This window comes from Manis pentadactyla, chromosome 16 (genome assembly GCF_030020395.1).
Source record: "Manis pentadactyla isolate mManPen7 chromosome 16, mManPen7.hap1, whole genome shotgun sequence".
NCBI classification, from domain to species: domain Eukaryota; kingdom Metazoa; phylum Chordata; class Mammalia; order Pholidota; family Manidae; genus Manis; species Manis pentadactyla.
The window spans coordinates 25,183,869-25,297,916 of record NC_080034.1 but is presented as its reverse complement, the minus strand read 5'-3'; the positions used below and the strand labels follow the sequence as shown (position 1 = coordinate 25,297,916).

The window sequence follows — 114,048 nt, the reverse complement described above, 5'->3', positions numbered from 1 at the left end:
TAAATCTTTTCTTTGTTAAGTATATCAAATATACTTATACTTATTCCATAATCAATAACTGACTTCCTGAAATGTTTGTCGGGCTGTACCTGTTACCTGTAGTTTTTGCGGGTTCTAATGATGCCTGTTTTCTCAAGCGTACGTACTGTGATTCTTTTTTTAATTGTGAATACCAGTTCAATGGAATTTCATATCTGGGAATCCCTGAGGCCTATAGTAAAGGTGATTCCTTTAGTAAGGATTTGATTTGTTTCTAGACTGAGAGTATTACCAACTCGGGGCCACATTAAAACAAATTATCAACTAGGGTTTTGCAAACGACATTGAGAGTGTCGACTTGGCTGCAAGCCTGCATCAAGGTTAGCCTGAGGTCATAAATCCTCAGGCTTCTCCTCCTGCTCTCCAGAGTTAGGGTTAAAACAGCCAAATTTCCTTCCCATACTCATCCACAGAGAAATGGAGGACTACCTTCAAGTATCCTTGAGGAGATACCCTTTGGGGCCCAAGGTAATTTATAAGAAGGTCTCTAATGTTCCCTGAGACTTGGCCTCATGTTTGTTATGCACATATTAAAATTCTCTGGGTCACTTGAGGGTGGACAGATGCCCCCAGGGCTGCCTTCAGCTTAAAAACGCACTTAATCTCCCTGGGTTCTTGCTTCTTCATTCATTTGTTTATTTTGCCTCTGATTTTCCAGTCAGCAGAGTGATACATTCTTATAGATTTTTAAAAAATATTTTCTTCAAAACTTTTAGGTATTTTAAGGAAGAACATTTTTAGGATGTCCAGGTCCCCATATGACCTCTAGTGTATGTTTTGAAAGTTGTAGTCTCCCCGAAATATGAACTCAATGGTACCAGCATTTGAGATGATCCCCCACGGTCTCTACCTTCTGGTATTCTAGCCGTCTGGTGAGAACACACGCTAGAGCAGAGACCAATAAAACCGAGGCCTCCTGCCAGCAGCCACGTGAGTGAGCTCAGCAACCCATCCTTCAGCCCCTGTCAAGACAGATGACACCGCCCTGACCAATTTCTCAATTGCAACCTCATGAAAGATGCCACACGAGACTGACCCAGCTAAGCTGCTCCTGAATTCCTGACCCTGAAAAGCTGTGTGAGAGATATGTTTGTTGTTTAAAGCTGCTGAGTTTGGGGGAAATTCATTGCATAATTACAGGTATCAAATATAAACTCTTTTGCCCTGCTTTAATACCAAACATTTTAGAAATGTTTTCTGGTGATATGTCCAGAAATTCCTCATAAAACGTACCTCTGTTATATAGTTAGGTTAATATACTAGTACTTACCCCTGGATTATCTAGCTACCATGCTTCAGAAAGCAGACCTGGGGTATGTGAGACATGGGTAAGTTCTGTTGAAGACAGCATTGTGGCCTAGAGTGAAGACACATGTCAGAGGGCCTTTTGAGAACAGGAGAGAGAGAGTGGGTGATGTGAGGCGCTGGGGAGATAGGCGTCACTGATGTGGAGCCTCTCTCTGCATCATTGCTCACACTGTTTTCTCCCCTTGCAATCCTGCCTGGTCTTCTCTGGTTTTCTAAGGCCTATGCTTTCTTCACTCAACTCAAGTCTTACCTTCTCTGGGCAACCTTCTCTAACTGTGCCAGAAAAGAGGGATTGTTCATTCCCTCTTGTGCTCCTGCCTCTCTGTCTACAGTACTCAGGCAGCATAGACATGCACTGCCTACCTTCAAAATTAGATTGGAAACATCTAAGCATTTACACCGCCCACACCCTAGGGCCGGACAGACTGCTTTGCATGTAGCAGGTACTGAGGAAAGCTCCCTTTGGGAATGGTTTGTCTTCTAAGAAAAGTCTGTTATGTAGGTTGTAGCCTTAAATAAGACGTTTTAGTCTTCTAGGACTTAGCTTCCTCATTGGTGAGAGGGGGATACACCTGTAGTTGAGCAATTAAGAAGCTTTCCAAGGTCACCATGTACAGTTACAGAGTGTGTGCACGGCTGAAGGAGAGATGCGGGTTAAATCCAGCCACCACTACACTCCCCAAATCTTGTGCCAGCCCAGAGGAAGGGGCACAGATTTGTAATTCATCCCCCTAAAAGGTGCCTTTTGTATTATACACAGCATTGCTTACTGTACTAGCAGGGCCCTGAGCACTTCACAGTGTAGAGTGGCATCATCTTGCTAGCCACAACCTGCCCTAAGATAAAACAAGCCCAAGGCTTTGCGGTTAGGAGTCCTTGGATCATCAAGGGGGCCTCCAAGAACCCAGGCAGGAAGCTGGTTCTGTTTCTTGAGCAAATAGTTAAAAAGTGAGTGGCCTTTGTTCTCTTCCCTAGGGACTGATAGTACCTGCTGGGACCGGGCTAGGATCCCTGCAGTTCGCCACAGTACTCTCTCTGGACTCCTGTCCACTTTCTTCTTTTCTGTGTGTTTTAATGCTCATTGTTTCCAGTTTTCAGAGTTGATATTTAATGCATTTGCTTTTAATAAACCTTCTGGTTGTTTCTATTTGTGCAAATGGAAAAAAAAAAGTCTAATAAATCCACCTCACAACTGCTACTTAAATAAACTAATGATAACATGGCCCTTTTTTTCACATGGGTGCTTCTTCCCATCTTCTTTTTAATGTCATCCTGAGCCCCATCCGAAACCTCCTAAGGCCAAGAGAAGATGTTCGTGTTTCCTTAGGCTACCAGGGTATGTTCTTGATTATTTACGTGCATATAAACCTAAAACTATCTTTGCCCTGTAACTAAATTTACAAGCCATTCTAACTTAAAGAAAGTTGACACAAATTCTCAAACTTATCAGATCCTTTCTTATGATGTCTTTCCTCAAGGAAAAAACTACTATCACAAAAACCCAAGTTAGGGTCATAAATACCTTTTCAAAGAAACGGCCTTCACGTACTTTTTTTCATAATCCTCTACCAAATGGTCAATTATTCATGATCTTTCTTACCCACCTGATAAATAATAGGTATAATACAAGGTCTAAAAGTCTCATGTGCTCTCTGCAGCCCTGGATGCTGAGGATTCTAATAACTTAGTTTTTCCCAAAGTTCCTAAGCACATCTTCATAGGTTCTTTTCATTGATATTTTTCCACTGCCCTCCTTGGTTTTCTTTATCTGGGTTAGCATCTACAGAAGTAGTATTGCAGGTTTCCTATGGGCTATAATTCAGGGAGAATCAGGGAAGTCTTTCCAAATCACAGACACTAAACAATTACCACAAGCCTGAAATCCAGCATGAATGAATCCTCCTTGTTGCCTTTTCCTAGGGACCTCAACTTTCTTTTTCTTCCCAACATCTGTAAGGAAAAAGTCAAACATCCAGGAATGTTGATAGACATGTGCAGCGACCTCCTCTAATCCCTAGATGCTACAACCAGCATTTCTGCTGCATTTGCTTTATCACATGGCTGTCCATCCATCGGTGTGTTATATTTTTTATGCATTTTGGAGTAAGTTGCAGGCATCAGTACCCTTCACCCCCACATGCTGCAGCGTGTGTATAATTAACTAGGCTTCAGTATTTGTATACAGTTCCTTTCTTAAGGTATTATTTACATACAATGAAATGCACAAGTGTTGAATGTGCCAGTGAATCCTATTTTTAAAATACAGTTATTACCCACCCACCCTTCCTGTGAATAACTCCTGAAATCACTCATGCCTGAGCATGAATTGAATTTACTTGTTTGTTTTAGAAACCCACAACAGGATGAAAATTTATAGGAAAGTGGACAAATTATATAGAAGTGGACAGACTTCTACTTCATTAATCTGCCTTATTGGAGCTTCAGAGCTTTTTTTTTTTTAAGTAAGTAGCTCTTAATTTTCAAATAAATTTCTGGTTCTCAACAATATTGTGGAAATCAATATTTCTAGGTAGTATTGTCATCTTCATCAGTACTTATAAGGATCTTCTACATATCATTCAATGGACTTACTTTTTTATGTGTAAATCCCATTCCATCTTTAAAAAACCATATTGGGTTGTTTATTATTATTGTTATTTTACAAATGTAGAAATGAAGGTTCAGAGGAGGTATGCAACTTGCTCAAGGTTGCACAGCTCAAAGGGATGCAGCAGAAACTCAGAACCCAGCATGTCTGACTCCCATGTCCACTCAAGAGTCAATATTCCACCAATATGTACTAAGTACCTGCTAAATCCCACCACAATTCTAGACACCAGATTTGTGGTTATTAAACCAGACTTGGTACCTGGAAGAGCATATATGGAAATCATGAATAGTAGATTTTATTAATCCTGGTTTAGCAATGTACAAAACTGAGATTCCCCAAAAATGAAACTGGTCAAAGGTCATAGTCTCAATAAGTAGGCCAGCGGTATCGAAACAGAGATCAACTTCAGACATAAACAATTAATGGCACATGACAGTTCCCTTTGTGGGGAAGACTTTCTAAGGTATATTGAGGGCAAAAGAAGAGGGTAAGAGGGATACAAACTGCAAAATCCTTAGACTGAAATGGAAACAAAAAAGGAGACAAACTCAACTGATCACAGAAAACAAATCCTACAGCTTTAGTCTGCACCCATCCTGGCCTGAAGACAGACCAACAGTCTGTGGAGTGAAGATACAGGATGATGGCAGAGCACTATAGTTGCAATGATTCTCCAAAAATAATCAGATCAGAATCTCTAGGTCGGTGACAGGTTTAGTAAAGCAAAGGGAACTTCCACGTGGGGTTTGCCTTGAGCAGCCACAAGACAAGTAGATCTCATGCCTGCCCACCAAATCTGAAATTTTAAAGAAGATGTAATTGGGTTCAGTCATGTACACCATCCAGATAGTCTCAAAACCATATCACTCTCAAGGCTGTGTCCTTGGGAAGGCAGGCAGAGCCACCCTCCCAGGCCGGGGCAGCGGGAGCAGGGAGGAGGCCTGACTTCCCAGCCTGGCTCACGGGTCAGTAGAGTCATTTGATGACTTTCCTCTTCACAGGCAGACAGTCACTACCAAATAGGTGTGCCCTTCTTCTTCCATCTGACAGATGAACACCCTTTGAGAGTGAGGGAGCGTGTTAAGGCACATCAGTCAGTGTAGGTAGCCTGGTGCCGGGAGCCCCAAACTGGTCCGTGTCATTCCAAAGCTGAGGCTCTTAGGAACTGGGCTCTGTGCTCATACCAGCCAGTGTGACAATCCCTTTACTAGGCAGCCAGGATTTACCAAACAAATGCTTTGAGGCAGAAACACTGGGGGATCCAAAGATGAATGTGACAAAGTGGCTACTGTCAGAAAGGCCTCCTATAATATGGGAGAATGTATCTGTAAGTGACAGATCTGCAAGGGGTTATCATCCAAAATACAGAAAGAACTCACACGCCTCAACGCCCAAAAAGCAAATAACCCGATTAACAAATGGGCAGAGCATATGAAGAGACAGTTCTCCAAAGAAGAAATTCAGATGGCCAATGGACACATGAAAAGATACTCCACATCACTAATCATCAGGGAAATGCAAATTAAAACCACAATGAGATAATCACCTCACACCAGTTAGGATGGCCAGCATCGAAAAGACTAAGAACAACAAATGCTGGCAGGGATGTGGAAAAAGGGGAACCCTCCTACACTGTTGGTGGGATGTAAGCTAGTTCAACCATTGTGGAAAGCAATATGGAGGTTCCTCAAAAAACTAAAAATAGAAATACCATTTGACCCCGGAATCCCACTCCTTGGAATTTACCTGAAGAATATAACTTATCAGATTCAAAAAGACAGATGCACTTTTTACATCTGTCACAGCACTTTTTACAATAGCCAAGATATAGACGCAACCTAAGTGTCCATCAGTAGATGAATGGATAAAGAAGAGGTGGTACATATACACAATGGAATACTATTCAGCCATAATAAAGAAACAAATCTTACCATTTGCAACAACATGGATGGAGCTGGAAGACATTATGCTCAGTGAAATAAGCCAGGCAGAGAAAGACAAGTGCCGAATGATTTCCCTCATTTGTGGAGTATAACAACAAAGCAAAAATGAAGGAACAAAATAGCAGCAGACTCAGAGACCAAAGGGGAGGAGGGGTCGGAGGGAGGGTGGGGAGGGAGGGAGAAGGGGATTGAGGGGTACTGTGTTTAGTACACATGGTGTGGCGGATCACGGGGAGAACAGTGCAGCACAGAGAAGGCAAATAGTGACTCTGTGGCATCTTACTACACTGATGAACAGTGACTGACTGCATTGGGGTATGGGTGGGGGCTTGATAATAGGGGTAAATGTAGTAACCACATTGTTTTGAGAATAAAAGAAAAAAAAGTGGCTACTGTCACATGACATGCGATCCAGTGAAGGAGCCGGATAGGTACACCACTGTCTGTTTTAAAAAGTCAGATGTGAAGGGTGGCCAGATGTGCACGTTTCACACATGCATATGTCCACACACACACAGAATACAAGGTACTCAGTTACATCTTAATTTCAGATAAATGACAAATTTTGTAATATAAGTATTTCCCATGCCATATTTGGGCTGTACCTATACTAAATAAATTTACTCATTGTTTACCTGAAATTCAAACTTAACTGGGTGTGTTATATTTTATCTGACAATCCTATGGTGTAATAGGCTTTTTGTCAGAGACTCAAGGTAGAAATGCAGAAGAGACAGAGCTTTAGGAGCAATTAAAATCAAGATATGAGGAATGACAAACAGATGGAATGCTGAGATAACACGGAAGAAAAGATCACATTGTTTTGCCTCTGTGTATGTGAAGGAGCAGAGACAGCAGCTCAAGTCAAGGTAATGGTGAGAGCAAGGGCACAGGTGAGGGGAGAATAGTTACAGCTCAGTCTAGCTAAGATTAATGAATTCAGCTAGATTAGAACCCAGTTTTTTCTGTCTCCAGAGTCCATACCTATCACATTCCACTAGTTTAGAGAAGAGCGGGGTCTGCCCAGCATAGAAGTCAGTGACAACAGTTGGTTGGGAACAGACTGTCCAGGGACCAGAATACCAGGCTAAGTCCTATGGGCTTAATTAAGAATAAATCAGTACAAGGAAAGCTACAAGCCTCCTAGGACTCTGCATGCCCAAGCCAAAACTAGCAGAGGGATTCCAGAAACCTTTGGGACTGATGGTGAGGGAAGCAGCATAGTTACACAGCTGGTGGGGTGGCCAGATGCTGCCCCCACCCCAACCCCTGCCCCAAGGCCTACACACAGTGTGGATACCCCCAGCTTGTGTAACTTAGTGTCACTGGGAACCAAGCAGGCCTGTGGCATTTTGTCAGCCAAAGATGCATTTAGCTTCAGCTAGAGATCAGTGTCTCAGGCACCACATTTATTTTGCACTGGTTTTTGCCCACAAAAAGCTACAAAAGTATGCATCTCCATTGTAAGTCAGAGACAAGAGGAGAGCAGTTTCACAAGTTCCCCGTGATTGTGCTGACTCAGAAAATGCTTTGCTGATGAGTAGCTGGGTCCTGGCAACGCTCATGTTAACCTTATCTTGGTTGCAAAACTGTGTCTTCTCACCCAGTTCCACCTGTGGAGGGGGAGTCTGGGCAGACTCCGGAGTAGGGGTGGGAAGGGCCCAGGGCAGGAAAAGTGGACAAATGTGCACATGTCTTATCTGCTTGTTACCAATGACTCATTGAGAGCAGTCTCACGGGCTGCATGCTCACGGAGTTTCTCATCCCAAAGAGCAAACCACCCACTACACAGGCATTTGCCCACTTACTCATCCATCTGAAGCTCAGAAAGAGTTAGGGAATTCACCCATAATGATCAGGCCCACAACCTCAACATATGAAGAACTTTATGCATGGTGTGCACAGGGAGAAGGGCCCTTTAGGAAATCAGCTCCTGTAGGCAGGGTGCTGGCCAGAGAAAGGACAGCACTGGCCACCAATACAATGAAGGCAACTGCTGTTTGTCAGTATCTGCTATGTGCCAGGTACTGTACATATTTGAAAAGTGGGCCAATTTCTTCTTTAATTCTGTTAAACTCACTTCAAATGTTTTTACCCTGACCACTCTGAATGCAACTCAAAGACACCTATTTAGCAAAGCTAATTTATGGGGATAGAAATCAGAATGATTGTTAACCCCAGGTAGAAGAAAGGTAGAAAGGGGCACAAGGTCATTTTCTGCCACGATCAAATAGTCAGGTCTTGATTGAGGTGTTAGTTTCAAAGGTATCAAACTAACAAGATCTGTGCATTATATTGCAAATAATTTTTAAAATTTAATACCAGCTCCCTGAGCCAGTTTCTACCACATGCCATTGAAATCATCTCTCATGCAGAGCCTGAGTTAGTCCTGTGGCTCAAAAAGGGAATTCAGCAAAGTCTTCATCCCCATAAAACAATCCAGAAAACCACTGGTAGTAACTGTCCAATTTCCAAAGTCTGACACTTAAATTTTGTATACTATGCATTTTATGTTTTAATTTTTGCTTTGTATTTTAACATGCATTAGCCCAATTGGCCCAGTAGTCCAAATGGTCAAATAAATACATGATCAAACAGATATTAAATGAGACGGAGATATTGTGATCAATATTGCCAATGTCCTAGACTAGCTTATCCTCCATTCACAGAACCCAAGTTTTGTTCAGGTAGCAATGTTCCCAGTTCAAAGTGTTCATCTCCGTGGACTCCCTTGCAGGTATGGGTGGCATGTGACCCAGTTCTTGCCAATGAGGTGTAAGCAGAGTCTACTGGGTGGGGATTTGGGGAAAACTATTGCTTTCCTGAAAAAAAAAGGATCAGACAGCTGGAAAATCCCCCATCTTTGAGTCCAGAAACCAGGCGAAATGGCTGGACCTGGTACAGACATCTCGGACCATGACAATACTAAGGTTAGGAGAAAAAGAAGGAAAAGGGAGACTATGTCCTTGACCAGCAGTCCTTGCCTAAGACTTTCTAACTGTGATCTCTTTATGACATAAAAAACAATCCCCTTGTTTGGTTAAGCCACAGTGGTTGGTTTTCTGTTATAACCAACCAAATCCAGTTCTGGTACTTTATATTTAAATTTTTCAACTTGAAAATAAGGATAGGTGATACAAGATTATACAGAAGACGTAAGTATGAGACGCAAGTGATTATGTATAAGAAATACTGGACTAGACCATGAGCTCCTTGAGGACAGAGACCATGTGATTATTGTTACCCCGTTAATGAGCCCATGCTGCAACACAGTGTGTCCAATTTATATTTGCTGGATGGACCCTCCCTGCCCCCTCAAGCAAGGAGCCACATTCCAAGAGAACCTGTTTCTCAGGTTCCAAAGTTTGGTTTCTCTATAGGAACTTGTCTTGGTAGGGATAATCCTTGTATTTAGGAAACTTTTTCTTCAACTAAACTTGAATTCTTCCCAATGCTAGGGAAGGATTCCATTCACTCTTTTTTCCCCTGTTTTATTGCGATATAACTGATGTATAACATTGTATTAGTCCAAGGTGTACAACATAATGATCTGATAAATGTTTATATTGGAAAATGATTGCCACAGTAAGTTTAGTTAATATCTATCACCTCAAATAGTTACAATTTTTTCTTGTGATGAGAATTTTTAAGATCTACTTTCTTCAACATTCAAACATACAATACAGCATTATTAACTATAGTCACCATGCTGCACATTATATCCCCAGGATTTATTTATCTTGTAACTGGAAGTTTTTAACCTTTTAACCTCCTTGCCTCTTGACCTGTTCTTATTCAAGGCAGAGAATGACCATATACTACCACTCAGAAAATTACAAACTAATCCAGTGCAGATTCTCAAAGAAGGTTGGTTTCCTGGTAGTACTTCTGGGCTCACAGTAATGTTCTTGCCTTCCCGTATGAGGACTATGTTGCGAGCCCACCAGAAAGAGCATGTTCCATGCAGTTTTGTGGTGGGCTGGATTTGAGCTCACGCAGTGGTGTGTTGGAGCTGCCTTGTGGTGGTGAGACCTGGTCTATGTGTCTTTTCCCAACTCTTGGTCCAGTGATTTCATGTTGTAGGTTGAAATGGGTGTTGGTGGGCGTTAATCATTTCACTTTTACAAAAGACTTACATTAGTGCCCATTTTCCAAAACAGAAAGAGATATGAAGAGGATTTTTGCTTTTATGAAAAAAAGACAGAAATTGAAAATAGCATTCAGCAGTTGTTTGCAGTGAGCTGTTGCAGAGATGGGGCACCTCCTGAGCAGCGAGTGGCCCCACTAGCTTCCTTCCCAGGAACCACACTCAGCATCAAACCAGCCAAGCTGTGAACTCTGTCTGTGAGCATCTGTGCTTTATCTCAATTTATTTTGTGCATCCATGCAGCAAGATGTGTCCTAAAGTATCAGAAAAGCCTAAGAGAGGTCATTTTTTGAGTCTGGGAACTCTTAAAACTTTTTCCCTGTAAATTAATGGTAATTCTTCTTTGCTTTATACCATTTCAGCTTATGAGAGTCTTCATAGGAACACTACTTTCAGATAGTGGGGAAACCTCTATTTGGATGGCCAGTTATGTATCTGAAGTGGCACCACATAAACGATCCCATTTGACTCTCACAGCAGCCCCAAGAGGTAGGAAGGGCAGTTGTTACCTGCTGCCTGTGTTAGTTTCCTACTCCTACTGTAACAAGACTTACTGGCTTACGACAACCGAAGAATATATTACCTTATAGCTCTGAAGGTCAGAAGTCTGAAATGGGTGCTGAGAGGCTCAAGTCAAGGTGTTGGCAGAGCTGGGCTTCTGGAGGCTCTGGGGGGGATTCAGTCCCTCGCCTTCCCAGCTTTCAGAGGCTGCCTGCATTCCTAGGCTTCTCTCCTCAAGGCCGGCAATCATCAACCGGACCTCCGCCTCGGGGCTCACATCTTCTCCCCTTCTGGCTCTGCTGCCTTTCTCTTTCGCTTAGAAGGACCCTTGTGATCACACGGGGCCAACCTGGATAATAGAGGATAACCTACCTGTCTCAAGACCCCTCATTACATCTGCAAATCCCACTTTGCCATTTTAGGTAACATATTCACAGGTTCCAGAGACTGGGATGTGGACATTTGGGGAAGGCCCCTATTCTTTTTTCTACACCCCCTTTGATAAATGAGGAGGTCGTCTCTGACAGATAACGGTCCTGCTCAAGTTCCTGAAGCTGCCAGTGGCAAGGAGGGACTTGGGCCGAGGCCAGGGCCCTGTCCACTTCAGTGTGCTGCCTCTTTGTAAGCATTTGTCCAACAGCTGGCCCGGGAGAGGACACACCCTGGGGCAATGGGTGCAGCACATCTAAGGAGAGAGCCTCTGGGAGACTGAATTTAGGATCTTATGAACCCTCCCAGGCCTAACCTTCTATTAACCAAACATTCTCAGTCTTCCTTCCCAGCATCTCTGGGAGACTTGGAGGTCAACACAGTGACCTAAAGTCCCTAAGAGCTGGATTATCTAAGTGTCACTTGAGACATAATGGAGGAGTTATGGAGACAATTCCTTCCACCAACTCACAAGCCATCCTTCAGTGTAATTCACCCCTTTCCTTTCAGGGGCTTAGCCTCCAGCCCTGAGACTCACCCACCACCCCTACCCTCTCCTCCATGACACCCGCCACCTCCCTCCGTCGGATGAAGTAGTAGAAATAGGGAAGCTGTGAAGATATCAGAACCATAAGGACATCTGTAGTAGCCAAACTGATGAGAAGGGGGTGGCCCTGAGAACCCCAACTGGAAAAGGGCCTAGAGCCCTTGCTGCGATTAGTGCCCACTGTCAAGAGAAGGGGGCCTGACAGACGCTGGACTGGGAAGCCTGTGTTGCCGTCACACTCTCCCTCCCAGTCATTGTGTGACTTTGACCGGTCACTTCTCCTTGTGAGCCTTGCTTCCTCCTCTGGATAGATGCAAGGGGCGGCTCCCTCTGCGAGGTGCTGAAATGTAACTTGATGGTGCCGGGTCAGGCAACAGACTGCCCGAGCTCATAACCCTGGTTGCACCACTTGTTAGGTGGGTGAAGTTGGACAAAATACTTCTCTCATTTTTCTTATAAGTAAAATGGGTGCTAATAATATCACCTTCCTTCGACTTATGGTCAAGATGAAATGATCTAATGGAATCTTAGATGCACTCAGCCCAGTGCCACATAATAAGCTCTGAATAGATGTTCGTTACTGTTGTTGCAGATGGGTGATTCTCGGTGTGTGGCCTCTGAACCAGCAAGATCAGCCTCACCTGGGCACCTATTAGAAATGCAAATTCTCAGGTCTTGCTTTCCAGAAACTCTGGGGGGCTGGGGCACAGCAACCTGTGTTTCAACAAACCCTCCAGAGGATTCTGATGCTACATGCTCAAGTTTGGGAACCACTGGGGCAGATGGTCTTAACACCTCTTCCCATTTCCTGCGAAAGTATACATTTATCTAAGGAAATTCCACAAACACTTATTAAATCTCTCTTCATATTGGGATCTGGGGAGAAAACACAAGACATAGCTGATGGCCTCAACTGGTTTACAGCTCACCTGACTATCCTTAATCTGTAACTTCAAAAATAGGTTCCTTGTACATTTTTCTGCATTTGCTCATAATATCTGAGTTTCACTATATGAAAACAGTACCTTTTTTTAAAAAGTATTTTCTCGTGTTTAGAGTTAGAGTAAGATAGTAGGTAAGTGACCTTGAATCTCAGTTGCTTCATTTCTGGAATGGAATTAATAATGCCTACCTCATTAATTTGTTGTAAGATTAATATGATTAAATGTGATGACATGTATGAAATGACATAGTTCATTATATGCCCAGTAATGCTCAGATCTCAGTTTGAATCTAGGTCATAATTAAGTACTGCTGATTAGTACTGATTTGGCTTTATCCTGTACAGCACCGATATACAAAACAAAAAGAAAATTGATTTATTCAATATTTGTTGAAACCCAGCTCCTGAACACTATAAAAAGCAGCCATCACTTCCCCTTTCTCTTAGAACTCAGGCAATCAAGACCCTTGGCAGGCTCTTTGTTCTTCAGAGATAAGTCGGAGAAGTAGCTGGTGTTTATCAAAAGGCAACACACAGGCTGGGAGTTAAAGGGAAGTTTCAATTCAGCTACAGGCGCCCCATCTGTTTATAGTAAAAACTTTGAAATCCCCTTGGAAATTTCCCTTTTGAGTCTACCTCCAAGATTTTATCTGGTTAACCAGGCAGTCCACAGATTCCAGAGGTTTCACCCTCTTTGTTTAAAATCCAAGACCTGCCCTGAGCATGGACTGGATATGGGGCTCCTTGGAGTTCCCCAGATTCAATTCAACAAATACCAAATTGCTGAAAGACTGTGGTGGACTGCTTTTGAAGCTTGTGGCTTCTCCAACCAAGAGGGCTCACTCAGCACTTGGAAACTTTTGTTAAAAAGAAACACAGGTCCAACATGTGGTCACTTCTAGGCTAAGTCACAAAACTGAGACTTCATGCCCAACTTAATTGCTAGATGGGATGCTGCCCCACTCATGAATCGCTTAATGAAACCAATTACATCTTCAAATTTACTTGCTTCAATTTTGTTTTTTGACAGTTTCTATACGTAGGGAGAAGGATAGTAACAATCCAGTCCATTGATAGAAAGCACTGTGTCTGTTTCCTTTACCTACCAAAGCTAAGGAAAGAGTGTTTTACTTGAAACTCTTTGGGCTGAGATGTGAAACATGGACCAAGATCTCACTGCTCTGGTAAATCCAGGCAGGCAGGAAAGGATTGCTAAAAGGGCTAATCTGTCTACAGATAAGCACATTCCTTCTATCGACCAAATCATTGCTCTCAGGGCACTAGCTCTTCTCTTCTGTCCCTTCCCCTTCCCCAGTCTCCACTTGCCCAAATCTAACTAGTTTCTCTCTGGTCAATGAATCGAGGTATGCCTTGGAGTTACAACAAGGCAATGATAGCCTCAGGCCCTGGGAGGAGAGAGCACATCAGAATAAGAATGTGAGGGTTTCTATGCTGAAAGCATAGCTCTTGATAAGTGCAAGAAGGGACACAGTCTGAGACAACTTTTGTCTGTTTGGGGAGGTGTTTGGTCCACAAGGATGTTCAGGGACCGACCTGGGATTCAGCCCATTAAACCCCAAACCATCGTCACCACTTTGCTATATATATATCAGATACTGTGTGAGGCACATTTATTACTTGACCTCACGCTCCGCAAGGCTGATTTCATCTCCCCCATTTTCTAGGAGGAGACATCAAGCTGACATAGGCAGGGTAGTTGAGGAAAAGAGCCCGGAGTCAAGAAAAGCCTGAGGCCAGTGTGTGTGGCCAGCTGGCAGAATAGGTTAAGCAGAGACAAACCAGCTAGATTCTAGGAAAATAATTGATAGCAAAACAGAATGCAGTTTCTAACCAGTTCAGACCAACTAGATTAGGAATGCGAGGCAAAAATAACCTAAGTTACCCCAATGTTCCTTGTATGCTCATTAGCATGATAAAAATCACACCCTCTGGCGCCATGACAATTCTGAAGGTGACCATATTCAGACATAAAGAGAGCATAGCCCCTTTTCCTCCAAATCATCTCCCTATTCCTAGAAAGACCTCAGCTATCCTGATGAAAACTCCACACCCTGCTTAGACCCCAACTATAAGACCACCCAAAGGCGCTATCTGTACTGTCGTGGTCAGATGGCCGCTCTGTCCCTACCTTCTAAGGTAGGCTCTGGGCCCCTGGAGCGGGGCCTGGGTCTTTATCATCACTCACCCTCAGCAACTGGCACACAGAAAGTGCTCAGTAATTGTCCTGGAATGAAAAAGAGTGAAGGTAGTATATGGCAAGGGACAAATAAAGCTGTACAGAAAGAAAGATGGGGAGACTAAGAAGTTTGAGAGGAGGAGGCCATAATGGACTAGAGCACCCAGCAACACCCTCATCTCCTGTAAGAGAAAACTGAGTCCCAGAGAGGGTGAGTTGCCCAAGGTCACACCGCTAGTAAGTGGTAGAGATAAAATTCAAGATGCCACATGCCAGATCTCATGCTCTACCTGTATAAGCCTTTTGTGTTTTAACAGTTACATATTTAATTTACAGTGTATAAAAATATAAGCATGAACCAGTGATTAATGTTATTGTTTAGAACAAGGATAAGACAACAAAGAGTTCATTTAAAGAAAATAATGGAAGGGGGGGGGTTCCCTGCAAGAATAAAAATCAGGAAGGGGGAATGTTAATGACTAATTAATGATTATCTTTATGAAACACATAATTAACTATGATAAAAGTTAACAGACCCATAGTTTACATACCTATGGCAGATAGTTGATCAGATGCAATGATGTCAGGTTAACCTGACTCAGTAGAAATGCATTGACTGGTTGCACCTTGCTATTGTAACCTTAGGAACTCTCACTCCATTGTCTAAATTCCCTTTCATTTTGGACATTAGGCCTGAACACCTTCCCCTTCCCCTCCCCCTTTCACTTCCTTGGGGGTAAGGGAGGAACTTTTTCACTTAGCTTTTCTCTCAGTTAGTGTTCGCCCCCTTCCTCATCTCTCCCGTATCTCATACTCAAGCAGAGGGCACATTTTTCATACCCTCCACCCTGCTGTTACTTCCAGGTAGTCTTTGCATTACTTCCACCTCCTAAGCTCAATCATTTCTTCTCTCCTGAAATCCGTATCAGGTTATCACCTTCTCCCCATCTTCACCCTGCTATCTGCCCACTCTCAGGTTACCTTTCTACATTCTGAGGATTCTCACCACAACAGTATTCCAATGTGCTTGCCCTTTCCTTCTTGCAAAGGGTCTTCGTTTGTTTTCTACTGGCTTTGTGTTCCTCCACCAAAAGGGTGGTCCTTCCTCCAGGTCCCACGTGCAGCCCTTAACTCTTTGCCCTTTCCCTGTTCTCCCTGCTGACCTCTTCAGACATGATCTCTTTTCAAATGTCTCTCAAATCCACATCACTTGCTCAAGACTTCTCTGAACTACAGGCTGAAATTTCCAATTACCTACCAAAATATCCCACATCAAAACAAACTGTATCAGAAACTGAGCTCACTCTCTTCCTTGTGAACCTGGCTCTCCCTCTGCACCCCTTGTCCCAGGGCCTGGCAGTGCTGTAGAAAGAACGCTCGGAGTTACTGCCAGTGCCTTCCTCTTTTTCATTGTCCCCCAACATACCTTTGCTCACCACGCTTCTTCATTTGATCACCATCTTTCCATTCTTATGGTTGCTCAACCAGACTATCCTGTGCGCCTCACTCATGGGTCACACTATCCCAGTTAACAGAACAGACTAGAAGACTAACATTAGAATATGTCCTTTTCTGGCTCAGGTCTCTTTCAAGTGTCACTTTTGTCTGTAGAATGGAGTCAAACTTTTTACTTTGAGAACTGAGATTCTCTTGCAACCTACTTTATCCCCTCACCTTTTCTATATTACCCTAATTTAACTAGCCCAGATTTCTTAATACTATCTGAATACGCCATTCATTCATTCCTTCAAGAAGTTTTTATTAAGTACTTGGTATTAGCCCAATATTGTCCTAAGTGTTGGGAATACAATGGTGAACATGACTTCTGGGTTTAGTTAGATGACACAGCAATGAAAACAAAGCATGGTCAGTACTAATCTAGGAGGATGGCTGGGTACTATGAGCATTCATTAGAAGCTTCTAACAGCACAGGGCAAAATCTAGGGAGTAGGGAGATAGGGAACTTTTCCTGAGCTGAGACCTAAAACTAAGTTAAGAATTATTCAGATATAATGCAGGAAGGGGAGCTGCTACTAAGACAGAAGAAAATGTATGCATAGAGACTTTGTATGCAAGAAGGGAGGCTGAGAGAAAAGAAAATTGAGAATAGAGATCAGAGAAAAAGGAGGAAAACAAGTATTGTAGAAGCCAAGAGGTGAGTGGAGAAGGCAAGAATGGACAACAGAATTCATTGCCAAGAGATCAAATAAGATGAGGACTGAAGAGTGTCCATTGGATCTAGAATGGGGAAATTATGGCTGACCTGGCTAGTAGCCCATTGAGTGAATGAGGTAAACAAAGGCTAGATGAGAGTGCAGAGAGAAGTGAATGGGAGGTGAGAATTAAAGACTGGAATTCTAGGCAGATCTTTATGGAAATTCAATCCTTATGCTGTTTGCTCATTCTGTACCTGTTACCTCCTCTCCTGCTTCCCTATTTTGCCTATACCATCACCCCCAGTTCTCTTCCTATTAAAGTCCTAGCTATTTTTAAAGATCAAATCAAATACCATCATATCCTAAGCTTCCCTGCACTCCTGGTAGTTAGAATGAATTATTCAATACTTGCCACATAAATGTTGCTGACTTAGCAAACTTCCCCATCTCACTGATCACATGGAACTTCCTTTACATGTCTGTTATAGCATTTGCCTCTTACTACCTTGTTATCTACCTACTTGTACACATCTGTCTCCTTGGCTACACACTTGATGATGGACTAAGTGCTTTGGGCACTGCTGTCATCCAAAGTGGACTCGACTATTTTCTATATTGCACTGAAGCAAACACATGCTATGTATGACATGAGCTTTGTCTTTTTTTTTTTAATTCTAAGTGCCTGATGATCTTGGAGGGCAAGGCCATTAGTTAGAATGATGGATGAATTTATGTTATAGACAGAAAGACTCAAAAAATTCCAAATATTTTAGTAGTTGGAGAAATTAAGATCCACTTAAACACTGTTTAATTAGTACAGTGGATAAAGTTCAGTTTTAAAATATTTTAGAATTGCTGTTAAGCATATTTCATAATCTTCTGCAATAGAACCTGGAACTTTTGCCACGTCCTCCCTCTCAAAGCCCCACCTTTCACTGCATCTTAAAGAAAGTGCACAGTCATAGCCAACTCATCCTTAGGTCACATACTAAGATTCAGATTAAAGTGCAAAGTTCTGTTTCTTTGAGAAACAAAATTCTGAAGCAACAATGGCAAAATGTTAATATCTGACAAAGCTGGATAGGGGATATGCAGGTGATTGCAACATAACTCTCTGTTCTTTTCTCCCGGTGTTTCATGCCTTTGCAATGAAAGAAGAAAGTATCCATGCTGTCCAAAACCACTGGAGAACTTAATAACTGAAAGAATCTCTTTACTAATTCGTCCTTATCCAAATTCTCTACTTGCCCCATGAACACTTAGATCAGAACTATTTCTTCGGTTTTCAGAGAAAGAGACAAAAGTAGTTAAGAGAAAACAAGTGATTCTGGAGCAAGAGGTCCAAGCTGAAGTCACAGTTAAAATTTCTGGGCTATCAAAGGACAACACCTGCCTCCAAATACTAACTGACATACAGACATTCCTTTAGCATGTATTTGGTTAACTGGTTGCTTGTTTAACAGGAGTCAAATCTCATTTTTTGGGGAAAGATGGCACGTGTCGCTTTCTATCCATCACAGACCATGGCAGTGCTGGCTCAAACTCAAGGTACCTTTGTGTGACTTCAGCAGTGGGGGTAGTTTAAAGTGAACCCAGTCATACCCTCAAGGGTCCCTGCATGTATCAGGCTGACCCGAGGTTATGGGTACTGCTAATAGCCTTGGTGTGAAGCAAAGTTAATAAAGCCAAGACTAGGAACAACTACAGAACCTACAAACAAGAAAGAGCAAAGCTATCCCCAAAGAAACTGACTTACAAGCTGCTCCCTCATTTTGGCAACATTTCTGTCGCTGTGGAGGTGACCAGGTTAGTGGAAGGGTCCACCAAACCAGAAGGGAGTGAAGGATGGCCCCGGGACAACTCTTTAATTCTGCTCTTTCGGTTGGTTCAATACAGAGGCATTTATGAAGCACTAACTCTCGTGAGCACCAACAGTAAGACACTGCACTGTCTTTTCTCTCCTGCCTCCTCTCATCTCTTTATCGGTCTTCCTCTTTCTTACACACACACACAGACACACCTGATATGACTAGCAGTTTATTCTGCCTACAAGAAATCCATGTTCAATGTTTGTGAGGCACCGCCTTAAGCAACTGTGGGAGTGGAATGAACAATGGAAGGCCAACCTTAACTCTAGAAATCTAGTATCTACAAAGATACTGGCTGAAAAAACGAACTGATCTTTTGTCCATGCTCATTTCCTCAAAGCAGTCTTAGGATTCCTCAGCAGGGCTATAACTCATGACCAAGTCACCACAAAAGACTAACCTTCCCGTGAAAACCTCAGAAGCTATGCACACACCCTGGGCCCGTCTTTCCAGGTACCAGATGTTCCAGATACCCCAGGGTGCTTGACTGAGGCCTCCTGTCCCCAACATCATCTCCCTCAGCCCGTGAACCTCTGCCTCAAACAGGCAGGTCTGGGCTTGTCACGGACCCCCTCCATCTCTCATCTGTATTGGCTCAGGTTCTCCTGGGAACTGTCCCCATGTCCACTCCACTTGCCAAACCCTCCCAGTCCCTCACATCTCCACTGTAGGCCCATCCTCTGGACACATTCCCCAAACCTGTCACCTCCTCAACCTAAAGGAGGACTTTTGTGGCTGACAGCCTCTCCCCCTATGGGGAGCTACCACATAAACCCCTCTATAGGGCTGATTACCGGTCTCCCTTAACCAGACTAAAGTCTTCCTTCCAGCTGAAACCCTGGTCTGGGACAGCACATGAGCCGTGCCAGGGCCTCACGCACCCTGGGGTATCCACTGCGTTGCCTGTTGCTATTGTGGGACAAGAATAGCAGAGAAGAGGTCTGGCAATCCAAGGACTTGGGGCAGAGCAGAGGGACCAGGGAACGGTGTGAAGTAGGGGTGACATGAGCACATTAAACATGTAGAATCTCACTTAGCTTCATCTCAAACAAGGGGCTGCACACATACAGGAAGATTTTAGTGAGAAGGGCCAGGAAATCATACATTCACTGAGGCTTCTGGGGAAAATGTAATGCAAATTCATCCTCTTGCGAGAGCAGGGTCCAAATCCCTGGGAACAGAGGTGTGTGTGTGTGTGTGTGTGTGTGTGTGTGTGTGTGTGTGAACATGCGTGTGACCTTTGCCTGCAGGAGCGGTTCCTCCACGGTGGCTGCTTTCGTGTGCTCACACTGGCAGCCATCGCCGTGGCTAGAGCCAGGGTTCCACCCCCCACCAGCACACTGGGAAAGGGAAGGTCCTCAGGGGATCCTGCAGGCTGGAGCTGGAAAGGAGAGCAAGAACCCAAGGCCCCCACTCACCCATGGAGATGTGGGGCCTGGAGGTAGTGCAGCCCTTGGGCCAGGTCTGCCATGAGGTGGGGCACCAATGCCTGGTGGGAACCTCTGTTTTTACCTGTCAAACGCGACCAGTGAGCGAGGAGGAATAGTGAGGCTCACCTCTCATTAAGTGCCTCCTGGGCTTGGCAGCACACAGTGTCTTTCCAAACCGTACTGCCAGGGCTGGCTGGGGAATTTCTCCTCAGAGGCTCCACTCCATGGAGCAGGGAGGGTTGGAGAAGGTTTAAGTAAGTGCAATGAATGAACAGGTGGGTGAAAGGATGACGCAAGGAGGGGGACGTGAGGTGAGCCACAGAGAACCCCAGGTCAGCCATGGACATGGGACGGCAGAGACTCCTGGCTGGTATGGAGGTGAGCAATGCCTTCTCCCCTCTGCGGGGGAGGAGAGCCAGACCAGGCACATTCTCGGAGTTGCCTCTGAAAACCCCAGCCTGCTGAGCCCTTTGGTTATATTACCTAGAAATGTAAGGTAAGAAGACAGCATAGCACCAAAGCTGGTGGTAGGATGAGGCCCAGAGACACACAGGCAGGTCCCCTAGATAATTCCAGCCTTCCTAAGGAGGCTGCCATAACTGCGACCGGGAGACCGGGGCTGGGCCAAAGCTCAGAACAGGACAATTTCCTCAGGATTTATGGTCAACCTTCGGTCTGAACCTGCCTACGACGAAGACACCTTGTGCCTCAGCCAGCCTAATCCTCCTGAAAAATGCTTTCATCTCAGCCCTCCCTGGAGCAGATCACTCTGCCAGCTCTGCCCTGCTTGCTGCTTCATGCCTGAACTGCTCTGCCCCACGCTAGGCCCCCCGGTGCAGCCTGCCTCATGCCCCATTCTCAGGTCCCTCCCCTCACCTGCACACCTGCTTTATTTTTATTTATTAATTTTTTTATATGTAGAACCTTTATTGAGATATAATTTGCATACCATACAATTTGTTCATATACAGTGAACAATTCACTGCAATTTAGTATTGGTATATTCACCATGTGTGATCTGTCTAGTTCCAGAACATGCCCATCACTCCAAAAGGAGATCCCGTCCCCACAGGCAGTCACCCCCCGCCGTCTCACCTCCACAGCCCCTGGCACCCACCGATCTGCTTTCTGTCTCTATGGATGTGCCTGCTCTGGACAATTCCATATAAATGGAATAAAAGACTATGTGGCCTTTTTTGTCTGCTTCTTTCACGCAACATCATGGTTTTGAGGTTCATCCACATTGTAGCGTGTGTCAGGGCTTCATTTCTTTTTATGGCTGAGTAATGTTCCACTGTGTGGATGGACCACATCTCATTTACCCACTCATCCATTGATGGGCATTTGGGTCGCTTCCACTTTTTGATGACTGTGGAAAGTGTTGTTATAAATATGCATGTACAGGTATTTGTGTCACATGTTTAGCTACTTTTGTCCCATTAGCTAGAATAACACTCCAAGGATATGCACAGTAAGACAATGCTTTTTCCTTTAAATCATCTTTAAAGTTTTCCAGGTGAGGAGAAAAGGGTAAGGGACAGAAAAAAAGCGGAGTGGGCTTTAGACATGACATCCCATGATCAAAGGATCATTTGGATTCTTTTGCAAGGAGAGGGGAGAAGTTTTGGCCTGCACACCTACTTGAACAGGAACCGCCTCCTCTCTCTTCCCGTCTCTCTCTGGCTCATTCCTAACCCTGCGGCTTTTTCCCTCCTCTCTTTCCCAGGAAATCCTGTTTCCTCCCTCCGACTAGAAATGACCTGCCTACCCACTAAGGTGCGGCTCAGGCTTACTTCTTCCATGAATCTTCTCCTTTACCGGTTCACACTGATGTCTCCCCTTCTCAAAATGTCATCTCTGTAACTATCCCTCTACACCAGGGAGTGGAGAATATGTGCTCCGTGGAGGCCCAGGCTTATTCCCAGGCAGCAGAATCAAGATCTGATGCTCTCACTCCCAAATCAGCTGGTCCTGGGTTCCCACACAGCCTCCACTAGGCTGTATGGCACCTTTGTGCCCATCAGAAAGAGGTGCCCCTACCCTGCCCAGCAGTACATGGCAGCCCCAGGGCAAATCCTCCCCTGCTGCCCACTAGCTGTGTGACCAGAGTCAAGTCCTTAACTCTTATTAGCCTCAATTCTTCCTCTATAAAATAGAGATAATAATGCCTACCCCACTGGGTTGTTCTAAAAGTTAAGTAAGAAAACTGCTATAAAGTGCTTAGCATCAGAATCCCCTGAGCAGTCACTAAGTGTTAGCTATTACTGTCACCAGTCTGTTCTAACTCTTTGGTGAATTGGCTCCAGAGAAAAGAAGTGGTGTCAGTAATTCTTAAGACAGATGCTGACTCATCTACCCCCTTCTCCTCTTTTTCCTTGGTCCTCATATCACCATGTCCCACATGGGCAATGTCCAAGAGCCCAGCACCAAAAATAATACAGCTATGGGAGAAAATATCATCTGAGGACTAAGGATAATCATATTTAGCCTAAGAGAGAGAAAAAGAAATTAACTTCAAAAATGGGAAAAAGGGGATGGAGAAAGCTTTCCCTAAAGCCAGTGTTTAAGAGCAAGTGGGAAGGTGTGAGAATGAATGAAGTGGATGTGGAACCACAGCATTTTAGGAGTTAACGTGGGCACTTCTTAGTGATTGAATGAAGAGGGTTTGGGGTCTGATACCCTAAAGTTTAAATCTTTAATCTACCCATTGCTTCCTGTGTGGTATTGGACAATTTACTTAACCTCTCTGTGCCTTAACTTCCCTATCTAAGGATAGTCGATGAGTAAAACCACATAAGGGATATAACATGACAGTGATAAGTGTCCCCATATCTGGTGGATATTTAGTAAGTAAGAGGCTCTCAGTGAAATCCAGTGAAAGGAGAAATTTACCCTCACTTCTCAGCCATGGGACCACTGATAACCCTCACCATCTCCCCCAAAACAAATCATCCGTGAATTGAGTCAGCATCCTGGACAACCTAGGTTCAAGTGGAGAAGGAAGCAAGAAACATAGGACAGTTACATTTATCACAGTAAATATCTTGACACATTTCACATGTGCATTGAATTTTGTTGAAGGTATGTATAAACATTCAGTTAGTATTTAATTTAGCCTGGTTAATTATCTAGCCGAGCAGAACTCATGGTTCTTAATGAGGATTTATTTTGTATTTTTGTTATGAATAATTTACACAAAAGTACAAAAGTTCAATAAACCCCAGGACTTATCACCCAGATTCAATAATAACTCACAGCCAGACTTGTTTCATGCATATGCCACTCGCTTCCTGGCCCAAACTCAAATTATTTTGAAGCAAACCCAAAACATCATATCATTTCATGATGAGGCTATTTCAAAAAGAAAGAGCAAAAGGACACTTATCCTTTACATATTTTTCCTAAAACAAGGGATGGGGCAAAGAGGAAAGCGAGATACCCGGCCCCCAGGATGGGCAGAAAGTGAGAGATTCTCCTCTTTCACTGCTTCTCGACTTTATATTTACACCGTTTATACACTGTCACTGTTGTCACATGCATCGCCCTGTAATCTGCAGCTTCAGTGGCCTCACTTGGGCTTGCCTCATCAACTCTGATTGAATTGGAAACACCTGGTTAGCAAGAGCCACCTTTTCTTCTTACTGAATTTAATGTTGTATGCTCTGACACCTGGCTTACTCTCCTCCTTCCCTTTCTTCTGAATGTCCTGCGTCCTCCCTAACCAGTCTCTTAACCTCCTAATAACTTCCTAACTTCCTCTCGTTAATCCTATCAACATTTCCTGGGCACAGCTCCTGGCATACTGTGAACAAAATAAAAAAGAGAGGGGAACACCTAGCAGAGCACTGGAGGCTGAGAGGTGGCAGGAAGGTAGTGAGGGCAGCTTAGCCTTGATGGGTTAGAATAAGTTAGCCAGTAAAGGAGGAGGTGGGAGACAGCTGAGGATGCAGGAAGGTCATTCTCAGCAGAGGAGCCAGCCCTGGCAATGGGCTGAGAAGGAAATTAGGGGCCAGCTGGGGAACTGCAAAATGTATGATATAGCTGGATCTTTACACTGCAGTAGATAGAATAGTGAGAGTTACAGATGTAGAATTAAGCACAGCCCAGTCCTTGGAGCACAGAACTGATTGGATCAGGGTGGGGCTGGTTGGAGTAAGGCTGGTAGGGGAGACGAGGTCTAATATGATAAAAATGCAGCTATAATGCATTCCCCAAGCAGTTGGATTCACCAGAGCACTTCAACGTTTACTGCGTTGAGAACATTTCCTCCCAGATCTAGCATCTCTTTTTGATAGTTTACTGAAGACTGATACCTCCCACAAAGATTTTTCCTTGACACCAAACCTGCATATCAGATTAAGCATATTATCCAAGCATGCATATTTATTTAGTTTGCAAACATTTGTTTTCCCTGAAAATATTTTCAAACCAGAAACTAGACCAGACCTTATTATTTTTATAGATTTCCTTCATTTGGTGCAACAAATAAATGCTAATTGAGATGGAAGGGTGATAATGCAGATAAACTATTTTTGTTGTGGTTGTTTTATTGGATTGACAGTATCTGCAGTGCACCTGTGGAACTCTATTTGGAAATGTTCATAATATAGCATAAGAGCTGTTTAATCACGCAGCTGAGACGTTGAGCTAGATTTGTGGAACTCAAAATGAAATCTAGAGTTGCCAACTGGCTGCTGAATTGGTGTGTAGATGATCATTGCTGTGGAGTTATCTATTCTGGCTATCGTCACTGCCCAAATTTGCTTGGCAGTGAAAATTCTACACTTTGCTCATGAGTGTTGCACTTGACTGATTTCAGAGCTCTGGGGCAAAAGGAATGTTTTTAAGTTTCAGGGGTCATGAATTTGAATTGCGGTGAAGTATGCAATAGAGCTTCAGGGTGAGAAGTGTGATTAAGTGACCACTAATGTTTCTTCTATTTACATAATATCCCTATCTTTGGGCACAGACATTAGGAGCTACTAAATGTATAATTACTTTTTTCTAAAATAAAGATAGCCAAACTTCAGAAAGATGACTCAATGACAAGCTTGGATAGCGGAAGGAAGTGTTTGACCATGTCAAGATCTCGTTTCATATTTTATAAGATTTAGATTCAGGGTCCACCAAGAATCTTGTTCCAGGACAATGCCAGTTCCCCTGCATCCAGACCTGACCTTATTTTCCTTCCTTTGTTTGCCATTTGAGTCAGGGACCCACTCACCTATTTTCCTTATTTATGGCCCATGGTTTTGTATGCCCAGTTACATTATCCTGCCATCTATCCACCTCTCAGCTTCATCTATAAGCTCAATTGTGCCCCCAACTCCAGGGATAAATCTGATCTTAGAAAAGAAGGGTTATTTTGGGGGAATACTTACAGCCTAAAACCCTGTCTTTAATTCTCCCCTCCCCACTGACCATCACTCCTAGGGATTTTAATCCCTATTTCCAATCTTTCAGGCACTGCTTGTCCACCACATACTGCTAGCTTCCCAGATACTAACTTCCTGCTGTCTGGGCACTGGCTGACTTTCCACGCTACTCCTGCTCAGAGCCACCTCTGGATTTTTAACTGTGAGGCCTTGAAAATCGTCCTTGTGCTCTGCAAATTCTAAATCTCTGGGACACATATCCTCTGAACCCCACCCCTATGTATCTCCCATCTGGATTCCCCACGTAGACCCTCAGGCTCTGTCCTGACAGCTCAGCCTGGCCTCCTAATCCCACAGTTCCCTAGTCTGTTCCAGACCCTGCTGGGCCTGAAGCTCCACTGACGACCTTGGACTTGGTGATTGACCAAGGAGAAAAATATCTGGCCCTGCCAAAGCCTTGCCTCAGTTATCAGCACCACATTATACTGTCTAATTGCCTTTCCCTGGCATCAGTTTTCTTTCTTATATGTCCAAACCCTGGTCTCTAACCTGGAGGTTGACCTGACCATGGTAACAGTGTCTGTCTTGTGCCTCTTGCTTCCTTGGAACTCTCGGGGCCTCTATAGCCACTAGGATATTATTACCTTACTCTGATGGCTCAAATGCACTCAGACCTTCCCTTCCTTAACCAACAGCAGCTGGGCCCGGGACCTCTGACCCCAAAGTCAGTGTTGTTTCTAGGATGCCACAATGTTGTGATCTATCTCAGTGTCTTCTAGACTCTGCTCTGTAGAAAAGTACTATTCCAGGAGACAATAGACATTTGTAAAAATGAACAAATTAATTGGGAAGTATATATGTATGTATTTCCTGATCATGTGAATTTGGGAAATGCTATATTAAACAATGTTCAAGAGGTTACTTCATTACAGGGCTTTCCAGGCCCTTTAACACGCTCCTAAGGATAGCATATTTATTTAGTTTGCATATTCAAGGGAGGGAGAGAGTGGGGAGTCCAGGTGGGAGGCTCTAGGAGGGCAGAAATCCGGTCCCCCTGATTCGTGATTTGGGCTCACTGAGTTCTGTGACAGCCTTCCTGCCTCTCCCACTTACTGGCTGTGTGACTCGAGGGAAGGCACAGGCTGGCTGTGCCTCAGTGTCCTGGTGAGCAAAAGGTAAACAACACTTCCTGCATCAAAAGATCCAAGTTAAGATTAAAGAGTAAATAATGTCAAGTCCTTTAGATATTTTAAAGCAGGAGAGATCCATGAATGGATATATACATTCTGTCCTCTGAATATGCGGTATGGGCGAAGCAGTCACATGGCTCGGCCTCACGTCTCATCATGATGGTTCGTGAATGTGTACGTGATAGAGGAGCTACTGGCTTACATAACGTGTACAATACACTTATGTTTTCTTTCTGGGCTTCTTCCTCTTTTCAATCTATCTGATTCCCCAAAGCTTTGAAATGCATAGAACTGCAACTCTCAGCCCTTTGCTTTTCTTTGAAAAGCACAATTTTCTTCTAAATTAAGAAGGAAAGCTGACACTAGGAACTTTGGGCTATTTTTCTGATTCATATATGGTTTCTGGCGGTCCTAATACCCTCTGTGTATTTCTTGTCACTTAGACACATTTGATTACATGTTCCAGACACTGTTCTAGGTGCTGAGGATACAGCAGTGGACAGATAAATGCCTGGTGCTTCACAGGAGTGACAATCTTGTATGGAATTTTCTTTGCATTTCTAGCTACTAGCAAAATGCCTGGCCCATGGGAGGTCCTCACATGTGTCTTGGATGGATGAGTGGAGTGATAAAATGAGTATTTCTGTTGGTGGGTTCACTGTATTTCAAAAAAATGGATGAAAACCTGGAGTGAAATTGGCTCTTTGAAGTTTCTAGAGAGAATGAGAAACTATTATCATAGGAATTGGAAACGAGCTACCTTTTTACCTCCTCTTCCTCCTGCCATGAGATTTCCTGGTTGGCATTTTGCTACGGATAAAGCAGCGGGTGAGCAAAAACAAGACAGTGCCAGTGCGGAACAGAAGCATCTCTTTTGGAAAGCGAAGAATTACTAAAAGACTCTTGAGAAATCTTAGGCCTTTTTCCTCATGAAGATATTAATGATATGATTCCAGTGTTTGAAAATTATAAAAAGATTGGCCAAAAAATAGCTGCTATGCTCCACCTCTTGAAATTTCCAAGTTTAAATTCTCTCCAGTTGAATTTCACATCACATTTACATTTGTTTGGGAGCCAAGTCCAGGAAAAGGATCAAAATATTATTGGGGGTGGTGAAGCCACTTCTCCTAGGGAACAGGGCAAGAGGCTGCTGATCCCTTTGCAGATTTTAATAAAATGCTCCTTGAAGAGCTACTAGCAACATTTTAAGTTTGGTTCATACAACTCTTACCTTGCTCTTCATCAGGGTACACCCCCTGGATGCCATGAAAATATTCTAAAAATGGCTTCTGTTTATAATTCTTTAAGTTTAACAGTATATACAAAGGTACAAAACCCATAAGGCTCTAAAGTACAAATCATACAAAGACTATGTCCTTCCTCTCCTCGTCCTGTCTCCTGGATAGCTTATTCCCCTCCCCAGAGGCATCTACTGACATGTGTGTTATATATCCCTGTAAAATTTTTTATGAATACCTGTATTTTGGGAATGATAAGAATCCAGCATTTAAATGTGTTTCACATATGCAACTCCTGAAGTCACATAGATTAAATTTTTTCAAGATTTCTAATTCAAACAATTCTTGCTCAAGTCATTAATTTCATTTTCTACTCACTTTCAAGAAAAGCCTAAGAAGTATCTTGGAATAATGTAAGAGGGCTGGTGGGGACTGTGGCAACCGGGCTCTGCCATTAACTAGGAGGTATGGGCCTAACTTCCCACCTGAAAACCACAGGCTGTCTAAAGACAAAAGTCCAAGATTCCTTACAAAGATAAATGTCAGAGTGGTGCTACACGAGAGGTCACCTTTACTTTTCTCAAGTCAAAGTTCAGGATAGGTACCTGTTGCATCTATGGACCTATACAATGAGATTGATGCTCTAATGCCCCAGGTGCTACCAAAGTCTGAGATTCTATGATATAGTCAGTGTAGTTTTATGACTCATTATATCTTAATTTATTTCTTTGAAAATTGGCAAATCTTTAATCAAATACATAGAGAAACATAAATCAGAATAACATCACTTTCCAAACATTCTTGGAAATCATACCTTAATCACATCACTTCCCAAATACTCTTAATTAATCATACCTTATACATTATGCTCCCAGCCATGACAAACTGATTAGTTACCTGTGGATTCATCAGTGTATTTATGCTTTAAGATGTTGCCCCATCAGATCTGGGGTGAAGTTTGAGAAGTACTCTCTTCACGAGCTCTTAATTCAGTGAAAGAAATCCTGATGCCTGGATACCATCCTCAGAGACGCTCATGTAGCTGGTCTGGGGTTTAACCTTAAGGGCACTGGGTTACTCAAAGCTCCCCTGCTAATTCCACTGTGCTGCCAGCATTGAGGACCCCTGCTGTAGATTTTGACTAGGATTGCCTCATGCAAGAAATCTCTTTGGATCAAGATTTGCTTACTTCTTTCACGTGGAAGTGGTGTGACCTTCTCTCAGAATAGCGCTCTTCTTTGCATGAAACTAAGGCATGAACTCAAGCTACCTCAGTATGACCTGGAAACCAGCATCACCTACATCACCCTGATATCCTACCCTCAATAACTGAAACAGAATCTGCATTTTAACAAGATCCCCAAGTGTTTAATGCGCTCATTAAAGTTTAAGGAGCCTGACAGCAAAGTGGCTTCAGATTATGCATTTCTAACAAGGCTCCAGGTGCGTGGTTCTGCTGGTCTTCAGGCCACAGCGAGAAGGATCTAGTACTTTTCTCAAAGTGTGGCCCAACAAGACCTTCCAGAGAAATGGTGAGAGGCTCATGCTGTACTTCACCACACACCTCCTGAATTGCACTTTCTGGGCATCGGCCTGTATAGCAGACTCCTCATTCCCAGGTGACTCTTACTTACATAAAAGCTTGGGAACCACGGAAGCATGTTCAGGTTTTCCCCAGAGGAAAAACTATTCTCTCCTTGGAAAAGCAGTCCCATCTCATTGTTTAAAAGCTCCTCTGAATTTAGCCTACAGGAAACAGTACTAAACTCTAAAGAAAAATCAATTGTCTTTTCCTTAGCCCTTCAAATAACTGGGACAGTCTTTCTTTTGTATACATGGTCTTCACTGGCAACTTTAGATTTCTCAAGAATTGCTCCTGATTCTATTTCTTGTCCTTCCGGTGAATACCACCCTCCAACCCCACATTGGAAAACTTCCAGTTCAGCACACCCCTAAAGGGAAGGCAGCTCAAATCAGAGAAAACATCCAAAGTGAGCAACACTGTATACAAAGACTGTCATCCACTCTGACCGCAGCACTGTATTTTTTAATAATGTGCTCTTACGTCCATCTGGGATCATCAAGAGATGCCACTTCATCCCTATGCTTCCACATTTATTGAACTTACGTATAGGGCTTCTCCTGTAACCCACATACATTTCATCTCCATGCTCTCTGTGTCCACTGCTGGAGCACCATAAAGGAGTTCTGGTCACTGGTCCTAAATAAAGTCTTGGATTTCAATCCAGGTCTGATCTCCACAGCTCTGCTGTAGGCCCTTAGACAAGCTCCTAGCCTTTATAAGCCTATTCTTCATCTATAAAATGGACCACAATAATAGTACCTATGTTAAAGGATGGTTGTGAGGACTGAATAAGATCACATAAAAAGCACTTCTGTAAAGCATAAAGTTGTGTAAATGGTTAATGAATGAAAGCACCCTAAGCTATGAATAATTTACAAACTTCCTTAACCATGAACACAAATTCATCCATTCATTTGTTGTGTTTTCAACCCCCATATGAAATAAGTAGCAGCCCTTAAATCCTCTAAGAAAAACAGAATCTGACTCCTCCACTACCACCTGTGACCCATTCTAATTTGCTTTTCTTTTGTGAAGTTTCTGTCTTCTGTCGACAAAAGAAGAAGAGAAACCTGGTCTGAGAACCAGAAAACCAAATACCAGGGTGGCTCTCTAGAAACCAGCCACATGGAAGTGGATGAAACCAGAAAAACCCCTTAACGTCAGCGGGTGTCAAAGTGCTCAGACAGGGTGTCTACTTCTAGTTTCTCACTGAAAGAGGAACTCAAAATTACTCCTGGCCATTGAAAGTCCTGACTATTGGAATTCTGTACAGCCAGGGTACCCAAGCCAAAGGGGATATGTGATGAAATACATAATTTATAATATAGTATATGTAATATAGTGTCATGCAATATATCCCACCAACAGAAGACTTTACCCTGCCTATGCCAAGAAAGCCCCTTAAAATTATTTAGGGGCCATGAGGTTTCATATAGAAGCCTATCGACTTGTGTAGACCCATGAGTGGTCAATTTCCTAGATGGAAATGAGTAAGAAGAATATATTCTAAGGATGAGTCAATACTTGTACCTCTCCACCTCCAAATTCTCCTTTCTTAAAACAGGGACAATCTCAAAAATAGGAGCCTCAGATTTACCCCAAAAGACTAAGAAATGTTTGGACATCCTCAGTGCTTCCAATCTATCCCTATGAATCTCCAGGTACTCTTCCAGACACAAATCTTTGCTAATTTATGTGATTTACAAATTAGAAAAGACTGAGGATTTTAGAATACACACATTTTTCCAAGAGACTCACCAATAAGTTATAGCTTGAGCACATGTACAAGGCAAGGATTAAATACACTCAAACTAGTCAAGTAACAAACACCTTATATTTATTAATAAATTAGTACACTTGAAGGCATTTTTCTGATATCATTTCCTCACCACAACCCACAAACCCTGCCCACACAGAGGGAGTCCAAACCACCTTTGTATTAGAATCTGGAAACTGAGCATTAGAGAGCACGTTTATAAATGGGAGCAGAGTTGCAAATATATCAGACAAGAGTTCTTACAGCTGCAGCCATTTTCAATACAACTGACTGAACAATGAAGGAAACCCACCAAGATCAAGACCTTGAGGGCAAAAGACCTGATGACTATGTGTGTATAAAAAAAGACACATCTTTTAAAGCAAAGCAGGGCAAATCCCCTATGGAAAAGGTGCCACTGGCACTCAGTTGTGACATTCCAAAGTGTAGTAATATGTTCCAGAACAGCTCAATCCCTAAAAGATGGAGTTCTTTGGTGGCCCAACTGTCAAGCCACTTAAATAGCAAGTCCTGATGGCTTGAGGATTTCATGTCTCCAGCCTAGAGCATAGTAGCGTTAAGATGAGAACGAGTGATGAGCACTCGATGTGCTGTTTGGGGGAAAAATGTGCCATCAGTCCAGTGTGGTCACACTTCAAGCCATGAATATAAACCAGACAAGACTTATTAAAAAGAGGACTGAAAATCTAATTGCATTATAGTAACACAACAGGGTCTTCCATTTCTTTAACCCTTGAGAAAAATTCATAAATGACAAATAGTAATCAAAACAGTAATAAACAAGCGGTTGTGGATGAGACATGGAGGCTGCTAACAGTAGTCACAAGATGCCATTATGCTTGTAAGAAGTTAAGAGCCTCGCAACTCGGTGTGCAGGAAAAGCCACACGGCATTTGTGGTACATTTAGTGAATTTAAAGTGCACAGAACAATTTTGAAAATGCAGAAGAAGGCAGATCAAACAGAGAAACTATGGAACCTAAAAAACTTTAGTGGTGGGTATTCTGCAAGTTACACCTTGAAAAGGCTTATAAACGAACTTCCCGAGAGGGTTAAAAAAAAAAAAAAGAAAACTCAAAACACTGGCCATATACTCTGTTACATACACATACACACACACACACATACACACACAACAGAACAAAACCAACCACTCAGCCACTAAATTGAGTAACTTCCAGAGTGCAGTATCCCTCGTGTTCTACAATAGGTCGGGAAGATGGCTATAAACAGAGTCCAAGAGGGTCTGGCTGGCTTCCTGGCTCTTGACGCCAATAATCTCAAACAGGCGGTCCAGCTTGTCCTCAGCCTGAGGAATCTCTTCAATCACCCGCAGCTCCTCAGGGTTCAGAATATGGAGCATATCATCAAAAATAGGCTGCAAGTCGCAGGGGTCCAGGCGTACCTGCCGCAACACTGTGTCCTTCTTTTCTGCACGGAAGGGGATGGGAAGAGACGGCTGTAAAGGGAGGGTACCGGGGGCAGAGGAGAGCTACCACCACCCTCCCCGCTGGCTTCTCCCCTGCCTCTCCCCATCCCCTCCCCAGGGAGTGAGTGTACAGCTGGCAGAGTTTAAACCACATAGTTTTTACTTACACTGCACATAAGATGACAAACAAGATTTGACTAATAGAGAACAGACAAGGATGTGTTTGAATGGGTTGGTGATGCGGTAGTAACATAACTTTCACACCTAAACATAAATGACTTCTAGATCATTTTAAAACTCAGGAAAATGCCAAACCATTTGAAGAAACTTAAAAAAAAAAAAAACACGTTACTGCTTTCCCCATCTGCAATGTGCTTTCTAAACAAAGATATCAGCCCACTCTTTACCCCTCAAAAATTCCATGTCAAAGTAATCTGTTTATCTGGCTTTCTAAGAGCAAAAGCACATAAATAAGAAAATATTGCTCTTTGGGTTATGGATTACGGGCTTGTAACTTTTGTTACTGTTATAAAAAGCTTTCTCTAAAATATAGTATGGAGCATAAAATAGAAACCTTTTAAATAAATATACATATTGAAAGTACACAAAATCTATACATGCAAAAAAGAACATTTTTTATAAATACATAAAATTAACTAGACATGAAATACAACCCTTTCACTAAAATATTTAACTAGAGTTACCCAAACTAAAAAATTTCCAACAAAAACCTGCCACCAATAGAGAGTGCATGCCAACCCCTTACCCTTTGTTTTTTCAATTTTTAACTGAAAGTGGTGGATTATTTACTGAAACTACCAATCCATAATGTTGAAAACATTGTTATTTGCAACCAAACTTAACAAAGTGAGTTTAGAGTCACTTAACCTACACTTCTGACTCTCAAGATAAGTTAGAGTTTAAATCCTTGGACTCTGATAGCCTGGTAAATAATTTCCAAAAAACCTGCCAGACTACATTTTATCAGACTCCTGCAGAAACACACATTCGATAGCATCGTGAGGATAAAGGAAAACCAATACACTGTGTGGTGCAGGCTCTCGGCAGGAAGATGGGGCTGCAAAGATTTTCTAGGCATGTCCCTACTGGGCTAATGACGTGGCTTCTCCCAGGCCACCCTCATCTTGGAGTCCAGGACAGGTCATCCCAGACAGGTCATTCAAACGACTCAGCTTCTACTGGACTGGGGAATCAGTGAAGGAGAAAGCCCAGGGCTCTTTCGGGTGGGTGGGTGTGGGGTGAGGTGGGGCTGTGTGGCTTAAAGATGGTTTCTAGGATTCCTGCTGCTGTCTGTACCTTTGGTAATAAAGGAGCCGGTTCTGCTCAGCGCCGAGGAGCCACTGGATGTGGAGTCACAGCGAAGAAGGGGCTCAGACTCGTCCACGAAGAAGCCCTTGTTCTTATCCAGCGGGGAGGGCTCCACCGTCAGGAGAGTGGCATTCTCAAGTTTGGTGTTGGGGCTGGGGACTGGGCTGGGGCTCAGGGGGCTGGGGCTCATGGGGAGAGCCAGTTTGTCGGATTCCAGCTGTGGGAGAGAACAAAAAAAAAAATTTCTTTTTATTATACGCTTAAGGATTACATTAAGCATTAAGAGAAAAAATGAAATTAAAACCCATTGTCAGATGGCATTGTTTGTTCCATTAATATTTTATGAGCAAGTTCTCCCATTCTGACAGCATATAACTTATATTATTGCTAGATACGTGCGCGCGTGCGCACACACACACACACACATACTTTTATACCTTCAAAAACATATTTGAGGATAAGTATGAGCATTAAAAATTAGGAAGCATATTCACCAAGCTGTTATCTCACAGTAGTGGAAAGGCACTGAAGAAGAAAGAGCTCCCACTTAAAATACAAATTGTAGAGAATTTTGAATTGTGTCTCCCCGAAGTTCATATGTTGAAGTTGTCACTCCCTGTACCTGAGAATATGACTATATTTGCAGACAGGCCCTTTAAGGAGGTAATGAAGGTACAATTGGGTCCTAATCCAATTCTGACTGGTGACCTTATGAGCAGAGATTAGGACACGGACGCCCGGGGAACACCGCACGAAGACACAGGGAGGTGGTGGCCACCATCGACAAGCTGAGGAGCAAGGCCTCAGGAGAAACCAACCCTGCTGGCACCCTTTATCTCAAACTTCTAGAGTTGTGAGAAAAGAAGTATCTGTTTTTAAACTTCCCAGTCAGCGATGCTTTACTATGGCAAACCTAGTGGCCCAAGACACCCTCTGTTTGCAAATAGGGAAAATGAGGCCTAGAGAGGTGAAGTGCCTCTCTTGATTCAGGGCTCCCAACCAGTAAGTGGCAGAACTCAGACTAGACTCCAGGTTTCCTGACTCCCATTTCAAACCAAGGAATTAAACTGCTTGAAGAATGAGAACAGAATACCAGAGGCAAAAGCAGCTGGCAGGACTGCCCGCTGGAGCCCCAGCTCTGAAGGACGTAGTGGAGACCCGGAGCTTGCGTGCTGGGCTGAGGGTCAGAAAGACAGGAAGTAAACAAACAAACAGGATGGTTTCAGATGGAGATCGTGGGCTTCCGGACCGCTGGGGCTGATGTGTCGGGAGCGGACTTTAAGGAGGCCAGTTAGGATGCTGCTGCAGTGGCTGGGTGGCATGTAATCAGTGGAGATGGGAGGAAGTGATAGGTGATATCAACCCATTTTACAAGTAAAAGGACTGGGGACAGAGAGGCCTCAGCTGCTGGGAGGACGCCAGTATTCAGCTCAGGTCAGCCTGGTATCTCTGTACGGCTCTGGCATTTGACACGATGCTTTACAACTCCAGCAGGCACTCATGGCATTTCCTAGTCCCTTGACTTTTATCTTTTTACTGGCATGGATGAAAATCTGGGAGCCAGGTGGCCTGATCGCATGGGGCAGGGTTCAGGGAGTGACGTGTGCTCTTCCCAGAGCTGTTAATCACCCCTCAGAACCCAGAACCCTCAGGACTTGACTCGCACATGGCATGCAAAACATTTTCAAGTTCCTCAATCAAGAGGACATTGACCCTCATTTCGAAGTATTACACTGAATAGTTGTAAAACGCACAGAGTAAACACAAGTGCCTATTTTATAACTTTTAAGGACTAAACAATTTTTTGCAATGAAGATTCTGAAGACCACTCATTCCTGCACGTCTAATGTTCCAACAGCGTTTTGCTCTGTACAACCGCCCACTCCCTGCTTCTGCTTCCAGTGCAGGAAGCACATTGAATAACACGCATTCCCAGCAGCCCCCTTCTGATCCACCACCGAGTTTATGTACATGCATTTAAAGATTTAATTCAATAGGCCTTGGCATGTGCCCCTTCCTCCCCAAAAATGCACATTGTCATTCATGCCAATACATGTTTTTTAATCACTCAATTGGACAAAGAGCACTTGTCTACACTCTGGTTCTTAGGGACATGACACTGGATGACATGGTCAGTCAATGTAGTGCACTGTTCTTGATTAAAAGAGAAATTCCCACCCACCAATCACATGTCTACAGCCTAAGAAGTCCACCCACCCACTTGCTGAACTCAGTTCAACATTATAAATATTTCATTTTTCCACTATTTTTGCCAAAGGATCTAATCAGTGGAAATTAAGCACGTGATGTCAAACATAATTTGGAAAGACAGTATGCTGAAGTGATGCTCTCCTGTAATTAACAAAGAGCCAAGTGAACATGAAAATGTCCCTAGGAGTTTAGCATCACCACAATGCAGCTAACAACCACAGCTAAAGCCAGAGACCATCTGACAATCATCTTTCTAGAAAAATCTACTCAGCTATCACATATAGGTATCCCTCCCTTTATGCAGGATACACAGTAGCTGGTTGCATTCCAGATTTCTATAAAGGTATTTGCATTTTTCCTATAAAAAAATTGCTTGAAGTAACTTACTTTTTCCTTCCCTTTATCTTAACTACTTACAATATCCATCAGAGCTGGTTTGCAATGATGCACCTCAAGCATCGTATCACCTGTGATATCTCTCATGCTAAACTGAGTCCTCATGGCACGGGGAATACGTTCATTATGTCATTAATTCAGAAAGTTCATGGTTCTTAGTTTACAGAAAATGAAGAATGCTTTTATCAAGATATAGATACCTTTTAAAAGAAAAGACAAATGCTCAAAACAAGAAAGCCAGATTTCCACATAAGAGGGTCTCATCATCTTGGAAAAAGCTTTGAGCATAAACCTATTAATAGACTCTCAAAATAGATTGTGAGTAACTTACTCCTTATGCTTCCCTGGGCTTCCCAAATTCTCTACAGGGACATACTAACTTTTATAATTAGAAAAATAATAAATGTCATTTTGAAAAGCAGTCACCACCATGAAGTATATTTTCCTTCTGCTAACTTGAAAATGTTATACCGTAGCAGCTCTTATTTCAAGGAACAGGATATTTGGAAGCTCATCTACTTGGCTGAGCTTCTCTCTATACTTTTGGTAACTGCTCATGGGCACAAAAGAGCAACCCTCCCACCCCCAACTTATCGCAGTGAGGCAAAATATTCAGACTGAGAAGAAAGGCCTCTGGGAAAACTTGGCCAGTGAAGGCAGTGGACCCACCAGATACTTGAAGGCCCCTTGGAGAAATGTGAGAAGTACAGTTCCTTTTGCTTACAGCCATGAGGTGACCACGCTAACCTGGAAGGCTCACTTGGGAAATCAGGTAAAGGGAGGCAGACAGACCAAAAGGGGAGGGGCAGGGATAATGAGGGGAGGGTGTCCCACGCAGCCAGAAACAGAACTGCTGTACTGTGTGAACTGCAAGAGCATGCAATTCATTCTGGTCAAATGGGCCCCAAATGTCCTCCCGACTGGTTTCCACACAAGTAACTTAGTCTTCCCAGATACTGTAGTTATTAACCCAAACTGATAAGGGAAGAGAGATAAACGGTTCACCTTACTCATCAGCTGAGTCACACCTCAAGCTCGTTGCTGACCTGACCATTCATTCTCCTTTCTGATTACCAGGACCACTGAATACAAGGAACCATCCAAACAGATTAGGTAAACAAGGTATCTGTTGAAAATGGTGGGCCTGAACAACCCTGGGTGACAGAGGCTGGCAGCAGTGTGTGTGAGAACAATGATTTAATTTGCATTTGGGCTGTACTGGAATGAGCCATTTCCAGCTGTGTCCATGCAAACCTCCACTCTGACCTCAACCAAGTTCCAAAACCCAAGTGCTGGTGACACTCTGGGTATTCGAGCAAATCACAACCTGAACCTGAAGCTCCAAAATCATTCTCCTCTTTTAAAATCAAACCAAAAAAAATCACTTCCCTGACTGGCCTTTGCTAAGATGACACACTGTGGAAGGCTGAAGAGTTTCTCTAGCCCCACGGAATGGGGGAGCCTTCCTTCCAAAGGAAAATCCTTCCAAGCCTTTGTCTGGCAAGGGTGAGATGTAAATGAAACAAGACTGTGAGATTACTTCTCTTCTCTCCTATGACCTAGTGGCCTTCTGGAGTATACTGCAAACAGGGATCGCCTTGTTTGTCATCTTTTCAGCATGCATCTTATGTTCCCCACAATCAACCCCTAAAAATCAAAGTCATGAAAATCCTGGAATATCATTGAAAGGGAAGAAAGGAAACACACTGCTAACTAGTTTGCACAGCCTTAGAATAACCACTTCCCTCCTCAGGCCTGCTTCCTCATTTTTAAACCGAAGAGTTTAGACTAGGTCATCTCTATTCAAATCATACCTTATTTATTGTCTTATTATAGCTATTTTATTGTCACCGCCCCCCACCAGCCCACCCCAACTTCATTTCTCCTTCCTAGTTACCCCCAACTGCTTCACTCAACTAAGGTTTACCACTGAGTTATTTTCAATTACCACCCAATTACAATCACCCTGTGGTTGGCACAATCTGTTTTCATAAAACTAATTAACAACTTGGATGCATCAGTGACCCCCTAAATGAGGCACTAATCACCCAGTCTGGGTGCTGCTTGCCAATATGCTAAAATGGTTTGGCCTGACCCCTTCGTTCCTTGCACTACCAGTCAGATTCCACAAGGCTCCCACTCCGCACCGCCCCTGTGGCCAGATACACCTGACAGGCTCAAGAACAAAGTGCTTTACAGTCAAACGTCACTTTTGCAAATGAACTTTCCCTCCAGACCTCATCCAACATTTAGAAAAAGGAAGAATTGTTAGATTTGTGAAAATTTCTATCATTTTAACAATGGTTTCTAAAAGCCCATTTGCTAAATTTGGTGCATACTAACTGCTGTTCCATCTGAGTTGATCAGCTTGTTACATGCTGATCTAAACAGAAAGGGACTTTAAGAAATAAGCCATTATCAATATTGTGCTAAATGATTCTGCATGAAATATAGGTAATCCATTTGCTGTTAAGGGAGCTCTTATTAGCTCCATTTTACAGATGAGAGAGCAGAGGCTCTCAGAGGTTTAAGTAAGCTGCCAAGGTCACAAAGCCAGGATTCAAGGTCAGGTCTGTCTGGTTTCAAAGCAATCTTCTTCCCCGAGCCATGTCATTTCCCTGCCTGGACTCAAGGTGATCAGAGAAAATGACATACCTGTAAACTCAATACAAGCACTTACATGGCCACCAAGAGCTGCCCTGGCCCCTCAGCCAGTGAAGGACCTGTAACTGAATGACAGAGCTTACACCCAGGGCTGGATGACTGCCCTGAGTCAAAAATGAGAGGTTCTATAAATACCAGACACTTCAACTGCAGCCATTAACTTTGTTTTCTATTCGAAAATATTTGTTATCAACAGATGCGTGACTGTTCAAAAAAAACTCAATTTCCACTCGAGGTTTATCTCCAAGGAATCACAGTCACAAACAAATGCACAACTACAACTATTTAAGGATTATATTATCTCAAGCTTGTTTCCCTTGCTCTCCCAACTGCCCATATCAAGATCAAATGAGATTTCATGACCTCCTATAGGTCTACATAGGTATGCAAGACTGAGCTCAGATAAAAACAAGTCCTGTCGTCCTTGGTCCTTGCCTTATGAGGACCTTTTGATATCTGAATCTATGTGGTTCCTATGTTTAGAGGACAAGAATTCAGATAATAAAGAGTGCTCTGCTATCTAAATCTATGTGGTTCTCGGATTTCAGGAATAAATGAGGGTTCATTATGATAATGAGGGTACCTGCCCTATCTGACAAAATTTATCTGAATCTATGCAATTCCTAATTTCAGATACTGGAGAATACCTACATACAATGATGTCTCCTTTAAAAGATAAAACAAACACTGGTGGCCCTCAACAAAAAAGGGAAAAATAGGTAGGCTTTTCTAAAGTCCAGATATAGGAGACAATGACTTTAATTATTCTTCTGAGTGTGAATCCTTGTTAAATCCAACTCAGAGCAAAGGGTCTTGGGAAATCCAAATTTACTAGGCAAAATGTTTTGCACACAAAAAGAAAAAAGAGGGGAATGGGAAGATGCAGATTTCTAAACCTTTAAAAAAAGGGTAATCGACTCTAAGAAATTTGGAGGGAACTCTTGGAGATAAAAACTATAGACTAGAAATACATAGGCACATCTATAGATGAAGCAAAGATGTCAAAATGTGAGTAACTGTTAAATCTTAGCAGTAGGTGTACGAGCGTTTGTTGTACTATGTTTTCAACTTTGTTTCATGAGTCTTATTTTTAAGTTAGGAAAATAAATAGAAAAAGGGCTAAGAGCCAAATACCCTTAAGTCAAAAATTCCCCCAACTTTTCCTGGACTTTTAATTGTTTAATCTTTTGATGTCTTTTCCTTCTTTCTTCTTCTGTCCAGCCCAGACCAGAGAAAAGAGAGGCAAGGACATGCTCTCACTGCATAAGAAAGAACAATGTTAACACTTAAACCGAAATCACCAATTAGCAAGTGGCCATTACCAGTCATGCTGTCTAGATCTCCATGGGGTCACTAGAAGTCATGGATGGAAGCAGGAACAGGAGGAGTACAACACCAAGATGTCCTGTTCAGCTTCCTTGAGAACCCTTGCACCAGACCACAGAGGAAGCAGAGCTAAGTGGGTATGGAGTCACACACTGCTGGGAGCCGACAGCAGCGCCTGCAGAGTGAACTCACCCACCTAATGGACTGAAAAATGACAAGACCACTGGGAAATTATTTTAAAAGACACCCCACACCCACCCTAGATCTGTCCAAGTATAGCATAATTTAAACATTTTGTTTCAACTGTGGCCTCATTTATGACTATACTTGAAACTTTAGCTCAGGTTAGCTGGCCATAGTGTGTTTCTCCCTTAAGTACCCCAAGTCCAAATTAAGGTAGTTGCTATAGTCTTTTATATATAGTACACACACACACACACACACACACACACACAAATATATCATCCACTAGTTCTGATCATTTCTAAGAGTTAATTTCAAAACTGAATTCCCAAAGCTACAAATCCACCCCATTTAAGTCAAGGTGTCTGTAGCCAATCTTTGCCCCCGAACAAAAAGAGAACATTCCTCTCCTGGATGCACAGGAAGCCACAGTAGTGCAGTACCAAGCTGGCCAAGCTAGTAAGAACCAGCTGGCTCCGGAGGCAGGAAGGCGGGCGTGCCCCACCCAGCTGCTAGTGCATGTATCTGCAAACGGTCCAGGCTGCTGACATCAACGGTAATGTTGCGGCCCTGAGCTGACTCACTGGTTAGAGTTCTCAAAAAAAGATAGTGAAGATAGTGAGTAAGTAGGCTCCTCCTTGTTGGTTCAGAGCAGGAGCCCCACGCACATCAAATGAGCCTTGTAAGAAAGAGCTCAGCCCCATGGCTACAGGAGGAGATCATATTCTTGGCAATGACGGGTTTCCCTAAATTTTACTCAATAAGACCTAATAAGACTAATAAGACCTAATAAGACCTAATAAGACTTTCACACAAAAAATCCTTTGGACAATTCTACCCATGAAAAAAAGCTGCCCGAGTCATAAGCTTGCCTTAAGACACCGCGGAGGACAGAAGGTAATTTTGTAGGAATCACATGACCTTGAGGAACAAAAGCTCAAGCTCATCTCTGCAACTCAAGTGTCTTGAACTTAGCAAATTTGATTCAGTTGGTATAATTTAATAAAATCATTACTTGGATTCACACTATTAGAATTAGAATATACGTGGTACAAAGTTCCAAAGGTACAAAAGGGTATACAGTGAATCTTCTCCCTCTGACTTCAACCTCTGACTGCCAGGTCGCTGCTACTCAGTTCTCCCGGTGGTAATTTACCAATCACTGGGGACTCTTCCAGGATAGCCTGTCCTTACACTAATACATCAGCACATATATTCTCCATCCCCCCCCCAATGCCTCTTTTTAATTTTTTACCATTTTTTATTTTTTGTTTTTACAGTATGGTGGCACAAAGTGTGCCCTGTTCTGCTCTTGGCCTTTCTTTCTTTAAAAACAGTTCTTGAGGGTAGTACATACAAAGCTGACTCACTCTTTTTGACAAGTGCACACTGTTCCACTGTATGCACGTCCCATAACTTACAGAACCAGTGCTCTGTTGAAGGGTATTTGTGTTGCTTCTACTCTTTGCTTATTACAAATGATGCTACAATGACCACTTGTACTCGCATCATTTTGCACATATGTGGGACATCTGTGGGCACATATGTAGGACACATTCCTACAATATGCTCAATGGCAGTGGTCACCTGAAACATATATACTTTGGTAGATAATGCCAGCCCTCTATAGGGACTGGGCTAATGTCCACATGTATATCATGCATGCAGTTCCTCTTTCCCTATTATACCCTCACAACACAGGAATAGTATCAGACCTTTCTTGTGAGTTCAGGGTTAAACTGGATGAGAGGTTAAAATTGTATCTCAGTGTAGGTTTCAGTTTGAATTTTTCTCATTCCAAGCAAGGTTAAAAAAAAATCTGTATACCTTTAAGAGCCTTCTGTATTTCCTTTTCTTTCAACTGTCTTGTTCACAGACTGCCCATTTTTCTTTTGAGTCACTGGTCTCTTAATTCGTTTGTAACAGCTCTTCATTTTTTAAGGAAATTAACCCTATGGTGCAAATAACTTCTTCCAGTTAGTCTTTTGATTTGCATATCATATTTCTGGCTTGTATTTTTATTGTTACATAGGTGAATCTTTCTTGTATAGTTTCCATGTTTTACATTATTCTCAGCAAAGGCTTAACTACCATAGTGATTATAAAAATAAAAAAATTTCTCCATGGTTTTTCTAGTGTTTTTTGGCAATAAGTCATTTTACTGGTTGGTCGTTCCAGCCTGTCACCTGACTCAGTGAAAATGTGGAGAAGTCAAAGTTCCTTCTGTGAAAAAGTTTTTAATGGGAGAATCAGGAGTGACAGTCGTCTCTCCCAAAGAAACAGTGAGGAGTGAGTGATTACAGTGCTGAAATTAACTGGTGTCTAATAAAACCTACTACTGACTATGATGCAAGTCCCTGTTAGCAAGTGTACACGCTGTTGGCCTTGGGTTAAAACAATTCAGTAGAGTCTCAAAGCACAGAATGGAGAAGCTAGGCCCAAACTGGAAGCTATTAAGCTTTATCCAGATGAGTTTTGGCCTTAAAAAAAATAAAGAAAAATGATATCCAGCACTGGTAATTGATGTAAAAAATTAATTTCTTTTCACAATATTGATTCTGATTTCCTCCCAAAGCACTTTTTGAGAAAGCCAGTAAGGGTGTGGATTAAAATGGTGGAAAATGTCATCAACAAATAGACTTGGCCTTTTTTGAATGCTGAGACAATGTATCTCAGGAGAAAAATAAAAGCCACTTCAAATCCTCTCTACAGCAGTTTCCCAGGCTATATTCTAATGTTTGCCTCACATACCTATCCCTCCTCTAAAGGTGTTAGCATCTTGAGGGATGATTTCCTGTTTTGTGTGTGCATGTTTCCATTTAGTATCTCCAGTACCTGGTACATAGCTCTCAAAACATAACTGGTGTTCCATTCATGTTTGCTAAATAAATTGCTCATGTTAAGCCATTTCATCCTTAAAAGCTACTAAACAACAGCAAAAGCATATGTTGGTGTGTTGTGTTGGGAAGGGAGAGAACATCAATATGAAGGTACCAAGAATCTGTTTCCCAGACTTTGCTCTGTAATCTGTACATCTCAAGTTCAACTACTGTATTTCATTAATTCCACAATGTAAATGTTTTACATTTTAACAACTCTGAAATAGGGATGTATGCTACAACTACAATTGGCAGTGTTTTTACTGCTTTCTTCGTTGCACATATGATAATGGCACATCTTACAACTGACATGGCATTCAACAAAGTACAGAAAATATTTTAATTCTTAATAGCTATCTATACCCTAGAAGACTATGAAGCTTGCTAGACAAGCACAGGTGTAAAGCACCCAATATGTGGGACACTAGAGATAGTCAGTAAATGCTGGTTCCCATTCTCCTTAATGTGCATTTGTTGAAAGTAGAGTGGTATCATTTGCTCGAATCAAAAAAGGAGAATGTGAAATTCAAATTTCAACATAGAAAATATTAGCTAACATTTATTGAGTCTATGTGTCTTTATCGACTTATTATTGACTATGTGTCAAACTCAGGACTAGGCGTTTATGCTCATTATCTCTTGTATATACTCTACCTCTAATCCTCACCAGATCCTTACAAGACAGCTTTGAATTTAAGAGGTCAAAGTCAAATTATTGGATTGGTCATCCCTTCTATTAGTTCTCAGAGATTCAAAATCTGAAGTCCAGTGCTTGACATGAAGTGGAATATATTGGAATCTTATTTCTGTACAACAGTGAATGGTTTCTGAAATCAAAAGAAGGTTCTGAATAAAACACACATTCTTTGCAGAGTCAAATGTCTGAGAAGACTTTAGTATAAAAAGCAGGTTGGGCTCCCCAGGCAGAAACCAGATGGGAAAGTCTCAGTGAAGAAGACTGAAATGTAGCCTTGAAAGAAACTACAGTTTCTTTAAAAAAAAAAGAAAATGAGTTTCAAGTGAACAAATGCATGTCTGCTCTTGTTTTTATGTATTTTTTGGTGGGTTGGATACCACTGCTTTCTGGTTATAAGGAGACCTATACTTCTTTGTGCACACATCTGTTATAACATTTGCTTATCTATTGAATTGTAATTATTTGCACACGTCTCCACCTCAGTGAGTGACTGACTGAAAGGCAAGGACCACCTTTCTTTTTTACATAATACCAGGCACACAGCTGGTGCTCAACAAAAGGCTGCTGACTAACTGAATGAAACCCTGGAATATGTAGAATGGCCTGAAATGTCATTAAAAATCTAAAGGCTTATTCTTGGACATCACTTTTTTGTACACAATGAGCCCCTTAAACTATTGTGTGCCAACAATCTCTATATGATGTCCCCTTCTCACTACCCAGGAGTTTCCCAGAGCCTACAGTCACACCCTGCAAAGAAACTTGACCTTAAATGACCCTCTATGCTGTACTGGTACCAAGACAGAGGGCAGGGGCTAGATACACTCCAGTTTAGCTAACATCTGAAGGCCCTAGGACAATAATCGCTATTTTCTAAGAAAAGGCCAACTGGCAAATTAAAGACAAAGACAAATTTGAATAGTTAAAAAGCCAACAGTTAAATGTACCGCTGGTATTTGCCTCAACTCACCCTCACTATATTAAATTTCTGCAAATAGCTGGTCACAGTCAGACCACAGATGAGGACAGCTGCATCCTGCAGCTGGTAAACAGAAAATCAGCAGCTGGAGGTCGCTCTGCAGCAGAAGCATTGGTAGCGACCTCTTTTCACTGTTGAGATTCTCCCAGTTGATTATACAGAGCAAAGCCATCCAGTCTCCAACACAGAGTCTACGATAATTGGGAGAGAGAGAGAGAGAGAGAGAACCCTGTCCCTGGATGTAGGTCTCCAATGTGGTTTCTGGAAAGGATCAAGAATCTCTAACAAAGAATCATTCTACTACACAGAAGAGACGAGACAACAACTCTGGCTTCAGGCCCACTAGCTGTTAAATCACAAGATAGTTTTAATCTGTCTTATCTCATGGAAGGAGGGAAGAAGGGAAGGAGGGTAAGATACCCAACTTCCGGGCCTGATCAACATCAATTCCCCACATTTGTGAAACTCAGATCAAAACAGACAACTAATATGACACTTCATATTATTTCAAATTATTGTGGTTGTTTTAATAGTTAGTATCATTTTTTTGAATGTACAGAAAATTGCTTTTCCCTCCCTCTCTCTAAATGAAACACTAAAGGAAGGCTGGACTTCAAATCACTATTACTTCTGAACCAAGCCAGTCAGCATCACTCTACTACCTCACATTTTTACATCCCACAGTTTAACAAGCCATTACCTCATTTAATTACAACAACCTCTTGAATTCCCATTTTAAAAAGAAAACTCTTAAGTCAGAGTAATCATTTGCTCAAGGTTTCTTACAGAGAAAAATAAAACAGTCCCAAGGCAGGGTGGGAAGGGAGAGAAAAGACAAGGACTGAACTGGTTAAGCATATCTAAATATACAAAGTTCCTATAAGACGGAAGAAAGCAAAGAAGAGAAAAACATAAAAGGGATCCTAGAAATCAGTCGTTCAATTTCATTCCCTTTCTTCTGACAGTCATTGAGAAGGTAGAACTTTATCACCTCTGTTTCTTCACCAGAGACAACCTCCCTGCCAGCCTAGGAACATTCTTGCTCAGACAGCAAGGAATAAATATTTACAACTAGCTGGAATTTCCAGTTCTTGGGCACTGAACCCAGAGAGCAGCCCTCACGCTCCACCATCCACTTCAAGCAGGCTTGGAAGTGGCAGTACCTCCCCCAACACTAAGTAACCCTTGGTGCTCAGGATCTGTTACGTATATGAGTTGGAGCCAGTTTGAAAGATTCTTCTCTCTCTCTTGCCTCTAGAGCCTGGGAATAATTGCAATTATGAACAGAAAACCTTCACGACGTGCTTAGTACTGCAGGTCACACCTAATTCTCACAACAGCTCATAGGACAGACACTAAGGTGTTCCCATCTTCTCTGGAGAAAATGGAGGCAGAGAGGCCAAGTAATTTACCATAGCGTCCCCTGACAGACTGCCAGGACTGGAATTTCACCTGGCACACATCTTCCGTCACAAACTGATCCACAATTTGGATCCTTAATGGCTGATTAGGTGTACACCCAGCACTTCCTCCACTCTCATCTTTGTGGATTTACTCTCTTATATCATCTAAGTATGTATACATTTCTTCCATTTAACAGTAAAGCACATTCCTTGATGGCACGACTTTTGTCTTACTTATCCTTGCATTGCCCAAGGTGCCTAGTATATATAATACTGTACACACCATTTGCTATAATCTAGATTTAAACATAAAGTCACATTATCTTTGTCGTTTAGCAGGGGAAATTAAACTGAAGCACAAAAGTACTGGAAGAAAATAACTCAAGCTTAAATGCTATTTTTCAGCTACCCTTCAAAACCAGAGCAATTTATTTATTTAAAGGGCAAATAATGCAATTTATTTACTTAGAGGGCATTTTCCAGACAAAGAAAAACGGCATTGCTGGGAACCCAAGCTAAGTATTCTCAGGCCAAAGAAAAATGACCTCAGTAGAAGCTAAAACTGCAGCAAGGAAAGAACAGAGAAGGTCAATAAGCAGGTAAGGCTACAGGAATCCCGACTGTATAAAACCATATTTCTTAGGCATTCTGGGGTTGGGAAATGTGTAGTGTTAAAACTCATGATAACAAAAACATAATGAAAGAGAAGGATAAATAGGATTAAAATCCTCTAAGGCTTTTGTATTGTGTGGAAATAGTAAAAAAATGCACTAAGGCTTTTTTTGTATTGTGCAAAAAATGAACATTGATAAAATTTAAGTGTGCATGTTGTAATTACTATGGTATTCACTAAAAGAAGTAAAAAATGTGTAACAAGCTAATAGAAGAGGAAAAGTGAAAGAAAAAAATTAATTAATATAAAAGAAAGCCAGAAAGAAGAGAAAAAAACAAGAGAGGACAGGGCCAATACAAAACAAACCATAAGATGATAGGTTTAAACCCAAATCTATGAGGAATTACATTAGAAGTGTAACCATGCTCAAAGTCTCTAATTAAATGACAAATACTGTCAGACTAGATTTTTAAAAACCTTAAATATATGCTACTTACAAAAGACTTTCATTAAGTAAAGCCATAGAAAAAATTCCAAGTAAGAGGATGGAAAAGAGAAATAACATACAATTGGGAATGCTGTATTAGGTTTTTGTTTCCTTTTGTTTTTTAAAGAGCTTTGGGAAAGTCCCAGTAACTTCCAACTATTGTCCCACCACTTTGCTGCTTCTTCCAAATGCTCATGCCTTGGAAGGGAAGAATAGATTCTGGAAGGCTGGGTTCGGTTTGGATGTTGAACCTGAGAGAAAATTCTGAGTACTGGACATCACAGCTCCAAGAGAGTCATGTAGGTGAATGGGTAAATAAATGGTGGTATATATGCCCAGGCAATGGAATATTATTCAGCACTAAAAATATGAGCTATCAAGTCATGAAAAGACTTGGAAGGTCTTTAAATGCATATGATCAAGTGAAAGAAAGGCTACATACTGCATTACAACATTCTGAAAGAAGCAAAACTATGGAGACAATAAAAAGATTACTAGTTGCCAGGAGTGAGGTGAACAGATAAACAAAGCACAGAGGATTTTGAGGGCACTGAAAATATTCGGTATGAAATCATAATAATGGATATATGTCATTACATATTTGTTACATTTGTCCAATCTGATAGGATATACAATACCAAGAGTGAACCTTAAGGTAAAATATAGACTATGGGTGAGTATGTGTCAATGTAGGTTCACCCTTGCTTGGTAAAAGATGTACCATTCTGGTAAGTCATTATTGGTAATGGGGGATGCTGTGCACATATGAGGGCAGGGGGCACATGGCTAATCCCTGACCTCCCTCTCAGTTTTGTTTTAAACCTAAAACTGATCAAAAGAATTAAGTCTTGTTTTTTAAAAAAAAGAACTTAACAGTACATCAAGAAGTGAATTTTACTACACAGTTTTTTAATGCATAAAAAATATTTTTAACAAAGAGGAAGTCAGACTCTGGACGCATTTAATTAAAAACTAGCTAATAGGCCACTCTGGTTAATAATGGACAGATGTTCTTGACAGAGGTAACTAAAAGGCACACCAGGGCTAATCCTTTGAGTGGAATACAACATAGGTGCTCTCAGACCCATGAATAGGAAAAAACATTAACCATTTTAAACAGACACACACTCAGTCATTTTTACACATTAAGAGTCCATTAACTCCTGGGGCAAAGTCTCATATACCTAGCAGTACCACAATACACAAAGAATACAAATCCATCATAAAGGGGAAGAATAAGTCTCAATTATGCCCCCTGTGCACTGATTCTCTTGTTTGACTCGGCAAATCTTGGAGATAAACCATGAATAGACAATTACATGCTATGTGATTAATAAGAACCAGTAGCCCAAAATCCATGCTCATGGACTATCAAAAAATTAAAGCCAGAGTTGGGTCCAGAATGCTGTGAGACAAAAATGGACATCATCAACACATGGAAAAAACAAGCTTAATATTGTCTTCTCAGCCTCCATCATAATACATGGGCTACACTAGAACCAGAGACAAAGCTATAGGATGCTTTGATGCCAGTTTCTCAAAAACTAAATAACAAAAACATATACCAGCATCTTTTTGTACATAGAGGAGGTAAGAGGAAGGAAAGTACTAATGGGTATGAGAGGTGGCACTTAGGGACTAAGCATTTTGTTTTCTTATTCATTAACCCAGTGATGTTTGTTATGAATCACTCTCCATGATAATGGAGTCTTCTTCATGGGGACTTGGGGCCCACATTTCCCAGCATCTATAATAGTATCTGGAATAAAGTAGGTGCTTAATAAACAGGGAACTCACCGGAACAATAAAAAAACATACAAAGGTCATTTGTTATGGTCAGATCACTGCCACCATCACTTCCTTCCCCAAAATATATTTGGCAAATATGACCCAGTATTGCAAACCTCAGTCAATCCTAAGAAGGCAAATGGATTGCCACATAAACCACTGTTTGTTCTCCCTAAATCAAAATAAGGATGGCTCACCCTCAGTTAAGCACAGACAAAGCCCTCCTACCCTTTTCTTTTGCCCTTTCAGCCTTGTCATTTTAAAAAACTTTTTAAATCACAAGAGCAGTATGTTTTCATTACAGAAAACAAGAAAGGAAAATCATTTCTAATTCTACCACCTAGATTTAATAACCATGGCATTAACATTTACAGTTTCATTTTCCTATATTTATAGTTTGCTTTGCTTATATTCATTTTTTCTAAGAAACTTTCTTTTCCCTTAATAATACATTATGATCATCTTTCCACTTTGTTAAGTATTCCATTTAACCAGATCCTAGCATTGCATTGATCACATTTTATATTTCTTATAGGCATCATCTAGGAAATCGAGGGACTTATACTCAAGTATCTGAATCCTCATTCAAATCTGTTACTTGCCCTCTCAGTTCTGTCCTCAAAAGCCAATATTCCAAGGAAGCATAGATAATATTTGCTTCTTCTGGACTCCCTTTAATTGACCTGTAGCCATTTTATTTAATTGAAGATTAAACATCTCCTTTTCCTTCCCTAAAATCCAGCTACTGAAAGTTTAGTTTGAGTTGTAAGGCATACTTACTGAGATCGTTTCTCAGAAAGTCACAAGACACTGGTGTGTGCCTTTGAACATTTACCACTGCAATTATTAGTAAATTTTTTTCCCAAAATTCCACATCTCAAACAAGTCAAAAATATGCCAGGAGCTTTAAAGACCACTTTCAGAGTCAATTAGCACCTATAAATTTTTATCCAAGATAAAAGATGCACCTGATAAACATTTACTTCCATAGTGAAGAAACACTACACTGTTACTATAAGAGGATAAAAGCATTTGGACTTGTTAATTTATGAACCTGAGTCTCTGGCTACACAAAATTTGATGCAGAATGGTAGTGAACTAGAGTTGATGGGGAAAATCATCTCTCCCAGCTCTATTAGGTAATGAGTTTGGACCATAGTAGAACATCACACACGGCAAGGCCCCTTGACATTTTAAGTGGATTTTTTTTTATCAAGTCTCAGTACCAGCATTTTCTTTACTTTGGGAGTATATTCTGAAACTTTAATCAGAGTCTGTGAGAAATGCAACCATGGGGTATGTGGGGAGGCCTTGGTGATGGGGAGAGTCTAGTAAGCATAATGTTCCTCATGTAATCGTAGATTAATGATACCAAAATTAAAAAAAGAAGAAAAAAAAGAAATGCAACCAATACCAAAATCTGTACTTAATTCATGGCCTTTCAGGGAAGCATATTATAATTAAGGAAGGGCTAAGTAAAATGAGCTACATTAGGATCGTGACTGTCATTTGTAGAACACCTTCAATGCATCACACATTTTATATACGTTATTTCCAGTCTTAATGAATCTTATAAAGTTGGCTTACAAATGAGATAACAGAAGCAACGGAAGTTGAAGTAACTTCCCATTGGCCACCCAGCCAATGCCGTGTGATTGGGGTCTGAATATAAGAATGTTTTTTAAAGTTCTCTATATGATTCTAATGGACAACCATTAAAAACCATTGCCCTAAAAAAAAAAAAAAAAAAACCATTGCCCTAGAAGGGTGTGTGTGTGTGTGTGAACCTAAATACCTAGTATCAGTTATTTTTCCTTAACAAATATATCTGGTAAAATTTGATATACAGGGTCCAAAATGCTGGTGGAAGAGAGACAACGAAGGCTACATTACCTGGGTCGTATCTTCCATTAGCCCTCGAATCTTCTCCACCACATCATTGCGCCGGTGCTGACGCAGGGCGCTAATTAACTGGGCGAGGCTGGCCTCAGGCCCCCGGATGGTCCAGTGCTGCAGCGCCGCGTAGGCCCGCTCGTGGTCCGCCGTGTACCCGTTGGAGAAGGCAGCCATTTCCCGCTCACTCGCATTGCACAGGAACTGATAGATGTCCTGCCACTGGCTTCCCACTTGGGCTGCTACGAGCTTCAGGATATCAATGCCTAAACCAGAGAGAAGGTGAAATCAAAAACAAAAACAGGCACATGAAGGAAGGTCTTTGGGTAAAACTGCTCTGTTTTAATGAACTAAAAGAAGCATGTTTTCCCATTACTATATGTTAAAAGGAGTGCATTGCCTTCTATAAACACTCAGCACGTGCTGGCCATGCTGTGGACTAACGTTAGGTACCCTCCTACAAGCTTCATTTCGTAAAGCTGGAACCAGAATAAGGGGCGATCCTGGAAGTATAATAAATAGCCCTAAAAAGATGTTTTGAAATCCAAACCCAAAGTCATCAGATTCCTTTGTTACTGCTAAAAACTGTTACCACATAAATTAGAGGCTCACAGATTTAAAAAGTGGTGACTTCATGAAAATTAGAAAGAGGTAAGCCACAGATTGCCCTAGTGGAGTTTATCCAGCACTGTCTAGGTAAAGGGGGTTCAGAAACTGGCAGTGGTGCCTTTATGTCGACTAATGATGCACCTACCTGCCCAGCCGTTCCAGCCCAGGCGAGGTATTCAGAGCTTCTGACTTCTCGTGCTCTTAATTCTCAACAAGCAACTTCTGATCTATTATTCAGTCTCCTAAATTGACTTGCTCAGTTGTAATGGGGACAACAACTCAAATGACAGTATAGTAACAATAGCTATTATCTCCCATGTATTATGTTAAGGCATTAATGGAACGTCTTTATAAGGCATCAACATTTCAATTGCATAGGTAAGAGAAAAACACTTAGAAAAGTTAGGCAATTTGCCCAATATCACAAAGGTGGGTGGGTTGGGTTGAATGCTGGATAATGTAACAGAGTGTTGCTCTGGCTTATCAGTCACTTGTAAACTCAGCCGGTGTAGGTCTGCAGCCCCCCGATCTGATGAACGCAGGGTAAAATGCCAAAATCAAATTTCAGAATCTGTAAACTCCAGATAAGCACCCGGCACTGACCCTCTGTGAGGTCCTCAGCAGCAGGCTTTGACGTCATCCTCTTTATGGCACCTTCTCTCTGCAATCACACACTGGCTTTGCCCAAATGTATATGTGGGATGTATTTATAACCTCATAGTAAGGACTCTGATAGTTTACCACAGCAGGTGGGTGAGCCCTCTGTCTGAGTCAATACCATGTCTTTGAATGAAGCCATATTCACATGCCCAGATGCCAGAGTTATTATAGTTAACCATGTCTTTAAAGCATTTGCTACTCAAAAAAACAAAAGGAGATGGGGGCACGGCAAAATTTCCAAGTGAAGCTTAGGGAAGAAAGGAAAAGAGGTGAATAAAGAGAACCTTCCTGTTATGGTTAATAGAAATTTTCAATTAACTAGAGGTTAACCAGGAGGAGAAAATATTTTTTGCTCCGACCAGTTGTTGAGCAAAATATTTATAAAATGAGCTCTCGATTTCTGCCTAAGAAAAGAGCAGTACTAATTCCAGAGTTTTCTTTGAAAATGGAGGACTCTGTAGTTCCTCCATACAATTCATTACTCTCCCATGCAATCCTGTTGAGGCAGATGACCTGAAAGCCTGCAGACACATTCCTATTCAACCCCTTGAAAGTGGTTTTCGGAAATAAGTTCCTCGTAGAAGGCTGCTTTCTTGTCAACTATAAAAGTAAAACTGCCACAGATTGAGACATGACTGTACTTGTCACACAATTTTCCCTGGCAGTGGGAAATATTCTTGAACCAGTTGCTTTTCAGTTTTCATAGCAATGTTTAGCCAGAGGTAGAGTTTTTGATTTCAGATAAAAAGATGCCTCAAAAAAACCCATGTCCTATTTAAAACTGCAGGTAACTTTAAGGAGCAAGCCAGCTCTTTGTGGTTGATGTCTTCCAAATACCCAAAGGCTTGTTAGTCCCTTAATCTTAATTTAGGTCAATTTGACTAAGGCCCACAGTGTCTTTGATGAAACCACGACTGCGTTTTCTTGTTGTGGGACCTTTGCTTAAATCTTCACAATGCCAATGACAGGGTGGCTTTGGGCAAACCTCTACCTGTCATGTCCATTTCCTCATTTGTGCAATGGAGATACTCAGTATGGTCCCTAGGGATGAGCTGATTAACATTTTCTATAGAGTTGGTTTATTTTTAGAAGTACTCTCATCATTATAAATGCTCTGTATACTGGGCACTAAAACTCAAGACTAAATGCATTCCTGTTGCAAATGCACAGCCTTTACAGAGTAATTACAGAACTTAAAAGGCATTAGCTTAAGAACAGCTCCTTCTTCCAAAACCTAATCTTTATACCTTTTTTATTCAGCCACAAAATAAATAAAGAAAAACACAAAGAATGGATATGAGATTTCCCTTGACTAAAATTGACTGGAAGCTAAATTTAAGGCCCACAAATCAGGTTTAATGTTATTCTTTTACTATGGAAGCATGGAATCAACTCACACAAACTGGCCCGCAATGGGTCAGCGATGCTCATCCCCGGGGCCGCCTCCCACCACCCTTCTCCTCGCAGACTTGACCAATCTGGGGCCGGCACACCCAAGGGCTCCTCCCTTTGGACATACCAGCTTTCTTTCATCCCAGCACAGGATCACAAAACCTCAGCAGAAGAGGAGCCCTGTCTGAACTAGCCCATAAGTCTGCTGCACCCTGTCCCCAGCACACCATCACCACCGAAGGGAAAAGAAAGGCCTGCAGAGTATTTCAAGAGTATTTACTGAGCATCACTGGGCAGTACTGTGTTTGCTGGACTGTTAGCCCTTATGACATTTTAAAACAGGGAGAGTTTATCACCAAGAAAAGGAAGTAATGCCAATGAAACACAAAATCTGATGGGCTTTGAAAGTGTTCATTAAAAAAAAAGGTTCAGGGGAAACTAACCAATACAAGCACAGAGGAAAAGCAGTAGGATGATTTAACCAAACTGAGTTGGCTGCCCCTGGGATGAGGAAGGGGACGTCACCGAATGGGTGCCCAGAGGGACTTCAAAATTATTCCACAAGGTTCTAGAGGCCAAGCTGGATGGTAGGGAAATGGGTCTTCTTATTCTATCACTTTATTTGATGTTTATTATTCCTTTTAAAACTATATATATAAACATATACATATATATATATGAAAATGTCTCTTTAAACATGTTAGCATGTATAAATATATAACACACATACATATGACATGTATTTATATATAGTTTACATATACACATGTTTTTCTGTAGGAAATATATATATAATAAATACCTAAGTGTTTAATTTCATTGATGAGGAATCTCATGTAGAAAGGTGGGTGCCTAGATCAAGGTCAACTGGCTCATTAGTGGTGCCTCTATTGTGGTTACCAGGGAAGAAATGCAGTGGAATAGAGGAGCATCATTATTCGCTGAAATTATGAATGTACTCAGGGTTGGCCGGTGTGAGTGCTTCATCCTGGTATGTTTTTACTGACCAAGGAGATGCTGGGAAAGTTTTCTCCAGGGCTTGTGAGCTTATTTCTTTTCTTTAAACAATGCTACCCTTAGGAGAGAGGTCAGCAAACTTATCTGTAAAGGGCAACAGTAAATATTGTCAGCTTTAAGCACCACATAGTCTCTGATGCAATTCCTCAATTCTTACAACGTGAAAGCTGCCAGACAAAATGCAAATGAGTGTGGCTGTGTTCTAATAAAAACTTGATTTACAAAAACAGGCAGTGGACTAGATATGGCTCACACACTATAGTTCACCAACCCCCAGAACTACAGCAGTTTAGAGACCGCAGCTGGACTATCAAATGGCATAAAGATAAAGAAATGCATTTTGTTAAAAGAAACACACACCCACACATATGTACACACACTGGACAATCAAAGTGCTCACCCCAATTTTCAACCTTAATGTGAAATGATGGTAAGTGAAATACAGACCTGGTTGGCAGGGTGTCCCAGTCATCTGTCCCATCAGAGCTACAAGCATCTTCATCTAGCCTGGAGACAGATGTTGAACTGACCTGAATTGTTTCACTGAATAGCATTGCCAACTCTCCGTTTTCTTAGTCTGGAAAGCAACACAACCTTCAGCCCACTGAAATGCCGACAGGGGTGTGGAGTTTAACATTGTTTTTCCTATGATGTCAGGTCTTGGAGCTCTGGGGATGAAGTTTCTAAAGAAGCCATTGAAGGAATCAAGCCTTTATAAAGAAGGGGCTGTGTTTGCCAGGAGCTGTGTGTAGAAAGGGGGTCCTGGCCCTGGGTTTTTGAATTTTAAGGTGCAGGTAGCAGAAAGATCACAAACTTAGCAATCACAAGTTACAGATTTCAAATTCCACAACTTGTTAGATGTGTACCGGGTGAACAACACCTCTAAGATTTCAGCATCCACATCAGTAAAATGAAAAATACCACCTCTTATCTTATAGGGTGAGTAAGGTGATTTATGGGACCAAGTATTAAACTGTCAAGCCCAGCGCTGAGAGCACCCTGGTTCTGCTTTCCTGTCTCCTCCACCTCTGCATGAGCAAGAGTCATTGGGGCAACAGACCTGAAAGGTGGCAGGAGTTCTGTGCAGACACGGATTTGAGCACTGAGATTACAGATGAGCAATGAAGCCAAGCACCAGACTCCTGGCTTCCTATGCTTTCAGAACATATTAGAAGGGGCACCATCCTCAGAAAGGTCAAAGTGGAAGAAAAAAATGCAGCTGCCGCCCCTGCAGCAGACAGGGCATCATGATGGCGCTCACTGCCGCCACCGCCCAGGTCATCAAAGGGGCCCAAGAAGAGGCGCATGAGGGGACCACCCAGATTCTGATGGAAGAAGAGGAATTTTCCACTGATTGTAAAACCCTGAGTTAGATGCTATCAGGGTGACAATCCTAGTTTGAGGCTCCTTTTTTTTTTAAATCAGTGTCAGCTCCAGTATGCAAAAAAGGGGTCCTCCTCTTTTTATAAAAACTTGAATTGACCTTCATCATCAGAGAAGGTATTAAAGCTCTTTCCTTTTGGAGCTAAATATCTGAAATGAATGCCGTCATTAAGAACCCACGCTAAAGCCTTCCCCGCACCAGGTGGGAAGGACGGAGACGGCAGAGCTGGAGGAAACAAAGGCCGTCTGTAGCCCACCACTCAGCCCTCTGGGGCTCGTGCTGCACAGCCCGGCTTTGCACAGAATGGGCACATCAAAGAGGTGGTTATGTTTATAAGCTTTTGATGGTAACAAATTCTTGTCATTTGAGAGGTCTGAGCACTCCCACTGCATCTCCCGTACTTGTTAAAGATAATGTCAGTTGTTATTATTCTAGAAAGAAAGGGAGAGAGACAAAGAGTCCCATGGAGGCTATTAATACACAGCCTCCTCCCACGATAGACACACCAGATATCTCGGTGGGTTCTCTGCTTATTCAGCAGCCACTCTCCCGAGACACACACATGACGGACAGGGCACCTGAGCTCCAGATACCCCCTCTCCACCACTGCCCTGACCCGGCCCAAAGGCTTACAAACTAGAGAAACAGGGGGTGAGATACATGTGACACACACAATGCACATACAGAGCGATCGATGTATGTCAAGATCAGAAATTTGAATAAAAGCCTAGAATCGGTGGTTTTCCCTGCACAATGGTCCTGCTCTCATTGACGCCTTTTCTGATCACCTTCTGCCCAAGCCCACGCCTGCTCTGATTACCATCATCTCCAGCACCTCCCAGAACCCAGCATTTACTAGGAATACAGTATCTGTGAATGAATAAATGAGTAAGAGCCTTTTTTTCCTCCTTCCCCGCTTGCCTAAACCCCGCCCCCCACGACCATTTATCATCTCATCAATCTCTATAAATTAAGCCAGTGAAAACCTAGGCGACCACACACCTGCACTGCTGCCATGTGGCCCCACCGGATCTGCAGATTCCACACTGAGAGGCAGGCCCACTGTGTGGTCACCAATGGATGGAATCCAGGCTTCCTGGCGCAGGAACTCAGTTTCTATGCACAAGCCTCTCCCTCTGCCGGTGCCCTCTTCCCAGGGAGAGGGGTCCACCACGTCCAAGCTGGGCCAGAGGAAAGGTCTGTCTCCAGATCTGCCCACTGCAGCCAGATCCCCCTACAGAGATAAGCTGCCCAGGCCACAGTCTATGTGGCTGATCAGACTAAGTGCTCCTAAAAGAAACAACCCCACATGCACATGTATTTTGTAGTAACCAGTATATCACAGGATGGTTACAAATGGTATATTGACGGGGACTACTCCCAGTGCACCCCACAGGGAACTGCTTTATCAGTGCTGGGAACTTGGGAGGCCCTGAGTTAAATAAAAATACTCCTTCCCTACTGGAGGCACAAAAGTTAGAAGAAATGTTTCAACCCCCAAAAGTAATTTCTGACGCAGAATTAATCACTATCTTGTTGAAGGTTCACTGGGCCATCATTTAAGCTCAGATTGAACCTTAAAGGCCACTGAAACACCCCAGCATGGGCCTTGTGAAGTTTATGGTTGGGGTGTGTGACAGACTATCAAAGCAGCGAATAGTTTCCCAGGTGGAGGGCATAGACACCACTGGTGCTGTGAGGAAAAGGACCTTTTACTTCATTCCACAGGGGAAACAAAAAACACAAAGCCCCCCAAAATGCCCCCTTCTTCCTCATCTACCTCTGTGTTTGAAGCAGTTCATTTATTCATTCAACAGAAATGAACTGGACACTTACTGGGCACCAGACACTATTCAAGGCACTGGGGGGATGGCAGTGAGCAAAGCACACAAAATTCTTTGTGAAGCTTGCCCTGTTGGGGGACGCAGAGGGGCCGACAGAACATTGTGTGCGTCAGTGGTGTGTGCTGAGGAGAAAAACAGAGCCAGGCACGGGGCTGGAATTTAGCCACAGGGCCCTCTGCCCCAGTGGAAGAGATGGCCTCACTGAGGTAGCATTGAACCCGACCTAAAGGGGGTAAGGAAGCAGGCCATGCAGGTGTGTGGGGGAAGGGAGTTCCAGGCAGAGGGAAGAGAAGGTGCAGAGGCAGGAAGGACGCTGGCCTGTATGAGGAGACAGAGGCTGGGGTCGCCAGAGCCAGTAAGCGAGGGGGAGAGAGTGGTGGGTGTCATAGGCTGGGAGACAAATGGTGGGGAGGGAAGTACAGACCACATTGGGCCTTTAGGCTGTTGCTTTGTGTGCAATGAAAAGTGACTCAGGACTTTGAATGGAGGCATGACACAGCCTGACTTTCATTTGGACAGGATCATTCCATTCAAGAATAAACTGAAAGGTGCCCATGTGCAGTAGAGCAACCCAGCAGAAGCCACAGCAATAATCCAAAAAGGAGTTGATAACCATTTGGGCCAGAGTAGTGTTAGTGCATGATAGGAAATGCTCAACTTCTATATATGTTTTAAAAGTAGAGCTGATGGGATTTGCTAAAATGTTTGCTAAATATGGGATGAGAAAAAGGAAAGAAGTCAAGGATGACTTAAGGTTTTGGCCTGAGCCACTGCAAGGCTGGAGGGGCCATTCTCTGCAGGGGGTAACTGATTGGAGATAGTCTGGGATTCGGGTAAGACATCCCAAGTGTGAGGTGTCTACACATCTGGGTCTGTGAAGCAGGTGGGAGGATACTTGACGTTGAGTTAAGGTACAAGATCCAGGCTGCACATATGCACACGGGAATTACCAGCAGACAGATGCTCTTCAGTGCTCCGGGTCACCAAGAGAGACAGAGTGCCCAGGTAGGAAACGGGTGCAGGTCCTCAGCCCCCAGCTGTCCACTGTTTAGAGGTCAAGTTGAAGAGGAAGAAACAGCCGAGAAGATGGAGAAGGAACAGCCAGAGAAGCAGGAGGAGAACAGGGAGAGGACAGTGCAATGAGACTCATGTTGTCAAGACAGTGAAAAAGGGGCAAGACAGTGGCTAAAATACCACCAGATGTCACCGACCCTAAGATTTCATTGATCCTAAGCTATCTGAGTGCACGTTTTCATCAATGCCTTTTCATACTTGGTTGCAGTGCATTTGGTGTACGAAATAATGGTGTCTCACGATCAATGGCGTCACAGATGTGATGAAGTATGGTAATAGTTGTTATTTTTTTAATTTATAAACTTGAACCCACCTACCCCCTGCATTGTTCAAAGGTTATCTGCACATTAAAGAAATTAATACTAATTCCCCCTAAAGCCTAGAGGAAGAAGTCATCAGTGAGCGGGCCCAGGGAGGAGAGAAGCCTCTGCCTCCAGCGGGCAAAGGCCACATCTTAGGCCACTTTGTTCCTGACGACTCTCTGCACAAAATGCTTTTTAGGTGGTAGAGGTAAGAGGCTTTCCTCCTGCAACAGCTCAGTGTGCTTTATAATCCCCAAACACCCTAAGAGGTTGTTTGCTGAAAATGGCATTCCTAGAAGCAAAGGTGGAAAAGGCAGTGGGCTGGGGTGTGTGGGTGTTAAACAGCCACCTAGTCTTTCCCTGTAAAATGACGGTGGTGGGGCTGCCCTGGCCCCTGGGCAGAGCAAAGGACACAGCAGCCTCCGAAACAGAATACTCTGCTCCCTTCAGCCAGGTTTCCTGGTGTTATACTTCAAATCTACTTCCCATAGGAAATTTGGGCTGGCAGACAGGATGCCTGTCTGGAAGCTTCTGGCAAAGGAAGAAGGGAGGGCTTCTTTAGTTGCAACAGCTGGGGTGGAGAAAACCACCAAGTTCAACAGATGTGAGTTCAGATTACCGGGACTCCATTCCCCTCTGACTTATTTGTAGCAGGCTTTATTTTGCAAAACAGCCCTCTGAGCCTTCAGGCATTGGGTATCTGGCTTTAGAATTTTTCCATGTTAAGCAATCTAAGGAAAAAGTGCCAAGTAGGAAATCAGTGCAACTTCTGCAGAGGAAAACTCATTGATGACAATTTCACAGTTGTTTTATTTCAGAACAAGCTAGGCATTGCTAAGGGAAATAAATTTTTGATTGAGTCGGTTAAAAAAAAATCAACAGAAACCTAGAAATTTCTAGCATCAGATAAGTGATGGTAAATCCAGATTCTAGGAATCAAGAGGCAGTATCTAGCATCAAACTAGTGCCCGAATTTAAGACGTGGCACTGCCATTTCATAGCTGTGTGACCTTGAGCAAGTCACTCTCTGTACCTCAGTTGCCCCATCTGTAAAATGATGATGATAGTGGCCTATTTTATAGGGTTATACAAACTAAGTATTTATATAATACTTAGAACAAGATACAACACTCAGTATAAATGATATAACTCTTTGTTAAAGCAAACAATGAAAATTTAATGGTAGCAGAAACCTTTCTTGTAAGGTTAGAAAAATATATTAGTAATTACACCTACGGCATCTTTGTATCCTCAAGTCACCTCATGATCTTGCCTATGTTGGCAGGTAGCAGCAAATACTGGTAACATCACATTAGCAAAAAAATGAAGTGGAGAAGTTCTTATTACATTCCTAACTCACTTCATTTGTTCTTCATTTCTGAAGCCTGCCATCTAATTCAGATGAAATGTTTTAAGTCATTCATTCCTGAAACATGATTGAAGAGTATACTGACTTTGCTCAAATACACCCAGGCCCCAGCTTCCAGTCACTCAGTGTCCGTCACTTAATTAACCAATGCAACCTCGGGGAAATCTCCAAATAGGAAATGCAATCACAATTCAACAGCATCCGACTGCCTACCCCAGCAAGAGGGTGAAGGCGGCAGAGAAGTGAATCTGGGAGATGCGTTTCCTTTACAACCCCCACTAGAGACCAGGTCACTCACCCTTGACAGATACTAAAGGAGGAACCACAATTCGGGAAGAAAGGAAACATTTCTCCTAAGAAAGGAAATCTCAACATTGTTGGTATTCATAAGGACCTAGAACTGAGAACAAATTTGTTACTGAATAAAACGGAAACACAACCCACAGATGAGAAGGGAAACTCTTGCTAGTTTGCTAGGTAAGGTGGAGGGTGTCAACGTTTTGCTTAGCTTGAGCAGTAGGTTGTGCATAGAGGAGAGGATGGAAGAAAGAAACAATGTATTACCAGAAACTCAGTATCTCAAATATACCTTGGTTCAAGGACGGGGTCTGAGCCTTTTAAGTGCACAGCCCAAATTTACTGCAGGTTCTCTTGGTCCACCCCAACCATGTGCTCCAATTTTAGCAGAAGTTTTGGCTTTCCTAACCTTACTCTACTGCAAGCAAAGGGGAAAGCGCTTTCATGTTGCAATGAGCACACAGTCCTTCTCTGGCATCAGTGTGGGGTTACGCCTGGCTTTGTATCTCTAAGCAGCAGCATACCGTACTCCACTCTACAGCATGCTGCAGGGCCAAGCAGGGCAGGGTTTCCGGGGACAGATATCAGCCTGACAGCAGCACCCTCAGTTTTGGCAAAATAGTCACATTGATCCAAATCGGATGACCCTCCTGAGATGGGTTCAAGTCTCCTCATTTTACAGACAAAGTTGAGATTCAAAGAGATGAAGTGCTTTGCTGTATCATCCAGCTTTTGAGCAACAGAACCAGAGCCGAATTTAACTCTCACAGCCAAATGTTACTCTGCCTGCAGCTCCTTCGTCATCCTGCCAGCCAGCCTTTGAGGAATGAGCCCCTAGCTCTGCTCAACCATCTCACACCTCTTAAAAGGACCACATTGCAGAGCCTTATCCCATGGAGCAGATCCTGACCCCTGCCTTCTTCCCAACTCTCCTCTTGTGCCACCCAATGGGCACTGAGCTAAGAAGATATTGGACATAACAATTCATTCCCTCGGTTTCTCTGTAAGGAAAGCAGGGGCAGCTGGCGTGGTGTCTACAGCTGGCTGCATCTGTCCACTTACTACTCTTCCTGGCCCTTCTCTCCCTCAAAGTCTATTTGTTCCCTGAGCAAATAGATGAAAGGTAGGTGGACAGGTTGGAACCCAACCTGCTTTCTCTCCTCCTCTAGGACTCTGGTCTGTCAGGTTGTGTCACGTACATGGCAGGTACACCTGTGAGGTGGACCCACAAGGTACGATCAAGCTCTCCCGGTAAAAAGTGATCTCTATGAGGAGGAGATAGAGCAGTGTGGGACAATTTTGAAGGGAAAATTCAAGGATAACCGCCACCTTTTCCTAGCTCCCACACATATCTGATGGCCCTGCTTTGTGACTTACCCCCCCTTCGGCAAACTGGCAATGGTACTGCTAAGAGGATGAGTATTGATTGCCAGAATTCGAGAACGTCTCCAAGAAGAACCAGACTGTTTGATCAAACTGTGCAAGCTGCCAGGGGGCAAGAGAGAAGCTGCTGCTGGAGATGACAATTCTATGATGTAGATCAGGTGCCAGCAAACTAGGGCTTGCTGGATAAGCCACGTGTTCTTACAAATAAAGTTTTATTGGAACACAGCCTTGTCCACCATTTACATGTTGTCCATGGCTGTTTTCTTACTACGAAAGCAGAGCTGAATAGTTGCAGCATAGACTGTGTAACCCTCAAAGTCTAAGATATTTCCTAGTTTGCTGACCCCTGGTATACAGACTGATAAATATCTCTGTGAAGAGAGCAAATCCACAGCTAATATAAAACTAATAAGGAGTCCTGTCTGATTACCTATGAGACTTGCTGCCCATTTGAGAGGGCAGTGTCTACCACAGTAGGTTAATTAAGCTAATAATTAGCCATACCTGGTACAGAGGGAAACCACATTCCTAATCTACTCTTTTAAGATGGCAATTCTGATACTACATGAGTAGAGCAGAATATTTCTTTTTCATGGTGGTTATTTCTGAGAGTGAAACAGGAAACAAGCCAAGAGATGACTAGGGAGGCTGGAGGTGCCGAGGACGGCAGTGATGCTGACGATGAGGCATCCACTCTGTCATCCCCCACTCACCCTCATCCCCGCTAGCATTTCTGGACCACTGGCCATGTGGCCAGCAATGTGCTAAGCACTCACTGGACACACTTTCACTTAACTCCCACCATGAACTCTGCGCTGCTACCATTATTTCCATTTTATACGTAAGGAAAATGAGACACAGAATGGGTAAGCAGTTCACCTTTGATCACACAGCTGGTAAGTGGAACCAGACTTCAGCCTTTGCCTTTCACTGCATATCTTAGCACCTTTTTTTCTAACCTTATAAACAGAGGCCAGAGACGTAACAGGTCTTAGCTGCAATGACTAGGGAATGGTAAATCCAGAATACTGAACCCAGATTCATTGATGTAATTTCTAGTCTATGGTGCTGCCTTCCTTCCAAACATCCTCACCCCCACTGCCTCCCTTGCTCCCACCTCTGACCCAACCACGTGACTCCCACAAACTGCTCTGCTTAAGGCCACCCACAAGACTAACCCATTTCCATTTTGCTTAACCCAAACACCTAAGCATTTACGAAGGTGCACCGGCCTTTGAATTCACTGGTTTCTCTCTCTTCCCATCACCCTGCTCGCCAGTGTCCATGGGCCCAAGTGTTCTGGTCCACTTTAAAGAAGCAAAGCAGATGGAGGAATAACTGCCATCTTTTTGCACATTGTAGCCAGTTTTTGCATATTTTAAAGCACTGCTGTCATGGAAGCCTCCCTTGGCTCTGAAAAAATCTTGCAATCTATGGCAATTTAGTATAAAGAACCCACCTTACGTTATTTATGTAAATTTCAAACACCACGTATCATTGCAAGTCAAGAGGAAAAAATCCAACGGTTCAATGGTTTGAAACTAATCCAGCCTTGAAAAGGAAAAGCAGACTAGTCAGTCCATGGGTGTTCTAGACCAGTACTAAACCAGAGAACTTTTTATGACGGAAGGTTCTCTATCCATCCTGTCCAGTATCATAACTATTACCCACACAGGCTCTTGTGCACTTGAACTATGGCTGGTGCAACCAAGAAAATGAATTTCTAACTTCAGTTCACTGTAGTTTCAAATTAAATAGCTCTTGTGGCTACCAGCTGGGGCAGCAATTTGGAGCTTTAGCCACCTCTCCTTGTGCCCTGTGCTTGTGGCCAGGCATAGGGGACACACAATAAACCCAGTGTCTGCTCTTAAGAGATTACAACCAATGTGGGGAGACAAACCACATACACACAGTTAAATGGTGACAGTGAGAGCTACAGGAATTAAGAAATTGCATCTTAGAATCTAGTTTTAGACAATGAAACCTTTGCCTTTTTGCTGCAGCCTGCTTGAGAAAATGCGCCAGCGGCTTTCACAATCCCTTCTGCAGTCGGCTTAAAGGAGATGCTTTCTGTGTCTGCACCAGAAGGGACTGCCTTCCCTGTGAAATGCTTACTATCTCCCTATGGCACAGGACTCTGCATGCACTATTTGGGAACTAGGTGCAGCTTAAACGAGATAAATCCACGCTTTTAGTACTCTTTTTTCTTTATAGCCTGAAGTCTGAAAGAAAAGGAAATATGATGGAAGAGAGATACTGTGGATCTGTCGCTCCCTTTATCACCTTGCAGAGCCTCCTCCACAAGTAGTTGCAGGGCAATTTCCACGCCTCACCTGCTTTTCACACTTCCCTCAAAATCTCTAGGTCAGCAGGTGGCTGGGAACCCAACCTCATCCTTTTTTGCAAATAAAGGGAAGGGAGACTAAAGAAGAGAAGGGAAAAAGAGATGTGGGGAAGGGGCAGAGGGGAGAAAGAAAGAAAGGAAGGGTAAACAGAGATGGCCTAAATTAGAAATGGCAGTGAGAAAATAGCAACTGGTTCCTGTTCTCAGCCATGCCCGCCCCCTGTTCTCAGACGGGACCAGGCTACAGTTCTGGATCTTCCACAGACATAAGGAAGTGAATGCGTGGCCAGCTGTGTATGAACTGGTTTCACTACCTTTACTTCTGTGTCTTTTGTGACCAGATAGATCAAACAAAAAAATACTGTTTCCCATGCAACCTCTCAATTAATGCAAAGCCACATTAATCTTAATTTTAAATTATATTGAACATTTTGGACCCAACCCCCCGGCAACTTGCCCCATTATGTTGAGGTTATACTACAAAAAGAAATCAAGTTTTTACAAATGACAGAAATACAATAAATAGGGCATTAACAAGAAACCTGTCTCTTGATGACACTTGGACCTGGTAATGAACTCTTAAATGGATTTTTGTTTGGAAAAATTCTGAATGACCTTTAATTCTAGTTGCTGAAATAGATGTATTACAGGAAACCACAGTACAGTCTCAGTCTACCAACCATAAAAGGGCCACAACTCCAAAAGGAAGAATTATTCCAAAGATACCAGTACCATCATACCGAAGTCTTCCAGCCTCCTAGCCAATAAGGTCTCATCCTGCTTCCAACACTAGGATTCCATGACAGTAGGATTGCAGTGTTGTGGTGTTCAGCTTTTCCTAAATCTGCACAGGTGAGCCAAATAAAGAAGAGGCTCTTGCCAGCAGGGCACGAACCATCGGCCTGGCTTTGGAGTGCTGAGAGTCTCCAAGGCATCTGGGGACATGGCATGGTCTGCTTCAGATGGGCAGGGGTGGGTGAGGTCTCCGTGACCTCTGTATTTAGAGAACCCCCAAGCTAGGCAATTTTATTCCCACCCTTATCCTCATGACCAATTCAGTGCAAAATGGACCAGTACCAGAAAAAGATCTTATTATACAGGATTGTCTGCTGCCTAGAACTCACCGCAATCAGATCAACCAGCTATTGTTTCTTGAAGACGCTCTAAGCACCTGGAATGGTTTTTACTAAACAGAACCCTGCTTTGTAATGAGATTTTACCTGGTTGTACCTTTGAGAACAGCAATTTGGAAAGAAGAGACCTTCCCTAGAAAAACACCTTAAATATAAACATGCCAATGCAAACACCTGAGGGAAAAGGTTCAACTGTTGGAAGTGATAATTACACCTGAAGGAGGCTAGTGTGACTTACTTGGAAAACAGAATGCTGGAGCACTGCTTTCACAGAAGGTAAGGCTGGGCTGTTTCATTTGGCACTTCCATTCTTTTTACTAAATAGGATATTGTGAGGACATAGACATAGTTTACAAGATTAACGTGGTCATGAGAATGTCTAAGGTCATTGTATTAAATTGTTCTGTTGCTGGACCAGTTTTTACTAGTATAACTCACTGCGCTCGCAAGAGTTTTGAAAACTACACTGCAAAGGAGCATTTAGAAATACAGCTGACCTTAACCTAACCCATAAACCTAACTACTAAGGGAATGGAGCTGCTTCTTATTAATGTGAATAATGAAGGAGAGTTTCAAACATTTAGGTAATCCAGCAGGAGGTTCTCTGCTAATTTTTTGCTAATTAAATCTATCAGAACAAGTATTCTGATTGGCCACTTAAAGGGCAATTTAATGAAATAACTGATCCTAGACCAGAGGAAAAGAGTGTGTTATTCATCAAGGGACTTATGCGGCCAACTGACAACATTGGAATATGGATGATAAGCTAAAATATTGTATTCATATTAAATTTATTAATGTTGAAAATGGTACTATGTTTTTTAAGAGAATATCCTTGTTAGGAAATACACACTGAAGGATATAGGCATAAAGGGCCATGAAATGATGCAGAAAAATTATTTTATGGACATATGTGTGTACAGATCTTTGATTTACGATGTCCCGATAAACTCATTGTAAGTCGAAAATATCCTGTCGAAAATGCATTTAACACACCTAACCCATTATTCTTCAATTAAAAAAAAAATACACCTAACCTACCGAACCTTAAACTTAGCCTTAAATGTGCTCAGAATGCTTATATTAGCCTGCCATGGAGCAAAGTCTGCTAACACAAATCCATTTTATAACAAAATATCAAGTCTCTCATGTAATTTTAATTTATTTATTTTCACTGAAAGTGGAAAACAGGGTGGCTGTATGGGCACAGAATGGTAGTAAGTGTATCGGTTGTTCACCCGCACGCTGGTGTGGCTACTCCAGCTGTGGCTCACTGCCACTGCGCAGCATCGGACAGCATATCACTAGCCCAGGAAAAGAAGAAAATGATGGCTTCTACTGAATGCATATAGCTTTCACGCTGCAGTAAAGCCAAAAAATCGTAAGACAAACCTTCATAAGTTGGGGACCATCAACATATGCTGTATTTATATACACCCTGTATATTGTATATTCCTTCATATTATATATGGCAAATTATTCTATATCATACATATTGAATATAAAATATACATGTATTTTTACATAAAGAGAACAAATGATAATGCCAAAGGGCAAAATGTTAACAACAGGTTGACCTAGACACAGGTATACAGGTATTTGTACTTATTCTTGTAAATTTTCCCATAAGTTTAACATTATGTCCAAATAAAAAAAAACTTTTGTGAAAAAGGAGAGGATTGAAGCCTTCCTTCCCCAGTGGGGTTGCCAACAAAGGGTTGTCAGGTCTACGCAGACTCTGACTGATGTCAGATGTCTGCCTCAGTCTGATTTTCATTGGGTTTGATCGTTCACCCAAATTAGCAAAGGGATGCAAAATGAATTTTTAAAAAACTTTCTCTGTATTTCTGATTATAAAATAGCATGTGCTTATTATAGAAAATTCAGGGTAAGGGTGGGAAAACTAATAAAGGAGGAGAAAAAAACTACATAAATCCCACCAAACTGGAAGAAAGATCATTGTCATTTTAGCATATTTTCTTTCAGTGTCAAATGCAAACAAAATATTGCATTTATGGATTTGCCATAATTTACTTAGTTTTTCCCTAAAACTACTTTTTTGTCTTCAAAAGAGAAAAAACTGAAATATTCCAACCTCTTTCCACACACAATGATTAAGTGGGAGATGTAGGGCCCAGCCTCAGATGATGATCACCAATATATTAAGCTTTGGATATCTGTAATCTTAAAGACCTTCCTATCCTGATAGAAATAGGATCCTAAAAATATAAGGAGAAAAGTACATATGCAAACAGCTATAGGAATCTAAAAGCAGAGTCAAATTCCAAAAGGCAAGAGAGACAAGTTGTTTTTTTCCCTCATTTTCTGCACAGCCTAAAAGTGTAGAAGCAGTAAGAGCTCCAACAGTCAGGAGACAGGAAGTGGGTCCCATCTGTCCTGAACAACCAACCAGCCTGTGTCGGGGACACAGCCAAACCTCTCTGAACTACATCTCCCCACGTGTTAAAGGACCAGGTTGAACAAAGTCCCTGAAGGTCACTTTCAGGTAGCTCTGATCGTGCACCATTTTCCTGCAAATGTGCCAGGGGAGAAAAGGGTAGAGTGGTCATTCATTCTGAATGTTTTCTGTTGAAAGCTGACCACTCATTTTTCTTAACACAACTAGGTCAAATAACACTTGGGATACGAAAGAGATGCCAGGAACTCTGCATGTCCCCCTCCTTCAGGTGACAGGGACTAGGCAAGGAGAGGCAGGGGGACCCATAAGCAAGGACGGCGGGGGGCTCACCATGGCCATTGCAGTAGTAGATCCACTTCTCCCGGTTCTGGATTGGGGTCACAGATTTCTTCAGCCCTGCCTTTTCCACAATGGCACTGGGATCCTGCCGTGGCCCCTTCTTCAGAGTCCTTGAGCTTTTCCGGACACTGCAGACCACGATCACCACCAGCACCAGCAGCAGGAAAAGGACAATCATCCAGGGCAAATGCTCATTGATGTCAAAATGCTTGTGTAGGTTCTGCCTGGGGTGGCCCCGCTTGACACCTCTGAGGGGCGTGCTGGACTTCTCGCCCCCGGTGGCCTCCATGGACGGCAGCAGCTTCAGGATGTGTCTGTGGTGGGGGCCTTGCTGGTGGGCTACCCGCAGGTCTGGGAGGGTCCTGTTCACGCCTTCCCCCCTGCTCACTGAGCTCGCATTGGCAGGGACTGTCCCTTCCTGGATGCCACTCGGTACCTTTGGTCTAACAGAGGCAGAAGAGTTGGATTCTGTTGAGTTCATGCCTAGAAAAAAGGAGGGGGGGAAGAGCTTTTCTATATTTGGGGATCTAGATATTCCCTCCTCTTCCTGATTATCATTACACCAGGCCAGATAATCAAAGAGATGACCTTCGGAGCGTAAGAATAAATTAGACTGCACATTTCATAACCTAACGGCACCTTTATGTGGAAGGCAGGTAAAAACTAAGCTTAAGAGCTGACCTCACTTCCTTGAGCCCATTCGAAGGGCATCCTGACGGCTCCAACATCCGAGCTTCACAGCAGCTTCTCCTGGCGTCACACACTGAGCAGACAGGTGTGCATTCACAGCTCCACTCAACTCCCAACTGTTCTTGGTCATCCCAAGAACTAGCTCACATTTAACTCCTTGTCCTTTGATTCCTTCCTTCCTGCTCTCCCACGTTTTGACTATTTTGCGATGCAAAGGTAAAACGGAGACTATGCCTAAGGAAAAGAGCTCAAACTCAAATCCACGTCTGACCCGTGAAAGGTTTGGGGAGGCAGGTGAGTGAACACAATCAGGCAGGACTTTCTCAGTATCTGCTACTAACAGATGAACAAGGTTTGGGTGGGCCGCCTGCTTCTTCATTTCCAAACGGCAGTTGGAAGAAGGCCCTCCTCACAGTTATCATGAAGGTCAAATGCAACCACATGCAAGAGCGTGCTAGAAGGCACAACTCGAGTTGGCTATCATCTCATGCAAATTAAATTCAATCCTAAAGGATTTGAAAATAGAGACTAGATTTTATAGTCTCCCTGAGGTTCAAAACGAATTCTGAGGAAAACTGGGCTACCTGGCGAATGATATAACGTTAGAATCATTCGAAAGAAAAAAACTTACTATTTTCCAGATGTGAATGCTAGTGGCTACTTTTAAGGTGATACAGATTTGGCTTGTTTTCTGAAGCCTCTGACTTTCTTCCCCTTTCTTTGCCCTACATCTTGGGGCCAATATCCACCCTGCCTTCCAGAGGTCATGGTTATTTTCCTCCCTCCTCCTCCTTCCTGTCCTGACTCTGTCTATCCAGGGTTGGTTTTGGAAAACTCTCCATCTGGAAGGAACTTTAAACGTCTGCATCAGTCATGTATTTGAAAAGTCTGAAACCAAGGCCTGAAGAGGTTTAAGTGACTTACATAAGGCCACACACTGTCCTTGTTTCTCTCGGTTCTTATTTTCTAGCTTGATGTGACCTCGTTCTTAGATGTTTGATCCCCCCTAATAGAAAACTGAGACTAAATGTTTCTAATAGGTCCAAAGAAGCCAGATTTAACGAGCCACAGAATGGAGGCCCCTTCCTCAATGGGAAATAGGAGTTTGGAATAGACAATGTGGAGAAGACATCCCTGGTATGAGGCCATTCTTGGCACCTCCACTGGGCCTCCTCAGATAAACAACTCATGAGGCGAAGTTACCTTTGGGAGCGTAAGTGGAGGAAGGGACTTCAGGGGATTCCATGTGCTCAGGGTGTGAAAAGATGGCTGTGCCGGGGGCAGGCGGGGCCGTGCTGGAGGAGGACGGGAGTGTGCCACAGACATTGTCGGCCTCCTTGGTCCCCGGCGTGACCACCACCAGGCTCCGGCTCAGACAGTCTGTGTATGCTTTGCATTTCATCACACTGGAAGGCACATCAGAGAAGGTACCCCGAGCACACTGCTTACACCGCACGTCCTCGAGCTCTGTCCCTTTCTTCCGCACACCCCATCCCACAGGACACACTGTATGGGGGGCGCAGGTAGCATTAAACTGGAACATGCCAGGTGGGCAAGTGCATTCTCGGTCAGTCAAGGCAGCACAAGGTAATCTCTCGATCATGGGCCACGGGCACGGCTGACTGCAGTCATGGCATTTCTCTATGCCATTCTCATGCCTGGTGAAGGTCCCCACAGGGCAACTGCTGCAGACACGCAGGCTTGTGTTGGTACAGTGCTCAGATACATAGGTTCCTGCTGGACACTTGTCACAAGTCAGCACCTGGCCGGTGGCACGGTCAACATGGTGGTATTTGCCAGTGAGACTCGAGGTCCTCTGCTCTGGCTGAGCCGTGGTGATGCTAAGGAATCCAAGCTGAAAGAAATAAAAGGGGAGGGGGAAGGGACACAGACCAAGGTGTTACATAGGCACAGAGAAGAAAGGATGGAAACATCTCAACACTCCCATCAGCATTCCTACTAAGGATCTGACCGGTATTGCATCCTCTTAAACTGCTACTGCCAGACAACAGGACAGAAACAAAGACCCCATGTCCATCCTAGGGTCTCACCTACTAGCTGTGAAGCTTGCATTTCATTGCCTGACCTTTGCCTCAGTCCCCTTTCTTTCCATCTACAAAATGAAGCAGACAGTACCTTTCAAATTGATTATAAAAATCAACGGACAGTATGAATAGGAAAGCACTTTATAGTTCATATGTTAAATGTTATATAGAAGTCAAATTCTAATACAGGAAGATAACTAGCTGAATAGTTGATTTCTTTCCCATGACCCAAATGTTAAGTCATTGCTTCTTAAGACCAGAATAAAGCAACTGAGAAGAAGGATGGCATATGCTCAAGCTGCTATATATTCTATACCCACCAGATGGAGTGAAATGATAGACATGCACAATTTTTTCAAAGCTGCTGTCTGTGCAAAGCAAAATGTTTTTTTTTATTTTGGTTTTGTTTTGTTTGCAAAACAGAGGCAGACCCTTGGCATTCTTAATGTGTTTTAAACAACTGAGTTGATGCTTTAAGATGTACATCCTGTTTGTTCAGCCTCTGAAGGCAAGTCACTGGAGCACGCAGATGTGCGGACACCTAGAAACGTGAGCAAAAAGCTGGGTCCAGAGAGAATTCAACAGATACAAATTTAATTCATAGGATAGAAAATTCACTCAGCTAGACAGGATTTTTATATGAGCTCCCAGAATGAAAACTTGGGAGAAAGGAAATTATTATGTATGTGGTACTGAACCCTAAGGTCCTTCTGAGAAGGGGCAGGGAGGTTTGGAATGTTTAAGAATGAATGTTTAAAAAGAGCTTGGCTACATTAATGAAAATTGAGAGGTTCCAATAAGAAGCCTTCCATTGCCCTCTACAAAATGGAGACAGGTTATATGTCAAGAAAGAAAATCATGGCTGTCTCAAACTACCAGATACCCATCAGGGCAAATTCCTTCTAAGTTTGTAACAGTAACCAAGAGAATAAGGCAAGAATTTTTTCAAAGTGATCATAGTTCCCGTCTCCATAGCACCTTAGAACTTAACCCAAGATTCAATCCCCCTCCACCTCAAAATGTCACTAAACCCAGAGGAGCTCCCTTGAGGTTCCTTATGCTATCCCCGAGCTGCCTCTAGTTAAATGACAATACTGAAAACAAATTTTCAGCATATCAGAATATATTCATCTTTTCTTTAACCCAAGACCAAGAAAAACGGTAGTGGTTGATTTTCTTGGTAAGAAACTTAACTTCACCTTGGATTCTGAAGAACAAGAATCTCCTGCTTGATAACAAATAAATTCTGCATTACCTTCCTTTTTCACTTCAGGTTTTCTTTGCTTGGTCCTTCTATGTGCAAAGTCAGCCCTGGCCACCCTTCCCTAAGCACAGCTGATGCATCAGATTGAGAGAAGAATGCCCATCACCATCTTGTGGGGCCCAAGTTCCATATAGCAAGGCTGTCACGAGGACAATTCTTGTCATGGTCTCCTTCACGCCAAGAACCCCACCCAACAGGTTACAAAAGTGGCTCTGCTCTGTATTTTTCTGAGTTCTTTCATATCTAGTTTCTAAATGCAGAAGCATTTTAAGATAGCTGCAGCATTCTGGAAGTTTCAAAGATATATAAACAACCCATATGGCAGGTTATCACCCTGGTGCAAATGAAATGAAGGCAGAGAACAGAGACGCAACCTGGCCAGATGGTCATGGCTGTGAACTTGGATGCACTGTGGGTTCTGAGTGTGGTCCCTACCTGTGCAGGTGGCTGGTCAATCAGCCAGACACATACCAGGAGGTGGCTCTGCAGACCTAGCACAGCGAGTGGCCACAGCCTGCGTATGACCCCGTGTAGAACTGGGCCTCAGCTTCCCACACCTTCCTATATCTCACCATGTACCCTTCTGGGGGATGCTATGTGCTGCATCAGTCCCCTGAATTACCAGAGGTCCCCCCAGCAGACACAAAACCTCCAAACCCCACTGCCTCACACTCTTTCCCACTGATTAAATGGATTTTCCAGGAGTTTGTTCATTTAGAATAAGTGGTAGAGTTTCTAATTAAAGCAAAGCTCAGGGCTTTTTAAACTGCATCATACCAGGTAACCCACTTTAGACAATGTGGCTCTAAAAACAGACCTTACATTACCTCATGCTCCAGGAAGCGATTCCAGCCCCCACAAACAGAGCTAATAAATAATGATGCCTCGGCAGTCTCATCTGGGCTGAACACCAGAAAGATGATTTGGGCATGAACTGGATACCCGAAATGCCCTGGGCAAATACGCATGGAAAACCTACTATGTGTGTAACAAGGCACCACACCCCAGACCGATGACTGAACCTTGCCAACTCTGGTCCAGCCCTTACGGAGTTTACCTACTAATGCAGATGGGCAGCAAGAGCTAACTACCTCAGTAATAACTTCACTAGAAAAGAGTGACTGCTGAGAAGCAGAAATACAGAGTCCTGTGACAGGGGCTGAACAGGTGCGTCCTAGCTCGGGCTGTTAAGAGAAATGTTTTGGAGAAGTTCTGAAGGAGAGAAAAGCAGAATTTAACTCTGGGCAGGGAGAAATGAAGGGGGGCTGGGCAGAGGGAGGCCAGAGCAAAAGTGAAGCAGAAAGGAAAGGCAGCTGAGGAAAGAAAAAACTTGTATGGCTCCACCTCATGGCGCAACACTGTGGCCACAGTTTAAATGGGGCAAACTCTGAACTTTGATCCTAAGGAGTAATGAGTAGTGACTACATGTTTATATTGGGGGCGGGCGTAAAGAGGCATATAATCACATTTGCGAATAAAAAAAGTTATCTGGCTGCAGAGTGGAAGGTGCAAGTGGTGTGGGGGGAGAGTAGATGAGAAACCTACTTAGAAGGTGGAGGCCAAGCGGGACATGGGGGGTGACCTGGACTAGGGTGGTGGCCACGGAAAGAGAAGGCAAAAAGATTTGAGGTGAAATCAGCTAGAGTTGGTAAATGATTACCCGTGGAAGGACAAAGAGGAAGAAATCAACGATTGTCAAACTGGACTAAAGAGCACACGGGACACAACATTGGTCTCAGGGCTGTTCTTCAGCCAGAAGGGTGCACCTAAGGGTCTAGGGGCAGAGATGGAGGTAAGGCTCCAAACTCCCCATTTCTGCCTCAAACCAGCAGCTCTGATTGACCAATTTACTATGGGGGTTTCCAAGTAAGAATTCACTTGAAGGAAGGCATATGCCTAAAACAAGTTTGAAAATCACGGCGCTAAGGGACCTCTAATATCTCTTCCATTCGCAAAGTGAACAGCTAAACCCATCAGAGCCCCTGAGCTGGAGGAACTGCTCCCTGGGCACTTGGTTCTCACTGAAACCCTGCTGCGAGGAAGTGGGGTAACCTGCCTTTCTCTTAATAGACACACAGCTGGCACCTTAAACAAGGTATTTTCCAAGTCCTTTTAGTCAACTGAAGACCCGTGACCTAAAAACTAGAGCTTTTCCCACTAAGCTGATGGCAACTTTCTGACTTCTAAGAAAATTAAAACCGCGTAAAAATCATTCCCAAAGATGATTCTGGGGGCAAAGCCATGGGCAGTGAATCACGGAGGGAGATCAAGTTCAAAAACAGTATTTAAGAAACATTCTCTATAAAATACAAAAGCAAGCTTAGATGATACTAAAAAGCTAATGTTAGGGGATAACACTTCAATCAGGACACAGTCCTTGCAAAATGTGAGAGAGTGAGACCTAGAACACACTCAGGCTGGGTCCTACCCTATCAAGGTCCTTTATTCTCACATTTGTACAGAGCAGAGAAACTAAATCAGAAGTTTATCAAAGCCTCAGACCTTAAACGCAGCATCAAAATGACCTGGGAAGCTTTTTAACAAATTCACATCCCCTGGCCTTGCACCTGAGACCACTGTGGGTCTGCAATGGGGCCAGGAATTTGCTTCATTTGGTTTGATTTTTAAAGTTTCCAAGTGGTTCTGATGCCTGATTCAGGTTTGAACCCCCCCTGAACTCCTCAAAACAGGACCCCTCTGGCCCTAACCTCTGATTCTGAGAAATACTGTGGAGGCAGCCCACTGTCAGAGCCCCTCCCTCCTCCTCTTACCCACACTGGTACTTCTTACTGTTTTAATAGTTCTTTTTTCACTAATATTTTAATTAAAAAAAAAACACTCTTGCCATAATTCAATGATTACAAAATAGAGTGAAATGTTTATTAAGTCTCTGCTCAAATCCACCCATCCTCAGATGAGAAATTCACTGTTAATTTGGGTGCACATCTCTCCAGACCCTTTTTGAGCTTACACATAATACACACATACATACTTCAAGCTGCTTGTTTCAGTCGCTCTGTGTTGTGTTCTGTTTTGCATATATAAGGGGACAGGCCATACATACAGAACATCACTGTTCTGTGATTTGCTTTTGTTCATCTTCTATTACTGCATCACTGAAATCTTTCCATTATCAGAACACAGAGACTATTTCATTATTTACAACGGGCAAGTTTGCTTCAACAGTATGGACGTGCCTTCATTTACAGATTCTTCCTACTGAGGAATGTAAATTGCCTCCTTGCCCAAATGTCAAGATATGCATTCATTTTCTATATTCAACTCCCCCCTTCCCTTCCCACTCTACACCCCAAATTTTCATTTCTCTCCTTCCCATCCCAAATAACAGAGACAAGTATGCTGTTCTCGATCTTTTGAGAACTGCTTTCTTCAAGGACAAAGTCCCTTAACAGCCTGTAACTTGGAACTTCTCACCCTCCTTCCTCCTGATACAAATCCATATATGTGTATTCTCAGCCTGCATGGAGGACCAGGTCTGAAGTAGAAAGGATACTAGGGCAAAGATATAGAGAACAGGGGATGTGTGGTGTTGTCCAGGCTCTGCCTGAAGATCAGTTGGACCTTGTTTTACTTGCTTATAAAATTAGCAGGTGAGACTGGGTTGTATTCACCTCGAGTCTTCAAGGTGTCTGTGTTTGTCAAGTTCCACCTTCTCCATGAAGCCTTTACAACTATTTCTAGACACCCAGATTCCAAGCAGATGAGTGAACTCTTTATCACATTTCCTGTTTCTGTTTATCATTTTGGTTACTTAATTACATATTATCTTGTAAAGTTAATTGGTAGGCTCATAAGTATATATATTTACCTTCCTATGATGATTATAAGTAGCCCAAGGCAAGGGACAGCAACCTGTACACAGATTATATTTCCTCCCTTGCTCAACTCCCTCAATAATAAAGATGGTGGAAGTCATATAAACAAAGCACCCTCCGAGCCAGAGGTCAGCAAACTAAATTCCAACCACCGTGTGTCCTCATAAATATCTTTTACGGAAACCCAGCCATTTTTTTAGGTAATGCCTATGGCTGCTTTCATGCTGCAACAGCCGAACCGTACAGTTGCAAAAGAAACCATATGGGCCCACAAGCTGAAAATATTTACTGTCTGGTCTTTTTACAGAAAAAAAGCCAGTCAACACCTGAGCTGAGCAAGTCAAAAGAAATGTCAAAATGTGCAGGGACCATAAGCACACTGACGGAGCCCTCAGACCCCCTCTGGAGTCCAGCATTGGCACTGAGTTCATAGCTTCCGTTGCTGACTCCCACACCAATCTGATCCTTCCATCCCCGCCTTAAAACTCAATGGCTTCCCCATGACTTACGATGAATTTCAAAGTCCATCACAGAGATAGGACCGCCTCGAAGGTCACCCCTGCCCTTCTCTCCCCAGTTTCAAACAGGTTTCACATTCTCCCCTCATTCCCTTTTTACTGCGTAACTACCACAATTTACAGGTGTAAATATACACCTGTCTGTTCAGTGTGTTTTTCCCTCTGGACCACAAGCTTCATGAGGACAAGGATAGATTCTATCTTATATAAGGATGCCATCCAAGCCCTACCGGACAGTATACAATTCATGATATATCTGAAAAGTGTTTGTTAATGGAATGAGTGAATGGATTTGCAGACCATCAATTATTAGAAGCAGCAAGTTACAGTCTGGTGGTAGAAGAAGTTGCTGGAAATGAGCATAGTGTGAGAAAACCAAAAAGCCTCCACAATGTAGCCACAATAATTCAAGAGATAAAGCAGCCTGGCACCCTTCAGTGTAAGGGCAAAGAGTTCATTTTGCCTCCAAAGACCCAAAGGACAAGACACGGTTTTAACAGAACAGTAACTGTTTTACAAGAATTATGCTCAGCATGGGGTTTAAAACGACATGCAAGCGTGATGAAGAACTTAAAAGTATTTTTAAAATTTTATTTAAAAAGTGACTCTAACTTGATGCTTCGAATAAAAAGGAGGAGAATGAGATGATCCTCCAGAAGTTATCTATGTTCCATCCTAGTTTTAATTTTAGTTATTTGGAAAATTTCATTCATCCAGGACATGTACTTCGGTGACCATAATGGGTAAATGAACAAATATCAGTGCACCATCCCAAACTGTATAGGATGCGGGAGCACTATAAATACTTAAGAGTGACCACAGGGTAAACCCCAGGCCACAGCAAACTTCAGAGGTGAGAGGTAGCTTTGAAATGAGCAGCTGTGAAGGCTCCACTCCCCTAGGTGACCGACATCACACTGGTGCTGTCGCCCCTTCTCCTCTAGGGCACAGAGTGGACCTGACGAAAGACAAGGAGTACCCAGATGTGCTCATACATGTCAGAATGGTGAGGCCTATTCATCTGTAACAGTTCTTACCCCATGACCTCATCCTTCAAACAAATGACAAAAAAATTCCCTTCAGTTTACACGTAGAACATACTTCTGTCATTCTTTTTCCCTATCAAACGCCAGTGATTTTTAATGGAAAATTAGTAAACTCAAGGCAGTGATGAACTTTGGTGTATTCATAACAGGCAAGCAAGAAGACTGTGTGAGTGTGCTATGCAAAACTGTAATGCACCCTAAGACTAATATTTTAGGAGGCATCTCAGTTACTGTGGATAGTTATGACAGAGAAGGCAAGCATGTTATTCCTGCGATGGTGGCAATAAAACATGCTAAGGTGATGATCAAAAGGCAAAGCCAGGCAGAGCAAGGCACCCTAAGAGTTCCTGACCATTTTATTTGAGCATCACAATAAATACAGAACAGCAAGACACTGACTGCTGGAAACTTTCTAGATTTGAAGGGAGAAAAAAAAAATGTATAAACAGGGAAACTCCAAGGATAAAGCTTCCACGAGGCACAGGCAGAAACTGTTCTTAGTTATGTTACATAAATTTGGTCTGCACTTATGTCTCCTCCTATCTGCTGATTTTAAAAAGCCTTCTGTTGCTAGGGCAAAAGCAAGGACTTGTAAAAGCTGGAGAACATAGAAAATGCCAAAGCTAGGAAGTGCTGACTATAGCGCTGGAAAGAGGCAGGCTCGGGGGACGTTGGGAAAAGGAAAAACACAGGCATGACTTAACCCAGATGCTGTCTTCCCCGGGAGCTGCAATGCAGAAGAGTGTGTGCACTCAGCATTCAGTCCTCAGACCACAGACTGCACCTCCCTCTGTCCACGGCAAGGGCTACTCCTACAGGCTAAGACTCCCGCCTACACGGAGAAGCTGTGCGTTATAACCCAGACAGCGGGGTAAAGGTTCAGCGGGGGATATGCCTCTGTGTTCACTACGAATGAGAGAACCCTCATCTAAACCAGGGCAAAAGTACCAACGGTGCCGGCGCAGCAACTCTAGCATGAAAGCATAAACAAAACCTATTTTTGCCTGGAGTACGCAGGGCAGGCCCAGCCCTACCAGGCCCTAGAGCTGGGGCATCCTGGCAAGTCGCAACCCGGTTCTCGGTTTCCTCATTAGTATAATAGAGATAATGGTAACATCCACTGTCCTAAGATTGTCTTCAGAATTAATTGCTAAAACAGATGAAGCAGGTAAAACAGGCAAGACACAAGTGAGTTGTCCATAAATGTTAGTGATTTTAACCATTTTACTACATTTTAGCTTCTTTCTACTTACCATTTTAGTATATTTTAGTTTCACTCCCTTATGAATTAGAAAAATCCTTTGAAACACCCCCAATTAAAATGCAAATATTCAATTCCTGAGAAGAGTATTAAAGACTCCAGATTTTAAAAGGCTATAATCCTGAAACATACCCTCTTAGACTTTGGAGCATACTACACAACAAAAAAAATACACACAAAATACAGACCACACAACAATGAGTTAAAAGATGACATACAAACAGTATGTAGCAAACAAGAAAACTCAAGCGAGGAGGAAGGATTCACCATGAGCAAGCATATTTTAGACAAACAGAGCAGAGTTTACGTAAGCACTTCCTAGAGTTTCCCTGATCTAGTCCCACAAGATGTTAATGATCCTAGGTTCTAAAACAGGGGTTAACAATCTTAGGCCAGCCACCTGCTTTTTTATCGTCAACAAGCTAGGAATTGGCTTTTACATTTTTTCAGAGGGAAAAATCAAAAGAAGAATACAATTTTGTGACACATGAAGATTATTTGAAATTCAGATGTCACTGTCCACAAATCAAGTTTTATTGGAACAAAGCCACATCCATCCATTTTCTTAGGTGTTGCCTAGGACTGCTTTCAAATACAAAGGCAGAGTTGAGTAGTTTCCACAGAGACCCACAAAGCCAAAAACACTATCTAGATCTACAGCGAACCTTTACCAATTTGGGTGTAGAAGTTTAGGAAATGCTCCTGATTGCAGCCCTCTCTTGAAGAGGCACAATTAGTATTAGCCTGTGGTGGATCCTGGTGGCCCAGCAGGACTGCAGAAAATGGTGACCTGCCAGGGCCCAGCATTTCCCAAACTTGACCATACAATCCTTTACTTACATACGGTGTGTGAACGTCCTGCAGAATACTGTGATGTAATTCTTACCACCAACATGACGCTGACATCCACAAATGTCAAACCCAACATTTAAAAGATCAAATATAAACTTCAAAGTAATTGAAATTTACTTATTAGCTCATCTGTAAAGAGATCAATTTCTGAACACTAAAACAAAATTGACAACAAAAATCATCCTCTCAGACACAAAAAAGAATGGGTTTAAGAACGGTAACCTACATTTTGTTATTAAATATAGTAATGTTAAAAAATTATTAATATGTAATATTACATGCCATGTATAGCTACTGAAAGCTTTAAACTGAAAAGGTAAAGAATTAATGCAAATGAAGTTAACAGATTCCACTCAAGAGTTGAGACAGAGGATGACATACAGTAACTGCAAAGGTAATTATCGTGTGGATAAATTTATGACATCCCTAGAAGCTACTGAAATGTAAATTTGGACAACCAAGGATCTTTACATATCTATATTAAAGCAGCATAAATAAATTAAAATGATACACTCCAATGTTGGCAGGCTTGCGGGGTAGAGGGCATATTTATAGGCTGCTGGTAGTGCTCTAAAATAAATTCAGTCTTTCTAAAGACAATCTGGCAATATGTAGCGAGAGCCATAAAATTGTTCATTCATTTCCTGCGACCCAGCAGTTCCACTTTGGGGACTACACTTCAAAATACACCTCACTTTTGGGAACAACCCAAAAGGAAAAAGAGCAAGTGGTCTGAACAGAGATGACTTCATTAGTGCTGCCTGCCTGCAGCAGGGGAGCAGTGACGATGGCCCACGAGGCCAACGACAGCAGGATGGCTCGACATAGTGCCAACCAGAAGACAGGTGGCTGTTAATAGATGGCAACCACGAAGACCTGAACTAATACACATCCTCAAACTTACTAATAAACACCCAAACTTTGGATTCCCCAATCCGACCCATGCCTCCTCTTCAAAATAATCAGACCACGGAAGACTCAACTCAGGAACCAGGGAGTCAGCCTTAATGACTGCTTTCCGTCAACCTTTCCTACCTCCTCAGATCAGTAATCTCCACAATCTTTCAAATCTAACTGGCAATCCTTATCACTGCCACTACCCCAGAATTCATCCTTCCCCTGAAGTACTACAAAATACTCCAACTGGCCTCCTGCATCTACACTTCCCCTTTCTAATCCATTCTCCACAGAGCAAGTAGAGTGAGGTTTTAAAAAGCTAATTCGGACCATATTACATGCTTGTTTCCCACTGTACTCAGAGGGATATCCTGACACATTCACACCTTGATAGGCCCTGTAGGATCTGGCCCCTTCAACTTTAATCCACACTCCCTTTACCCCTATTCACTGAGTATCCATCACAATGTCCTTCTCCTATTCTCTGAACATGCACGCTCCTTCCTACCTCTGTGCCATTCCACATGCTGTTCCCTCTTACTGGCACACCCTTCCTACTGCTCTTAAGAAGGAAAGTCCTTAAACATCACCCCTTCTGTCTTCCCTGATAAACTATGACCTCCAAAGGGAAGGTCATGAGTAGCTTTTTACTATCATCATCACACACCCAGAGTCTAGCAATACCTGACATGTAATAGATGCCCCATAAATGTTTATTAAATGAAAATAAATCTAAGATAACAGAAAATAGCTACATAAAGAAAAGTAGAACACAAGCAAGTACATACACATTAGTTCTAACTATACATAAATGTTTATATACTGTCAAAGAATAAAACAACTGGAAGCCACATAAAGAGAATTCCATATCCACTAGGCTCTCCTCGTCAGCCGACTTAAGCTGAAGTTTAAATGGTCTTTGTTAATAACTCTGAGTTATTAACAGTTATGGCCCAAAGTCCTGAGATGTGGCTCAAATGCCAACTACCCTCTAACTTGTCTAGAATAAACGAATAGTTGCTTTAGAACAGGATCCTTCTGGAATTCATTCAACAATCATTTATTGCTTAACTACTCTGTGTCAGGGCATTGGGTCAGAAACACAAAGATGAGTAACACATTGTCCATCGTCTTTAAGAAGCTGAAATGGAATAACAACATTGGCCGTGAGCATCCCAAATGAGCTGAGAAGCACAGCCCAACCTAGTCCAATATGGTATTATTCCTGGACCAGTTATACAAGACTTAAACCAAAGGGAAACACAGGAGCCATGGACTTCTAGAAGTAAAGGAAGAGCAAGGAGTAAACAGTAACCAGTTAAATTACTTTGGGAAAACCTGTCACCATTTGCCTTTGTGTCTTTTTCCCCCTTCCCACCCTCCTGCCTCACTTGATCCTGGTTAAACTGACCAGGCTGTACCTAGGATGAAATCACGTAATGCTTTTCTCGCAAGGGTTCTTCAGGAAATCAGAATTCCAACCTCTTTCCCAGCACCAACATTTAAATTTCTCACCTTTTACCTGTTTTAGTCTACCAAGCACCTACAATCTATGAAGACATATGTTTAAAAGCTTGCTTAGGAGAGCACTACGAGTGACTGTGATAACCACACACAGACCCATCACTTATGGGACCATGCAAATCATGGAGCTTACCCCATTTCTAAGAGATCTGAAATGAAAAGTTAACAAAGGAAACACTAATCACAGATGATGCAAACCCACGCACTAATCCTATGCAAATAATTAGGCTGGCAGCAAAAGAAAACCCTAAAAGGTCCTCTAGTTCTTGGGATGAATTGAAATTACATTGCTAAGCAGAACCCATGTCACACTGTTATTCATTAAGCAAATATTTGTCGAAATGACCCAAGTAGCAGGAAAGTAAAGCATCCATTCCCTATTTATAACATTTCAATTTGCAAGAGTATCTTTCCATCTTAACGGTGGCACCATCGCCTGTCAGAATCACGCCACAGGAAAATGCTTGCCAGAGACTCCACACCCGCCCCTCTCAATCCACACACGCATGGGTTGCTCTTACTTTATAATCAGCCATTGGGGCTAAATTTCCAAGCACCATCATGGAGCAGAACTGCTCAGTGAATGGAAAGAGAAATGCTCAACTCTCAGGTAAAATCACTCCCTTAAAACAGAAAACAAAACTGGTAAATTCAGGTTACTTGTCCCCTCCCCACAACTTGGCAACAAGACCAGTGTAGGAAGCCACAGGGACCTAGAGGTGAGCCCTCTCTCTGGCAAGTAAGTGCCCACGGCTTGACCATAACCTCTTAAACTTCATTCCCTTCTCCGTAAAACAGGGCGACTGCTACTACCTCATGGACTTGTAAGATTGAGATCACTTCTAGAAGGTCTTCAACAAAATGTCAATGGCAAGTACTCAAAAACAGGAACTTAGTAGTATCAGTATCAGTGTGAATTGATTAATATAATATTAACAGACCCCAGGATTCCTTCCCTCGGGCTCTCAGCAACACAGGCCTCTTGCACCCACAGCTGTTCTCATTCAGTTCCAGAACCCACAGACTAACTCCCCTCCTCTTTCCTAAATCCACTTGATTTACTCGTGTTCCTCTTCCCAAAACAGATTTGCAAACGGCTCCAAGCAACTGAGCCACCAACCATTTCTGGCTGCAGAAGAGCAAATAGAAAATTACGTAAAGATCAGATGATAACTCTCGCTAAGCTTTCAAAGGCCTCGTTTTGTTTTTGTTTTTATGTCTTTTTGTTCTTTAGTTTAGAACAAAGCCTTAGCCATAATTTTCAGTCCTTGTAAAAACATGGGGCTCTATCAGCACCCTGACTACCACCTACCCCCGGCCCAACCCCACCCTGCTTGAGGTTCCTCTGAGCACAGTCTTCCCCCCACTGCAAGCATCTGTCATCTTGAAGGCCAGGGTGCTAACATTCAAAAAACAAAAACAAAAATAAAAACAAAAAGGTCAGAATCCAGGACAAGGAACCATTCCTGGTGGCCTTTAGCACCCCTCAAGAAAAGAAAGGTGCCTCCTGTTTTGAATCAACAGCCTACACTTCAGTGAGCCCTCTCCCCATCCCCCTTGCAGCCCCAAGTCTAGCACACACTCCCGAGCACCAGCCAGGGTCCTTCCGAGTCATGACCTCTGCCCAGCTGCTCTCTTCTTGGACTCAGGCTGGACATGGGAGCCGATAGGAATGCCAGGTGGCAGCACACAAGCCAGTTTAGGATTCCTGTTTATTTTTTGGTATTTGACAAATATAAACAGTGGGGGCAAAGTCAGTATTTATTCATGATCTCGGTCCTATTCCTAAAGAACCGATGCTCAGCAGCTGCTACTTCAATGGCAACAAAACCCAGCATCCGGAATGCTAAGCAGGGATTCAATTTGGAGGACTGAGTTAACTCGTAATATGGCATCAGTTTCCGTTCTATCAAAGACCTATCTGCGCCTGATGGTCCAGCCCGAATCTTCTCCAAATGGTCATCAGGCACATGCCCAAAGGTGATGAGATACTCTGGGCTCTTCTTGTCACAGGAGCACCTGAGTTTTCCAGGAAATGGCCAGGGATCTGGCATCAGGGGAACTTGCCAGGCCTGCTTGGGGGAAGAGCGCCAGCACGATGTCAGTGCTTACTGGAAACAGGCACCATCGTTTATGCAATGAGAAGTCACTCAAGTCACACTGGCCCCTGAATAGTCTGATGATGCATCTGACCACTTCCCATCACTAAAAAATGATAATATAATAAAGTTTACTTAAGCCAATTATAGTTTACATGCTTCATAAAGGGCAGGCTGAGTACAAAACCAATTTGCAACCTGCCTACAGAGTCTCCAAAGAGGCTTTCCCTCCCATCTTCACAGAGGGAGTCAAGTGTAAATTGTGATGTCTCAGCTCTGATCCACAGCATGGAAAGTACACAGACCACCTGGCTGGAGCCAGCCAGGCAGCCCACACCCACTTGCCCCTATCCAGGAAGGACACAGCTGGGGAAACGGGCCTTCTGCAAACAGTCCCGGAAAACATGGCATTAACTGTGCTCACTATATCCAGCTAGACAGACTTTTAGCCACACTAAAATATGTAATTTAGCCAGTTGGTGGATCTATGCCTATTTAGTCTCAGCTTTTTTCTCAACATGAGGTAGTATACATTCCATTACAAGGAATTTTTTCCTTGATGATTCAGTTCACTTGTGTATTTTATTTACACCAGAGGTTGGTTTGTTTTGGACCTGAGGCAAATTCAGCCATATGCCTTTAGAAACCGTTCAGATGAGGAAGTTCAGTCTTGTTCTATACATTCTGGCAATGGGGATGGGAGAGTCAGAAGTCGTGCATTCCAGGGCAGGTCTGTATTCCCACTGGAGTCCCTTTCCCCACTGAGGCTAACAGATGATATTCTAAGACTCAAAAGGTTTTTCTTCTTTTACTTACAGACTAACAGTCAGAGTTACTTCAAGTAATTTAAAGATTTTTAACATCAATCATATTCTGTGTTATTACCTTCAGTATAATACATTTCATCCACTGATTCCACATAAGCATATGAAACCCAATCGGCACTACTGAGAGCCATGTGCATTTTATGTATCATGTAAATTGTACATTCTATAGATCATATAAAGTACCTGTGGGGTAAGATCCAAATCCTAATTCCTACCTGGATTCCCCACTGCCTCGTACAGTCCCTCTCTCAGAGTGGGTGCTCAATGTAGGTTAACATGAAAACTAAGTCGCTTCCCTATTTAGGCTGTTTTATTTTCCCTTCAGCTTTCACAGTCTAGGATTGTGGAGTTAAGGCATATAGAAAGGAGAAAATCTTTTGGATATAATGTCAGCTCTAATCCAAAGTTCCCTGAACTTGCCCCAAACCCACTGAGGACTTCAGCCCCCACCAGACCACTCTGTGCCCTCCTGGTCAAAGAGGCAAAGTGCCAAGATGCTAGATAATTCACTTTGGTAAGTGAAGGTCAGGTAGCACTAAGGTGGACATCCAGTCTCGATGACAGTGACAAATACTACTTGGGCGGGAATTTTGAACAGGCTTTTCCTGCAAATGTCCATCTATCTGGAATTCACAATACATAAAGAAGAGTGGTTTCCAAAATTTCAGACCTCATTTCCTCATCAATGATGGCTCCCTTCTCTTCTGACTGCCCCACTGCCATCATCTATCTGTCTAGTCAAAGCTCCCCGAGGGCAGGAGACATCTGAGTGTGTTGTGTCACACTGGGCAAGCCCTTAAATTGGCACAGACCTAAAGGTCTCATTTATCTTCTCTCCAGACTCTTGGCCTGGAACGTGTACTATTGTGTCTTTCGGTCTGTGGTTTACCTTCCAGTATCACGCAGACACCTCGACGCACCAGAAACTGAAGTGCAAGCAGCAAGAACGCTTTTTTCCAAAGGCATTTGTAATTCTCATAATGTAATTCCCATCATGTGATTCTCCTTAAAGTTCAGCAACAAACCAAACCACCAGCTCGGTGGGCTTTCCTCCAGTGAGCCTTCCCTGCTGTTATACTTCACCATCTAGCAGTTTGGAGTTGTGAAACAGGCAGTGTGGCATAAAAGAGGGAGCGTGAGCTGAGGAGTCAGGCAGTCCTGCTTCCAGCCCCAGGGCCAGCACTTGTGAGCTGTGTGGCCCAGGACAAACCAATGACAATTTTGCAGACTCCATTTTCCTTTCTGGAAAATGGAGATAATACCACCTGCTTCACATAATTTATATACAAAGTATATATACATATATAATACGCATATATGTATATATATAATCATATATATTAGATATCATATACAGGTAGTTTTTCTTAGGCTTATAGTAAATTCTCTTTCATACAGTTAGCTTATCATCACAAGAAAAAAAGTATCAATGATGACAATAACAAATACTGCCACACAAAAAGGGAAATATCTGCAAGAGGGGTAAATGAAAGCCATAATAAATAGGACATTTATTGGGTTTATGTCTTAATCTAACTGGGTGGGTCACTAACCTCTCCACTTCCCTAGGGAGTGTTCTGAGCACTCAGCCATGTTCACCTGCATTCTAGTACCTGCTGTCTGTCATTTTCACATGGTCAAGAATCCTAATGGGATAAATAAATCTTTATAACAGTGTCATGGGATCATCATTTTATAGGTTAACAATGCCTGCTCTGAGGACTGGAGCTGGCAGAACAGGGATGGGAAAAATAAAAGACACTGCCACTCCACCCTGGCTGGGGGTTACAGCAAAAACCCCTGGTGACCCCTTGTATATTCGGGATAAAGGGCTCAACCTCAGGCCATTCCACAAATAAGGAGAATAAGACTCCTCTTTACTTATCATGTTGAGATTCCTTCTAAGCTGCATTATAAATTTCATTTCTTAAAAAGATAGTCAAGCCTAAATTCTCAGGTCTTCAGTTGCAAATCCAGTGAACAATTTTTAGGTAAACTGAGTTTAATGATTTAAGAAAAGTAGCTGGGCTCTTGCTTAGTTGGCTGAAGCAACCTACACTTTCACCAACATAGAGATCTTACTGTATGACCCCATTTCACGCTAAAAGGTAAAATAAATGAAAATATCTCATTGACTTAAGATTTAATCTAGAAATGGACTCTATGGTGAGCAAAATAATCAGAATGGCTGGAGGGACTGGATAGGCATGTAGGGGGCGTAGAGTAGTAGATCTAAAGCCGAGAAGGAAACTCAAGGATGGATCTAACTCCACCAATGTTATGACCAACATTGTTCCCATGGACTTGGATGGTTTTTTTTACATGTCAAGACTGTCAATCCAGACTCACTGTTTGACGAGACCCCCCACTTCTCGCCATCCCCCCCATTTGTTTCAAGGGTACCAATCTTGACTTTGTCATTACTATAAATGGGCAGAGAAGAGACAGACTCTTAAGGAAGACTGGGAGTTACCTCATTATAAATGCTATCAACACCAAACTTTAGTCTCTCTCTTCCCCTTAAAACACACACTCACCCAGGGAACCAGAGTGGCTGTAGGATGAATTCCCAGGCCATAGCAACGGCGGCGCCCGGGATCTGAGAGATCTTGGCTGGCCGGGCGTGCAGCCCTTTTCAGGAAGGAGACAGCAAACCAGCCATTCCCTTACATAGCCCTGCCATGAAAATAGGTTCTTGTTTTTTGTTTTTGTTTGGTATTTAGCTAAGAATTTTCATCCTCTGTGCAGATGAAAAGGCATGGGAATCTTACGGTAGCTCAAGGATTCGATCTCAGATTTTCTTCCACCTACCTCGTCCCCTCCCCCTAAATTTGGAAAGAAGGCTAAGGAATCTAGGGGCGTTGGGGGGAAGTTTGGGGTCAAGGGCGGTTTTGGGCTTTGACCAGGTAAATAGGGAGGACTAGGTAAAGGGCACTCCATAGAGCTGAAGGCAGCTGGGGGGCTTAACAGGAACCTGCCCCACCCTTCAGGGTCACCAGCCTGGCCAAAGGTAAAGAGGGATGGGAAAGACTGGAGAAAATTCATATTCCTTTATGTAGCGCTCTCGTTCCCTCCCCCCACCCAAGTGTCGGCGCGCTGGCTGGCTGGGAGTCGGCGCTTTGGAGGCGCCAGGGAGTGGGTCTACGGGTTCTCTGCTCGGCTTGCAGAAACGCGGACCCACCCGGGCCCAGGAGGCGCGGCGGGGGAGGGGGCGGCGGCGCCCTGCTCGGGAATGCTGTGCGCCGCGCTCGCGGCGGGCCCGAGGCCGGCGCGCGCCGGTACCTCTCTCCCGCTGCGGTAGCATCCCGACATGACACTGCGGCTGCCACAAAGCGGCGGCCGCCGCCGGCCCCCGCGCCACGCCGCAGCCCAGCCCCACACCACGCGGAGAGGGCAGCGGCCGGTGCAGCGTGGGGTGCGCGGGGAGTGGGGCACCAGGCGGGCCGAGCCGGGGGAAAAGCCCTGAAGTGTGCGGGCAGCGCGGGGGCCACCTCCAGCGCCTGGCGCCAGCGCAGCCAGACTGCAAGGCAAACAAATCGCCTTCTTTCCGGAGTCCCGGCTGGACCCTGCGGCTCTCTCCAATGAGTCGGTCCGAGCTCTTCGCTGCACTGCCTTCCCCGGCTAGCAAGCCCCCGACCCAGCCGGCCAGACCTCGTGCCTCCCGCAGCCCGGGCCCGGTGACCCTCCCGGCTCCGGGAGAGCAGCGCCCTTCCCTAGCCCCCGGCGCGCTCACCAGGAGAAGGGAGCCTGCGATCATCGTGGCTCCGGCGACGCGGCTGCAGGAGGCGAGGGCGGTGCTGCTGCTCGCAGGGGTCCCCATGGCTGAGCCCGGGGCTCGCACGGGTGCTCAGGGCACGCGGCCCCCGGGCTGCTGGAGTCGGCGGCTGCTTCTGCCCAGCGCCGCATCCACCGCCGCCTCCCGGGCTGGGAGCCCATCTACCTCCAACACCCCATGTGCACTGCGGCAGCCGGGCAGAGGAGGGAGGCGGCCAGGGAGGCTCCGGGGGGCGTTCAGCACCTGCCCAGCGGCGCGGCCGCCCGGGCCGGGAGAGGCAGCCGCGGCTGCACCCCACGCCTCCCGGTGCTCTCCTCCAACAGCGGCTGCGGAGAACCAGGGAGGAGGGCTGGGCGCGAGGGGGCAAAGGAACCACTTCCCATAGCGAAGCCTCCAGCCACTGCCAGCCACCTCCTCCGCTGCCCCGACCGGCCGGCGAGGGACTGAGTCGGGTGGCCGCCGAGCGCTAGGACACACGTGGTGGCGCCGAAGGGGCGGGCAATCGGCCCTTTGTGATGTCACCCGGGAGGAGGCCGGGCTCTTTGTGCGAGCCGAAAGGGGAAGGCGTCCCAGGTGGAACGAGGAGGGAGAGGGTGCCCCTTGGCGTTCGCTGAAGGAAATGCAGCTGTTTGTTGATCGGGGAAAACGCTGGGAAGGCGCACACACCCCGACCCAAAGGTACTCTTTTTTTCTAAGATGATCCTGAGGGAATTATTTCTTCGACAGACGCCTTTCTATTGACGTAATGATTAAAAGCACCCAACGACCGTAGAGCATTAGTCAACTGCGTGCCAAAAGAGACCAGTAAGTTGGTTCTTAAACCTGGCTGTGCTTTAGAATCGCTTGGAGAGTTTAAAACAAATATATTGATGCCTGATTCACTCCAGAGATTCGGATTTAATCGAAACAGGGGTGGCCTGGGCGGTGAGAGTGTTAAAAAAGTACCCCAGGTGATTCTAATATGGGGCAAAGTTTGAAAACCTGTGAACCTATAAATACAGTTAAGGAAATTCAAACCCGGAATCTGTGGAGCTGGGTCCATGCACGGTTGTCAAGAGGCGTTGGAAATCCTTGGAATGTGAGGGCAAGTTCATTTTCCTAATTAAAGTATCTAGGGTTTTGCATTATATTATCACAGCGATAAAGAAACACCCTTCCCCACCCCTCAAAAAAAAAGTGTTATAATTTTTTGAGTTAAGTTTCAAATGCCTCTGTGGGATGTAGGTGGATAAAAGGGAAGTTAGCACACTGCTTCAGAAGAAACAGAATTCTCTTGGATGGTTGGTATCTGTTACATTTTTTAATGTGACAGCGGACCTAGCATCCCTTTCTGTGTTTCGCCTGGAGGGAGGTAGAATCTCCTGACTGTGGCCATCACTTCCGATGTGGTGAGTTCATTGTCTAGGTTCTGGCAGTATGTGACATATTATATTGAAATTACCCCTCTGCCATCAGGTCCACGCCACTCATTTGTGAGCCCTACGGTGCTGGGCTTATTCTAGCTTTCCTTGACCCCTTCTCCTTCAAGACAATTACATTTTCTCAATTATCCACTTCAAGACTTAATGCCCAGTACTCCTGAAGGTAATCTACTGAGGCAGAGAGGCCAACTATTCATTTTCTTATTAATATATTACGCTTTTTGGCCTTTATGCACACTTGGAAGATGCTAAAAATAAATGAGGATTAATCCAATCTATTCTTTTAAACATCTGCCAGTCAAGAAAAGAATTGTCCACAGGTGTTGGAGGGGGGAGAGCCATGTTAAAAAGAAAAACACAGGCCCAGCCTGGGGTCACTTCTGCTAGGCCACTTCACAAAACTGGGGCTTAATGCTCAACCTAATTGCAGTTTCAACCTCTTCTAGGAGAGGAATTTTAAACCAATCAGTTTAGAACCTCCTAGTGAGGTCATCTGCATAAGACCTCTCACCCCTGCTCCTCCTAAGAGAAAGTGACCTTTCTAGAAGCAATCCCTAATCTCTTTTGCTAATCACTTTTTACAGCCTCCCCCCAATAAAAACCTTCCATTTTGTACAACTCCTTGAAGCATTTTTCTACTTGTTAGATGGGATGCTGCCTGACTCAGGAATCACTTAATAAAACCAATTAGATCTTCAAATTTACTTGATTGAATTTTGTTTTTTAGCAGCCATAATATATAACCTCTGGTGAAATTCAAAGAAGTTCTAGAAAATATTACAACTAAATATAGAGTTTTGGGGAGACAGTAATGTTTGGACTTGACTATCTTTAGCTATTTCCGGGAGTTCAAACGAATCCTCTTTGCCTAGATGATTACAAAGACGCCATGATTGGCAACCCTGCCTGTCAGTTTTTGCCTGGACTTCTCAGGCCTGAAGTAAATCTCTTCTTCACTCCCTTAGGAAAATGAGCCTTTTAGAACACAAATCTGATCATATTCTTCCCTTGCCAAAAGCCCAACAAAGATCCTCATTGTTCTCAATTTGAAGTTCAAAGTCCTAATAAAACTATTCATACTCTGATCCCTGATTATGATTCAATCCTCCCCACTGCTACAAGGTTGAGTAAACATGCATCAATATGGATCATCGAGTCTTTACGTTCTATATCTAGCTTAATTTTCCATTACCACTGCCTGCCAATCCCTACAAATCCCAGGTTTTACATCGTATCCCATTAGATCATTAAGTTTCTTAACTACCTTGTCCCTGTCATACTTCCCAGCCTTTGTTAGGTGTTGTTTTCATTTCTTCTCCTCTACTTACTGAATTCCTGTGAATCCATCTTTTAAGACCACCCTCAAGTGGGATCTCACATAAGAAGCCTTTCCCAAGCCCTCTTCACCTTCTCTACCCTCATTTGGAAAGACTTAGTTCTTCCCCTTCTCTGATTCCCCCCCTCCCACCTGGCTCTGTTTTAGCATTTATAACATTTTACTATAGTTAACCTCTCTCCTAAGCCAGATTTTGAGCTATTTGGAGACAAAGTCCATGTCTTAATCAACTCCATATCTCCATAATTGAGGGTATTACCTGGTTCAATAAGTATTTGTTGAGTGAAATAAACTTGGAAAGTTTGACAAGCAGTGGAATGGTTAACACATTTGATGTACTTTTCATTTTCCTCATCATAATTCAAACATCCTGAGTTGTATTATACAAACAATAGCAGGTTTAATCCTATGTGTTACTCAAGTACCATGTCTCATTAAACATTTTGTCCACAGTTCTGTTTCTTTAAAAGAATCATTTAAGAACTTGCTGTCCTTTGGCCTAAGAAGGAATACTAGCCATTCAGCAACACATTGCAAGATTAAGTGCATGAGCCTGAGATTGATCAAGTCTCCATGGTGACATTCTACAAAGAAGGCACTCTTGGATAAGATCAAATGGGAATAGAATTGCAAAGCAGGCATTGTTCCAGAAGCTTCCTTCTCTCTTGGATAATGAGAGAGGAATGGTTTGAAAGATAAAATAACCAATAGTTTGAAGGTATGTGTGGATAAAATAAGAGTTCCTGTTTAAAAAGGATTCTCACCTTACCCTGGTTGACTAGCTCACTGCACACGTGTGGGCAATACATTGCTATTGACTCTATATAAGGAGCTCCGCCCAGTGCTCTGGGATACACGGTGGCAGGGCTGCAAGGCTGCAGAAGAGCAGAGCAGAGGCTGGAGTGGTGGCAGCGCCGAGGACAGAGGCCCAGAGGATGGCTGTGTGGGACACCTGTGCAGAGAGGCCCAGAGGACAGCTGTGTGGGATAGCTGTGAGGACAGAGGGGCCCAGAGACTGCCTTGCTGCATGCAGACTTGCTCTGAGTGAATGGGATTTTAGTGACTGACCTGCCACCATGGAAATAAAGTTGGGTATAACCTTTTCACCCCAAGAACGTTTTACTGTCATTTTCTTTGGTCACATTGAATCCATAGTGAACTTGCCCAGGGCTGAAACCCATTGGCAGGACAGTATGACACCTTTGTCTCACTCTCAAGAACAGTGAGGTGATCAGTTACTGTCTGAAGGATGAGCCTTCAGCTCTGTGAAAGGAGTGCTCACTTTGAACTGCTCGTCCTTCATGTGTTTCAGGAATCCACCCTGTAATTTTTTCATGTTGCCATAAGCTTTTCCTCTCAGGGCTCTAAATCATTTCTTACTTCATGCGAGAGTTGACAAGAAAAGAGATCTCATTTAATAGTTTAATTAAAAGACAATGGGGAGCCACCAGATATGGGATCTCCATTATGCTACTACTTTACCAGGTGGGTTTGATCAAGTACCTTAATCTTCTTGAGTGTCTTCCTCTGTAAGATAGTAAGAACTAGCTTACAGTGGTATGAAGATGAAATGAGATTTAATATATAAAATTCCCAGCACAGTGCTTGCCCCTTAGTATGTACTCAAATTAACTTCCTTTCTCCAATCCCCCCTTTTGAAAGGATAATCTTTTATAAACTATTATGGAGAAGAAACATTAGGTTGGAAAGTTTGACATTTCTTCATAGACACATTAGAATTTGTGGTTAAGATGGATAGAAAAATTGCTTACTCTGATAAGATGCAATATGGTGTCAAGAAAAGTATAATGGGAGATTTCTGGTCTTGGCTCTGTTTTTAGCCAGCTCTGCCAATTTGGACAAGTCACCACAACAGTCCTCTGTATCTGTTTGGGTTCGTTTAAGCATCCTGATTTGCAAAATGATAAATATGGACTAAGTGATCTTTCATGATCCTCTCTACTACTGAAGCCCTAGGATTCAGATTTGCTCATATGGCATATTTTCTGGCTATGAGGAGTCCAAGCTATTTACAGGAGGAAAGCAGAGGAGATTGAAGAAGGAAGTATTTGGGGAGGAAGAAGTCCAAGCAGATACTAGAAGCTGTGGAGGGAGTACAGAGCACAACTAGCTTTTACTCAGGAGTTGCTCATCCAGTTTGGGATTCAGCAGGTCATAGGTTTCTCCACTTCCCTCATTTGGTCTCTGTCATTGATCTCCTTTCATCCACTCAGTCACCATGTATTTATGGAGAGTGTGCTTTGGCTCAGCACCATGCTAAGTGGCAAGTACACAGACAGAATATTGAGTTAGTTCTCTGCCTTCTGGAAGCTTATCATAAAATCAGATAAATGAGAAGAACGTACATGGAAGCATACAGGAGCAGACCGCAATGTAGCGCCAAAGTGTGTGGCTATACATGTGTAGAAGAAAGTAAGACTGTTGGCTATCTGAATGGGCTATTCCCTGAAAAGGGGGAAATTTGTAGTGGAAGAAACTGGTCGGGTTTCTGAGCCAGGGAGGCCATGCAAGCAAAGGCACAGCAACAAGGAAGATGTAACATTGCCATTTCAAGCTCTAAGATGGTCCCTCTCAGACCAAAGACCCTGTGCTTTTCTCTCTCCTTCAGCCCTGCTGAGCCTGCCCTGTAGTTTCCTCTCCCTGCTCTCCTAGCCTGCCATCCCTTCTCTCAGGGTCACATCATTTGCCCTAGCATCATCCTGGAAGTCCACACCCTTACAGTCCCTCACTCTACCATCCCCACTTTACAATGTTCATCCCCTTTCCGGAAACCCTGCCTGTTTTCAGATCAACATTGTGGAAGAAGTGCCCCCTGGGCTCACAGAACTCCACATTGTGTTACCTCGGCTTGGCCTTCACTGTTCAATGGCAATCGTGCTTTTTTCTTTTGATTCTTTTTCCTCAAATCCTCTGCCCCTTGGCCCCTTAGCCGCTTGGCTTCCATCAGATAAACCTGATGATCACAGTTCTGCAAAGTAAGCTTCCTCCACTGCCTTCCTTACACGCCTGAGTTATTATCATCTCTCTCCTTCTCTTCCCTTGCTTCTGTGTCAGTGGTTGAAGCGCCAGTCCTTCTGCCAAGGCTGATGCTTCCTTTTATGATCTTGAGTTCACTACTCCTGTGTCTAAGAATGTAACTGGTTTTCCCCCTGCAACTTAAATATCTTTTTTCTGGTTTTCCCAATCCATATGCTATCCAAGGATCTTCATCCTTAAATATTCAAATACATAAACATATAAACTTTGCCATTCTCCCCTTCTTTCCTAAATAAACCAACATCTCTCTTCTTGATCACTGCCTTGTTTTGTGTTTTAGTGAGACTGCATTTCTCCCCATCCACAGCCCGTGTTCCTCAAACCATCTCTGACTTACCCTTTTCTTTACCTTTGCATACATACCTCCTGTCTCGGCATCCTAGCATCAATTTTGCTGCTAAGGTCTTCAGCAAGGTCTCTCGTGTCTTTGTCTTTCCATTTTTTTCTACAAACAATCTGACATTTTTTACATCTTTGCTTGGCTGAATTAATGAGTGTGGTCAGTGGGCTACTTCTCTTTAGTCTATCTCCCCTGTCACCTTTACACACCGTGGCCAAATTATGGTTCCCAAATCACAGCTTTGAGCATTTCTCAAATCTGCTGAAGAACCCTCCATGCGTCCCCAGTGATCAAGACATTAAGTATAAAACTTTCATTTTGGCTTCCAAGGATCTCCACAATACAGCCTCAGCCTCTCTCTTCTGCATCATCCACCACCCCCTTAGCTACAGAGAACAAAAACTTGTCACTGTTAGCCTACCATGCATTTTACTAAACGGTTTTGATTAGCCCATTTTCTTTGCCTGGAATCTTTACCAGCTGAAATCATCAATCAAGATTCATCTTAACATTTTGCCTCTCTTATTTAGTTCCATACAATTCAGAAAAAAATTATTGAGGACTGATTCTATGCACTATGAATCATACAATAGTGAATAACGATGCATTCTGCCTTCAAGGGGATATCAGTATTATTGAGAGACATGTTATTCAGAACATATAAATGCATTCAGATTTTGAAACTCGGTCCTAAATATCTAGCTAGGGCCTGACACACAGCTGTGCAATGCATGTTTGTTGAATGAATGAATAATTGTTAAATATATATTGTTATATCATTGTTATATTGCACACATAATGCAGTAGTAGAGTATAGGAAGTAAAGATTCATTTCAACTGGGAGCCCATCTAGGAAGGCCTAAAGAAAGAGTTGGGTTTCCAACAGAGGGAGGTTCTGCAGTGTAGTGGTTAAGATCATGAGCACAAACAAAATTAGATGAGATGTTGCTGTTCTGAAAATCCATTTGCCTGTTACAGGGAGCCTAGGCCAAAACAGCTGCTTCTTGCCTGAAGATTCCTACCTTGTTTCTTGGGCCAGTCCTCTCTATGGAGTACTTTCTTGCATCTTTCCTCTTTCTAGCATCCCTGACTTCCCCAAACTTTTCTGGTGTCTATCCCAAGAAAATGTCAAATTATTTTGCATAGCAAAATCCTAGAGAAGAAATATTTTATTTTATATGTAGTGCCCTGTAGCTCTCTGTCTTAACATTGAGGACCTTGTCTTTCAGTTAGGCATTTAGCAGAACAAAGGTGCAGTTTTCTCCTTTTGCCAACTTCAAATAAAGAAACCTGACTGCTCCCCTATGATGGGAACAAGGAGAGGGTTTAAGACACTGTAATCAAAGTAACACTAATAGTCAGCAGCATATATTGGACATATACTATATACCAGGCACCATATAAATCCTTTACATACATTGTTTCACCTGATCCGCATACCAAACTTACAGGGTATTACTGGAATCATAATCCCCATTTTACAGATGGGCAAACAGAGATTTTTGTAACGTGCCCATCACAATACCTAGACACTGGTGGAGACAGGATTTGAACCCAAGTCTTCTGGCTTTATAGCTCACCTGCTTAGCCAATACACAAGAGATTCTCTGACATTAATAGGCTGTTGGTTGCAGAAGATCCTTTGGATAAACAGATACTCCAGCACCTTCCTTGAGCCATTTTTTTCAGCTTTTGTAAATGATAAGGGTAGCATTAAAACCTTCTTACAAGTGGGCAGAGAAACAACTTCGTTAGCAAGAGAAAACTAAATCCAGAGTCATTTAAGCAATGGAAATTAAGGCAAAATAATCTCATGCTCCACAGTTCACCATCTTATGCACATGTGCCTTACCCCTTCCATGGCCTTTAGGTTTTAATGGATGTTTGGTGTTTTGTGACCTGCCCACAGCAACTGATTAAAGGAAAAAGAGATGTTTTTCTTGAGAGGGAATTTCCCCTTCTGATTTAATCTTTCTCACTTTACGCCCCATGGCACTTAACTATATAGAGTGTTTTACGAGGGGTGCCCCAAAAGTCTTTGTACAGTTTTAAGCTTTAATGCTTTCAGAAGTATACCCGTTACAAACTTATCATGTGAGTTTAATTTTTTGACTTTTTTGTACAGTTACTACATTAAAAAAAATTTTTTTAGAATAATACACATTTAATTATAATTTTTGTCTCTCTAATGAAAGATGGTAAACATTGACCAAAATAAAAAATTTTTTAATCAAACAGTAATTATTTAATATTCACCAAAATGCAGAGTGGTAAAGAAATTGAAATAAGAACACTTTCACATGATTTGTTGTCATTGTTGGTAACATATACACTTTTCAAGTAATTAAAGCTTAGAAGTAACATTAAGATTTTGGGGACATCCTACATATATTGCATCTTAGGGTCAAGTGAAGTAACTTGCTTTTATTTGAATCACTTCCAAGGAACATGAAAATCCAAACCTGCTTTTGGAAAATAATCATTTCACTGAAATATCTAAATTATCTAGAAGACTTACATTAACCAACAATGTGGTTGTCAATTTGCAAGGATTTTAGCCATCTCTCCTCACAGTACTAAAACTAATGCTAAAAAGAAAATTCATAATGATGAGCACAATGGATTTTGTATTTTCAAGCAGTCATTTCTAGAACTGACTTATGAACAGTGTTGCTTGAAAAACTATTCTACTTACATATCTACTCCATAAATCATTTAAACTCCTTTAATAAAGAGCTGTTTACTATACTTAAAAGTAAGGGTTGCAAATGATATTATTGGTTGCTAAATTGATATTTTATGCAATTTCTCTTAGAAATAATTGTAAAAATTAGAATTTAAAGCATGAAATTACTGTTTCCCTAATAATTATTTTATTAGTGATTTGAAAAATATAACCACACCCTCATTTCTATTGCTTCTTTTTCAAATTCTCCTTTCTGGTGGGCTGAGTAAGAGGAACTTGCAAGGCAGAGAACAGAACTTAAGGATGAAAAAGCCAGGGCTGGGGGGTGGACTGTTATCTCTGTAGAGCTCCACCTACAGGTTATGACTTGAAATTTCATGGATCAGAAAATACTAATTTGAGTGATTACTATTTGCCATTCACTAATACCATCTCATATTAATTCTGTGAGGCAAACATCCTTAACCGTATTTTATAGATGAAGAAACACACTTCAGAGAGGCAAGTGACTGATTCTAGCTCATCTAGCCAAGCAATAAAGCCAGAGTCCTACACAGCTGCCTGGATATGACACCTGCTGGTGTCCAAGACACAGTTTGAGAAATGCAGCCAAGATCAGAGAAGAATCTGAGATCCATCTCCCCACTTCCTAGTCAACCCTTGCTGAAATATTTCTCTAAATTCACTATGTACATTGTCCCCAGCCATTACATATCCAAACTGTGGAAAGATTTCTTTTGCTTTCTTTTCCATTCCTTTACTATCTATTCATTTCAAATATTGATTAAGCCACTATGTTCCAGCTATTGTTCTAAGTTCTGAGTACATGGCAATAAACAAAACAGAGAATAACCCTGGCTATCACAGAACCTACTAAGAGACAGATAAAAATAAATTCTTAAGTTATTTTTTGGGCTGAATTATGAATTATGTCCCCTCCCGCCAAATTCATATGTTAAGGTGCTAACCCCTAGTACCTCAGATGTGACTGTCTTTGGAGAAGGGTCTTCAAAGAGGAAATGAAATTAAAATGGGGTTATTAGGGTGGGCCCTTCTCCAGTATGACCAGTGCCCTTATAAAGACGAGGAGACAAAGACACAGACATGTGTAGAGGGAAGACATATGAAAATACAAGGAGACAACAGCCATCTAAAGCCAAGGAGAGGGGTCTCCGAAGAAACCAATCCTGTGGACACCTTCATCCTTGACTTCTAGTCTCCAGAACTAGGAGAAAATCCATTTCTGTTGTACAAGCCCCCAATCTGTGGACCGTTGCTATGGCAGCCCTAGCAAACTGATGATATTATACAGTATGATAGCGAGAAGTCAAAGAATAGAGAGGTGCAATTTTAAATAGGGTAATCACTGAGAGCCATATCTGCATAAAGATCTGAGAAAGGCTGGAGGAAGCCATGCAGGTGTCTGGGACAAAGCCCACGTACAGAAGCCCTGGGCAGGAATGTCCCCGCGGATTTAGAGGAACCCCAAGAAACCCAAGTTCTTAAGAGTGGAAGGAGATGAGGTCAGAGAGATAACAGATACCAGACCCTGGAGGGCCTTGCGATTCATGGTTAAGACATTGGCTTTTTCCCAGGGAATTAGGAAGCCATTGAACAGAGTTTCATGGTCTGATATGTGTTCATCTGGATCACTTCTGGCAGTTGTGTGGAGAACAGACTGTTGGGAAGCTGAGAGACCAGTTAGGAAGTTACTGAAGTAACCCAGACTAGAGAAGATGGTGGTTTGGACCAGGATTGGAGTTGATAGTAGCAACCTTGCCTCGCATCCTCATATTCTCCTCAGATATGAAAACCTCAAGCACGTGTAAAAAAAGACAATTAAGTTATTTGGTGGCAAATACATGCTTTGCTTTATGCATGAATGTCTGATTTGCATTATAGTTATTATGGTTATTTTCAGATGATAATATGCATTCCAGCTCAAGTGCAAGCTGCTTGAAAGCAGAGACCCTCCTTATCCATGTTTGTTTCACCTTGCAGCACTGGACTAATGCTCTCCATACAGAGGCTTGAAAACATTTGTCTTTTTAACTCATTCAAGATTAGCAGTAAATCCAACCTTTTTTCTGGAATACATTGACTTAAGTTTAAAAAAATATGTTTGGAAAACTTGCCTTCTAGAAATTTATATTCCGAAAGGGAAAGAAAATTTAGAGAGAGAAGAAGAGGGGAAGGAAAGGGAGAAAATTACTTGGGCTTTTCCTTCCTATTTTCTTCCTTCCTTCCTTTTCTTCTCTTCTTTTTCTTCTCCCACTCCTTGCTTTTGGTTTAATATGACACCTATTATAACCACTGAAACATTTCCTTTGGAAAATGTCTACATTTTTATTAAATTCATTTGGTATATTTGTACCTTTTAAGTATCTTTGGAATGCCATGTAGCTCTTTTAAAAATTTGAAAGAAGGAAGGGAGGGAGGAAGAAGGAGGGAGAATGGGCATTCACTATAGGTTAGGCAACTTGCCAGATGCATCCCAGTAGTGGGATGCAAGGATTTGGGCATCTGTGAGCTAGGTATTTTTGATCCACATTTACACATGAGAAAAACCCAGACATGAAGAAATGAAATTATATACCTAAAGTGACACAGCTACTAAGTTTCAGAATCAAGACTTGAACCCAGGCTTATATAACTGGCCTACTATGTATACTCTTTTTATGATATACCAGAGTGATGACATCTGCTCCCCCCAAAAAAGTTATGCTTTGTTTTTGTTGTTACTGTTATTATTAATACTGGGCTTTGCCTCTTTAGTGCACAATTTTGACCAGTATAGTGACCAAATTAAAAACCTAAGGCCCGTATATACAGATATCTGTTGTATTCCTGTATACTAATAATGAACTATCAGAAAGAGAAATTAAAAAAACAGTCCCATTGACAATTGCATCTAAAAAAATTAAATACCTAGGAATGAATTTAACCAAGGAGGTGAAAGATCTATATACTGAAAACCACAAACTACTGGTGAAAGAAACTGAAGAAGACGCAAATAAATGGAAAGATATTCCATGCTTATGGATTGGAAGAATTAATATTGTTAAAATGTCCATACTACCCAGTGTAATCTATAGATTCAATGCAATCCCTAGCAAAATACTAATGGCATTTTTCACAGAAATAGAATTAGTAATCTTAAAATTTCTAGAGAGCCACAAAAGACCCTGAATAGTCCAAGTGATCTTAGGAAAGAAGAACAAAGCTGGATGTATCCTGCTCCCAGATTTCAAACTATACTGTGAAGCTATAGTAATCAAAACAGGATGGTAATGGCATAAAAACAGACAGATAGATCAATGGAACAGAATAGAGAGCCCACAAATAAGCTAATGCATATATATATATATATAGGCAATTAATTTATGACAATGGAGCCAAGAATATACAGTGAGGTATAGTGTCTTCAACAAATGGTGTTGGGAAAACTGGACAGGATGCAAAAGGATGAAACTGGATCACTGTCTTACGCCACAAAAATTAACCCAAAATGGATTAAAGACTTAAATGCAAGACTTGAAACATAAAACTTCTAAAAGGAAGTATAGGCAATAAGCTCCTTCACATCAGTCTTGGAAATGATTTTTTGGAATTGACACCAAAAACAAAAGCAATAAAAGCAAAAATATGCAAGTAGGACTACATCAAACTAAGAAGTTTCTGTACAGTAGAAACTATCAAAAGAATGAAAAGACAACCTACTGAATAAGAGAAAATATTTGTAATTCATATATCTGATAAGGGGTGGATATCTGAAATTTATCAAGAGTTCATACAACTCAATAACAAAAAATCTAATTCAAAAATGGATAGAGAATTTGAATAGACATTCTTCCAAAGAAGACATACAGATGGCCAACAGGCCCATGAAAAGGTGCTCAACATCACTAATCATCAGGCACATGCAAATCAAAACCGCAATGAGCTGTCACCTCCCAGTGTTAGAGTGGCTATTATCAAAAAGATAAGAGATAACAAGTATTGCTGAGGCTGTGGAGAAAAGGAAACCCTTGTGCACTGTTGGTGGGAATATAAATTGTTGGTGAAGCCACTATGGAAAACAGTATGGAGGTTCTTCAAAAAGTTAAAAATAGACCTATGATGCAAAGCACCCAAATTATTAAGAACACATAGGGAGAAGGGTAGTGTCTAAAGCTGTCTTCCCCCTCATCATTAATGAATTATTTTAATATTAGAAGAGCTCTGAAATCAGATCAGGAGCTTAAAACGTTCCTTTGGCAGCTTCTCTTTTTTTAGTTTCTTATAGAAACACTGCTCAGAATGTCTGCGTTTATGTAGTTACGGTTCTAGTTCCTCTGCTAAGCTATGGAGCAACATAAAAATCAATAAACCATTAAGACTTTTCAAGCAAAAAAACACAGAACAAAACCTCGAGGCTCATTTTTCACTCTTCACATTCTCAGGGATGAGCTCCCCGTTCCTCTAGTACTTCAGCTACGGGATCCAGGCAGGTCTGAGCCAGCCCTGGTTGGCATCAGTCAAGAACAGCACTCTAGCTCTGGATCAGAGAAAAGGCGTGAGCATCGATGGGATGGAAGTTGATTTCCCAGGGGTGGTCAAACTATCCTGTTATGTTTTGTTTTGTTTCTTTACCCTTCCGTGGGTCATATGCTCCCAACTTCTTTCAACCTCCTGCCTCTCCTCTCACCTCTCCCTGGTCCCTCCTACACTTCTGAGTCCCTCTTCATCCCATATGCCACATCCCAGATGTGAATCCTGTAACAAAGGAAAAATATGAGAAGTAAACAAAACTAGACAATGGAGAAGAAAGCACAATTGCTTTTCAGATATAATTGAAAGAAGCAAAATCCTCTAAAAGAACCTGCCATGTGGTGGTGGCTCAGATATTGGGACTTGGAAAGGACGGGTCATTTCGGCTCTGACAGGAAGGCAGAGCTGATTTGATGCAGACACGGAGATCTGGAGAAGTAATGGCTTGCCCAAGGGGGGTCCTCCCAGAGCCATGGAGTATGCAGGAGGCTGTGCCCAGGTGTGCCTCCAAGGGATCCGAAAGGCTTCTCCACAGAGATGACAGGTGAGGAGCTGAAGGCAGCAGGGCTCTCCCGTGCAGATGGGGAATGGGGCTTCTGTCTCCCCATCATAAGAATAAACAAAGAGCCCCATAAAACCCTCCCTGGAGACCCCTCCAACTTAATCCACCACTCCCTTCTATGCTCAGTCTGCTCTAGTCACATTCTTCCATGCTGTTCCTCAAACTCAGCAAGCAAATCCCAGGGGCTCTGTGCCTGCTGTCTTCCCAGCCTGCCAATCTCTGTCCCCACTCCGTTGCTGCATCCGCTGCTCACCTGCCACCTCCTCAGAGAAGCCCTCTCTAACTTCTCTTTCTAAAATAGCAATCCTTGTTATTCTCCATCCTCTTCTATTTTTATCAGCATTTTTCTCTACCTGGCATGATTTTTTATCTTTCTGTGCTTATCACTTTCTGTCTCCTCATAAGAATTTAAGCCCTGTACTTACATGACCATTTCCCCAAACTTCTTAGCAGACCTGGAAAAATTCCATTTTACTGAGTTGGCCACACAATTTTCACTCTATCTAAGAATTCCATCACCAAGAGGACTTCATATAAAAACTCTTCACAGCAAGGGCAGATGTTCCTCACAATGCATTTTTTGATCCAGATAGGATTGTCTTTTCCTGATTTAACCTTTCCTATCTGCAAAACCATAAAGGGGGAAATTTATTGCCTTTTTTTTTTTTTACTATATTAAAATAAAAGGCCTTTGTTCAAGAATAGGTGGCATATATGAACTTAACTCGTGACTTCCATGTGAGAGACTGAGATAAAATATCTACAATGTATATTGATAATAAAATGTTGCCTATCGTTAATGGGTATACATCTACAATATATAGGAATTTCTATAAATCTGCAAGAAAATGATGGGCAACCCCATAGAAAAATGGGCAATGGATGTGAATAGACAGTTCACCAAAGGAGAAATCTCTTAAAGCTAATAAGCTCATGAAGGGAGAGCTAGCCTCAAAAATGCAATTAAAATAAGATTCTACTTTACTTTCAACTATAGGCAAAAATTAAGTTATTTGCTATGAAATATTAATGAAAAGTGGGGACCAAAAAGCCTCACATAATATTGGTGAAAATATAAGTTTTTGCAGCACAATTTGGTGTTAGTTAGTGAAATTAAGTATGCATTTAGCCTATGACCCAACCTGGGACATTCCACAATTGGGTAAATACCTTAGAAAATCTTTTGCAAAGAAACAGTGGGAAGGTGATTCACAGCAGCATTGTTATTAATGCTTGTCAGAGTGAAGATTTATAACTAACTTAAGAGTTCATTAACAGAGAATGGATGAACATAATGTGGTATATGCATATTATCAAAAACTATGTACCAAGCAAAAAGAAGGAACTAGATAGTTCATAAACATAATACTGAATATAAAAAGCAAAATGAAATGCTGAGCAAAATGCAACTGATGTAGAACATAACAATGCTTTATGTTGTTCACTGTTACACAAATTTGTGAATAAAGATACAGACGATGGAATGATATGCATTAAATGCAAGAGCATGGGTGTATGTGGTAGGAGAGGATGACAAACTGCACTGGGTATGGGGAGTGAAAATAACAAAAAAAAATGCATAAAATTAAACTAAAAATGAACTATGCAGGTAGTGCTGTTGATAATGTGCCTCAAACTAACGAGTGTGATTGGTCCTGTCAGTCCTATTCTGTGTGTTTGAGAGCCCCATAAATTAATGATGATGATGAAATGAGGTAATATATGATAAGTGACTAAAATTAGACATGGATTACTATTATAAACATTATTATTTATTTGTTTAAATTGGCCAGTGTCTCAGTCATGTAGAGACCACCTGGGAGGGCGAGTTTAAAAAGAAAATATTTCAGCAAGGTAAGCTGTCAAAGCTCATATGAATTATTCACAGAAAATGAAAATAAAGAATTCCTGGACAAAACCTGTGAAGTCCTAAAATATGCTCCAAATGGTGCCATCTGCTCATAAAATCATGGAGAGGCTGTTGGAATTTGATAGCATTGGTTGGACTGTCACCACAAAGGCTGTCTAGGCAAAATTCTGTGGCATCAGATCATTAGGAGAGTTTCCAAGGGGAGAAGGCCGCTGGGATGCTTTCACTCTCCGTGCCTTATTTCTGCACAGCAATTCTCAGAGTAAAGAAAATGAGCATTTGCCCTCATAAAATACCAGTCCCAACTATATTCCTTCTACTGAACTAAACCCTGGAATGCCCCTAATTTACAACCACCACCTGTTCAATTTGTGATCATTGTTCAAGTATCATCTCAAGTTCAAGAGAGAGTGGAATGCACAAGTGTGTTGGATATACATTAACTCGGGTTCAAACCTAGACTCAACTTCTTATTACCTGCATGAACTTGGGCACAGTTTTAAATCTCACTGTGCTACCATTTCCTGAGTAACATGGGGAAAATAGTATCTAACTTTCAAGTTGTTGTGAGAATGAAAAAATTAGAGTAGCTACTCAAATCAGTATTTACACATGATTTCCCCTTCACGTTCCATGACTATTCTTGTCCCTATTGATCTGTCCCTCGGAACTTCCCCAACCCATGTAGGTGCAACTCAGTGACTTCTTGTCTTGACTGGAAGAGGTTGGCATGAACTTTCTTTTCCTTCTTCTAACCTTACCTTTGCCTCTTCTCTTCATTTCCTCCTCACTGTGCCTAGAAGACCTGCTCTAACAAACCCTTGTAGACATCTTGACTAGAATCACCCCAGCCTTCTGGAGACCTCCTGGAGAACATCTCAATCAGGTGCAAATGTATGGATGGGTGTGCAGGGAAGCTTAATACTAGAAAGTGAAGCAAAATGTTACTGCTGAACAAAGAATTTCAACCCAAAGAGAGGGGCCAAGTATTTCTGTTTGCACCAGAGTCACGTCTTAGTCCCTACGGTGCCAACCTCACACAGACAAACAGAGGACTTTTCCAATCTGGGCTTTCCTTTTCTCCTCCCCCTTGATCCCTCCCACCCTTTCCTTCCTCTTTGCTCTCTGAAGAGCACCCAGAGGAGCACTTTCTGGGCCTCTGTGCCCTGGGAATCACTACTGGCTGCCTCCAGAAGTGTCTCCAGGCCCTCCCTTGTTCTAAGTTCTTCAGATTCTTCAGAGGGGCACTCAGAGCCACAGACAATATTTTCAGCCATGGAGAGGCTACACTCATTTGTCTGTATGTTTACAAAGGGGGCCCCAGCAAGGGGAAGCTGCATTTTGCCCTCCACAAATACAGCAGTGACTCAACTTCTTATGCTGCTGCCCCAAGGGGGGGGTGGATAATTTATTTTTCTTGTGATAAATGTAAAGTAGACAACCATTCTTTGCTTCAGATAACAAGGCCACACTCATAGCCAAAAAGGGTTCTCTTTTCCTAGTTCAATTAAACTCATAATTTTATATAGGCTTGTAAGGATTTACCAAACCACAAAACATAGGTCAGCTTCATCCTACCGGTCTTAATCAGAAAAATATATAATTTAACTGATAAGGAAGGATATTGAGAGCCACATTCCATAACAAATCCTTAAGCGATGTGATTGATTTCATGGCTTTATAGCCAGGCCATTTCCCCAAGATTTGCTGTGAAAAGAAATGTTTGCTGTTTTTCTGGGTGCAGGAAGCCCAGTGCCCTGCTCAGTGGGAATGCACATGGCACGCCCTTTCAGTTTCCATGGTGTAGTGATCCCCAGGAAGCCAGTCACTCAGCCAGCTCAGGGTGTCCAGCTGCCAAGGCTCTTGGGCCAAAGGACTTTACCCCTTTTAATATAGGTACAAATGTCTATGAAGGCCTTAAAACCTTCAAAGGAGCTTAAATTATATTCTTGCTTTAATATAGAGACCGTTTGTCCCATGCATTTAAGTCAATCCAGTTACATTTCAGTTTACACAGTTAACATCTGCAGAGTAGCCACTATGAACAAAATATTACATAACTGCTTAAGAATAGCAGTTGTTCCTCACAGAGGGACTATAAGAACACCTGGGAGCTATTCATTTCCCTCTTTTTTAAAAGCAGCTATGTTGAGGTTTAATTTACACGCCCATAAAATTTACCCATTTTAAGTGTACAATTCAATGATTTGTCATAAACTTGCAGAATTGTACAAACATCATCACAATGAAGTTATGGAACGTTTATATCACCTCAGGAGTTTTAAACTAATACTGATGCCCAAGCCCCACCCAGACCAAGTAGGTTAGATTTTTGGAGGTGATTTAGGCAACTTCCCAAGTGGTTGTGAGAGGCAGTGTTGACAAGCATTGCTGTAAAGACTACCAACACCAGTGATGCCTCGTTCCCACTCTTAGGGAACTTAAAGTCTCACCCTCTGCACTACTGACATTTTGAGCTGGGTAATTCTTTCCTGCCAAGAGCTGTCCTGTGTACTCTAGGGGGTTTAGCAGCCTCTAAGCGCTAAAGATTATAGCAACCCCCTTCAAAAAGCCCCCATAATATTTCATTTCATCCTCTCTACAATCCTATTAAACAGGTAAAACCATTAACCCCATTTTGCAGATGAGGATAAACCTCTAAGCCAAGACGTAGAGAAGTTAAGGAACTTACCCAGATCTTGGAGCTCAGTAAAGAGAGAAATATAAAAGGAAGATTGGTCTGACTTACAGCTGGTTATTTGAGAACTATGCCATAAGACAGTGCTTCTTAAACTTGCTTATCGTAAGGACCACCTGGTACATATTAAAAATACATATCTCAGGATTCAGAAATTCTGGGATGGGATTGTGGCTCTATGTTTTCTACAAATACCACGAGTGATTCCTACGATTAGCCAAGTTTGAGGATAATTGTTAATAGTGTTTCTCATAAATACTAAATGAAATGATGGAAAAGGTGTATTTCTTTCTTTCTTTCTTTTTTAATTAAGTGAAATACCCAAGGAAATAGACTAAGCCATTGTCAGTTATAATTAGTTTACTGGGTCCTTTTCAGTAACTCCAGGATCTGAGCATGGGCCCTGCTCAGCATGAGAGTGGGTGCAATAAGGTGCCACACAGGGCATGAAAAGCTAAGGGGCAGGCAACAGGTGAGAACCGTGGAACCACGGAGACCCCTGGCGAGTGTGGCATAATGGAAAGGGCGCTGCATGATGCTATGCATACTTGGATAAGGGAATTGTCCTATCAGTTAAAGAAGAGTAGGCAAACCTAAAAGAGAGAAATCAAAATTAAAGACAGAAACAGTTGCAGAGCTGTGCCATGGCTGTGGATGGTCAAGACCCGGCTGCCGTGAGCTGAGTCACACCTGCAGGTCACCCCAGCTCCCTGGGCTCTCATGGTGACACCCTCCTCCTTCCTGGGGGGCCTGAGGATTCAGGGGATCCCCAGACAGCTTGTGGCCTCCGTGGGCTGCACATGGAGCAACAGGAGCAGAAGGACCACCTGGGAAAGGCTGCAGGTGGGCCTGGGCGTCGGCCAGCATTTGTGTGATGTGGTCGCCTTCTCCTCTTAGCTTCATGAGGTCGCTCTCAGTCCGCACGGGTGCCTCCCAGCTTTTCTGAGCCCTTTTCTCATGCAAGAGGAGCTCCATTGGGTGGAAGGGACTGGTTGTCTCTGATTCTTTGAGCATGTCTTCGGCGATCTTGTTGCGCAGCTGGAGAATCTGAGACTTGGAGTTCCAGTTTCTTCTCAAGTTAGTCAGTTTCTTCTCCATTTCTGCATACCTCTTTTCTTCCTCAGCGATTTGGCTCTCAAGTGGCATGATACGTTCTTGGTGTCGTTCAAGCAGATTCTGGGGCTTCAACTGAAGTAGTTGACTTTTCAGCTGTAGGATTTTACCCCTGAGAGATAACTGATCTGCAAGGAGGGCGGCTGTTCGTTTTCTCAGTTCACGCACCTGCCTTCGTTCCCTCAGTGACCTGGCTCCCTGAGGACTGTGAGGAGACACAGGGGCATCAGCATCGTTCACGTCAGCCCTCAGTGCCACTTCTGACCCGGGGACGGGGTGTTTGCAGTTTCCCGCTTCCCGCTTTTGTTTGACTTCCAGGCCCCCGCCATCCAGGAGATGTCTCAGGGGTGCAGGTGGGGGGACGGCGTGGAGCAAGGTCTCAGCCACTGACAGTAGCAGGCTGACTCCCTCTTTCAGGTCCTGCTCCAAACGTGTGTCCGACCGCAGCAGTCCTTCCTTCTCCCCCTCCTTTTCCTCCAGCCTCTGCCTGCATCTTGCGATGTTCTGGGCAAGGACTTCTGCCCTTCCTGGAAAAGCAGTGTTGCCTTTCCAGTCATCCAGCATTTCCTTGGCAGGTTGTTCTCCATCCTTCTGTGATGCCCTGAGGGTTGGTTTCGCATCAGTGGCCTTGGGAAGTGTAGGAGGCTGGCTCCCCGATCCCTTTGCCAGAAGGTCCAGAGCGAACTGAAGGGACAGCCTCAGGTGCATGGTCACCGCTGCCAAGCTCAGGCTTTGTACGGTGGGAGGACTGGCCTTCCCCGCAGGTGGCCTGCCGGCGTCATCGGCTGGAGTCGTTCGTTCCGCAGTGTCACCACAGTTTCCGGGTACTTCTTGGCGGGCAGAACAGCTTCTGCCCTGCGCCTCGGTGCGCCGTGAATTCCATGCTCTCACTATGAGAAACATATTCAGAAAACCTAACAGGCTCTCCCAGGGAACTCGACAGAGCATCTGCACACAGCCTGCCAGGGTCCCCCAGAGGACTGCAAGGAGTCCGGATAGGTATCCCCAGCTCTCACCTATCACCAGGAGAGCCCCCAACAGGCACTCCAGGATCAGCTGGCACATGAGTCCGGCGGCAGGCAGCAGGCCCTCCATGGCTGTGGGGGCTGCACAGCTCTGCCTCCCAAGTGCCAGTGTCTGTGGTCAGAGGGGACTCTTCTGGATCCTGCAGAGTTCTGTCGCTAAGGGCAACAGGTGACCTAATAATGGGGCAGGTCACTTAGGTGGGGGAGGGGAGGCCAGCCAGGATCTAGAGCACTGCTCTCCCTACCTGGCCCTGCAGCCAACCTGGTCCCTCTCTGTGTATGAGGGCCAGTCAGGGCAGAGGTGCTGGACCACGTTCCAGCTGAGGCCCTATCTCTTGATTTTACATTTTCCTCTGCTTCAGGGATTTCCAGTGCTGTCCACCAGGGTCCTGGCATCTCCCTCGTCCGAGGCTCCCTCCCTTCTCTTGTTGGTCACTGTGGGTGTCACGTGAACATGTTCCCAGCCACTGTTTATGGAATCCTGGGAACACAAGTCAGGGCACGCCACAGCCATGCTGTCTTCTGCTCGGCCCAGTGGTGTCCTGGGTTTCCGACATCGATGTGTGTGCCCATACGCTTCTCAGGGTTCCTCAGGAAGGGGTGGTGGTCACACAGAGACAGGCCTGACTGTGTAGCCTGCCTGTGGATGAGGGCTCGGGCCAGCCATGGGGGTGGTGATCGTGAGTTGAGTCTCTGACTGGGTCGCTGCTGGAAGCTCCACCTGGACAGAGTGGGGGTGGGTCAGGAAGCAAGTTCACGTTCACACCCTTCACTCAGGGGGCAGTGCGTGAAGTTCACCTCAATTGTCTCAAGTACAGGGATCGGGGAGACCGTGAACACGTGGTCTACAGCCCTGCTCTGCTTGGTACCCCATGTGTGCGCGCCCTACAACGACGCCAATATCCTGGGCACCATGGAAGTCACCAGAGGTCACCTGACCGTAACTGTGACCTCCTGTCCACTGGGAGTTTCCACTCAGGTGTACTAGCAACCAGCACCCTTCCCAGGAGGAGTCCATGGGGCTCACTCCCTCTGCATCCCTGCACAGGACGTGGATCCCTTTGCTGTCTGAAGTCAGAGCTGACATCTGCCAGTCATCCTGTGAGGGGTGGACTTGCTCCTGGATGAGGCCAGAAGGGCCTTTACTTCAGGTTTGGAAGGTTGTCTTCATCCAGTGTTTTGAACAATGACAGAACTTTGTTTTCCAGTTCACTGTTTCTCTCTTCACCTGCCTAATCTTTCCATTAAACTATTAATTTCAATGAGTTTATTTTCATTACCATCGTAGTATTGGTAAAGATCTAATCCATAGATATAATTAGTTCTTTTTCAAATATGCCTCTTTTCTTCTTCCATCGCCTTTTTTTATATAAGGTATTATTGATATAAACTCTTACGAAGGTTTCACATGAAAAAAAATGTGGTTACTACTTTTACCCATATTATCAATTCCCCACCCATACTCCAATGCAGTCAGTCAGTGTTCATCAGTGTAGTAAGATGCCACAGGTTCACTGTTTGCCTTCTCTGTGCTACACGGTTTTCCTCGTGACCCCCTACACCATGTGTACTAAACACAATATGCCTCAATCCCCATCTCCCTCCCTCCCTTCCGACCCATCCTCCCACACCCCTCCCCTTTGGTAACCACTAGTCCCTTCTTGGGGTCTGTGAGTCTGCTGCTGTTTTGTTCATTCAGTTTTGCTTCACTGTTATACTCCACAAATGAGGGAAATCATTTGGCACTTGTCTTTCTCTGCCTGGCTTATTTCACTGAGCATAATGTCCTCTAGCTCCATCCATGTTGTTGCAAATGGTAGGATTTGTTTCTTTCTTATGGCTGAATAGTATTCCATTGTGTATATGTACCACCTCTTCTTTATCCATTCATCTACTGATGGACACTTAGGTTGCTTCCATATGTCGACTGCTGTAAAAAGTGCTGCGATAAACATAGGGGTGCATATGTCTTTTGAATCTGAGAAGTTGTATTCTTTGGGTACATGCCAAGGAGTGAGATTCCCAGATCAAATGGTAATTCTATTTTTAGTTTTTTGAGGAACCTCCATATTGCTTTCCACTATGGTTTAATCAGCTTACATCCCACCAGCAGTGTAGGAGGGTTCCCCTTTCTCCGCATCCTCGCTAGCATTTGTTGTTCTTTGACTTTTCGATGCTGGCAATCCTTACTGGTGTGAGGTGATAGCTCACTGTGGTTTTAATTTGCATTTCCCTGACGATCACTAATGTGGAGCATCTTTTCATGTGCCTGTTGGCCATCTGAGTTTATTTGGAGAACTGTCTCTTCATATCCTCTACCCATTTGTTAATCGGGTTATTTGGTTTTTGGGTGTTGAGGCGTGTGAGTTCTGTGTATATTTTGGATGTTAACCCCTTGTCGGATGTGTCATTTACAAATATATTCTCCCATACTGTAGGATACCTTTTTGTTCTGTTGATGGTGCCCTTTGCCGTACAGAAACTTTTTAGTTTGATGTAGTCGCATGTGTTTATTTTTGCTTTTGTTTCTCTTTCTCGAGGAGATGGGTTCAGAAAGAAGTTGCTAATGCTGATACTCAGGAGATGTTTGCCTATGTTGTCTTCTAAAAGCTTTATGGTTTCGTGGCTTACATTCAATCTTTAATCCATTTTGAGTTAACTTTTGTGTATGCGGTTAAACAATAATCCAGCTTCATTCTCTTGCATGTAGCTGTCTAGTTTTGCCAACACCAGCAGTTGAACAGGCTGTCATTTCCCCATTGTATATCCATGGCTCCTTTATCATACATTAATTGACCATATACGGTTAGGTTAGCATCAGGGCTCTAGTCTGTTCATTAGTCTATGGTTCAGTTTGAGTCCACAAAACACCTGATGCTGCCATTCTGGAAGCTGAAGTAGTAGTGATTTTTAAACAAAACTCCAGAACCATAAAGGGGAAAATGTATTGTCTTTTTAAATTTTTTTTTACTATATTAAGGTAAAACGCCTTTGGGTATTACTCATGAACAAGATAGCAAGGGCTCTCCCCTATCAGGGCTTATGTCCAGTTGGGGGATTTGAGCTTTGATTTATATGTTGCAGAAAGAATAGGACTTCACCACATGGGTAAAGTAGTCAAGACTTCACTAGCAGACAGAACAGGATATGCAAAGGCAAGAAAGAAATAACATGAAATATAACTACATCACCAAAAATCTTAATATGGTTGCCTTGTGGGAAATGCAGTGGGAAGGCAAGGATGGAAGGTGATGAGGGGGGCAGGACCCGTCATGCACATAGCTGGGAATTTGGGTGTTATGCTGTGGTGATGGAAAGGTTTGATAAATTGTAGTGTCTCTGCCTTCCTTTTTCCTGCTGCTGTGCCCTCCTCTCTCTTCTGGTTAACATGTGTGCTGGTCATTCCTACCACATGAGTCAGTGGAGATAGAAGCACGTCTGTCAACATCGTTTGGAGAAGAGGCAGCAGACCAATTACGTACACTCAAATAACATGATTAGGACTGGTTTGGAAAACAGCAAACCTCAGGCCTTCCTAATTCAGTCCTGACTGCTACAGCCCACTCCACTTCTCGGCCTGTCTTCCTACCTAATTTCTACTTCCCCATCTCCCCGCTATTCATCCCCCTTTTCCCACCAGACAGAGA

At 43.0% G+C, this 114,048-nt stretch overlaps 1 protein-coding gene across 1 annotated transcript; it reads right to left on the bottom strand.

The window, feature by feature from the left end:
- Positions 1-31,322: 31,322 nt before the first annotated feature.
- TNFRSF21 (TNF receptor superfamily member 21) lies at positions 31,323-90,203 on the bottom strand. The gene is made up of 6 exons (XM_057494348.1): positions 89,722-90,203; positions 71,023-71,674; positions 69,121-69,612; positions 51,561-51,826; positions 34,030-34,258; positions 31,323-32,714 (listed from the first exon to the last, which is right to left on the bottom strand). The coding sequence occupies exons 1-6, from the start codon at positions 89,806-89,808 to the stop codon at positions 32,485-32,487; spliced, it is 1,956 nt and encodes a 651-aa protein (XP_057350331.1). The 5' UTR covers positions 89,809-90,203; the 3' UTR covers positions 31,323-32,484.
- Between the last annotated feature and the right edge of the window lie 23,845 nt (positions 90,204-114,048).

Bases quoted from the DNA above. Each gene is read 5' to 3' on its own strand.
- TNFRSF21 (XM_057494348.1), bottom strand. From the start codon at position 89,808: ATGGGGACCCCTGCGAGCAGCAGCACCGCCCTCGCCTCCTGCAGCCGC. The intron at 51,827-69,120 runs GTGAGCCCCCCG...TCTCTGGTTTAG, and splicing joins CTACTACTGCAATGGCCATG to GCATTGATATCCTGAAGCTC. The intron at 34,259-51,560 runs GTAATGTAGCCT...TCTCTCCCACAG, and splicing joins TAATGGAAGATACGACCCAG to CTGGAATCCGACAAACTGGC.